Raw genomic sequence first — 116559 nt, 5'->3', positions numbered from 1 at the left:
AAATAATGAATCATCAAACACCTCCATAAAACATGGGGTTAGCTACAGTGGTAACCATTGCACAGCCCTACTGTAGCATTTTCTTAGGTGGAAATGAAAACAAAAAATGAAGTTTCTTTTTTCTCATTTCATTTCTCATTGTATTTGTTCAAAAGTAAATGTTAAGCTTTGTAAACCTTTGACGACTTCACATGCTCCTGATCAAAGGCAAACCATCACAGCTCGTTGGTGTGTTCATCATCATCTTTAACCTCTTGCTTGAATGTCGCTCCCAAAAGAACAAATGTTTTCCTGACACGTATAAGACTGATAATTATACAAAATTGTCTTTCTAATGATCTTTGTGAAGTTATTGTCTGCTAGCGATAGCTTTGATAGTTTGTTTTTCCTATCTGAAGAACCTAATCTAAACTTTACAGGTGACTCAGGTAAAAAAAACGTGCCAGTGCTGCTGATGTCAGCCTCCATCTTTCCATCTTTAGTATGTTGGCGCTGCACATATGGTCATGGCAGCTTATTGTGGCGAGCAGAGCCGAGGCTGATGGCTTTACAGAAGCTTTGCGCTCCCTGGCAGAAAATGACTCTCAGGCTTTTGAACATTAAGACTCGATTTGGAAGTCTGACACAGCAGCTGGTCGCTGTAACGAGCCATCTCACCCACGATCACTTCTCAGGGTTTCTGACTTAAAGGGATTTCTCCCCCAGATTCCCATTTGGAAGGCAGACAGCTGCATCGTGCTGCTGAATGCAGAATGAGACGACAGGAAACCTCAGAATGATGACAAGATCTTTTTATCCCTTTCAAATGAGAAAAGATTCATTATAAAACTGCAAGAGAGGAACTAAAGGGCAGCCGTGGTGTGTTTGGGCCGCTTTTCTATTGAATTTGAGCATTCAAAGTCCTTTTTTACTGCTAGCCTCATTTACTCATACATGTACTTTTAACTAAACACGCTTGCTATGTTGGATCGATGCACTGATGGATGCCTCACGGGCAACTTGGGATTCAGTATCTTGCCCAAGGATACTTCAACCTGCAGAATGGAGGAGCTGGGGATCAAATCACCAACCTTCCAATCAGTAGACAACTGAATCTACTTCTTGAGCCACATGTCATCCCTTGGAGCCCTCCAAGTTTCCTTGAAGTTTTCCTACCAAGGCCAGTGTCCTAACATATAATTCCCTAGTGACCTGATTTTGCATTACATCTTCAGATTATCTTCCATTTCTCTGAAATTTAACCTGGAAGTTTTTGCAAAATCTCAACAACACACCAAACAAACGGCACCAAAAACATTCTCCCAACTTTGCTTGACTTCAGTGGAGCAATAAATTTGGTAAACTCTACAAGCAGCTTTACTGGCTGGGATAATTTTGCATTTTTCACTTTTGTTGTACACATTTAGTGAAATCAGGACCTGAGCAAAACTGCATACCTCCATCAGGAGAGCAATCACATACTAAGCCTAATACTTTCTACCACCAGAGTCCTTGTGTGCTTCCTAACATGGATTATTTTCACTGTTTTAAAGTGAAAACCCTAAAATGCGTCATCTCATTAAAGCTTACAGAGGTTCCTTCATTAAGCTGAAGGAGTCCAGCACGTGTGGATGAATTTGTACCATCAGAAGCTTAAACAGCGAGTTGGGCTGAATGTAAAGCCTGAAGCTCGTCCACATATGGACCTCTTGTCACACATCTTTTTGTATCTCATGATTGGTAGCTAGAGGATGCTCCAACCCCCAACAAATGCTCCATTTCTGTCCATTCATTCTTTCTGTCACATCCATCCTCTTTATCCAAAGATGTCAAAACACGAAACAGTTTCTGCTCAGCAGTTCTTATTAATGTCTAATTTAAAAAACATCGAGCAGCATGTCTCCTGTAATGTCAGGGTAAAAACAAAAACAACTGAACAGAACTTCAGTGTTGATTTCTGCAGAAACACAGCTGTCCACTGGTGCTTCTGCACTTTGGCCAGCAGATGGTGCCCCTGCGCTGCTCCTCGTTCCACTGCGCTCCAAAAATAAAGAAGTGAAAAAAAAACATTCTGAGTCTTAAACATTCATAAAAGAAGCTGATAGCATAACAGGAAACTATAATAAAGAGAATAAATAATTAATGCACCTGAATATGTCTCAATTTAGAAATAGAGAGGAGAAAATAAAATAAGTACTTCTTTATTTCCACCTGTCCTTTTTAAATTATATGTATATTGTATAATATTTACTGTAATTCAAGCAATTTGATGACATTGACCATAAAAACAAGAATTCTTGTAAACGCTACAGAAATATAAGTTAAGACTCCTCTGTCCCCACAATTTAAATAAAACTATAACCAGCTGAGTCTCCCTGGTGACTGATTTTTAATATGCTCAACAACACCAGCTAAATCTAAGTTATTAATATGTTACGATGTCAGTTCAGCAGCAACAACAAAAACTCTTTTTTTCCAGATCTTCATGTGGCTGCTCATGAACTCAGGGTTATTTAGTAAAACCATGTGCATGCTGATGTCAAATTCAAGTAAAGAATTAGTTCTGCTCCTTAACCACGTGTGTCTATGTCAGTCTTGCTAGACCTGTTTTTACAGGCCTCAGCATAATAAATCAGATAAATCAGCGTTTGTGTAGACAGTTTACCTCTAACACACAATCTGACCTTTTGCAGTCAAACTGGCTCTACATAAAAATAAAAGCTGCCTTTACAGCTCCGTCATGTTGAGATTTGTATTACAGAAACATATTTTACTGCAGTTACATGCCTCTTCACAGTGTTCTCTGTTCATGTGAATGCCTGTGTGTGAGAATGCAAACGTGATCATCATTATGACACAGAATATGTTATTTAAAAGCTGAAATCACACATGGACTGCTCATTCTGTCACCTGAGATGCCTTCAGCATCAGCTTACACCTGTCTGTTCAGTATGGCTTTACATGCCGAGCACTGCTTTACAGACTGCAGCTTAAACTGAGCTGTCCATATTTTATTATCAGACCAACCAAGCTGGATTTGGCCTGCCTTACTTCGGATAAATGGGGTTTGCACCGTCACAAAAACAAATCTCTATAATTTAAATCATTAAACCTTTGGGCAAAGACTTGGTCTAAGATTCAGGGAGCTTTAGACTGGAAGGGTTAGGCGGCAGTGTTTCTCAAACTTTCTCCATCATGCTCCACACCACACTATGAACATCGCAATTTCTATCAATCACAACCGAAAAGATCCAAGTTGATATAACAGAAACTCCAAATGTCCCTGAAATGAAATAAAGTGAACGTATCTGAGTCGCATTTGAGCTCTGTTAGCTCTGAATGAGTTCCAGCAGCAGCAGATAAACAGACTGTTTGTTGTGGCTCAACGAGCCACCGCTCATCTGGACTTTCACTCCTCTTCCTCTTCTTCTCTCAAATTGAACTTGAACTAACTGAGGACAGTTTGATATATTTATTTTGTTTGCTGCATTGCAAGATAACCAAAATAGGCTGATAATATTAGCCCCTGCTCTCCCACAACCAACCTTACAGTTAGCAAAGCATCATCTGGAGTCTTATAGATGTGTAATCTGCTTGAATTATTGACATCTTTTGGGATATTCTGCAGCCACAGCTGGCTTCCTGTCATTTAAAACCACAGCTGGAAGGAATCTTCCCTCCATGATCCTCAGAAGATTTTAAGATTTTCCAGGTTAAACCTGAGGAGATGCAGAACAAGCTTTTTATTTCCATGATCATCCTGTGAGCTTAAACACAAAGACGTCTTTTTTCTCTTTAGGTTTTGCCTTGAAGAACCCACATGCAAAATCGCCACCAGAGTCCATTTAAAAGACGGTCGTTTTTGGTTTATCTTAGCAAAAGTAGCTCATTTATAGAAACAGTGCAACAGAGTCCGTCAGATTTATCAGCTACACAAAACTTATATTCTTGAATGTCAATCAAATATTATTTTTCCTGTTCTTTAAGGACACAAACAAATGGGTTTCTTTAATATTTAACCCCAGAGGACACAGCTTTATTCTCTGTGCTCTGGCATTCTTTGTTCAAGGCTTTTCATAGCTTGCTCAGCGTTTGCGGCCTCCTTAACAAAGAGCCACTAATGTGCTGATAGCACAGAGCACCAGATGTGTTTATCACTCCACTGTGTGCTTTACTTTGAATGACCTGCTCGTGGTTTTTAAGTGGAGGTCAGGAACGAGGCAGCAGGGAGTTTAGAGAAAGATAGATCTTTGTATGCAAAATGAGCTCTTTATTTGTGGCTGTTGAAACTTTTGACGAGTCCCATTTAGGGGGAAAAAATCCACTTTATTAGTTTTGTTCTCCAAATTAAAATGCATTGAAGCATTTTTTGATCTGAGAGCTCTGTGTAGATAAATCTACAGCGGTAACCTAAAACTTTGTGGTTCTTGACCTTTAGAGGACTTTCGTCTTCACTGGACGAATGAGCTGTCTAATGTCAAAGCTTCAATGACCTTAAAGAAAAAGCTGCATAAACTTTATAAATGTGTGGTCTCTGTCTCGTCTCTGACAGCCAACCTAGTCTCCATGAAAATACAACAAACCTGCCTGATTTACTTTTTATTTGATATGCGAGACTTAACCTATGTATTTTTCATCAGTCTGATATAAAATAATGATCATCTGCTGACTGATAGCCATGTACACGAAGTGAAGGGAGATGGGATGTGTCCACCATTCACACCTGAGATTCATTTCATTTTTACTTTCTTGTTTGTTTTGAAAAACATGATGTTGTAGGGTGAAATCATAGACTGTAATTAAAAGATGGACATAGCCACCGTGCCATGCTCCTTTTGGTTAGTAAAGTTAGCATAGCCTCAAACTGAGCACTTTTTAACCATCTTGGTGTTCGAAGTAACATGGCGAGGTGTGGACTGTGACCACATGGATCAGTTTACTCCAGGTAATCCATCTTTCTGGGGGTTTTTTTTCATGTTCATAATCTACAAAATTAACTTTTATCCAATAAGGCCCAAAAGTAGAGGCCACAGAGCAAAGTAGCAAAGGCCTTTTTTCCTATTGGCTCGTCGACAACTCACCCCCTGCTGTTCAATGCAAAGAATGCAGGTATAAGACATGTTAATATGGATTTTACTATATACTGAAATAAAATGGTGATTTGAGGACCTAAACAATGTACTTTCTATGTAACCCTGAATTATTAGATAAATTGAATACAAATAGGCTAAGCATGATTTAAATTGGTGGCTGTGGTGTTAAAATGTGTTTGTGGGAGCAAGAGCTGTGGAGAAAAGATCTGCCAGAAAAATAGTTACTGGTTAGTAGTACAGGTCTTTGTTTGCATGGATTACCTTTGACTCCACCCTGTGTGTAATTCTTTTACCAAGTTATTAAACTTTTCTTTTAGTGATTTTCTGTAAAATCAGGTTCCTGAAAAAGAGATTTTCAAACTTTAGAAGTTGTCTATGTGGTTAAATAAAAGCTATCTAGTAAAAGTTCTGAAATGCTGTGAAACTTTAATCTGGGAGCCTTCGCCACTGATTTGTTGCTCCTCCATGCTCAGACTTCGGTATGATCCTTTGCCAGCTATGTTCAGCTCCTCGTGTACCTGGCGGTCTCTGGAGGAAAAGGCACAGCTAAAATAATCTTTAGACATAATCCTTAAAAACTGTTGACCATGAGCGAGCAAAGCATTCACATTTTTACTTTGAAATGATTCAAAACTAGAAACAAAGGGCTGAAAACAGAGTTGGACTCTCCCTGCTGCCCAATATTTGTGCACCTTGTGTATCGAGAAAGCTTTAATAATCTCCAATAAAACATTTCAGGGAGCGTTTGGTGATGGGTGGCCCGCCCCTTTGGCTTAAAGCAATTAATTCAGCTTTCTGACATCAAACTCTGGGCTCAGCGTGACAGCTTGGAGCTCAAATAAAAAAATAAAAAAGCCAAGTTCTCCTGGGAACAGAGTAAAGATGGCAGGCTCTTTTCTCCACTGTTTGCTCAGTGGCTCTGAGAGCAATCTTCCCCCAGCCTGAATGAAATGCGAGGGCACAAACAATGTGCCGGAGTAGAGAAAGGGCCGGCGGGGAATGAACAGTTTGGAGTATTTGCTTAGTGGAGGAGCCGCCACAAAGGCAGAGCCACAGCGTTCCCATGAATCAAGGCGCCGTCTCAGGCGCCTTTTTGTTGCGGCGGGTCTCCGTCGCCAGCTATTAAACAGCACTACATATAACTGGTTTCATGTCACTTAAAGCCTTTTCTCAGTGAAACTGTACCATCAGGTGACCTGCTCTTGCTTACTTTATCAGGCTGGTCGGCATCCAGGCGGTTGGCTGAGCTCTGCTCTGCACGTGGCACCGCAGTTCAGCTCTAAATATTCGTTTCTCATCGAGTGTTTTCGCACTTCAAAGTTGTGAGAATGAAGATGACGTTTAGACCAATAACTCTGACGTTTAGCCATAGTTGACCGTTGCCCTGCCAATTTCCATCCCCAACCCAAACGCCCAGACTCGGAGCTCTCTGGGTGGCCGTGCTGGAGGTCTGAAAGGCACCCAGATTGACGCTTAAGCTCTTTTTCGCCTTAAGAAAGCGTCATTGTAGATCTCCATGAATGGCAAACTGCTGTTTATCTAAGATGGACCCTTTTTTTCAAAGACGTTCCACCAACGCAAGACCACAAATTCACAGTTCTCATCAGAGCAGGCGACTATTTTCATACTGAGATCAAAGATGAGAAATGGCCCTTTAAAGCAGCACTTGGCAAAACTTTACGGACAGCATCCAGCAGTCTGACCTGAGTGTCTGGCTTCAGGAGAGCTTGGGCAGCTGAAACTAACTCAAGGCCAGTTCATATGTGAACATATCCTCTGAGTTTATTTAAATCTGATCAATAAATCTGATTTCTCCTTCCCCTTTGAGTCATTCTGCAGAGCTGAAACAAACAAAATGTAATAAAGACAAATAATTTTTGATAAATTTGATTTCAGTTGTTCCTAAACATTGGAAACAAGCTTAACAAATCGATGCAAATAAACTACAGTCCATCTTTGTAACTCTGCCATATAAACTTCTCAAAGAGGGAAGAATGCCTTCATGAACCTCGTGATTAACATTAAAAAATGTTTTTTTTTTATATTTTAGTATATTTCAATTTTTAAATATACTCTCTTAGCCATCTATAGCTGGTGACAGGAGACAGTGGGTGTCTCTCATTCCTGTTATCATCTCGTACTCTGACTGTCATGGGAGGTTTTGGTAAAGCAGATCACCTGAACATTTAAGCCTTTAAAGACTGGCCTACATGTTCAAACACCTTCCACCTTCTTCACACTTCTTTGCCATTGTTTACAACATTTGGATGGTGGCGGGTGGACTCCTAAGTTTGCACCCACAGACACAGATTCCTCCTAATTAGTCCAAAGTAACAGTCTAATAAAACATCAAAGCTGAACCAAAAACTTTTTGATATTCATTACTGCACCACACGCACATTATCTGTCACATAATTATGTTAAAATGTTCCAATAGGCACTGGAAGAAATATACTCCAGTGTTGATGTCTATCAATCCAAGCAGCCATGATCCCAAAATTTTAAGCCTGTTGGGCTGAAAAAGAAGCTGCCCACGGAGACCCAGAAATATGCTACATTTTGTTTTTGTTTCGTTTTTATAGCAGGCTGTAAACGTGTTTATTTGACATTTTGACACAGGCGTCTGTGGGGAATGACTCGCAAGTCACTGTTGGAGCCAGCGTAAAGCGGACATTGGAGGAACTGCACTACACCCCTGATTCTAGTACTGAACTGAAGTAATTTGCACATTTAGAAACAGATGTTTCAGAGGCTGAAACAATAGATGATAGTTCAAAATAAAACACATAAAATAAATAAGCCAAGTAAAAAAATATCCAAAAAGAAAATAACAAAGTCTGTTTTAAACTGCAAAGAAGAAACGTGGGTTTTCTGTTGTTGAAGCTTCTGCAGGAAGCATAAATTGGCCTGCAGCTCTCTGTGTTTTCACGCAGCATTTGGAGCATTTCCTGTAACGTCTTTCACTCTTGTATGTGCTTTGTCCTGGAAGGCCACCGCATACATCGCATCAGATCACAGTCAACATGACAGCTTTGGGCTTTTGACCCCTGAAGCCAACATGAGACCCTGCAGATCCTCGTCGCCTATGTTGAGCCGCTGAGCAAAGCAGAGCAAAGATCACGATTAACCGTCTTAAAAACCTGCTGCCTTTTGTAGACGGACGCAGCCTCGGGTGATCCGGCTGTTGCCGTGCTCTCTGCTGAGGCGAGAGGAACCCGCCGAGCAAATACAGGTGGCTGGGAGTCAGGGACGGTGGACAAAATTGAGATCTGTCTTTTCTTGTTGAAAAGTGTCCTTTGTTTCTTCAAGTCCTTTATTTGACACTTCACTCCTGCAATCCTGGTTTTATTCGCACATTTGGTGTGTGGCACCCATTTAAAGTATGTTTTTCAAAAACTCAGCTTCCACGCTGCGCTCCCTTTTCAAACCTGAAAGCTTGGTCCACCTTTTATATACAGTCTATTTGCGCTCTCGTTCACTTTTGGTCCGACACCTAATGTGATATCGCCATCTTAGTGTTGTTCCATCAGAGCAACTAACTGTGATGTGATGTCACAGACTCATGCTCTGCAGCAGGACTTTCTGTTTAGTTTTACACCTTTAGCTTTTGTTGTTTTTCTTTCATTTTGCCAGTTAAATCTCATTTTTCTTTCGCGCTTTAGCCCACCCCTGCATACTTCTGGTCTGCACCACCACTTGTGACAAGTTGTCAGAAAGGTTTGGCTTTTAGACTTTCTGGCAGAAACATTTTCAATCAGAAAAACTTTCAGAAGTCAGGTGTGCTGAAATAAGCAGTACAAGGAGCAGATTGTGGTGGATAAATAGCTCCATTTCACACAGAAGACTGAGGTTTGTGTCCTGTGTAAAGCCAGAAGTCAGTGCTTATTATTTCTAGACCTGGTTTACTTATATAATTATTTTAATATGTAATATTTTCAGTTGCAGTTTGGTTTGATTTGTTATGGATTGTAAAGGTTAAAGTCTCATATGCTTGGGGAAGATTATGCCAAACACAGTGCATCTGCTGCATTGCCTATTTTGCCTCCATCTCCACATTTTACCGGTTTTCAAAGTTTCATACACAGAGATATCAGATTGTGCATTAAGTGAGGGAATTTTCACCGTTTTTAATTGATATCTAACAACAACTGACACCACACGACCTCACACTGACCGCCAGCAGCACAGCATCATGTCCCTCCACCTCACATGCTCAGACACCCTTAATAAACCAAATAAATCTGTCCCCGAACTTTTAGAAGAGACGTGTCTGCTGGTCTTCACCCCGTCTGTAGTGTTTTTCTCCTGAGTGTGTTTTGGAAGCCGGTCGCAGGCCCGATAAAGCTGAGCGCAAATATGAGGAAGATGTGGAGGTTTGCTCAGTGTACACATGCTCAGACAACAGCAGAAGAGGCTCGGCCGAGAAGCAGCGGTCCGAGGAGGCAAAGGAGACAAAGAGATGAAACCAGGCTCTGAATTTGGGCAAATGAACCCAAACTCAGAAACAAAGAAGCAGCACACGAGTCTTTAAATTTCCCTCCAGATCGCCATCAACGCTGAAAACTGTCAGGATGTAGAGGAATGACTTCTGCAGGAGTGCTTTGTAGGACTGTAAAAAGAAGATAAATGGATTTAAAGGGACCACAAAAAAAAAACAAATATTAAACAATTTTGTTCTGAAACAAGGTGTTGTTAAATGAAGTTAAGGGGTTTTTCACAAGAGCTAATCCCTTTTAGTGGATTAACAGCCTTAAAGTGCTGCAAACGGACTCGACACACTCTAAGAAATCAGATACTGTATATAAAAGATGCACATGCCTGTGACCACTGATTTGTGGATGTTTTGGTCATTACCCTTTTTTTTTCTTTTTTCTGAGCCAGAGGTGGAGTGCTAAATACTTAAAAGGTCTGTACCTCACAGAAAGCCATAAATTAATACAGTACTGTGCAAAAGTGCTGAGCCACCCTTCACATCTTTACATTTTAGAGGAAAAATGGGAAATATGGGCAGCGATTCATTGAAACATTTTTCTATCCAGGTATGCTTTTACTGCATTGGCAGTGTGTTTGGGATGGTTGTCATGCTGAAAAATTAAACTGTTGCCAATCACATGTTTTCCAGATAGTATTGCACATAACTGCACATTTCTGTGTTCATAGTTCCAGAAGTTTTGACTTGATCTTCCACACTGCCGACTGAAATACAGCTCAAATCGTCACAGAGCCTCTACTTTTTTTTTCCAGATGACTACAGACTCTCACTGGTGGATCTCTTTCCCGACCTCCTCCTTTTCCTGTGGGTACAAAAATATATTTTTTATTCTGTCAAACTGAGTCAGCTTTGAGATTTCTCATTATGTTATCTCAGTTATGTGTCTGAAGATGCATTTTAAATTATTTAATATTCTTTGTTAAGTTTTCTGCTATGTGTTGACACAAGACTGGTTGGTCCAGTGAGTTTGGTGCCTTTGTTACGCTTGAATGATTCACAGGTCAGTGTTAAGTGGCTTAACAAACAAAAGCATTGATCTGAAAGGTACGAGGACTAGAATGAAAATGAGTGAAGAAGCAGCCTGACAGAGAAAATCTTTCACTGACCTTCAGAAAACCTGAAGAACTCTTCCTCCAAACCGCTTTTACAAAATTACAAGAAAGATTGGCTCCTCGGAAACTAAATATAAAGAAATAGGGGCTGGCTCAAGACATTTCTGTTATTTCATTAATTCATGGAGGTAAGGTCTAACAGATACTGGCAGGTGACAGGCAGCTGTCACCTGTCCGTCAATGTGAACACAATCCCTCCCAGCAAATACTGTCCCATAGATTTGTTTGTCAAAAGCAGAAGCTTAAAATATTTGAAAATAAAGGTCAAATGATTTTATTCATTAAATATTTGCTATTTTTTGTAAATGAGTGTAATATTTGGTACCAAAAAAGCCCCTGCATTTATGTCTTGGAGCGTTTGCTCAGGACTGTAGGAATAATTGTGCATACAGAGCTTACGTTAGGACATCCCTTATATGTATGCATGTGTGTGTATGGGTGGTAAACGCTCCTTGTCCAAACACAGCATCGCTGGCTAAGCTCTGACCTCGAGGCGCTCGGCATGCAGCCTTCCCATTATTCCTGGTCAGAAAGAGGTCATTATTATTCATAACGCGCTGATTGCTTTTCTTACGCAAACAGAGATGCTCAGCAAGGCGGCGAGTCTGATGAAGCCCCTCATCACATCCCATAACACCTCATCACACCTCAGCAGCAGCCTTTGTTTATGAGAAGTGACCATCATTTTCCCTTTAAATTTCCAGTGACGCTGAATTTCCATTTGGATCTGCATGTTTTTCCTTTACCTTTTCTGCCATCAGGGAAAAAACAACCTTTGACATCTGCTGATTAAATCTGACCCTAAGCTTTCGATACAACTTTTCATTGTGGAATTGTTGTGATTAGATGTCAAGAAAAGACTTCCAGTCAACAGTTTATTCAGCATCCAGTTGTTTTCTGGGTTGTTATTTGGTGAGTTTGAGAATAAGGTTGTGGTTTTGGTTTCAAGCACATCAAAGTGGACATATTCTGCTCATTTGCACCTTTAAAATCATGCAAAGCTGCCCCTGTAAAGCTCAAAATAATCCTTCCTATCTTATACTTGGCCTTGGTGCTGCCCCTTAGTTGATCCTGTCTCTTTTAGCTCCTCCCCTTTTGAACTAATTTTGATCTGATTGGCTGCCCCTCACTAACAGCGCTGTTAAAAATCAGGTGGGCGGGACTTTTGTGCTCACAGTTGTGTATCTGAGCTGATATCGTTCAAGCCAAGAATACAAAACAGATAATAATGGATTGGATTTATATAGCGCTTTTCAATACCACTATTCATTCACACACTGGTGGAGGCAAGCTACAGTTGTAGCCACAGGTGCCCTAGGGCAGACTGACAGAAGCGAGGCTGCCATATCGCGCCATCGGCCCCTCTGGCCAACAGTAGGCAAGTAGGGTAAAGTGTCTTGCCCAAGGACACAACGACCAGGACAGAGAGCCCAGGGATCGAACCGGCGACCTTCCGGTTACAGATGCGATTCCCAACCCCCTGAGCCAAGATCGCCCCAGATATTGATTACTGCAGTTATTTATAGATTATTGATTAATTTATGGATTAATAAAAAGAATCCCAGTCTGGATGTTTACAGGTTTACTGGATTAATTCATCTCCCTGATCCATAGTCTTAATTAAAGAGTTTGTGTTCTTCATGTTAATTTATTGGTGGTTTTGGGGAGGGTATTTTCCATGGCGTAGCTTTGCACACACCTTAAAAATGTTACACCTAAACACTGTTTTTCTCTCCTTTGTGCTTCACTGATGATGCTTTAAAGATTCATATTAAAGTTTTACGACCAGATACTGAAGCTGAAACTGTGTCACCAGAAATGTAAAGAGCTTTGTCTTAAAAATGAAACTTCACGCAGGATCAGCAGGCACCAATCCCGTGTGAAGTTAATAAGCAACCTGCAGTGTCTGTAGACGGCTTTTCTCCTAAACCTTTGCAGACAGCTCATGAAAACCTCGCCGGTGTCGTTTCACTCTTTTCTTCTGACACCTCCACCTTCAGAGACAGCCTGGTGTGTCCCTCTTCCAGCACACAACCTGTGTTTTACAATCAGAGTCGTTATGATTGGCCCATAGGTGCGGCAAGCTATTTTTTTTAAAGACTAACCTATATTGCTCAGGTCAGCTTTGTTTGATTTCGCAACAACTAAACTCTTACAGCAGGTAGAGGCAGGCACCAGTCACACCGGCGCACAATTAAACAAACACACTGATTTCCGTGTCAAATATTCAATGCACACGCATGGAGTCTTGACCTTGTTTGAAGCTGTAAGTCATGCAAAATGGCCCGCTTTAGTCTTTGAAGATATTGTTTACTCATGGCTTTGTGCACAGAGTGAAGCTGCAGGATTTTAAACTGTAAATGAACCACATTCATACGGAGCTTTTAAAGAGCTTTCAGTCACAGATTCAATCGGTTCTTTAAAAATACTTGGAGCTGTTTTCAGACTTCTTTTTTTTTTTTTTTTTTTTGCCACAGTCCATTTCTAATCATTGCCAATAAGAAAAGGATCCAGATTAATTTTTTAATAAAATAAAAAAAATTCATTACACAAAAAGCAAAGTTTGTTATATTTCTGTTCATTAATTACATTTATTAGCCACAGCTTCACTCCACATGTTTCCCTGGATGTCTGCAGTGGCTCGATGCCCACCAGAGACGCAGCTCTCGGAAACAGATAGCCTATCATTTGAAAAGACTATAGGTGACTACAAAAGGAAGCTTTGGTGCAGCAGGACAAGTGGTACAAATGTGCTTTGGGGGTTTCGTCCAAAATGAAAGCTACAACAGTTCTAGTTAATCTATTAGACAGAAGACTGAGTTCCTCTTGTGTACATTCTTATTTCTGAAGTATTCGGCTGGTAAAATAAACCTTGGAGGACACCGCCATGGGCTCTTTATCCAAACTATCTATAAAAACAATTGAAAAGACCACTAAAACTGATGAACTGACTCATCCTGATGCTTGTAACTCATAAATGATATAAAGCATACATCACACCCCGCACACCACAGCGTCTTTATTTGGAGATGGCGAAGCATCGTTCTGAATATATTTTCATATTAATGAGGGAAAACGGATCTCCTTCTCTTTGCAAGCTAAGTTCAAATTGATATGAGTATAAAGTACACAGAGACAAAATGCTGACATTAAAAAAAAATAAAAAAGGATAATTAATGTGCTGACTGGAAGAAAATTGATTTTTTTTTTCTAAAAGGAACTCGATAGCTAAAGAAGAAAATGTACACAGTCTACAGGGTTGGGTTTGTTTGTTTGTTTGTTTTGTTGTTTGTTTGTTTGTGGAGATGATCCATTTACACTGTGGAGCGTCCTTCTGCATCAGCTGAAATATTACTGAAGCTCTGTTACTGTCAGCAAACTCGTCCTTTTGTGGCTTTTGGAGTGTTTGGACAGTAAAATCAGACCATAGAGACATTGAGGAATATTTTCCATATTTTTACAACATTTAATAAACTGATTAAAATTATTGATTAAGAAAATAATCAGCACTGGTTTCTTGTTTGTGTTCTATTTTTTGGCTGGAGTTCTGGAACCTGGGTTAGGGTTAAATTTCATAAACTCGGGTGATTTATTAATTACCAAAACAGCTGCAGCCTGGTTTCCAGTGAGTCTGTACAATATATGTGACCAATGATACCGCAATAATATTCATTTTTAATGGATTTTATTATGTTGTTTGTGCTATGTACAGAAGATAAACAATTAAAAACGAAAAGAAAATGTCAAACAGAAGATTTAGATCTCAGTGGAGATGCAGGGAACACCTAGAAAATTTAAAAAAAGAAGAAGCTGAGTTTTTATAAGCACAACAACAGTAAACAATAACAACAACAACGTCTCCAATATGTGAAGGTCTTTTCCTTACACAGGGTTTTTCCCAAAAAACATCTAAAGGTTTATTAGAACATTTTTTTTAAGTAAAAATGACTTATTTTTCTAATCTTGTTAGTTTGCTTACTAATTTTAGGAAGAAGTCACCTGACCTTTTTGTTGTCAGTCTGCCTCAATTTGCATTACACCTCCAAACCCTAATCCTAAACCTCGGGGTTATTGTATAGTTTTTTTATTAGAGTCAGTTGGATCTTCTTTTCCTTGATTGCCAAAACCTTGTGACATAATTTTAAACACTCTGATGTGTAATTTGGGGTTAGGATAATTGAGACATCACAGGGTTAAATTCCAGGAGTTTATACATGAAAACAAATGACTTCACCATTTGAGCGGGTGTGATGTGCACATTAAAACAGATTATTACCCAAACAAAAGACAAAACATCATCCTGATATTAAACAGAGCTGAACTGGCTCTTTACACTCTGCCTCTCACATCAGGAGCGAAGCAAACATGACAGAGGACCGCAGAGTGAAGCGTGAATATGTGTGTTGGATCAGCAGGAACAATAGGAAACAAGATTATTTAAAGACAGTAGAGGAGCCTCCCTCTCTACGCACACCATACAAACAAGCTGAAAATGTGCAAAGTGATGCATAAAAATTCACCAGAATACAGAAAATGAAAAACCCTCACTGAATGTCGTCACTCCTACTCTGCCATATGTTTTCACATCAGTGCTTAACCTGTTGTAGTTTTTTAAATTTCATGTATAAACATGTGCGTTCAATTTATTTAAAGCATTCGGCTTATTTGAGCCAGAATGTCTTTGTGCTGAATAGCTGTTTTCTTGACTGTGACCATGTGACCCGTGCAGCCTGTTATCTGCAGTTCAACATCACTTCTGTGTGACATTAATGTGCTTTAAGAGGAGAGCTTGTCACCTTTTCATGGGCTATTGTTCCAGTTGTTATCTGCTTTTATGTTATCTGTGACCCTGCGGGTGTCAGTCAAGCCATTTAGTGCTAATGCTGCCTCAGAGTTTACTCACAGTCTTTATCTCAGTAACACGTTTTGCACCTTTAAGGATACTGCAGCTCAGCTCCCCCTCTGTGGTATTCCTGTTAGGCAGAAGATATTTGTATCCTTTATAATTTAGTGTCTTGATATACAAAAACTGACATAAAAAAGTTGCATTAATTTAATAAACACCTCAAAAGTATTTATTGATTTACTTCTAAAAGCAGACTTTAATAGACTTACTTTGATCACTTTAACTTTTTAAAAATTATTTATGCATTACTGTACTTTTTTGCATTAAATTAAACATTTTATCTTATTCTGTTTCATTTTTAGGCTAATGTGTAGTTTTCTGTTTGAGTTTAATATTCTGCTTGTGCTTGTCTGTAAAGCGTGTTTAATTATATAGGTTATTTGGAGATGGGCTGGCATTTGTGCAGATTTTTTTCTAGTATTATTGACTCCTTAATGCTTTATATGCCTCACATCTGAACCTGAAGCTTCCTTAGAGAAACCAAACATAACCTCAGACGCATGTGTTTGTATTGTAGGAAGAAGCCGAAGAACACAGAGAAGAAGAAGAAAGGGAGAACAAAGACCCGAGGAAGATTTGACGGTGTAGAATTGATATTTCACCTAATTTGGTTTTGTATTTGGACAAACACGGGCTACATCCTGACATTCCACCTTAAAAATTAAGAAAAAATATCCATATTTTACTGCTTGGGAAAGTGTGTGCATCATTTTAGTCCTCAAAAAGGTGCACATAATCACCTTGAGGTCCAATAATCTAACCGAAAACAATTGTTAAAATCATTTTGGTCACACTCCAGTTTTATATCTGTAAATACATAATAATTGTATTTTACCAAAAAGCAAAACAACCTGAAATCTTTCTCTTCTTTAACTCTGGAGCTACAAAAGGACAAATCATTCCCACTCATACTTTTTGGAATTAAAAGAAGCTCCACTGTGAATCTTTACTTTTAATTTTCACACCTGTGTAGCCATGCTGGCATCACCACTCCTGAAACAGCAGCACATTTTAGAGAAAACCTAAGATGTTACACACCCCTGAGGAGTACATTTGTGTATGTTATATTTGCTGGTATGCTGGGATCATCTGTTACAGACTTCTGAGCACAAATGTTTGATGAGCCAGAGCCAACATCTTCAGGAAGACACTCATGTGAAACAAGAATCTCGAGAATCTTTTTTTACCTTTCAAAACGACTTTGTCTGCCAAAGCAGGAACACTGAGATCCTGCTTTGTCTTCCAGAACCTGTAGAACATTCATTTATTCTCAATTTTATGTAAATACTGAGATTTTTAAATAATATTTTGGACTAATGATGAAGAATTATGCAATTGTAAGTCATAAATGGAGAATTGTGGAAAAATATACAACCTCATTGCAGGAAAATATAAATGCATGTGTGCAGGCCTCCACTAGCATTTACAAAGGATCTTCCAGGATGTTGTGAGCTCCTAATATTCTCCACATAAATGTTCCTTAAAGAGTCCTCAAAGTGAGAAAGATGGATTCATATGGAGAGGTTTTCCTAAAGTCATCCTCAGAATAGCTTGAAAGTATCTGATGTTACATGGGTGGGAGGTTTTTAAAAATTCTGTTGAATAGAGTCCTGGCACACCTCTGGTCTCCTTCCTCTCTGTTAATTGTGTTATTCTGTTGTGCTTAGATATATGTATACACACAAAGAAGTCAAATTTAAGGGAAAACAAACCTTATAAGTAATTTTTTTGGCTGCTTGAGTGGGCCCCGCTGTCCTGTCCGGTTTAACCTTTGTGAACTTTCAGCTGAATAAAAACGACACAACAAAGATTTCATATGAAGCTTTTTATCAGATGGATGAAAAACAGGGGAATTGCCCTTTATCACATTTACAAATGTACAGATCAGAGTTTTTGCAGTGGGGAGTCCGCCGGGGCCTCAGGAGGAGTTCATTATGGGCCTGCCGTACACGCCGTGATAGTACCCGCTGTCGCTGTGCACGGGCTCCAGGCCGGGTTTGGCCGCCATCAGAGCCCCGGACACCGGGCAGCCGTAACCTCCGTACTGCACCACCGGCTCCAGCTTGTGGTGCTGCGGCTCCGACATGAGGTTGTTGATGGAGAATGGGTGGTTGAAGGAGTAGTGGGTGTGGTAGGGGTCCGTTTTCAGGTGCGCGGCCTCGTGCAGCAGCAGCGGGTGCGGGTGGTGCGAGAGCAGGTGCTGCGTGTGTGTGGGCGGGGAGGGCACGCGCACGGGGCTTGAGGCTGGCGGTTCTCCTCGGTGGGGTTTGAGGTCGGCGCCCTTTCCGTCAGATGACTGAGGTGACGATGAGGAGGAGGAGGAGGAGGGCGGGGAGTCCGAGCCTCTGCCTGGCGCTCCGGCCTCACAGCCCGGCTCGCTGTCCGCCTTCTTCCCGCACTTAAAGCGCTTCTGCCGCCGCAGGTAGCAGCCGTTCTCGAACATGTTCCCGGAATCCGGGTGCAGCGTCCAGAACGAGCCCTTCCCCGGCTTGTCAGGCGCGCGCGGCACCTTGATGAAGCAGTCGTTGAAGGAGAGCGAGTGGCGGATGGAGTTCTGCCAGCGCTGCTGGTTCTGACGGTAGAACGGGAACAGGTCCATGATCCACTGGTAGATCTCGTTGAGCGTCAGCATCTTGCTGCCGGACTGCTGGATCGCCATGGTGATCAGAGAGATGTACGAGTACGGCGGCTTGGCGTGCGTGTAGCTGCGCCGGTAGGCCTTGGACTCCCGTGGTCTGATGGCGCAGGCCTGCCCGTACACCTGGCTCATTACCGGCACGTTCCCGTACGGCGGCGGGCTCATGGGGCTCATACTGGGCGGCAGCGCGGCGGCCCCGGCGCTCTGCGTCATTCCGGAGGCCACCGAAGAGCCGCTCACCCCGACCGGGTGGCTCACGTAATGCGCGTTCATGTGGCCGGTGGCCGTCATGCCAGGCGTACCCATGTAGGTGCTCATGGAGTTCATGTTGGCCGCTGGGGGGTAACACTGCGACACAGAGAAAGCCAATTAACATTAATTAATGCACGAGGACACACACACACACACACACACACACACACACACACACACACACACACACACACACACACTGAGTTTAATCCCTAAATAATTTAATTTAATTTAAAGTTAACAGCCTGATAATGTCGCATAAATACACAATAATAAACCCAGCGGATTTATTTCAGCCTGACACAAAGATCAGAGTCAGAAAAGACCAAAACAGGCCAAAAAAGAGCGGAATAATTCGTTCTTGATCCGTACTACGATCTGTCACTGATCGTAAAGTCTAAAAATAGTGAAATGAGTGAAAAAAGGAGGCTGGAAACTTGAAAAATACACATAAAAACTCCAATAAAGCGTCACAGGCGCAGAGATAAAAATACACCAAAGCTTCTGATTAGTTTCAAATAACTGATCGGAAGTTATTTAAAACAGTGAAAACTGCTCACCACGAGATTCTGATTATTATAATAAAGACTAAGACTAACTTTCTGTTTGATTTTCCAATCACCCAGTTTAACAGTATCCATGTTTTTAGGGTTTCTAATACACCTGTATTCCTCTGTCTAATTCATCCATAACTCCTGTTATTAAAGATATTAATTGAGCTGTATTTGCTATAATCCGAGTCCGTCCATGTCTTTAAATCTATAAGCACGCACATCCTTGTAAAGGCTGCTTTCACTCTGTGGTTTTCTTGTTGAAGGTGAAGTCCAAATCTTCCACTTTACCTGTCTGTGACGTCTTTATACTTTATTTTTATTTATTTTTTTAAAATAGACCCGAGCTCACGCGCAGGGTGTGGGGACTACTGGTGATGTTAAATAAATCACTAATGCAACTTTTAGAGGGGACAGTTTTATTTGAATAGAACAAAATTATCACGAGAACTACAATTTTTAAAAAGAAGGTTTTTCACTTTAGATGTATAAACATTTTATTCAGCAAAAACGTCCAAGGAAATTATTTTTCTAACTAGAATAAAATCTTTTTTTGTCTTTTTGTTTTTAAAAAAATACATTTTTAGATAAATATTCCACATTTATTTTTCTTATTTTATTCTCTTGTTAACTGATTTTAACGCTTTTGTTTTATTAACCCAAATTCTTTGTGAATTAAAATCAGTTACACAGAGTTTTAACAGGAAGTCAAAGCGCTTGTTAAAATCTGTCCCTCAAGAATGAAAAGCTTGTGTGAAATTTCGTAAATCCTGCAGAAAAATAAAGGTGACGTTTAATCGCGTAAAAACGTACATTTTGTTGCCCGTGTGTGTCCTCGCTGGCAGCTGCAGCCATTTTTCTATTGCTCGGTGTTTGTTTTGCAGTTATGATCGAATCTAAAGCAGGCATCGTTTTTAAGTGTTAGTTACAGTTTAGATTATTTGACACAGCCGAGTACTGAAGGTCAAACAGCCTTCCGATTTTCGCTTTAATTACCTGGATTTCTAAGAACAAACTAGATCCCAGTTTAACAAATTCTACTGCAAATATTTACTTAGTTTACTTAAAATGAAAAACATGGCTCCTTGTTTTTACTTGAAATCCAGCCGAAGAGTGGCTCCTTTGACAAACTTAACATGCTCTAAAACGACTTTAAAAACTCTTTAATCTCTAATTTTATTAAACTAAACTTTAGCCTACACTCAGTAATACTAATAACTGGTTATACTTTTATATGAAACATTCAAACTGTGCGTAAACGTCTGGGGTAAATTGTGTAGGCTCGGTACAGCTGAGCCTCTCAGATTCCAGCTCAGATCCTGTAAGTGACCCTCAGTTATCGTTTTTCCATCACTGAGATTTTCCGACCCGTGATCGGGTTTTATCTGCCTCCTCTGGGAAACCTCTGCCTCTGATCGATATTTAACCAATAAGCCAACGTCCCCACTGACTGATAACACCCACGGGTGAAATTCACGGACCTCGGGCTCTGCGTAGTAGTAGCTGCTGCTCCAGTCCGGATGCTCGTGTCCCTCCATTTTAACGGCGCTCAGCATCGTGCACGCTCCAGCTCCAGATTCATCCAAACAGCTCCACGCAAGGCTGGAAAACAACCACGTGAACCCCACCTGTCCTCAGCTGGCAGCCGGTACCGGGCCGCTGAATCCCCCCTGTCTGTTTATGACCGGAGCTGCTGCCTCTCACCTGTGCGCGCACTGTGGCCGACGGACGGTTTGTGCGCACTGAGCGTCTGCGACACCTGCTGCTCGCTGCTGCGTAGCCGCTGTCCAATCAGCCGCCTGCATCCCAGGGCCGGGTAATAAACACCCCGAGGGGGGTTGGTACGTATGCTCAGCTGGCCCCTGTAGGAGGCTCACAGCAGATTCAGGTTTAATTTTGACTCTCAAAAAATTATTAAAAGTGAAAAGAATTAAAGAAAAATGGCACCAAATCTGCCGCACAGTCAAGCAACGAAATGGACAGAATCAGATCCACAGATTCGATAGCTTTAAAGATTTTTCTTACCTTCTGTAACTCATTTCATGCATCAAAATGATCACTATTACACCTTTTTTCTGTTTTACACCTATGTGTGTTTTCTTTTTCAGTCTCATCTTCAACTTTTGTTTGGTTACATTTTGCCATAAAATTAGTTTGTGTTACGTTCTGTATTTTTATTTTTTTGTAAACATTTCAAATTTCATTTAAAACATTTAAAACGTCTCTTTCAACAGAGTGATAAGCTAGCATAAAGTTAGCAGCATCTAAGCACAGAGTATTAACATTGTTGAAGTATTAAGATATAGGAGTTACATTACAGATGCATATAACAAATCCAAAGGGGCAAAAAATGAGAGCAGGGAACTCGGGTGCAGGGCAGTAAAGCATGAGGCCATCTCTGGTACATGCAGAGGAAAACCAGGGGTCACTGTATTGTATAAGCACTGGATGGAAGCTTTTCTTGTGAAGGTGGTCTGACCAAAAGACATTTTTCTGTCTTTATGATATAAAGGATGTGGTAGTTTGTTTAGTATGTATAATTTCAACTAAGAATCCTCAAGAATTTAGATTTACATACAGTGGTTTTAAATACCAAAACGATGCCAGTTAATATCATAATCCTCATGTTTACAATTCAAGGCCGAGGGACCAGATCAGGCCTCTATGAATCCAGAATCATGAAGCTTGAGGTTCTCACAAAATCTTGGCCCACCTATACGCAGAGTGGAAATACACATTTTTCTTTCATTTTAAGAATAATGCATGTCTCAAATGTAGTTTATGAAGCTCAAAAAGCTGTAGGAGTGATAAAACACAAAACATGCTGGTTCTAGAGAGGCTGATCTTTAATGTCTTTATATAACCGTGAAATATGAACCTTTCCCTTTGTGTGAAAGTGTTTAGTTCCCGGCAGACCGGGATCTCCTCCTTCCTTTTCAGCTGCAGGGTTCACTGTTTGTGCGCTGACAGTGTGTGTTTACCTGCCAGTGAATCTGAAAGGATAGCCGGCACACACAGCCGAGGTGAAGGAACAAGAGAAGCTGGACCACCATGCTCTCTGCACACAGCCGCTGTTTTATCTTCTGTGGCCATCAAATATTTCCCTTCATTTGTCGGTTGCACATGAAGACCGAGAGGGGGTCGAAGTGTTTATCAAAGCTGTGACACAACGAAGGGCTTCCCTCACCTGCACAGGATCACGAAAAGTATTTACAAGTCATAAGTTATGGATTAAACATTGACTGAAGACTTTAAAGAGGCTTCAGATACAACAGAGGAAGACTTAACGAAGAATCAGTGGGCATGAAGGATGAATATGGAATCTGTGGCCAGGAAAGAGCTCTTCCTGTAAAAATTTGCAAAATCTTTATTATTAGCTTTAGAGCTTTTATTTAAACAGGTAGTCTCATTGAAAATCGAGAGTTACCTTACTAAAAGTCACTTTATACATTATCATAAAATAAGAAAAACACACACAAGATTCTTTACAGGTACGAACCTTTAAAATGTCCCAGTTTTTTAATTTTTCTCTCACTGAAAACTTCACCTCCACATGAACACAGTCAGCATTTTGGGATTTCCCTACCTGGATGATTGAGCGTGAAAGATATTTTTTTATTTTGCATCCTGAGTTAAGATGGGCAAGTATGGGGAGAACATGGAACTACCACCTGTCTAGAGATCCTCATGGGGAATAAATGATGAAAAATAGCTGTGATTTATTGATTTGTTATAAATATTTTATTTTCATCAGCTAAAAATGATAATACTCCTTACTCTGCATCCACAGCCTCCAAATTCTTGACACAGGAAACAAACAGAGATGTTGTGTGCTTGATCGGCTCTTCATTACCCACCATACATATAACAATAATCCGAATGTTGTGATTTTTTTTTAAATTGGCATCACCTCCTGACCCTGCTATAAATTCAGCGACAAAACAGATAGAAACAGATTATTCTTTACTTCTTCTGACTACACCCAGCTCCCAAACATTATCCATGAACACTCTGTGTTTATTTGTGTGCATGAGTTCAGCAGGTCTCTGTCCTCCTGCCAGTCTGTGCTCTGTGTTGAAGGACACATCAGCTCCTAAAATGCATCACGAGGGCAGCAAAGAGAGAAGACTCCAGGAGGAGCTATAACTGGGGAAAGTGTGTCCTTTCCAAAAGTGTTTTTACCTTTAAGTATCACTAAATCATAACCACAACTGAGATATACGAACCACGGAGAGAGGAGGAGTCTTTAAACAACTTGTCCTTCATATTCAAACATTTGAAACTGCCTTCCAGCATTTGTCTGTGTGCCTGTGATTACAAAAGGTTTTTTTTTAATCTTCTCACATTGTGCCATGTAGTGAATTTAAATAACAGAAGTCCTATGGAAAAAATGTTATGATCACATCAGTATAATGAAAAAATTTCACATCATATTTAACTGACATGACTTTAAAATGAGGCTCCAACATGGAGACGTTTCATTTTTACAGAACAAAGACACTCTGTGGAAGAGAGCCAGAGATTAATAGTAACTAAGGAGGACAGTTTCTGTGTCCTGAATCCAAACTGGGAGCTGGTTCCACTGAAGAGGGGCCTGAAAACTGAAGGCTCTCCCTCCCATTCTACTTTTTTTTTTTTTGTCCCATTTGGATCTTTAGCCATCAGAATTGTTGTCTTAAGGCCAAGAAAGATGCCAAGCAGATTTATTTTACCAAGTGGATCATCATGGCCTTGCCATATTGGTCCATTTGATTGACCTGTATTATAATTATGTATCTATTTTATTTTCGGTTGCCACAAATGGGACAGACATGACTGGGGGATAGGACAGGGAGAAAGAATGAAAGAAAGAGGGAGAGAAAGAAAAACAGGGGAGAAGAGACGGTGAGAAAGGGGGGGAAGAAAGAAAGAAAAACAAAACACCTGGATCACCTGTATGGAGAAAAAAAAACAGAAGAGAAAGCAAACCAAAAAGAGCAACATCATAAATACAACACCATCACAATAAACTAGCTAGCAGTAGATAACAGTAGATACTAAATATTAAACGATATTGTGCAGCACGCAAGATAGACAGCGCACAATGTGCTTTGAGGCAGCAGCCAAGAAAGGTGTAGTCCACGTCTGTGAACACCCGTGTGCATACCTGTGTGGATCAGCATGCTTGTATTCCAAAGGTTTCTCCATGTAACGATCTGCTAGGGAGTGTGGGGAGCCATAGCCCCGTCCCCCAGGGCATGAAGCAGGTATGGAGGAGATCCAGGCCCCAGACATTCAGAGGCCCCAGAGTACGAGGACCCGAGGAGGACCACCAAAAGGGGGTGAACCGTGCCACCCTCCTGGGAAGAGCTGAGTAGAGCCCCAAACAAGAGGTCACCCAGCAGCTACGGAGCAGAAGCCAGAGGGGGTTGCAGTGGCGTGCCCGCGGGCTCTGCCGGCAGCCAGCTGTGCCAGAGAGGACCGAGCTTCAGGCCCAGAGGCCTAAGGGCACCCCACCCCCCGGAAGGGGCCCAGCCGGGCCACAGGCGCCAGGCCCCACCAATCGGCCACCAGGAGTGAGCCAGTACATACATGAGCACCCAGCCCAGGTCGACAAGAACCACCAAAACACCAACGTCTGAGGGCATCAGCCACCGGCAGGGAGTGTGGTGAGGGGAGATAGGCCTCCGTACTTTAGAGGGCCTGAGATGTACCCAGAGAGGTTGAGTCTACTTTTAAATACTCTAGGATCAACAAGTAGGCCTGCAGCGTGAGAGCGAAGTGCTCTAATAGGGTGATATGGTACTACAAGGTCATTAAGATAAGATGGGGGCTGATTATTTAAGACCTTGTATGTGAGGAGCAGGATTTTAAATTAAATTCTGGATTTAACAGGAAGCCAATGAAGGACAGCCAATACAGGAGAAATATGCTCTCTCTTTCTAGTCCCTGTCAGGACTCTTGCTGGCTGAAGCGTTTTGGATCAATTGAAGCCTTTTCAGGGAGTTTTTAGGACATCCTGATAACAATGAACTACAGTAGTCCAGCCAAGAAGTAATAAATGCATGAACTAGTTTGAGGAGATGCTCAGAGAGGAGTTAAAGAAAGGAATCGAGGATGTGCAGTTGACAGAGGAGGTGCTGTGGTGATTGTTCTTCCTGTTGTGCTTCATGGGCCATCGTGTTTGCAAGAAATCAACTGTTTGATTAGCCATTCTTTGAAAGTGTGGACATACAATTTATATAAACTGTATGGATCCCACATTATGGAAATTCCCTTGTTACAGCAGCAGAGGAAGAAGCGATAGGAAGAGAAAGTGAATTAGAGATATAATAGAAAAAATGAAAAAATGAATCGTATACACTGTGATTGTTTACATGTACAGAAAGTGCAGTGGAAGTAATAATGAGAATACACATGTATTTTTTTAGACTGTATAAATGGTGTGTGCTGTACATACAATACACATATCATAGATGGCAGTATTTGAGATGGATGTCAGCAGCTGTAAGGCTGTATTTTTTATTTATTTTATTTATTTTGTTGATCGCATAAATTGCCTAAAGGTTTTTTGCTTTTTGTTTTTTGTTGTTTTTTTTTTAAAAAAACAACCTTTTGTTTCATTCAAAATTTAAAAAATAAATAAATACTCACAACTTTATTAACAGCAACCCACTACACATATTTACAGTAAAATGCGGTATTTGCATTGTACATTCAAAAATCACAAATTATTAAGTGTTGCCATGGTTATTTCAGTTGTTTTGCATGCTGAGGATATATTTTGCTGTTTCCGTTGTTTGAATGTTCGTGTGAGTCGGTCAGGATGAGGACATGTATTTATATTTAACAGTAACAAGCTGTTTGTGGAGATTAAATTAGAAACACTAAAATTAAAGCAAAATGGTGGTAGATACTGTAATTACTGTAAAAATCCTCTGTGGTTATGTGTTTAGCAACATTTGTGCTGTTTCACCAGCTGAAATTTGACTTTTAAAGTATTTTTCACAGCAACATAGAATAGATTCCACCATCATGCCTGATTATAGATTTGTTATGAGACATATGTGACTTAAGAATGGACAAAAGGAAACTGTATGTGGGAGAAAGTAGTAAATAATTTTAGAAATTAAACACATTTGTTGAAGACCTCTGATGCCCTCTGAGTGCAGTAGCTTTTAATGAGTTTCCAGCCCTGCAGAGGACTCTTTTCTAGCTCCTATTTCTGCACCTAATCATGCTGTAAAGTGAGGTTTTTGTGACCCAGGTGAGCAAATATTGTCTCTTAGTCTAAACCCGTTTGGCTGCTGCTTTGCTGAGATTCCTGCAGGAATAGCAGCTGTAAAACCGAGGCAGCCTCTGGGAAAACTGGGAATCTAACCTGCAGCTGGTGCTCATTCAGCTAAGAATATAAAAACGAAATGACATTAGATTTTATTTCCTCAAAAAAAACAAAAACAAAAAAACCCCCAGAAATTGCAGGTGTCTTCAGTGGAATCTGCTCATGAAAGTGAATTCTTTCCTTATGACTGCTTCACAACTAAAAATTAAAAACAATTATTCAGACTTTCATCAGGTGCATCAGGTGTTTTATTAGACGTACCCCTTGTTTTTATGACAGGAGCTGTCATCTTGTTTTGTTCATCTTGCCACAACGCTGACACCTCCTGGTAACATCCCATAACTACAATGATTAAATCACAATTCAACATCAGAATTTCAGCTGACCGAAATTTTGTTGTTATGATAATTAAAAGAAAATATATATAGCAAAAACAGTAATAAAAGACGCTTTTAGAGCAGACGATTCAAGAGTTGATTCTATGTTGTTGTTGTTGTTTTATTATCACAGGGGGGGAGAGAGAGTGAGAAACGGTGACATTATCTAAGACAGTTTTTGCATTTCTAAAAACAAGGCACTCGTACTTAGTCCTTTTAATCAGTTATTTATTTATTCATGCAATTAACCCCTTAGGTGACCGGACAACCGGTAAGATGGGTGAGGCCAACATTCAGCTTTTCTTGTAAGGTCTTTTTTTCTTTTTTTATTGAGTATGTAAAATTTAAAATGTCAGATTTTTCATCTTTTCACAGGGAATTCAGCTAAATAGTTTTTATTCAAACTGTGCATTCATTTTTATTTTTAATTTTCTGTTTTGCTTTGCGTTTGGTTAAATTTCATTTATGTATTGTGATATCTAGTTTGTCAATAAATAAATAAATAAATAAATACAATAAAATAGTCAAGAAAAATTATTATAAATTATTATAGCAAGGAGTTGTTACGTGATTGTTCTTTACTAGTGATTATATTGATTTGATGAAAAAAAATTAATAGAAAATAATTTAATAATTAGTCTTAATTCATTTATCAAATTACTATTTTATTGAATAAAAAAGAGAATTATCAAATGTAAAGGAGCCTCTTTTAGCCGTGTTATCACTAAAAGTCGCTGCCTTTCTATTTACGGTAAACAGCGGTTTTAATGGTTTTAATGAGGTAAGGACGCCAAAAAAAGTCGATATGTCCCTACCGAGCTTCCGTACACCGGAAGCAGCGTGTTAGTAGTTTGCTGTGGTTGTTACAAGGGCAGAAGATTTGTTTTTGCAAGCAGTTTACTCTACTGATATAATTTATAGTGCTCTGATTTAGATTTAAAGCAGTTATTCATTTATCTCAAGTACCACAAATCTAATATAAGGTAAGTTCAGACGTAACAAAGGCGTTAAATAAAACGCCTTCAGTTCAAAACGAAGAAATAAGCGACCGTTTGCTAACATATTGATGTTTCCTGAGTGCCCGGCTTGTTGTGTCATGCTGTCATTAAACAAACGCGTTAAAGGTTGAAAATCCAACTCGGATTTTTATTTTGGAAGAGTAGCAAACTATTTTCAAAATAAAGTTACAGCCTTTTTCTTCTGTCTGAATTTAATATAAAATGTTGACGATCTGTTGTTTTTGTTATAGGTTTTAAATGTACAAAATTACATATAATCACAATAAAATAAGGTATTCTCATTCTAATCTAAAATATGTGCAGACATTATTTTAACTTTCACTGAAGAGCGAGGTCTGCTGTCTGTTATCTGTACTAGAGGTGCAGAGCTGAGTACCTCTGTGTAGCAGTGAAATAAAAATATTCTATCAGGAAAGTTAGATGCAGTGTAATGAATTAATGTGACCTTCATAATGGAGGCAAAATGAAAGAAGAGAACACGCTGTCTATCCCTGTCTTTGTAAATAAAGTTGTTTGTATTTGTTGGTCTCCCCTCAGATGTCTCCGAAACCTCTGGAGCCGCTGGCTAAGAAGCTCATGAAGGGCGTGATTGCTCTGGAGCTGCTGGGCGTCCTCGGGGCTTACGGTCTGTTTCACACAATGGACACCAGTCGAGGTATGAAATTATGATGTTAAATGGATCTGAAATAGGTCTGGCTTTATATCATCCTAAATTTCATGTTTTATATCCTGCACCACCTGCAGATTTCAGGAACACTATGAACAGGAGGTTCCCATCCATCCTAGAAGGTAAGAAGAATCTCCAGGTTCAAACTGGGGCTTAGCAGAAGGTGTTTTTCAACTCTAACATGGACACTGGCTTCTTTCATAATAATAATTACTGTTTATATAGTGTGGTCCAGATTTAAAATCATTACTAAATTAGAAAATCAGAAACACACCTGCACAACGTATGAAAATAAAAATGTCAGAGCACAGATAACGTTGAAATGTACATACAACAGATGAAAATGAGGTCATATTTAAATCAATTAAAACCCAAGTTGGTGAAATAAATCAATTCATATGAAAATAAAAATGATTAGTGCAATTTCAGCAGAACAACAAAGTTTTTTTGAAGTTCATCTGAAGATACCAACATAGCACCAAATAAAGACAATATACATTAAATCAAGTAATGTGTAAAAGTATATTAGGTACACATTTACTGCAGAACAACCTGATTTTTTGAGCCATAAAATAAACAACATGTTTATAAACCTTCCTTCTGCTTTATGTGAACATCATATCATAATTTCTGTAAGTTAATCAGCTGCACAGCTCTGCTGCCAGTCTCTCAACCCACAAATTTCCAACACAACAAAATTAATTTTGTGACGTCCGCTTCCTCCCAGTTTACTACAAGTCCAACGAGTGGGCGGGGATCTACGGCATCCGAGAGAGAGACCAGGAGGCCTGGTCAGCCAAACAGGATTGAAGGTGTCCATCGACGTCATCGTCATTATCACGTGCAGCGCCTTGGCATCTGAGTCTGGAGCCTCCCGGCTGCTTCAGCACTGCACATTAGGAAAAAAGACATCACTTCCTGTAAAGACTCATCAGACCTCATTCATTTATACAGGAATTGTCTTTTCTCTGTGGAGAAGTTATTAAATGTGGCTGGTATCCAGCCCAGTCAAGGATATCCTGCCTTTGTTGTTATTTTTAAACACACATACTTTGTATATATTTGCTGCTGTATGAAGCAGCCAAACCCAAAAACCTCTTTTTGGGGGTTTTTGTCTCACACTTGGTACCCAAGTACAATCTCAAGTGGGGGTGATGATATGGTAAATGGACTGGTTCTTATGTAGCGCTTTTCTACTCTATATGAGCAGTCAAAGCGCTTTATACAACTAATTCATTCACCCAATCACACAACCACTTTTTCTAACTGTTAAGTGCTTACTGTCTAACATTCATACACATTCACACTCTGATGGATGCATCGGAGAGCAACATGGGGTTAGTATCTTGCCTAAGGATATTTGGCATGCAGCCTGGGATCGAACCACCAACCTTCCAGTAGATGACCTGCTCTACCACCTGAGCTATAGCCACCCCCTTCCCCCTGACCTGACATCCTGGTTCCCTCTTGCGAGAGCATTTGTAGACACCCTGGTCGGGAGTCAAACCACTCACCTGAACTTCCAAAGGCGAGTGGTGTTACCACTATGCTATTGATCAATGGATATACATATATATGTAGAGGTGTGTGTGTGTATTCATGAACTTTCTTGATGTCCCTGTTACTCCCGCTTTTTCTTTGCTGACCTTTAGCATTACATTCTTGCACTTCCTATTACTTTAGTTTGATATAATAGCTGTAAACTAACAACAGCCACAAGAGGTGTTATAGCTGTTGTACAAAATCAGTTAGTTTTTCTTTTTGTCTGTTGATAACATTAATTATATCATTACTGCTGTAAACTATCCATCCATCCATCCATTCGCTTCCGCTTATCCTTTTTCAGGGTCGCGGGGGGCGCTGGAGCCTATCCCAGCTGTCATAGGGCGAGAGGCGGGGTACACCCTGGACAGGTCGCCAGTCTGTCGCAGGGCCAACATACAGGGACAGACAACCATTCGCACTCACTTTCATTCGCACATTCACACCTAGTGACAATTTGGGTTATCCAATTAACCTATCTCCACTAAGTGCATGTCTTTGGACGGTGGGAGGAAGCCGGAGTACCCGGAGGGAACCCACGCAAACACGGGGAGAACATGCAAACTCCACACAGAAAGACCCCGGCCTGATGTTGGAATTGAACTCAGGACCTTCTTGCTGTGCGGCAACAGTGCTAACCACCGTGCCACCGTGCTGCCTTGCTGTAAACTAATTTACAGCAATTTGTAAACTAATTTAAAATGACCACATTTATTGAGCAAGTGTACCTAATAATCTCCCATCAGTTCAGTTGCAAAATACTTTCTAGATTAATCATTTGGTCTATTAAAAGTTAGGAATTTGTGAAACAGCGACAGAAAATCAGAAAAATAGTATTGCTTGATATTAAATTACATTTAAAATGGTTTAATGTTAACTGCTATATTTGATCATTTTATCCATTCATCCATCTTCTTTTGCTTATTCAATTCAGGTTGCGGGCAGGAGCCGGAGCCTATCCCAGTTGATACTTAATAAGTTTTAATGGTTAATACCTCACCAACAAAAAACCTGAACCAATTTAAATTTGTAAATGTAAAACAACAAAACCTTGAAATGGTGCAGACCGTTCTACAAATGGCACATTATGATCAGTATGTTCAAACAGAAACAATCATTAAACCTGTAAACACACTGAACAGGATCATGAAACACTTAAATGTTTGTCTCACACAAACACAGGTTGTATGTGAATTGATTTGTTAAGACACAAGGAAATCTGCTGCTTATGTGTCAAACAGGCTCATCCCATGTCAGCTCAGATTTGCCTGAAAGAAAATTCTGACTTCTTAAAAGGAACGAATCATGAGATTTCTCAAAAATAACCAGCCTCCTGGTAGACACACCAGCAGTCTCAATTTGAAGTTCTTGAGGTTGTGCTTGAATTATCGCACTCATAGACTTCAGCCTCTCACAGCTGAGGATGAAGGTCGGGATGTTTTTACAGATCACTCTGAAATCCTTTTTTTGAGGGAGCACTTTAAAATTCCAATATCTAGAAAACTCCCAGAGCTTCAAATGTGTTAGAGTAAATATGAATGTGGAGCGTCAGCAGTGCAGCTCCAGTTAACGTAAAACGGGCGTTTGAAGTCCCTAAAATATTTAAATGTGTGATCTCCTACAGCGGATTTGGAGACTTGTAGAAACCACAGTAGATTTTATTTAGAGCTTCTCACATACAAGACACGGGATATTCTTGAAAACAGTCCGAAGGTGAAAAACAAACCAAGAAAACGGCACAGCGGCACACACCCTCTCATTGGCCAGAGAAATTTGGGCCATGAGGCTGGAACTAAAAACAAAGCAATATTTCCCTTCTCTACATAATTATGAGTTATATGTGAGAGAAGAGCGTAACAAATTTTGGATTTAATAAATTTACTTGGACTTTGTATATTGCGTCATACCTGGAAATATCACAGTGAACTTTTCCCCCAACATTTAAGCTTTAACGAGTGTAACGATTCACTTTTAGACTGTTTTAAGACAATTCTGTGTAAACAACATTGTGTGAGAAGCAAAGGTTTCTACAGGCTGTAGACATCTAAATATTTCAGCAACTTCAAGCATCCTTCATTCGTTCAGAGTCCAGTTTTCATAGAGGCACAGGACCAGATATTTACCTTAAAACACAAATGTTCCCTCAAAAACATCATGAAACAGCCCTGCTTTCATCCCATGAAGTATTCATTTATGCATTTTAAAACCAAAGTTTATTTTAAACATGATGGACTGAGATGGAATGATCCAGATGAGATTTGCAGCAAAATGTTCAGCACAAAGTCTTTGATTTTACAAAAAAATAAAACAAGCTAAATGTGGCTCCTCTTCACCAGCCCCCAGATTGAATCTGTAAACACCGTTTTATGTCCGCGTCCTCCCGGTTTACGATGAGACCGCTGAGTGTCCGGGAATCTACAGCGTCCGGGAGACAGACGAGGAAGGCGTGGTCACCGAAGGTGTCCCTCAGCTTTAGGCCAACATCTTCAGCATCCTCGTCATCTACTTCCTCTTCTTCTTGCTCCCAAACGTCCCGCTTCCCGTCCTGGCTTGGCCGAACCCCATCTTCTTCTTGTTGAACGTGGTCTTCTTCTTGCGCAGCGTCTTGGCGTCACGGCCGTGGATCCAGTCGTCGCGCTGAGCTTCCCACTTCAGCTGCTTCAGACCTGCACACAGGAAGTGTTAGAAAAGAAAACACATTTGGTTTATCTGTGCAGCGCAGCTGAGTGGGACTGACAGCACTTTCACTGTGTGGAGAAGTTATGAAACGTGAGACACCGGCCTTCATCTCGTCTGTTTGTTTTTAACCCTGTTATAACCTGAAACAGCCTCAGCATCCTTCAGCTCTCACATGTCAGTCTGAATGTAATCATTCTTAGTTTCAAGGTCCATTAAATGACATCACTGTAATAACAGAGATGGCTGTTGGGTCAATATAAGGAATAAAACTAACTTACTAATGAACATTTTAGTTATACAGAACATTTCAGGTGCTGTAATTATAATAGAAACCATAACGATGACCTAGAGGTCATATTTTTAAAAGGCATCGCAGCACAAAATCCTATCCTCAGCCTTCAGGTGGCCACTGGGCTTGCTCCTGCAGTAGTATGAGCTGTTCAAGGTGAAGCTCTGTGATCTCACCTGCTTTGTCTCTATTGGCCATGGCGTTCAGCCCGATGTTGTCAAACTTGGAGCCGGCATTCTCGTCCAGCAGGCAGCCAAACTGACAAAAATAAATAAAATAAAATAAAAAAAGAACAATAATGATGTTATAAGACCTTTGAAATATTTATGATTCCATAATCCTGTTGTGCTTGTTTCCATGAATTCTCTGAAGTCAAACTGACCTCTTCAGCAGAAGCAAACATGGCTGCATCTTTCTTTTCCTTCTTCTTCTTCTGTTTGGAACCTGAAACATTGAACAGTGATCAATAAAATAACCTCCGGAGTCGCTGACTGAGTTTTCTATACACAGCCAAAACAAACTGACACATTAAATTATGTTAATAATTCTTTGAGCTACAGATCCAGCATTAACCTAAAGATCCGGAGAAGTCGAGTTCCTCGGAGGATTTTCTCTTTCCCTTCTTGGTCTGTGGGGTGATGTCTGGAGCTTCCATCTCATCGTCTTCTGAATCTATACAGTGGAAAAGGTTTTTCCCAGTTTCAATATTACATTTGAAAAGAATTATTTTCTCTCATATCTTCTGTTCCAGTGATGGACGTTCATATTCAACACGGCCCAAGTTCAAATAAGGAGCTTAGTACGTGCACAGCTAATCCTTTCAGCCTCAGACTGCTCTAAACACTCAGTTTCACACTGATTTTCCTCCTCCTGGATCTTTATGATGTCACAAAGAGCAAATATTCTGAATATGGCCATCACAGGAATAAACGCCCCACTGACAAGTCTTCTGTGAGGGGCAGCCAATGAGGAGGAGCTATAACTGCTCATTTCAGACAGAGCATGGACTCAGTATAAGATAGGGAAGGATTATTCTGAAATGTGAATCATGCAAAGCTGCTCTACAAGAGTCCAAGAATGAAAATAAGGAGCTGAAAATAAGCAGAATAATTCCACATTAGCAGAAGGATAAATTCCAGCCATCTTTCATAATTTAGCATAGAACCCCAAATTTTGCATTCATTTATTAAATGTTTTTAAGTTAACTGTAAGATATTATATTTTAATTAGGTGCTGCTTTAACAGATGAGTTGACTGAATTTATTAATCTGTATTTTTATAATGATTAAACTTCACTGGTTCCAGAACCTTAAATGTAAATGTTTAGTAGTTTTCTTTGAATTATGGGGTGCTCGTCTAAAATAGGCTTACAGATTATTGGCTCAGATATCCCATGATGCACTGTGTTCCCTCTTCAGTATGTAAAAAACAGTGGTTAGGATTTCTAAAGGTACTGACCTCCAAATGCAGCATCTTCATCCTCCAGCTCAGGAACTGAAAGAAGAGGAGAAGGATCAGGTGTCTGTAAGAGCTCAGGTCGATTCTGTCCTTTAACTCATAACAGCGTGGACTTGAATATATGAACATCAATATAATCTCAAGTCAAATAATGACAAAAAAGACATTTATACAGGCAGAAAAAAATAAAGGTATTGGTGTATTAATTTAAAAACAGAGAATATTGAACTGGCACTCGAAACAAAGCTGGATTAAAATAAGTTTTCGTACTTTGTCATATTTTTTTACCTTCATCGTCATCATCATCATCATCACCCTCTTCGTCTCCATCAGGGTCCATGAACATCCCTCCTTCTTCCTCCAGTTCGTCTCCGAAGTCTTCCTCGTCCATGCTGCCCAGAGACACCTCCTCATCGTCCAGGTCGTCCATGTCCGAGTTGTCCACGTCCGACTCAGAGTCGTCTCCTGATTTCTTATCTTTTTTACTCTTTACATTACTGACAGAAAAACAAAAAACGTTGTGAGGAAGAGGATGGTTCAGTCAGTGTGTAAAAGTCTTTAAAGTCTTTATTTGTTTTTTTAAAACAAAACCAAAATCGTGTTCGAGTCTCACAGCCAATCAGATTATTCTGTTTTTAAGACTAAATAAATACCAACATAATGCTCTTCCTAGTATTTCCTGTATTTGCTTTCCCATGTGTAGCAACAGTAATACAGAAATAAATAAAACAATAATACTGTAAACAGAAGGAAAATAAATTTAAGAATGACAAAGTAAATCAATAAATGAATGGAAATAAAACCCAAGAGTAAACCTGAAAACTCACCCTGCAAAGTCCAGATTATCACTGCCGAGGTCGGTAAAGTACGAATCACCTTCAAAGGTGTCTGCCAAAAAACAAACAAACAGTTACTCAGCCAGAGAACTTTAAGTTATACTACAAGCAAAGGAGGAAGAACAGGAGGAGCACAGCCAGCCTCCGGTGGGCTGCTTGTCCTTTAGCGGGAACCCTGTCACAGCCCAGAGCCGAGCATTCCCCCGCGAACACCAGAACCGGCAGGTCGACCACTAACGGCCTGGTCTCTTCACGGATGAGAGCAGGTTGACACTGAGCACACGTGCCAAATGTTTAACTGTTGAAGGGCAGCAGCAAACAGCACCTCAGACTGGCCAGGAGTTCACCGATTCCTCATCAGGAAGATCCTCCCATCATCAGGATCACGCCCAGGTGTTATCAGGCACGTGTGGGCCAAACTCACAGTGAGCCAAACTACACGCAGACTGGATCAGCCTGCGATTTAAATTTTTACCTTTTATTTGAAATATAAAAGATTTTAAATGCAGTTCTGTTTACGTCGAAATGTCAGTGTTTTATGTAATCCGTGTTTATAAATTTAACTGTACAAGTGTCTCGACTGAAGCCATTAACCAAGGATCTGTGATGTTTTCATGAGGAGATACTGAGCATTAAATTAGAGACGATGGTTTATTTACCAAGAAGTTTCTCAAACTCATCATCGTCCACATCCTCCAGGCTCTCGTCGTCATCGTCACCTCGTGGCCGGCGTTGCTGCTTCTCCTGCTGTCGTTTCTTGAAGAAGCTGACGAATGAAACAAAGAAACAAAACTCATTAAACAGAATACAATCAAAAAACAGTGGAAATATGTCAGGTGACTTTGCTGGGACGCACCGATGGAAGAAGATCTCATCAACAGGAACCTGACTTTCTTCTTTGGACAGAAACTCTGCGCTGTTCACTGACACACACAAATTATTTAAAGGATCCACACTTCATCTGACATCAGAGCAGGTGAAGGAAAAAAAACAAACATAGAAAGTGTGAAATTTGTTTAAAGTTACCTGGTAGCAAGCTGACAGGTAATCTGTGTTTGGGCTTCATCACAGCGGCGTCGGTGTTTTCTAAAGAATAAAAAATATTAAAAAAACGAAAGTTTACACTTAAAATTATTAATATTAGTTCATTAAAACCGTCAATAAACTGTCACAATGTGTGAAGTCAGCGTGATTAAATCTGTTTTGAGCCGAGACAGCAATGAAACCACAGACTAATAATAACAACTCTTCAGGATGTTTTTTATCGTTTTCCATCTTTCTGAGTTTGAATTTTTTTATTTTTCTGTCGTTTTTAGCTTGTAAAGACTTATTTAGATTGTCTTTACCGTCCACTGTCTCTTGTTTCTCTGCAGGTTGCTGCTGTTTTGCAGCTTTGTGCGTTTTTTGTATTTTATTTCATCCCCTCTTCATTGTTTTTGTTCCTCTTTTAAGTCCGTTTGTTTTAATCATCCTTTCTTTTTTGAATTATTTGAACTATTTATTGAACTATTTCACAAATGTGAACATTTGACACCAGTTTTCGTCATTTTCCCATCTACATGTGATCATTTTGTATCCATCTGTGTTTATGTTGCATCATTTTTGATCCATTTTACAAAATGCATCCAATAGAATTCGGTGCTTGTTTGTCTTACGTTCTGCTTTGAGCTGTTTGGGGTTTCTGAAGACAAATCGATCGAGGAAGCGGATGAGGGTGAAGTCCTGCAGAGGGTCCCCAGAGTACTGGATGAAGTCTCCCTGTGGAAATAAAATCATATCAAACATTAACAGCAACAATCATGACGACTACAGAGCTCCTGAGCATGTGGAAAGGGGCGGGGCTTTTACCTGCAGAATGGTTTTTGCAAACAGCGACACTGACGGATGGAAGTGCAGAGCGAGCTGCAGAGAACATCAGACATTAGGTTATACACAGCAGCTTGTGAACACAAGCTCTGGTTACGAACTTTGTGTTTATTAGGACAGATTTTTTTTACCTTCTGCAGCTCCCATAAAGTCGAGCGATCTGCACCGCAGAATAACGGGTTTCTGTGCAGCGGGTCGTAGCTCTGAACACTCTTCATTCCTGAAAGAAAACAGGACGGAGAAACAAACATGATGAAGCTCGTCTTCTTATTTACTGTCCTGCTTTATTTTAATCAGCCAGGTGCAACAAACACACAAAAATTAGCTGGAATAGAGATTACAACATGATCTAAAAGTTTTTCCTGATTCAGGCAAATAAAAAAAATCTGCAATTAGTTTCATGAAGCTAAAACAAAACAACTAGCTATTAAACAATAGCCTCCCAGGAAGACAGTGGGTGGAAATGGTGGAAAGTACCAGGGGCACTGGCGGTTATGTTAGATTAAACCCATCCTTCAACAACAGTTTTCAAACAGAGAACGTCAGCACTAATCTTTGCGTTTCACAGACCTTCCAGGTTCTGGTGATGTACCCATGATGCTGCAGGTTTGACCTCCTCTGCCTCTGTGTTTGTTTGTTCCTCTAGTTTGTCAGCATCCACGAATCGCTCCTCTTCATCATCATCATCTGCAGCGAGGTCTTTGAACGCCTCCTCTTCCTCATTCTGAATGAAGCCATAATTCAAAAGTTTAAAGCAGTTCATCTTTGAGAGCATTTTTGTCCAAAAGGAAAATCTAAAGCATCAGTTTTACACCCTCTGAGATTTCTTACCCCCTCCGCCTCCTGCAGCAGTATCTTCAGGCCCGGTTTGGCCCTCATGACCTCCGACACCAAGAAGAGCGCCCCACAGGCGAAGCTGGCGCTCTGCTCGGCGCTGATCTGCAGCAGCCGTTTGACAAAGGCTTTGACCCGCCTCAGCGCCACGTCAGCCTTCATGGATTTGTACAGCAGGTTCAGGAACATGTTCGGGCGGGAGGACGACGACAGCCCGGGGTCCAGCAGCTTCCTGCAACACAGGTGGAGAAAGTAAACACCTGAATGTTGTCTGTTTAGAGCCCACAAACAAGCTGCCAGGCAAGGTTTTCCTTACCTGTACAGAGCCACATAGTACCGGTCCGAGATGCTCTGCTGGGAGTCCATCACCTGGAACAGCAGCATGAGCGCCTGCACGGCTGTGTTGAACTTCACCAGATGAACCACTTTGAAGAGTGTGTCCATCTGCTCTCTCACTTTGTCGTCCCCGGTGCTGGTGTAGGGATACGCCCTGTTCACGCCCGCCAACAGCGCACTCAGCATCTTCGACTCAATGTCCTTCTTTTTGACGCAGGCACGGAAGAAGGAGAAGTAGATGGTGATGAGCTTGGCGGCGAGCCCGTCCTCGTCGTGGCTCAGGATCACCTGGCTGAGGAAGCACACGGCGTAGTACTGCGCCTTCGGGCTGATGTTGGGTCGGAACAGGAGCCGCTCCACCTCGCAGCACACCACCCCTTTCATGTTGGGGTGTTTGTGCAGCAGTGTCTCCAGCAGGTACGATGCCTTTGCCGCCGTCTTGTACTCGGGGTCTCCAAGCTTGTTTACCACTTGGGTGAGCAGCGCCTTCTCTTGTTCTGGACGGCTGCACAGCAGCTCATGGGCAGTGGCTAACGCCTTTGCCTTGGTGGCAGGCACTGTGTCGTGAGCCACCGAGTCCAGCGCCACCACAAACTCAGCCACGTGGTGCTTCAGCTGGTGCTCAAAGTACCAGAGGATGAGGCGGCGGTCGCGGGCGTCGCGGTTGCCGCTGGCCTTCTCCTCAAGCTGGTCGAACGGGTGCTGGGCAAAGGTGCGGAGCTTCCTGTCCCCGGGCAGCAGGTTGGACAGCAGCAGCTCTCGCAGCGTGTCCATTGCCATCAGACCCATCCGCCGACTGCCCTTCTTCTTCACCATGGTGACTAGGTTCTCCACGTGCTCCAGCATGTGCACCGGAGCGTCCTGAATCAGAACCGTCATGGCTGCCATTCTGTCCGCCAGCACGCCAGAGGAGACAACTGTCTTCATCCAGGCCGAGTTGGCGCCTTTCTGCAAGCTCTTCTTGGTCTTGTAGAGGGTCACCTCAGCCTCGAACAGCTGCTGAGCGAGCGTCTTGTACTGCGAGACCAGGGCAGCATCCTGTGGCGCCGACGAGCCCTCTTCTGTGTAATCCAGCTCGAACCACTTACCACCAGGTTTGATCAGCAGCACCTGCCGTGGCTGGAACTCAAACACGGTCTGGCTCTGCTTCGCCTTTTTTGCCGCCGATACCCGCGCCTCTTTTGTCTTCTTCTGCTTCTGATCGACGACGTTGGGCTGAGTGTCAGGTGCCGTCTCCTCTGCTTTCTCCACTTTGACCTTTTTAGCTTTCTTCTCGCCAGCAGCTGTGGCAGCCGTGGCGGCTTCACCCTCAGGCTTGTCCGGAATGGTTTGCTGCGTCGCGTATGCCCGGATGCCCAGCTTGGTGATGAATGACTCCAGCTCGCCCTCCTCCAGGTCATCTATCGCTCCTTTCATGCCGCCATCAACGAGCTCGTTGGAGTCTTCGAGGCCGGCGAGGAGGATATAGTCGGCCTAAAGACGTAGAGAAGAACCACAAAGAAAAGATTAAAAATATGTGACAAAGAATTCTGATTAACATTTGTGTATAAATTGTATTTAAATGTTTACTTTATTTGATACGTTTTTATTTATTTATGTAAATAATACCATGGAAGCATGGATCCATCCTGAGTGTATAACAACTGTTCAGCCAGCGGTCTAATGGTGTGGGGATATTTACTTGGCACACTTTGTGTCCCTTAGTACCAACTGAGCATTGTTAAAACACCACAGCCTTCCTGGTTACTTGAACATGACACTGAGTTCACTGTACTCAAATGGCCTCCAAAAGGATCAGAGCTCAATACAGGAGAGCACCAACAGGAGATCCGCATCATGGATGAGCAGCAGCTGTCTGATACGATCACGTCATTAAGGACCAAAATCTCCTAGGAATGTTTCGAGCGTCTTGTTGAATCTATGAAGAAATAAGGCAGCTCTGAAAGCAAAAGTGGATCCAACCCAGTAACAGCAAAGTGTACCTAATAAACTGTCCGGGGACTGTGCTTTTACGTCACATAAACTTTCGTGTCAGTTCAGAAAACTATAAAAACAAACCGACCTTCACAAGTTAAAACGCTCCCTGACTCTGGGAGTGTTGGCCCTGTTTCACCAGGTAAATTCACCTTAGTTCCTCCGAGCCGTAAAACCTCCTCCAGACTGAGCTCCTCTTCCTCTCTCTCCTCCTCTTTCGTATTCTTCTCTTCACCTTCATCCTCCTCTCCGCCGCTGTTTTTCGCCTCCGGCTCGTTTTCTTCGGCCTCAAATGTCACTTTTTTGGACTTTTTACGTTGCTTGTTTTTCGCTGCCATGCTGTTTGCAGCGTGAGGAAAACTGACCCGGATGTTGAACGAAACGTTTCCGGTGCACGGTTACCAGATCTCATAGTGGGGTGCTATCAGAATTCAACTCAGAATCCATTTATTGTCACTAAACATCAAATGAGAACCAGCTCCCTGGTAGCAGAATTTAGAATAAAGACTAATTTATAAAAATCTTAAAATGTAATTATACAAATGTACAAGGTCATTATGTGTTAGCCAATATTTTTCACATTTGTGAACAATAAGAAGCCCGAATTGACTATTGGGAGGCTGTAATTGACGTAATGTAGTTTTTACACTGGTAACATCAATTAGTTGCATTATTACGGAAGAAACCTTTAAAATGTGACAATTTTCAGGCAAGTTCTGGTCTCCCAGAGAAGCATCCCTTCTAAGTTCGTTTACGGACCTTTATTTGAAATGAACCTCAGATATAAGATATAAAACAGACAGCGTCGGTTTTTATTTTTATATTTTTGTAGTCATATATGACTGAGGTGTGATGTCGATACTTGGCCAAAGATTTTTGGCGGCATTTCCGGCCAATATGGCAACACGCACGCTTTACTTTTTTTTTTTTTTAGATTGATTCGTTACATAAAAACAAATAAATCTAAATGATATGTTTTACACAAATAACTAAGGTAAATTATGTTGATGAGCACGCTAAAAAAATATTAAATCAAATATTAAAAACGAGTCCCCTACGTAACCGTCTGTCCTCCAATCACAGCGTTTGTTGTCCGTCTGAAGCGTCAAGATGCTGTTTTAAAACACGATATCAAAGGAAATGGAGAAAGCTCTTTCAAAATAAAATGTCAATGACTATTAATGGGAAAGAATCCATTTATTGAAAGCTACTTTCCACAATGGACTTAAAAAAATCTAACGGGACACTGAAGGGCAGGTGTTGGCTTAATGTGCTCTGGAATAAACAGAGACAAATTCACAGAGACTGAAGATTAAGAAAGAAGAAAGATGTATCGCTGTGGTTTTCATGTCGTGCAGAATGTATCAAGTTTATAGGCATGAAACATAATTCAGATACATTAGAAAGATGTAGGCCGATTTATACTATTATTGTATCATTTCTTTATTGTTTTATTGCTGCTTTGGGTTTTCGTACAATAATTTATATTTACTGTATATCTTTAATCACTCGTTGAGATTCATTTTCTTTAAGTTTTATTTTGACACTTAACCGGATGGTATCTCTATTACTGCGACGAGCTTAGCGTTAGCATGTGTTGCTTTAACGCTTTTGCACGGGGACGGTGCAGCGTTTGACCTGCGGTAACTTACACACGGATATCCATAAACGCATTCAGACGTTTTTATCTTGTGTACCAGGGGATGAAACGTCGCCTCCGACGGCAGGTTTCTGTTGTTTTTGTATCCTTAAAAACAACAGAAACCTCGTAGTTGAAGCTAACCGGCTAGCCGCTGTGCTGTCAAAGAGCAGAGAGTCCCTCCATGTGGTTAAAGTAATATCCAGTAATGAGGTGGTTCTGTTCTTTCCTGTGAAGCAGAATGAGGGCTCTTCTCTGTGTTAAAGCACAGCAGCTGCTCAGCAGAGGTTTTATCCACCCTGTCAGGCCGGCAGCAGCAGGTGAGAGGTCAATCCAGATAATAAATTCAAATTCAATTAATAGTTTATTAGTGTAGATAAACATGGGGACGGTATGAGATTTTAAATGTATGAATTGAATGTTTCTGTGTGACAGTGCGATGGCAAGCAGCCCCTTCCAAACTCTTCTGCAGCTCTGCACCTGATGGAAACAACAAACCACCCTCCATGCTGCGCCACCTGACCTCTAAAATAAAAGCCACGGGGCCGATCCCTGTGGCAGAGTACATGAGGGAGGTGCTCACCAACCCTGTGACGGTACAGAATGATTAACTCCACCTTAAGTGTGTGCCAGAGTACCACTTGCAGGTCATGGATCAGAATTCAAAAGCAAAGCTTTTGTTCACTTTTGAATCCTCTGACTTTACTATAACAAATTTAAATAACCCTTATTTCTGTCTTTCTGGGCCTTAGTTCAGTTTCTCAGGTCATCCTCTGTCTGTAACAAACTTAAACTCAAATTATGAACACCCAGACCTCACAGTGACTCCTGTGGTCTGAACTCTCTGGGGCTTTGTGGTAACCACCAATCCAATGATAGTGTTAGCATGTAAAAGCAGCTGCTGGTTTTCCTGTTTTTAGTGAGTATCTTTTCCTTGTTTGTTTTCCCCCTTCTCAGGGTTATTATGTGAGGAACAACATGCTGGGACCTGAAGGAGATTTCATCACTTCACCAGAAATCAGCCAGATCTTTGGAGAGGTGAGGCTGGAAAAACCCCTCAAACTTTCAGTTTCATTCCACATGATGTTTCCACTCAGCCGGCCTCTGATATACACTGTTCACATCAGGTAAACTTGTCTTTGATCGGCCTTCGTCGGTCATTTTACTGTTAGCGGTTGACACATACTTCATCAATAGTAAATATTAGGGGTGCAGCGATATTCGTATCGATATTGAACCGTTCGATACAGTGCTTTCGGTTCGGTACGCATATGTATCGAACAATACAACATTTGTAATTTATTTTATAAATTTTCCTTCTGACGATGCTGTCTGTGTTGAGCGCTCAGTGAATCTGTGTTCGACTACTCCGCCTAGGCTGCACTGTCGAGCGCAGATCCACTGAGCGCTCAACACAGACAGCATCGTCAGAAGGAAGAGCGCAGGGCAAGCTAGCGAGACAGAAGTTAAGCTCTCCTTGCAACAGGCAAATTGAACCTCATTCAGATCTGGCGTTTGGAATTATTTTGGTTTTCATGTGACGTATGACCCTGAAGGTAAGCGAGTCATGGACTAAAGTAAAACAGTATGTTGGATGTGCCACGCAATGCTCAATTACATTGGTGGGAGCTAGTATGTTAGCGCAGTTAGCTCGTTAACGTGTTGGCCGTCTAGCCCCATGCACGGGGCGATCGGCGGTAGCTCGTTAACGGAGATTTGCCGTGTTGTGGCGTTAAGGTCATTTCAACGAGATTAACCTGAAAGCACTAGTGGGAACACAACGAATATGACTGCACATTTACGCCGACATCATCCTAGTGCAAAGACAAGTGGAAGCAGACAAAAAAAAGCAAGCTTGCTACTAACTTTAGCTGAGTCATTTAGACAGCTGTTAGCACATGATTCTCCTTATGCTGCTGAGAATATAGCCCAGAAGAAGCGGATAGTATAGCTTTTATTTTGGAAAGAGCCATTTCTCTGTAATAAACTCTCTTTTCCAAAGATGAGTGATTCCTCAATCAGATACAGGGCTTGCAATATCGCTAGCCCGACGTCCCGGAGCTAGCGATTTTTTTTCAGTCGGGCTACCAAAATCTTTCTCTTCCCTGCCCGTCGGGCTATTGTACGAAAAATATATGTCAATGCTTTTGCATTCTTTCAGAAATGTAGCTGGGTAATTATGTCATTGGCATCGGTGAGCCACTGTCAATATGTGACATATTGAAGTCGCGTTTGAATTTGCGCTTGTTTTTTTGCTTTCACTTTGCAATCGTGTGAACTGTGTATAGAGAGCGACAGGACTGATCTGTGAGTGATGATAATTTGTGCACCAATTCCTCTGACATCGTCTTATTAATCGTTAGCTTACTATGCAAACATGACAAGTGAAATCTCCCGCAGCAAGCTTAAACATGTGAGAGGTTGATCGCGCAGAGAATCGCTGAGCTTATGTGAGTGAGCGTGTAAAAGCATTTCAGTTCTGCTGAGCCAAATAAGACAGGTCAGGGTGAAGAAGTGACAGCCAAAGAAAAGCTTACCACAAAACGGAGAAGTTATGACAAATCAGACTATAAGGCAAAAAGAAAGTGCAGCTTTATGGTTTCATGGACAAAAGAATTTCTGTGGCTGCAATATGACGAGCTAAATAACCAGGGCTGCACATAAGTGGTCCGCAGGTGCGCATTCGCTGTCAAAATAAAAAACACGCACAAGGGTTAGGGTTAAATTTAAAAACTGTACTTTTGAGTTAAAATATATATTTATAATTTTAATAAATGACAAATTAAAAATGCATGAACATTTTTTTGTATCGAAAAAATATCGAACCGTGACACCAAAGTATCGAACCGAACCGAACCGTGAATTTTGTGTATCGTTGCACCCCTAGTAAATATGTTCCAAAATATTTTCAATTAAAAATTAAAATAGGCCCATTAAAAATTATTATTAATTGGTTTTCAGTTGTTGTGCGTGCTGGGGAGAATAACAGGATGGTCCTGTGTCATAGATATCATGATATGATGCTTTTATATCATGTAAAAAAAAAATTATAGCGGTATTTGCAAGTATGGTATAAAATGATGCAGCCCTGTTCTCACGGCACGTGGGATCAGCTTCTAGGTCAAATGCTGATAGATGACGATAAATTCCTGCTTCATTGGTGCTCCGATCGTGTCAGAGCTGGTCACAGTTTGTGGGCTTCTGCTTGTCCTCTTGCTTTTTGAGGAATGAACAAAACTAAAAACGTACTTAAAAAACGAGATCTTCCAGCAATCCAGGAGTCACACGGAAAAAGTGATGCCTCAGAGGCTCAAAGAGTTTGGAACTGAGATTGTGGCTTCAAACACCTATGGTCGGTCAATGCATTTTCTTAGCACAGAGGCTAAGTGAATACAGTTTGTGAATACAGACTTTCAGTATGAATGCATATGATGACTATGAATGTATAATAAAATACATACATACTTTATTTTAAAAAAAATTTGGCTCCTACTGAAAAGATAAATCACAGGCAGTGTGGTTTTAAAGAAGTTTTTTTGTGAGTTTTCCTTTGTTTAAACCCTGGAATACGATAAGTATGATGTGATCAGGACAAGAAGACAGATGAGTAAGACACCTTACAGTGAGGGCTTTTGTGTTTTTTCATGCTGCTTGAAATCAGTGTTCATGTGCAGTAAAAAAAAAGTTCCTTTTGCATAAAGTTCAGCTGTTTAATGTCACAGACCTGGTGATCCAGGTATGAAGCTCTCTGCACCGTGTTGTGTCTGTATTGTGCTGTTGCACTGTTTGTTTGCCATTTTCACACACTTGCACTTTATGCGGTCCTGTCTCTACTGTTATGTGTAGCACCATGGTCTTCACTGTGTACTGTACTGCTACATATGGTGGAAATGACTTGACTTTCCTTGAAAGCAGCACGTTTAGATTCAGTAAGATAAGAAAACTTTGTGCTTCTCCTGCTGGTTCAAACATGTTTGGTCTCCTCCAGCTGATCGGAGTGTGGATCATCAGTGAGTGGATGGGAGCTGGTCAACCCAAACAGCTGCAGCTGGTTGAGCTCGGACCTGGAAAAGGATCGCTGGCGAGTGACGTCATCAGAGTACGTCAGCCAGGCTTAACGCTTTTCTATGAAAGACTAAAGATTTCACCCCAAAGTGGAAACATCTGTGTCATCAAGTTGCAATTTTTTCTCTCTTCAGGTGTTCAGTCAGTTGCAGTCGGTGCTGGGCGGGGCCTCTGTGTCGCTGCACCTGGTCGAGGTGAGTCCGGCTCTGAGTCTGCTTCAGGCTCAGAATCTGACGGGAAACCGCAGCCAGGAGGCAGACGCAGAAGATGATCTGGTTTACCGTCGCGGAGAAACTGAAGCAGGGCTACCGGTGTCGTGGTACCGCCGGTTAGACGATGTCCCGACAGGTACACCGGAGCAGAAAGCAGGCTGTGGTCGTACTGGTTTATATGGAACAACTCCATGCCACAAAATTAGAGAACCTGAAGATGTTAGCAGGGTGTTTCCTGGTTAAAGTAAGCACATAAGCACAGTTAGTCCATCTATAGTTTAGGAGTTTGTGTAAAAATGACAAATACCTGAAACTGGTTACCAAAGTCATTGTTTTGTTTTATGAGTGTTTTGGCCATAGACATTTTATGTTTTGAAGCCAGATTTGACAAATGAGGTGCACTGCACACTCATCAAACATACCCTACTTTAACATCAACACTAAATTAGACTGTTAATCACACATTAAACCTCGTGTTTTATTCAGTAAGACTTTACTAACACCGAGTCCATAAGGTCATTAGGAAAGCCTCTGCTTGTGCTTCAAATGAAAAGTTGGGTCATTACCTCAGAAATATCTTTACAATAAGAAGCCATTCTGCTACCAGAGGAGTCGGCCTCTGGTGGACAATAAAAAAAATGCAGGTTTGAGGAAGTGTTCCCTGTTTTTATATACAGTTTATGGTTTTGACAGTGAGTATTTTCAGTGCTGAATTGATCTGAGGACATCAGGCTTCAGGCTGATACTGTTACTGTTTCCATTTGAGTTCTTTATGTGTTCGCTTTTAATCTCTATTAAAATATGTTTTTTCACTTCCGGCGCCCCCCGTGCGTGGCAGCCTGTTACAGCAGCTCCACTCATTCTGCGCTTCCTTCTTATCTCCTCTTTACCTTCTCGTAATTTTTTGTAACTAAAGTTTTAGCAGTTAGATTATGTAATTATGGGCTACCGTTTTGTGCTAGTCTTGGTTGTCTTTCTCTGTTTTTATTTAACAAATTTCCCACGTGTGGGACTAATAAAGGTTATCTTATCTTCATTGAGTTTTTCCTCTTCTTCCAGGATTTAGTATCTTTGTCGCTCATGAGTTCTTTGACGCCCTGCCAATTCACAAATTCCAGGTGAGATTTAAAAACACAGTGTGTGAAATATTTATGTAGCAATAAAGCTTTTTCTTTACTGTCATATTAGTCCTCTGTATACTGTGGTCTTGCATTGCATTTGACTACACTGTCATGATTGTTCCTACCACCAGATGGCACCAAATCAAAACACAAGAAGTCCATAAAACTGTGTTTAACGCTGTATTTGGTGAAAGATAGGCTGTTTATGTGATAGGTTATTTGTGTAATTTAGCAGCAACTGTTCTTTGATTAATTTTTCCGTATCTGAGTTTTAGCAAAGTGAAAATTGGTGAATCTTTGTGTTAACAAGAAAAACCTGTAGCGAAGTCATTATGCTCTGCTTTAAGTTTAAATAAAACCATATGAAAAACAGATTTCATGTCTTGTGCAAAGGTTTCTGAGTGGCTGTTCCTCTGATGTTTGCTGTTGACGCCTGCAGCGCCCTCATAATAAGAACGCCTTTCAGCTGTTTTGTCCACAGAGGCCCATCTAAACATGTCCGTTTCTCTGTTTGGGGCAGAGGACGGAGAAAGGCTGGAGGGAGGTGTTGGTGGACATCGACCCAGAGAAGCCGGACACGCTGAGGTTTGTCGTGGCGCCGGCTCCGACCCTGGCCTCGACGTCGCTCGTGCAGGTCAGTAAATGTAGAGCTTCTGTGTCCAGGAAAGCAAAGCACACATTTATTAACATCTGCTTTTTACAGTTTCCAAATAAAATCTACACTCCTTTATGGTTACCACATCACAGTTTATTAAGGCCTCTCTGGTTCTTGAAACCAGATAAAGTGGCTCATTGTTTGAATTTTAAAAGTTCAGATGACCTCAAAGAGAAATGAATCCCGCCTTTTATTAAGACCCGCTTCTGCCGAGGAAGACGATGACAGTAATAATGATGATGATGTCAGACCTTTGGCAGGATGTTCAAAGTGTCTGAGCTGAGCTGGAGAGGCCAAATCAAGCAGGCTGTGGATGTATAGATGGCATAAATGTGGGCAATAAAAAACCAGATGAGGGCTGTAAAACAAACCTCAGAGAGTCTGTCTGAAGAGTCAATTTCCACAACGTTTAAAAGACTGAAGGACATCAGTTTTTAAAGTGGGTGAAAAAAAATGCTTTGTAAGTTCAGATAAACCTCCAAGGATATAAAAGTCTGGATGTTTGGATTAAAGGGGAATTGTTTCTCCTTTGCACTGTGGAAAATATAAACACTTAAGTAGATGTAGTTTTGGAACAGTTTGAAGTCATGTGCTGGCTGTAAAGGTAAACTGCAGGAGTAATCGTGACTCTTAAGGGAGTATTACTGCTGGAAATGTTCTACAGGACTAGAACTACCCTCCTGAAGGTTCCATTGGTACTTTTGATGGATGCAGCTATCCCGGGTAGGAAGATGTCGAGGACCTTTAGTTGTAAGGCTCTTTTCTTCACTGTGTTAATCAGGTGTGGGGAACTCCAGGCCTCAAGGACCAGTGTCCTGCAGATTTTAGATCTCACCCTGGGTCAACACACCTGAATCAAATGATTAGTTCATTACCAGGCCTCTGGAGAACTTCAAGACATGTTGAGGAGGTCGTTTAGCCATTTGAATCAGCTGGGACACATCTAAAACCTGCAGGACACCGGCACTCGAGGCCTGGAGTTCCCCCACCCGTGGTGTAAATGGTGCGAAAGGTCCTGGTAGTCGTGATGCTCCACGTGGAGGTTGCATAAAATGTGACATATGAAGATCACTAATCTTTGTGCCAGGACCTGACTGACCATCCAACGAACACTAACGTTGTTTCGATGAGTTTACAGTAACCAGACATTTTGTTTGTCCGGGTCAGGAGGTGTAGCGGGTTCGTCAGTCTTTATTTCCTCATTATGGGGCGTCACCCATGCTTGAATGCTGGCTGGTTTGATTGCAACCTGGGAACGATGTCTTGGTTTGCCTTCACAATAGGTGCACATCCCTGTGGGTGGCAAGGGGCTTGGTTCAGCCTTCATGGTGTCATAGCTATGATTATGAATACAAACTGATGAAGCTCATCTGTCGCAGATACAGTCCCCTTAAGATGGTTTGAGGGATCTGCAAGGCAACAGAAAGGAAGAAAAAAATGTCTGTTTACTATTTCTGGCTGATTAACTGACTATAAAAGAAGGGCGTGGCCATCGTAATCTCACCGATTTTTGAAACTCTGTTTCAGCCAGTGTTATTTCTGCGTCTGTAGTGAAGATTCACCTTTTAAATGATCCTTTTCTTGCCTTAAATGATGGATAACTGTACCTGAGGGTTGTTTATGAGGTATCATGGAAAATGTAGGAAGACAAAATGAGAAATTAAGTTCAGCTTTTTTTTTAAACAGGAGACGAACTGCTGAATTGAACTCTCCTCACTTGTTCCGATCAAGTTTATCACACTGCATTTGTTTATGGACTGTTTGAAAAAGGGAAAATGTTCAGAGTTCAACAAGACGTCTGTAAGTGTCATTTGTTCCAGTCAAAGAAAAATGAACGCTAAATAAAGCAGAAAAGAAAACATCACATTTGAGAAGCTCGAACTTGAGGAAATTTCAGCTTTTTGATTAATAAATAATTCCAAAAGATGTCCAGTCCACCTTTAAAAGGTGGAAACCTGACCTGTGTGTGTTTACAGTCCAGCCATGTTTTTGTCTCCAGCAGAGATGATAGAGTGAAGCAATGTACTATTAAGTTTGTGTGTGTGTGTGTGTGTGTGTGTGTGTGTGTGTGTGTGTGTCAGGCAGATGAAAAGCGGGATCATGTGGAAGTGTCTGCAGAGGGCGGGGTCATTGTGCAGCAGCTGGCCCGGCGCATCATAGAGGACGGCGGTGCGGCGCTGATCATCGACTATGGCCACAATGGAACCAAGACGGACACGTTCAGAGTACGACACACACATCAAGCCCGTCTGCTAAAGCTTCCTGTGTCACATATGTTCAAAGTCAGCCAGATAAAAACGTCCAAGTCTGCATATTGTAAAAAATCCTCAGTTACTGCGATGGATTGTGCCAGCGTGAAATGGAACTGTGGGGCACATGTAGGCATCGTACAGTGGGGCGTGTGTGGGGCACGTAGGGCAGCCCTCACCTAGGGTCTGGGCGTACGGTGGGTGGGTGGGTTGGTACACTGCGGGTCCCACTGTGGGCAGCACACAGTGCAGATGTGCCCTACATGTGCAGCTACTGAGTCCCACAGTGAGCAGGGTGGGTCTGCCCACTGTGACCCCACCTGGGCCTCAAGGAGGGATTTTTGGGATGTCATTCACGCTAGTTATAAAATTACTGATACCTGCGAATACAACAGAATGGTAAGACTTATTTTTCTTTCATGTTTGGTAGTTTTTATCCAACTACGCCTAACAACAAGAGGGACTGGCCATAGACTGTACACAAAAGATGGAGGTTACCACCATTTCTAGCTATGTTAGCACGCTTTATCATAAACTGTACAGCTGATACAGATACCTGCTAATTAGTGCTAATTAACATACTAATATCATCCAAGAATTTCATCTTTCAACACAGGTAACCTCGAGAGAGGAAGCAGTCTGCCAGAGTGACCACGCCCCTAACTTTAAGCATTAATGGAGTATAAATGTGAATGAACTGGGAAAAAATCTCCCCTATACAGTTCTTTTGAAGGGTGAAGCTTTCCAGAAGCCAAAACAGTTTTTTTTTTTTGTAGCAGGCTGTAAACATGTTGGACGTTTTTGTGTATGGGAACTGACTCGTTTTTCAATACAGCCTCAAGTGGACATTAGAGGAACTGCAGTTTTTGTGCACTTAAATGTTGTAGCCTCAGAAGCTGCTGCTAGGCTGCAACCAAAGATTTTTGTTAATAAACTGAATGCTTTAGTGTTTAAACTGAATTAGTAAGTATGAGTATGCAGTTAATCAACTAATAAACAATCATTTCAGGAATAAAGGTTTAGAGCAGCTCAACGGACCTGCTTATTTTACACAACAGTGGTAAAAACAGGTTGACTTTAATGCAGTCTCTAATACTTCCATCAGTATTTTAGGACCTCATGCACACATTTTGATAGGAACAATTCAGAGTTGGATGTATGTTGAGTCTTTAATTTGTCGTTTTTATTGATCACATACAGTGCACTCCGTGTGTCCTCCAGCTGTCGTGCTTTGTAATTCTTTTGTCTTCGTGAGGACCAGTTTGAGGTTTAGACCTTCATGTGAGCATGTTTTGTTCAGCTCTAGTGGAAGGAAGCAGCTGTAGGAAGCAGAAAGGCTCCTGTGCGTCAGGCAGGGGGAAACCAGGGTCAACCGGCCCGTCGCTCCTCTTCCTCAATTCTTCTTCTGAGGTTGCCAAGATTTCACAGCTTTTTTTTTTTTTTTTTACTGGGTTAGAATCGTTTTAGATGGTTAGAAATAGGTTTAGTTTTAAACCTTTTATTCATGCTGTACTTCTTAAACATCCCCTCATGTAGTTTGAAGGAAAAACTGTGTAAGAAGCCGCTACTTAGCTCAAATTTGCTACTGCCACTGTAAATAAGGTTTTGCGTTGAACCCATCATAGGTTTGCTCATCATTTTGCTCCTTTGCTGTTGGTCAGGGTTTTAAAGGTCACCAGCTTCATGACGTCCTCGCCTCCCCTGGCTCTGCCGACCTCACCGCAGACGTGGATTTCAACTATCTGCGGAGGATGGCGGGAGGAGGCGTGGCCTGTCTGGGCCCCGTCACTCAGAATACGTTCCTGAAGAACATGGGTATTGACACCAGGATGCAGGTGAGTCTTCATCACTGACAGATGCCAATAAAAACAATCAGCATGATTTCTTTTAGTGTCATTTCCTCATTTGGTGGAAATCCAACATCAAAGAGTGTGACTCACTGCTCCTTTTTCTTAGTTTCAGGTTAAAATTTGAATACACAGACCTAGGGTGCATTCCCACCAGGTTTATGCAAAAGTTCATTCACGAGTTTAAAAATATTACAACCTCTGCAGAAAAATGCTGTGCAGGGAAAAACTTTCAGCAGACATATTGTCGCCATTTCTGGGCAGGTGAAGCTGTTAGTTCAGTGAAACTTACTTTGTGACAGAACTAAAAAAATGAGCACAAAGAAAAGTAAAACATCGTATGATTGTAAGATGATCCAAAAACATTTTAGTGTTTCTGAGTGACACGCTGTGGCCCACAGTTAGAAAACCAGGATATCAGACACACAGTATGCCCCGAGGCTTTAACCCCCAGTTGTTCTCCACAGATTCTGCTGAGGAACTGCAGCGACCCGTCCACCAGGAAGCAGCTTATCAGCAGCTACAACATGCTGACCAACCCCGCCAAGATGGGCGAGCGCTTCCATTTCTTCAGCCTGCTGCACCCCAGTCGCCTTGCCAAGCCCCAGAAACCACAGGGGCTAAAGCTTGAGAAGAAGAAGAGCCCGGCACCGCTGCCTGTGGCCGGATTCACCGAGCTCAAGTTCGCCTGAAAGAGACGACTTTGAAATTTTGGCTGCCGGGTCAGTAGTGAGTGTAAACAACTACACTGTCCCAAACTTCTTGAACTGACTGCACCACAAAGCAAACAAAGAGATTTACAGAGCTAAAAACGAGCAGACAGCTGCTTCATCACTTCCTTTAAGCCTGTGTGAAATCCAAAATGGGTGAGTCATTAATTAGATTCACTCCTGTAGAGTCATTATAAAGGAGGAAACTATCCAAAAAGGCCAAAACTGTTCTTTTGTAGCTGTAAACATGTTTGTTTCTGCTGTAAAGTTGAACTTTTTAATATGGAAGTCTATGGGGCCTTTTGGAGAAAGCCTCAAGTGGACATTAGAGGAACTGCAGTTTTTGGCACTTTAACTTGGGGAGTGTGAGAGTTTGGACATTACGAAATGTCTGTTGGTTTAAAAGATCATGTTCTGATGTGTTTTAACAAATATTTAAGGAAAACACATTTTGTAGTTTTATGACCTATAAATAAAAATTTCAAAACATTAAAACATTCGTGGACTGTTCTTGTCAGATTTGTCAGATTATGGACACCAGACACTGAATGACTGGATTAAACTGTGCAGCACTTCGGGTCATAGGTCATCTGACGTAGGAGGATCTCGTTCCATTGGTCAGCCGGCTGCCATCCTGCACATCTTGAAGCAGTTAGCTGAGCTCACTGTTGTGCAGCAGCCATTCACAACAAGCCCATCGCTCCTCCGGTAGAAATTAAAAGATTCGGTTACATGTGGTGGCGGTGGGGTCGCTGCTGCCAAAACAAGCAGCGGCCCTCCAGATGAGCGGCGATCGGGTTCAGGACTGGTAATTAAATGATCATTTCCAAACATCCTGCAGATCGCTATCAGCTTTTCCTCTGATTCATGGTGTCCCTCGCTGGAGAGTCTGACTAGTACATTTGGAAGGGATTGCATGATTTCATTAAACCTGTTTTGAGCGAAGACGTTTGAAACGTTTATCACCTTGAATCTGCCACCGGCATCCGAAATTTTAGAAACACTTGTGCTTTTTAAATCCTTGAGATTGGAACAATTCACAATAGATACATCAGACTTTGTGTGTAGCTTAAACAGTCCACCCCAAATTCAAATTCATGCTACATCCAACCAAAATATGTATGTACACGTTGCCCAATTTTAGGGGGAACTTGTTCAGAAAAGACCTGCCTTCGATTCAGTGCAGTGGTTATTTAGAATTATTAAAATAGTAATTGAAAACAAAAACAAAAAAGTAGCAGCAGTAATGTGTATTGATCCAAAACTGATCCGTTCCTCAAGAAATCCACAAACCTCACTGCGAGCAGTTTATAAAAGATCTACACTGAAGATCTACAACCTTCATTAATATTTGTTCCACAGAACATTATTTAACTGAAACAAGTTAAAAATAAATGAATAAAATAAAGATTTGTGTTAGTCTTCATTAATTTGGTCAGATTTGGCATGGACACAGTCGAATCTCAAAATTTGACAAAATCCCCCCCACATGAACTTCATGTGTTCTCTCCAGGTACTCGGGCTTCCTTCCACAGTCCAAAGGCACGCAGTTAGTTGGGTTAGATCACTTGGTGATTCTAAGTTGGTTTGAATGGCGGTCAGTCCCTCTGTGTGTTAGGCCTGTGACCTGTCCAGAGTGTACCCCGCCTCTCACCCACCATAATTATGGTCAATTATTAAACCCACACTACAATTTTTCAAAATAAAAACAAAAAAACAAACAAACAAAAAAAGCCCAAATAATCAGATTTTTTTTAAAAACATTTTGCCCACATAATTTGTTTCCATCAGTTTCATCTATGTGTGCAGGGTCACAAGGTTTCAGCTGTCACAGGGTGAGACGTGGAACACCTGTCCAGGTCATTAGTTAATCACAGGACTAACCTACAGTCAGTCAGAGCAATCAGTAAACCTAACACGCATGTCTTTGGACTGTGAGAGGAAGTCTGAGAGCGCACACAGGCACAGGGAGAACATGCAAACTTGGATAGGCTGTCGAAGTGTGACAAGAGTGCAAGTAGTCCTCGAGTAAAACACTGCTGGTGCCCAATGAAGGGTTTAAATCACTTCCTATGACTGATAAATAAAGGCAAAGTTTTTGTCTTGAGAGTGCGCAAAGCAAATGCCAGAAAAACTCAAACTCTATGGAGTAAGTCAAGACCTGTGAAGACGTCCGCCTGTTTTTTCCACAGTGCTGGAGCCTCGTCTAGAAGACGACTGGCACAGGAACAACAATGACGACTCACCCGCATTTTGCCGTTCATCTTTAATATTTTCATCCACATGACAAAACATTTCTTGCAAAAATATAAAACATGTGAAATAAATTCTCAGGCTGGAGTCAGATCGGGATTGACGAACACGTTAGAGTTCAGAAAGACAAAGGAGACAATAGCAGCTCGATTCTTCTCAGCTCTTCCAGAGTTTCTGAAAATAACTCACGTTTGTTCCTCTGCAAAAGTTTCTGCCATACAGCCACATTATTACAGGTCGGAGACAGTGATGTATGTCCCACTTAACTTGAATATAACGTCCGCATCTGTCACCAGCTAAAATAAGTCTGTTAGCAAAAGAGTTTCTTTAAATAGAAAAACTAACCAACTCTACTAATAATTAATGGTACATAAAAAATATTTCTTATTTGAGTCCAGGAAGTGTTCATTAAATAAACTTCATACTTAAGAAGCATTGTTAGATGCAGGGCCAGCCTCAAGTGACCATTAGAGGAACTGCAGTCTTGGAACATAGCATTGATATTGTTTTGATGCTTTAAAGGCCAAATCTGTTCTCAAAACTAGTCAGATAAAAGTAATTTAATCTGCATTGAATAAATGTTTGGTTGACTATTTGGCCAACATTCATTTTCTAATTTTAAGATTGTAATTGCAGCCTCGAGGGAGGCTAAGATGGCTTCAAACTTTTGCAGATGATCAAACTGAGACTTACTGACAGTGAAATTCTCGTGAAAAAAAAAATTTCCCAATAGTGCAAAGACATCCCAACAAGAACAAAAACTACAGTCGGGAGAGAGCGCTTGTTTCTCGTGAGTTCCAGTTAGTCACAAAAGACGACATTGACATCTACACAGCTTTTTAGAACTACAATGTAACGGCCACCTGCTAAAACTGTGCTATCGAGCTGAAAAAGTGAGTTGAGTCTCTGGTTTGGTTTTGGATTAGCCCTTCCACGACTCCGCTGGCAGTGCTGACGTATGTTGAAACCCCAAGTTGAATTCTGGGGAGAAAAAACACGATGCTTCCGTGTTTCGGCTCTTAGCGTCCGTTTGTTTATGGCTTTGTAGAAACGAAAAAGAAACTGGAAAAAGATAAAATATTTGAAAAGTTTTAATTCTCTGGACCTGAATTATCGCTGCAGTGAGCTGCCTGATCAGCGTGTCCTCATGGGTCATCACACGCCGTCATGGGGGAAAGCCTGCGGCCTACACAGTGGCGCTTCTGTCAACAGTTTCCCGGGTTTGAGGCTAACCCTCTTAAGAAAAGTCAACATGGCCAAGGCCTCTAGGGGTCCTCCTCCATGTCATCCAGGTTGGGTGACATGATGAAGTGTTTGGGGTAGTGCAAGCCTCTCTCGTCAGCGTATTCCTCCCATCGGGCATCGTCGCTTTCGTGAGTGATGTATCGCTCACCTCGCCGTGTCTCGAACTCCCTGAGGTCCAGCCAGGTCTGGTAGTCCTGGACGACAATGACAACATTAAACACTTTTTTTATGCTCAGCTTTCACTCCACCTTTGACTGCTACAGGAGCTTTGCATGATTCATTGCTCAAAATAATCCTTATTTATGTTAGACTGGACCAGTTCATCCTCCATTTGAAACAAGCCATTTTAGCTCCTCCCCCCTATTAAGCCAACTTTCTTCTGATTGGTTGCCCCTTGGCTGTGGAAATCTGCTAAGAAGCATGTCTATAAGCCTGAGAAAATCTATTGTTGTATATTTGATATAGAGGTCAACTGTCCCTTTAAATCAGTGATTTAAGGTATGATTTGATCATTCAAAAACAGAGTTAAAATAATAACTTTATGTCCTGCATCACAGACTGTACACAAAAGATGGACACAGCTTCCAAGTCGAAAACATAAATATGAAGCCAACGTGAATCTGCATTCATTCTAATGGCCAGCAGGGGGCGACTCCTGTGGTTACACAAAGACTAGTGAATGAGAAACCAGCCTTCGCCCTTCTTGCTCTATGACCTCATTACATTTTTTCCTAAAGGGGGGAATAAATGTTTTACTTTCATTAAGTACTGCATATTCACTGTGAATCCACTGTTTGTTCATTTTATCTTGTGCTTTTATTTTATTGTTCTTATTCTGCCATTGTTTTACTAAGTGTTTTATCTTATTGTAAAGTGTCCTTGGGTGACTTGAAAGGCGCTCATAAATAAAATTTATTATTATTATTATTATTATTATTATTATTATTATTGTCATTATTAAATCTTTATTTACTTTAATAACGCTCATGCGATACTGCAGACTCTTCTAAGGAAAGCAGTTTGGTTACCTGCAGCCAGGGGTGGCTCAGCGACTTGTCCACGCTGTAGCGCTTCCTCATCTTCACCTGCAGCAGGTTATTAATCAGGTCTTTGGCTGTCGGAGAAGAATAGTCAAGTGGCGTTAAAACACACAAATTATTACAAATGTGAACATGAATGAACCCAAGTCCAGATGTTCCCTTACCCTCTTCTGAGATCTCCTTCCAGGGGTTGGCTGGGTACATGAAGGCGGCATTCTGGATCTGGTCATTGATGTCCTCGTCCTCATTGAAGGGAAACGTCCCGCTCAGACTGACGTAGACGATGACGCCGACCGACCACATGTCCAGAGATCGGTTGTAGCCTTTGCTGCGGAGCACCTCGGGCGCCAAGTAGGCCGGAGTGCCAACCACTGAGCGGCGGAACGACTTCTCCCCGATGATACGAGCGAAACCAAAGTCGCAGAGCTTCACCTGGTTGAGAGGGGGGAAAAATGCAGCATTAATCCACTGGCTCTCCCGTGAGTTCCTCGTCCTTCTAATTTATAATTAAACAGAAGGTAGCTGTGGCGGCGACTATCGTTCTGCTCTGGACCCTTGGTGAGATCGGTACTATGAAAACTTCTGGTTCTTGTGGTCTGCAGTGCACTGGTGTGGAGTACTGTCAGACCCAAAGACAAGGCTCCCTGGAAAGCAGCTGAATGACATCAAGGACCAGCGCAATAGCAACCAAGTTCCAACCAATTGCAACACCTGGGTGAGCTGCCTCAGTGTGGGAAAGTGCATTTGTACTAACCTGAGGAAACGGCTCTGCAGAGGCCAGCAGGACGTTCTCAGGCTTCAGATCACAGTGGACGATGTTCTTGAAGTGAAGATGCCTCAGGGCTACCAGGATCTGCAGACCCAACAGTCACAAACTGAATGACTCCTATCAGAGTCCTATCAGACATCCACATAAACCCTGCCTAAGAAAACAGACAAAAAAGTGTCTCCTTCCGCCTGAGCTTTCACGTTCTCACCTGTGTAACCAGGAACTTGGTGAGCCGTTCGGGTAGCCGGCTCTTCTCGCTGGATAAAATCATCTCCAGCATGTCGCCGTGAAGCTTCTCCATGACCACAAACACCTGCTCGGGCGTCTCAAACATGCACTCCAGGTTAACAATCCCCGGATGGTGGAGGTTCTGTCACACATAGGAGACAATCTGTGAAAACTAGATTCTAACTGGAGCAATCTAATGAAGTAATTAACAGTTTTGTAAAGATGTTATCCATTTTTTAAAACTATAAAAAGGATTCCTCACACATGATGCTCGATTACATCTTAAATATTGTTTGATCACTGCATTCATCGTGGGAAGCCGAGATTGTGAGATTAAAATTTGATTGATTGTACAGCTCTAACTTAATCTCACATTAAATTGATAAAGCTCGCCACGTCTCACCTGAAGTATGGCCACCTCGTTCCTCAGCTGGCTCTCCTGCTTAGTAGGAAACCGCATTTTGTCGATGATTTTGATCGCCACGTCTCTGCCGGTCTTTCTGTGTTTACCTGCAGAAGATGAGAAAAGAGATCAATTTGATTGTTTGTAATTGCCTGTAATGCATATAAAATATGTCTCATTTTAACACGACCTCTCACCTCCATAAACGATCCCAAACTGTCCCGAGCCGAGGACCTCGTCAGCAAAGATCTGATACACTGAGCTGATATCCTGAACAAGACAGATTAGAGCACCTCAGACTGTGAGAACATCCTTAACTGTGTACGGACAAATCTGAAATAAAGAGGAAAAAAAAAATCTGCTTGTGTGTGATGGCTTACCACATTTTCTTGTATCTGGGAGTTGGACACTGATATGCTGATAGACAGTTCCTCTGAGAAGACACAAAATAAAATACATATACATATTTATATATATTAAAAAAAAAGGTGAAATCTGCAGGTATTTAACCCCCTTCACTTACAGCAAACACGTGTTTTTTTCCCCCCCAACCTCCAAATCATTAAAATCTCATTTCCAACATTTCCTTGTTTATCAAAGACAGAGGTGACGGGAGATTTCCAGCTGGGATCAAACATGTGGATTTCTTTGTACACTGTACGACAAAAAGAGCCCTGACGACGTTTCGTTTCCAGCTGCGACAACGATCTCCAAATCGTTTTCCAGATCTCACAAGAATAAAAGCCTCTGTTTCCTGTCTCCTCCTTTCATGTGATGGGAGCATTAATTCGGGCTGACACTGAAAGCCGACGGCGCGTTCTGTGCAAAGAAAACTGATGAGCTGACATCGATTTCGGATCGCTGCCCGGGGTTTGATCGGGTCACCCCTCTGCGATCAATACCTGCAGTCTGATGTAGATAGGCAGCCTGTTGATATTTAGGTCACCATGCAGAGCTGATGTAGGTTTATCGAAGTGGGAAGCACACATATGCAAAGAGTGCTGAGGAATTTTGACCCAGGGATGCAATTCTTTCACTAGAGGCCTGGGAGTTTGCGCATCCGAAACATTCTTAGGACTGCACTCCTGTACACCTTGTGACATTTCCTCCAGTGACGTATCAGATCAAACATACAAAGTGCAAATGTTGGTTTGTGATTTTGTCTTTAGATTTAGAGACTCACCTGAGAATAAACTAATAAACCAATAGCATGTTTTTATCAAATATATTAAAGTTATTGCACAAAAACAGCTGAATCTGAGGGGGTCAGGTTGCTGAGTTTCCATGAAATGAGCCACATGAAAGCGATCCAGGAGCAATTTGTTGGCAATCTGCATTTTCCAGGAAGATGGAGCGTCACAAGGCAAAAGTGAGAACATCAAGTTAACATTTTGGATCCATGGAGTGGAAATTCCCAAGAGCTTAATCCGATCATGAATCTATAATCAATATTTAAAAAACCAAAACAAAAAACAGGTAGATAACCAAGAGCCCCTACACTGTGATCACCTTTGACCGCAGGGATGGATCAGACATGAAAAAAACGGTTCTTTCTGTAAATACTGACTCTTTTAAATTGACGAAATGCTTCTTCCTGTCTAAACCTGTGCGATTACTGCTGTTCCCTAACAAAGACAAACCCCGACCACTGCAAGTTTATGTCGCGTAGATAGAATTTGTCAGATAGAATAACATTTCATAACAGTACAATAACAACAATAAAACGGTTGGACCACTGGAAAAAAAGAAGGATAACATCACATGAAGTCTTTAAATGCTTCAATAATCTCCACAGAACACCACACGACCTGTAAACGCAGCACCAGTGTTTGCATGCCTGCTGATTGCTTCCATTTATATAACTTTGACACTAATGGATCTGCAGCAGAGCAGTGTCATTTCTTTCCTTTTTTCTTTTGCGTGGGGGTGGATTTCCCTCGGTTATACATGACTATAAAGGTCCAGTGGCGGTCTGTGTGTCTATGAGGTAATAAAACAAAAAGTGGTGTTACATCACCGGTGCATTAACTTATTGATGCCATGATTTCAAAAACAAAACATCCATTTTCAGGAGGAAATTGAAGCTCCGCGTTAATTACTCAACAAGTGGAAAACGCCACTGCTGACTGCGTCCCCTGAAGCGCCGCACTTTTATAACACACCAACTGTGCTCAATAACAGCTAATGCTCTTTTACTTTAATTCCACGAGGTGCATTTAGGTGCTCTAATTTAAAGGATGAAACTTAAGACTCTTATTTTCAGACAAAGAGACAGTTTAACCTGAGATGGATCGGAGCTGAGATGAAGCGGAAAATCCTCTGAAATCCCTTCAATCATGTTAAAATGCCAGCAGACGGCGTGTGTCTGCGCGTGTTTGTGTGTGTTGTGTAACGGTGGCCTCCTAAAACAATATTTGGAAGCTTTTCGCAGGCGAACAAACAAACGCACGTCCATTAAAGCATAAAAAGTCTAATCTGATTTCAGAAGCGACTCCATTACTGTATCAAAGGGCAAAGATGGGCATTAATATAGTGTGCATGAACCTCACTGGGTGTGCCTCCATTATCAAACATCTGCCTTTTATTACATAAAGATAAAATTTAGAAAGATATTCCATCTTTCTAAAAATATACAAACTGACACAGAAAGGTCGTCAGAGGTAGAACAAACCATAACAACGCTTTTCTACTACATGTACAACAAAAGTAGATGCAATCCATCAGTGGAAATATCCACAGGTTTAAAAATATGTCTATAAGTATACATACAATGGGGGAAATAATTTATCTCCTGCTGAATTTGTAAGTTTGTTCATTTACAAACAAATGAACAGTTTCTGATTTTTACAATAGTTTCATTTAAACAGAGAGAAACAGAGTATCAACCAAAAATCCAGAAAGAACACATTACATAAAAGTTAAATTGATTTGTGTCATTGAGTATGTATTTGATCTGTAACCCAGCTAGAGTTCCTGCTTCCACAGACTGGCTGTGAGCCAAATGGGCACGCAGATTAGAGTTAGTTAATCAATTACAGATACTCCTGATCTCTCCTTGTTGTGTATAAAGCACACCTCGCTAAAGAACCGGTTTCAAACATTCCAGCCTCTCCACCACTACGGACAAGAGCAACGAGATGTCAAAGAACAAGACTAGAACAGACTACAAGACGAGCAACACGAAGCTCAGTGAGAAGGTGATAAATGGGAAATGAAAGAAATCTAAAATGACCATCAGTCACCCTCGTGCTTTAGCTCCAAACAAGAGCTTGCCTCACAGGAGAAGCTTGTTAATGACCTGAAGGCACCAAGAAGACCATCAGTAACACATTCCCGCAGTCAAGCATGGAGGTGGAACCATTACGCTTTGGGAATGTTTCTGACTGTACGGAACGACTTTATCACATTGGGGAGCCAATGGACCATTAAATCTTGCAAGAGAACTGACGGTGCTTTCTCATTTTCAATCATTTAATTTAGCTGGAATGAACAAGCCAATATGAGTGTCATGTTATTGGGTTCACTTTTTTGATTGGTTGCCATTCCTCAAGAGGTTGAGTCTTATGTAACATGAATAAATGCAAGACTAATTCCTCAAATATTCTGTTTTTGTCTTTTTACACGCTTGTAAACCACAGAGAGAGTAAAAGAAAGACTGGTGTAGCCACCATGATCTTGGTTTGAAAAGCCTCAAACTAAACACTGTCACGGTCGCCATCTTGGTGTTTTGAGTTGTGTCTGATAAGTCACGGGTTAAATCTCAATTTTTGACCTTAGAAATGACAATACTTCACAAAATTAATTCCTAGTTTGTTTTTTTCAGTATGACCTGCAGATAGCATAACATATCTACTGAAGTCATAGTTAAAAAAAATGAGAATGTTCCATTGCAGCAAGACCCACCGCCCCCTGCTGGCCGTTAGAATAAATGCAGGTTTATGACACTTCTATATTTATTTAGCCATTCAGTTCATGGTAGTATTGAGAGCTTGAAAAGAAAATGACTGGACTTTTTTGGGGGGGGTTGTTTGTTTGTTTGTTTTTTGGCTATTAACTTCTACATTGGCTTTTCAGACACAGCGGTCACATCCGTATTTTTTTTACACAAAACTGAATTTCCTGCTGAAGGTACAGAAGGAACAGGCAAAACCAAGAACAGGACCAAAGACTAAAGAGGGTCCGTTACTCACTGTGATCCTTCCCCTGGCCTGGCCCCGTGCCGACGCTAGCCTTGGGTGTGACGGGCATCAGCGCCTGCCGGATGGCTTTCTCCCAACTCTGCCCTACATCCCGTCCCACGCCAGATGCTGCCAAAGCTGGGTTGTGGTAGAGGCCACCGTTGTCCTCCCCGACGTAGTACACCATGCTGCCCGTGATGATCTCAAAGCAGTGTGGGTTGCTACCCTGAGGCAGTCTGCCAAAGTCTTGCGCCGGCTCCACCTGCAGGATCTCAGACAGGGGGATCTCCTATGGAATAAAAAAGAAAGTTTAAATCCTGGGTCTTGTGGATGAAGTAATCTAAAAAGGTCCCTTTAGCCTGAACTTGAACTTCGGCACTTATAGAACATATCTTCTCTGATTTGATTTTATTCTTTAAGAGTCAGAATCATCCATGAGGTCTTGAAATTATCCAGAGGGCTCCATCCGAGCACCTCTCCTCTCCTTGCTAAAACTAAGACACTCTTTGAATGTCAGTGTTTAAAACTTCTCTTCCTTCCTTTTCTGGCAGAGTGCAGAAACCCTGCACCCCTCCACAAACCCTTAACCATGCCAGATCAAACATTTCAAAAAGAGCGATTGGCTCAGTGGTGTCTCCACGCTCCTCGGACTCATTTGAACCTTTTGCCAAGTTCACCCCGAGCCACGCCCTCCCATCACCATCTTTTCATCCTCTGATTAAAAGGCAGGACGTGCCTTAGAAGCTTCGGGCACTTGGCAGTGTGGCAGTGAGCCAAAGAGGCGGCAGGGAAGCGACCCGACATCTCCAAAAACCACCACAGATCCCCCACCCTCCAACCACCCCACCTCCCCGGCCTTGTGCTCCATACCTCCTCCCTGGCTTTCTCTTCAAAGGAGGATTTCTGCTGCGCTTTGTGCTAAAGGTCAACAGGTCGGCGGCAGGCGCAAGATAAAAGGACGTGAGGTATGAGAGAGGGAAGTGATGGAGCTGCAGCTGAATTCAGTGATCACAGTTTTCAAGGAAATTATTTAGTCCAACTTGGAAGTTCAAAATTGGATTAAAAAAATAAATAAAAGCCACAGATCTGCACTGTCATTAAAAACACATCAGTGAGCACACTGCTGCTAAAGTTTACAGGCACTCGTCATGGGCATAAATGTCGTGGTAATTTGGGTCTTTTAGTGACTTCTTTGAACTGTTGCTTTTCCAGTTAAATGACTGTGCAGCATGCATCTTTAATGACTTTAAAAACAAGAATTATGAGCTTGAATTTATTTTGGATTTTCTCTCATTCACACATGGTCAAAAGCCTACATACGGGCTCAGATATAAACATCACACCCAATATTTAGCAAGTTGACCAGAGTTGGTAGCCACCAACAAGCTTCTGGTTCAATATGAATATTTGACACCTTTTATTGGCAGAATTGGTAGAATTCATTCAAACTGGTTGGTTTCCTGGCATGGACATGGCTTTAAAGCGTAGCCCACAAATCTTTAATGGGGTTGAGGTCGAGGATTTGTGAAGCCCATTCCAGAAGCTTAAATTTAGCCTGTTCTGTTTGAACAGCTAATTGTATCCAAGTTTCAAGCGTCTGTGGATTTGAAGTATTTTTTGTTTATTATTTCATCTACTTTGGCACAGAACATGATGTTACCACCGCCATGCTTTACAGTAGGTTTGAAAACCTCACCTTTACTTCTCAAACACCTCTTATCACTGTCGCTCTTTATCTTGTATAAATCATAAAGTTTTTCTTCAGCAGTTATTTGGCGTGTCCATGTGGGCAGCTGGAAATTTTAGTCAAGCTTGATGGTGCTGATTCTGGAGAGGGGGCTTCTTTCTTGGTCAGCAACCACTCAGTCTAGTGACGTAAAACTCACTTCACTGTGGACTGTTCATGGCAGGCTTCAACCTTGGTGGTTCCTGGGTTGTCCATCATCCGAGGGTGACAGTTTGGGTTTGTCTTCCCAACCTCACCAAAGTGGTGACATATCCAAACAACAATTTTTTGAACAATGATCTTGAATCTTGGATGACCTTTTTAGATCTTCACTGAATTCTTTGGACTTCTCCATGGTTTTGAGTATGGGTCAGTCCAATGAGTGGTGTCAAACAAATCCTTTTATGCTGGCAAAGAGGAACCACCAGTTGAAGCCAATTGTGATCACCAACAGTTAACAGGCCTTAGCAACGTGAACTTAAGACATTGTAGAAACATCAGCACCACTTCTTAAAAATATTTGAGTGAGCGAATGTATATGTTTGTCCTTGGATTAAAGAAAGTCTAAAATAAATTCAAACGTATGCACCCAGTTCTTGTTACAATCACAATGGGCGATCGTGGCTCAAGAGTTGGGAGGTCGCCTTGTAATCGGAAGGTTGCCAGTTCAAGCCCTGGCTTGGACAGTCTCGTCGTTGTGTCCAAAACCCGTTGCCTACTGGTGGTGGTCAGAGGGTCCGGTGGCGCCAGTGTCCGGCAGCCTCGCCTCTGTCAGCGCGCCCCAGGGTGGCCGTGGCTACAATGTAGCTTGCCATCACCAGTGTGTGAATGTGTGTGTGAATGGGTGGATGACTGAATGTGTAAAGCGCTTTGGGGTCCTTAGGGACTAGTAAAGCGCTATACAAATACAGGCCATTTACTGAAATGGCCAGTAAATGGCACATTATTCAATGTCAGTGTCGGTACAACAGATAGTTTTAATGTTTCTTTGCCACCTTTCTTTAAATATATTAAGTTACATTATCAACACAGAGCTTTCAACCAATGATAGACAACCTGCTCTTGGAACAATTACAGTGGACAAGCAGACAGTGATGTGTGTTAATGTCTTATGAGGTTCATGCTGTGTTACGGTATGAACCCGACTCCCTCCAGCTCTTCTCTTCACGTCGCTGCTTTGTTTGGCCGAGCAGCTGAAACTAGATCCGGGGCTCACCGGGTCTCCTACCTTGTAATACTTGGCTCCACTTTCATTCTGAAACAGAGTCAGACTCTTGCTGTCCAGCCTCCAGTAATGTCTCTTCCTCTGCAAAGACAAAACTTGTCATTAGGGAGAATGCTTTGAATCTGAGTCCAGAGAGAAAATAAAAATCTTTAAATCTCTTTTAGTTTCCAGTAATCAAAGACTTTCCTTTGAGGTTTTGAGTGATGGATATAAATGGAAGTATCTGAAGTACAAGAAACCGTTTCAAACAGTACTATATGTAGGACAGAGTCTTTTTATTGACCAATAATTTAATTCCCTGGATGACAATAGATGTGTTCACCTGATGCACTTAACTGCTTGTTCATTTCTAGTAGAGCATTTGCATGTAGAACATGTTTCCAGATTGTGTGGATATATACCAAAAACCAAAGCTCAGTGATTAAAATGGATTTAATAATTTCTGCACTGACTTGATGAAGCACCTCGAACTTCCAGACTGCAGTGCTAAAGCTGACGTAGGTTATCAGTGCCCCGTGTTTGTTCATCTCCAAAAACTACCAAGCTGAAATATTTGAAATTTGGCAGTGAGGTAGAGCAAATAAAAAAGGAAGAACGTTTGAAATTTTGGTGCAGATTAACATCACTTTTATTACATTTTCTAAATACGACGCTGGGATTAGTGACGGCTTTGCCTTTCTCCCAGTAACTCCTACAGCGAAGCACATTATTGAAAAATGCTATTCACATTAGCCAATTAGTGCTTACAGTGTAATGTACAAATTTTATATTTGCATTGTGTTTCATATGTCTTGTGTTTGAATATTGCCTATAAATGTTTTAGCTTTTAGTGTTTGTGTCTGTTTTTTGGAATTTTTTGCTGCTCCTAAGAGCTTTTAGCCAAAGCCAAAGGATTAGACTGGATTGATATTTTTACTTAATTATAAAATGAATTCAGATATTTCCTGCTTTTGTTGTTGTTCCTGCAAACAGACCAGCTGTGTTTGTCAGGCACCCAAAGGCCTAAAAAAAAGCTCAAAAGACACCTTAGTTTGTCTGTGTTTTGTGCTTCATCTCACCAGGTTGTCACGGTTGGTGTAGTGCACCAACCAGCCTTCTTTAACCACTGTGGAGCTTTTTCTCTTGGTGTGTTTGATGGACTGGACCACACGCATCAGAGGGATGTTGCTGCTGGTCGACGGGCTGCGTGAAACCAAATAAAAACATGCAAAGAAGCATTTTAAGGAAAAAAAGCCCACACAAAAATACGATACTAATGAGAATGTCAAAGATTCAAATAAAAAAAATAAAATGCATGCAAGTCTTTGGAGGAGTTCCTTCTTTTCTCTTCTCTAAAGCTCTAGGCTCTCTTAACACTGAACACACTCGTTTGTTGTAGATTTCGGTTACAAACCACATGAGGGTGGAGCCATGCTTGTGGTTTATTGCTGACGGGGGTAAAAACATGCCATCCAACACTGGACGTCACTTTGAAATTGTACCGTATATCCGAGAGAAATCGAACCTGTTCACATCACACATATCATGATCTCTACTTATGACAAAGCATCCAATACTGAGGCTCAATAGATTTTCTCATGAGGATAAATTAAGATTTTTATAATGCTATTTTAAAGCCCGTCACCAGTTCCAGTCGTCTGCTTCACCTGATCGTTCTGACCGTCTCGTCATCCTTCTCGCAGTCTGTGCAGGGACCCCCGAAGAAGATCTTGTCTTCGGTGGACTGCTCGTCCTGCTCGTCCATGCTGTGACCTCCATCGCTGTTCACATCGCAGTCCACCTCCATCGTCGCCTCTGAGTCCATACCAGGACTGGCTGGCTCTGAAGAAACAGGAAAAACATGAGAGCCTGGGAACAGGTCTTAAAACTTCCAGCCCGAGATTTCACTGAGCTGCAGTTCCTCTAATGGCCAGTAGGGGTTAGGTGTAAAATGCCAAAGACTTGAAATGAAAACGTTTCTCAATCCAGTTTAAAAAAATAAAAATCAAAAATAGATCAAAAATACTCTGACGTGATCAGTGTAAAGTCTGAGCTCTGCAAACGTGAGATTTCTGTCTCCTTCATTTCTTATATAGACTCCCCACTCATTTCATTGTCTCGTAGAGCAGGTCACCCAAAGGAAAATCATTGTTAGGGTAATCAGGGAGCGAAATGAAGTCACTTTTTTCTTTTCTATCAAAATAAACTTATTACTTAAAATTAGAAATTTTTTGACATCAAAACCTCAGTTGAGGGTTTTTTAAAAAATATTTTCTGCCTTGAGTGCAAGAAATTCTGTGTTGTGTTTTCTAATTTTATTCATGTAATCTTTTATTATTTTCTTTTGACTTCTTTTCAGTGTTAGTCATTTTAATTATTATTTAAATTGCTGTCTTTTATTGTTGTATGGAGGGCGTATGTTCCAATGAATAATAAAAAAGGAAATCAGATATGGTGTTACAGATAAACAGTAGCCAGGGTGGGAACCCATTTAACTGTCCATTTAACGGTTTTGTTTTAGCCTCTGGGCACAACTGTGTATAGCCAACTTCCTGTTCCCTGCGCTGGTCAGAAGAACCTAATCGCATAAACTGTCATGAGATGGCAGCTGACGGCTTTGAGATTGCATTTCCTCCTTGATCTTCTCTACCTGTATGAAACCAAAGTGTCCTCAGCGGTCAATAAAAATCCAACAACAGGAAGAAACTAAAAAGAGTCCAAGAGCAAATCTCCCGTCCTTTGCCTACAGCGTCAGAATCTGTCTGCAGATATTAAATTTTGCCCATCAAAGGTTTCAGATGATTAAAGCGGTAAACGTGAAAACGACTCACCTCCGTTAAAGTCGACCTCGCCCAGGCAGTCTCGAGGTACTTTGGCTGCACATCTCTTATGGCAGTTAAATTTACAGTCTAAAAAGCAAACATACAAAAAACATATTAAACATTTTAAACTTCTTGAATAACCATGTGACGAAGAGTAACCGACGGTTCCCACAGAGTACTGCAGAGTCCCCCCACACACTTCACAGGGCGATTAAGAAAAAAGTGAAGGAAGGTTAGGACTTCACAGCAGATTGAATATCTCTGGAGTTTGGACTGTTGGTTTTCTAAGACTTTCCTGTGTGTGTGTTTTTGCGTGTGTGTCGTCACCTTTGCATTGCAGGCCCTGGCGGAAGAGGCCCTTCAGCAGGCGTTTGCAGAACTGGCAGATGGTGGGACGGGTGTAGGTGTGGACGGAGAAAGTGTGGGGGACTTTCACCCGACCCAGGACCATCTTCTCCATCCAGATGGGCCGGCCGCTCAGCAGGGAGTTGCGCTTCATGGCGCCCAGAAGAGGGCGCTGCAGAGGGGCGGGGAACAGAAACAAAAATGCGAAGAAGAAATAGGATTTATTTTTCTGTTTATGCTCAGATTTCCAAACAGAGAGCAAACTGACCAATAACACTTCAGTAACTCATTTTAGTTTGTATTTAAATTTGTTCTTCATGTAAAAACTAATCATTAAAAGACATCACGCTTAGACGCTGGAGGCAGAAAGTGCTTAATAATTCCTACCCTTATCTTTTATATCTGCAGGGCACTGCCACCCTGGAATAGACGACTTCCACCAGGACAGAAATGTTTTTCATAGAATCAAAAGTGATCATTGAGAACAGCTTTAGCTTCAGTGACCTTTCCTCTCCCAGCAGGGCTTCCAGATCCTCTGACTGATGAGGTCAAGAGTTCAGATTTTATCTCAGTTCTTCTGCCTCTGGCAAATCTTCAGTTTATAGTATTTTGTACCGATACAGAACCAAGATGTCTGAACCATCTGTGGATTCAACTTTCAAATATAAACAACAAATGATGCAGTCTTCTTTTTTTTCTCCATTTTTATGCAAGTTATTTTATTAATTACCACAAACATCCTGAAAGAGGCAATCAGCTGAATCTGGAAACAGGCGAGCCTGTTATGTTGTTGCGCTCATGCATGCGCAGCTTCACGTGGGTGTTGGCAGACTTATCTACTGATTATCACAGTAAAGGTGCTCTGTGTTCATAATGTGAACAAGAAGCACAAATCTGTGCTGAGGTGACTCACTCTCCTAGCATCATTTACATTTAAGGGAAAAGTATTAAATTTAGTTTTCTTTGTTCTTTTTAAATGCACTTTATGAGGTTTGCAGTTTGCCCTCCTGAAGCTCCTTCTGACACACAATCTGCTGGAGCAACTCGGCCAGCTTGCGGGTCAACAGCATGTTCTTGTTAGTCTAAAAAACTAACTCTTTATAGCAATCTACTGACCTCAAAGGAGAGGTCAGAGGTCAAACGTGACATATATGAGGATTTTTGTAAACCATTATGTTGGCCGGAAGCTTTTGGTGGATGTAAGCCAAATTTTAAGTTTTATCAGAATTCATTTAAAACTTTTCAAGCTATCGTGTTCACAGACAGAATAACACACAAGCACACAAACGCTTCTAAAAACATGAATTAGTGTAGAGTTTGTTCTGCGTTCTGTTGTATGTGTCTGGATTGAGTCCACCATAAGGCTAACACGCTGACACACAACTAGACACTCGCACGCCCACATCTAAAGCCAACTAACACTCAATTAACCTAACGAGCGAGCGTTTGGACTGTGGCGGGATCACGCAGCTGATCTTTAGGTGAAAGTTTCTCTCGTTTTTGGTCTTTGAGTGATGTTTTTTTTTATTAGTTCTAACTAAAAGGAAATGAAAGGAGTAGTCAGAGCTTCAGAGGTTGATCTGAAACATCAAATTTAGAGATTTGCTCACTCATCGTGAAAGCGGCGTACAGACAAACTCTTTTCCATCCACGAGAACAAGAACAATGACTGTCCTTGTACAGCATGCAGCTTGCAGGGCACTGTCCCGGCAGGAGCAGGAAGCATGTGACACAATGGGCCTGAATTAGTACAGAACAGTTGGATAATCCACCTTCTCACTTCACTGATTCACCATATGTGCATGGACCTCTAGACCTCCTAACAAAGTCCAAATTATCTGAAATGTCCATGAAGAAAGTGAGACTTCTTTAGGATCTGCTGCCCGAGCGTGATCACACATCGGGTCTCTTAAAGGAACAGTTTCTTTCTGGGATCTGTAAAATCTAGCTTGGCTGCTTGTTAATCAATCAGACTAACTGATTGCACAACATGCTGCTCGGGTCCACTCAGGTCAGATACGTATATGGGTCTGACTGTGCTCGGGTCCCCCTCTGATCTGTGTGCTTGCTCAGCCTGTGAGAATCTGACTGTGACTCTCTCTGCTTGTTGGCTTGAACCGGATGGAAAAATCAAGCGGTTTGCCTCGAGCCATCAGACAGAAAGTGCATGTGTGTGTGTATGTGTGTGTGTACTGGGGCTGCACAACTGCAAGGGAAGTCTGTGCATACATTTTAACTCATTCAACAAAAAAAAAACAACAACCAAAAAACCAACTAAAATGAATACGACTAATGAGTGATTTCATGCGAGCGCAGCAGACCCACCTCCTCCTGCAGAGCCGGGCTGAAGTCAGTGGAAGGTGGACGAGCGACAGACAAGGTGGCGCCTGGCAGGGAGACGTTTGACAGTCGCCTCTTCCTCACGCCGCTGCAGTTGTTGGGGATTTTGAACGCACACCGCTTGTGGTAGTTCTGTCCACATCCTGCACAGGAGAGGAATCATTATTAATCATCATTAAGATTCACAGTTCAACTGAAGTTCTGATCCCGAAGTTAATAAAGGAACCAAGTCCGACCCACGGCCTTTGGGAGACACCCCCAGTACCTCCAGCTCTTCCAGGATGAGACCAAGGCCCTCCCCGGGAGGCATCCTAGTCTCACCCTCTCTCTAAGCCAGAGCCCCAACAACAATTGAGAAAGATCATATCTATCATTCATATCTATGATTTCATTCTTTTGGTTTCACAACCACAGATGAGAGTAGAAACACAGATAAACCTGTGAATCAGCAGCTTTGCTTCCATGTTCAGCTGCTTTGAATCTCTGTCTCTCTTCCACAACATGTTTTTTATCCTGTCTTCCTTCTCTCTCCCCAACCAGTCGCGGCAGATGGCCGCCCCTCCCTGAGCCTGGTCCTGCTGGAGGTTGCTTCCTGTTAAAAGGGAGTTTTTCCCTTCCCACTGTTGCCAAAGTGCTTGCTCATAGGGAGTCGTATGATTGTTGGGTTTTTCTCTGTATGTATTATTGTAGGGTCTACCTTACAATATAAAGCACTTTGAGGCGACTGTTGTTGTGATTTGGCGCTGTGTAAATAAAATTAAATTGAAAATTGAATTGAACATAAATCTCTGGTCTTGTGCTGCAGGAGGGTCATTTTGTAGCTTTTGTGGCTAAAATGTGCCGAGACTAAACCTCAGGAATGCAGATTCTTGATAAAACACAGCAGGGCCAAAGCAGAGCATGAACCTTTCATTTTTCTTACCAAGGAAATTTTAACCCTTCAGACAGGGCCGGGCTTTTAAGTCCTTTCTGTCCATTTTCTATGCAAAACCAGGTTACTCAACATCACTGGCTTATATGAAATATGGATACGGTTCAAATTAACCAGTGTAGGGTCATGCGACGACAGCACTAAGTACCAACTTTATAGCACGTCTGGTCAACAAGCTGTATTGAATTCAGATGCCTGCTCACAGCTGGAGCACAGACTTCATGAACAATCTGTCTGTACGAGTAAGGCCAAAGTAAGGCCCATTATTTATCAGATAAATGCATTAAAATGTGTCAAAGTATTAATTTACTCTTCTAAAGGTTCATTTATGCCCAACAATCTTCTCATAGCCAAATTATCTGTTTAAAAACACAGAATTTATTGAGTCCAGGATGTGGTTCAGAAAGCTGTTTACAACATCTGAAGCTTAAAAGTGCAGGAAAAAAAAAAAGCTAAAATTTTCTTCCATCAAGGTTGTTTTTCTATTTTTTTTCTGTCGCTTCAGGTTTGGGAACTTTTCATTTTTAACCATTTCAAACGTACAAGCGGAAGCCAAACATCAGCTGCTCGGGTGTCTCTCTGCTCGGCATCACAACAGAGCGCCGAGATCAAAACGTTAAAGACAAGACTGTCTGAAAAATGACTGCAGGAAGTCGACGAGCCGCTGCAGCTTTAAAATCAGGTCTAAAAACCAGTGTGTGAATATCCGAGTGTGTGTATGCCTCTTTCTTTCTTTTTTTTCCCCTCGAGGTGATGATTTGGTCAGCGTGGACGTGGTGGAAACCCGAGAAGCCACCACGTGTTACCTCAGGGAAAATAAAAGTTTATGAGACGTGTTAAAGCAAACATGACATCACTGTGAACTCTGATGGAGGTTTAAACAGTCGAGTTTTATAGGTTTGAAGGTCCAGTTATCGGTCACTCAGAGGGAATAGCATGCAGCCTGCCGGACCTCTATTACATCCCTGCTGAATCACTGACATCACTTCCCATCTTAATGTTTAAATAGTGAGGAGCCTATTTTAATGCACACACATCCTGAAAAGGATTTCTGATGACTAAATCTGAGACTTTATGCTCATGATCGTTAGACTGCTCTTAGCAGGCCAAGCGAGATATTCCAAAACTTTTTCCAAAATTTTCCAGTTCCTCCTGGGAGACTAACCCAAGGTGTTCCCATCATCTCTCCAGTGAGACCTGGATCTGTAACTCTGGGTCTTCCCACACACCCAGATCACCCGAGCTGGCTTTTTGGCACAAGAGTGCAATGGCTCTATTCTGAGCTCCATCCAGAGGACTGAGCCCCTCACCCACTGAGCCCGGCTCAGCCCACCCACTCACAGAAGCTCATTTTGGATGCAGGCATTTGCCAATCATTTGTTCAGTCACTAACCAGAGCTCATGACCAGGTGAGGGTAAAAGCAGTTCGGGACAGCGCCCACACTGCTGCCAGTGCCACAACGACCTCGCTCCCTCCCCTAACTCCCTCACTCGGGGCTAAAACTGTACCTCAACCCAAGAGTGGTGGCAGAGAACCACAACCTTTAATGTGCTGACTCTCATACTGCTCGCTTCACCAAACCCCAACTCAAACACCAAACCAGATCCCTGGCAGGGTCCAACACTCACTTTGAACATGCAGCCGGCACAGCCATGAAATTTTTGCTAACAACAATTTTTTGCTGAAAATTGAGAAAATGAGACTTAAATGTAAGCCAAGAACTGTGAATTCAAACACTAGGACAGCATCTATATTTTCTACGTATTTGCTTCTCTGTTACTTAGGGTTTGGCAACTGCACAAATATATTTGTTTTGTGGTCATTTTTGGGGCAATTTTTTGTGTGAATTCATCTCCAAAAACTCATCTCTGGCTCTACTAGAGCGGCTTTGCATGTTTCATAGTTCAAAATAATCCTGTTTATTTTATAGGGAGCCTTGGTGCAGTGCCTGTTTTGTTTTATTCAGCTCCTCCGTCTGTAAGCCCACCTGTCTCTTCCTTCCATTAGAAAATGTTTTGTGGGACTGTTCCGACCACCCTTCCTTGAAAAGCGTTTCTGGGAATAAAATTTCCTGGCACGGAGAGCTCTATCGGACCCCTCGCACATCCTCCATCTCGAGTATGAGCTCTTGCCTTCCGGCGGGAGACGGCGAGCCTAAAATGCAGACTGAACTCTTTTAAAAAATTTATTTTTGCCCACTTCCATTAAGCATTTAAATAACAGCTTTTTTATATTTATTGGGTCTTTGAGTCTTCTGCCACAGCACAGAGAAAAATAGTCAAAGACTCTAAGGGGACAAAGTACATCACAGCATATCAGAGGAAAAGTTCTGAGAGTTAGAGCTGTGGGACTAACCCCTTCCTTGAAAAGAAATTCCTGGGACTAAATGCTCCCGGAATAAAAATACCTGGGATGTAAAGTTCCTTGGACAAAACTTCTAGCCACTGTGTTAGAAAAACAGTTCCCGGGACTAAGATTTCGGGGTTCTCTGAGCGGAAACGGACATGTCAGCAGCCTAGAAGCTTCCTGAGTGCTTCCTCACCTTCACATTTGAGTCCCTGTCTGACGAGCCCCCACAGCATCTCCCCACAGTCATCGCAGAAGGCCGGTGCCTTGTAGGAGTGAACGTACAGAGTGTGAGGTCGGATCTGGAAGTCCTCCTCTGTGGCGAGAGCTGAAACAGAAACACACACGCAGTCAGACTATGACTGTCTCTGTGGGAAGCTTTCCACCCGCGCCAGGAGATGGTCCCCCAAAATGATGATGCTCGGGCTCTGAGCGTGAGCGTATCAGAATTACAATCTGACAAATGAATTTATCGCTAGAAATGGTCACACATACACTAAACGTCAATGTCTGGGAGTGCCATTCAGGGGTTACAAAAGTAGAAAGCCTCACGTGTTAGTTGTACCCTGAAGTATTAGCTGAAGTTACACAGGATTTAAAATATGCAAGTAAAGAGAAGAGAAAAGTGTTTAAATGAGGATGAACTTTTCAAGCTAACACATAAAAACATCTTGTTATTGGATGTGTTCTTTGCATTTTCAACCTTTAATTATTGCATTTTTTGAAAATGTTTCCTCTACTTTAAATGTAATGTGTATGTACTACATATATACACAACCACACAGACCATTTTGTGCTGCTTGTGTGTATAAAAGCTGGAAAACAACTCAACCGAGCAGCAAGAATCACACTAGAGCCGGTTTCATCTTGATCGCTTGGCGCTCTGGTAGCAGCTCGAATGGTAACAGTGAAATAAACCAGCTGAGCTCTGCAGGGTTTTGCAGCAGTAGCAGCGAGAGGTGCACGAGGAGGAGGAGGAAGTGGTCGTGGGTTTGCACCCTGTGCGGTTGCGATACGTTTTCACCCTCCTGTGTAATTTAAACCTGGCGCGGCTCTGCGTCTGGGTGTTCGGCTGTAAAGGTGTCAGTTTTAGTTTTCACAGCCCAACATGTTGACACATTTCAGGAAGTGACAATCCTATGCACAATATTATGTTTAGAGCGAACGGGGGTGACCCAGGGAGGCGGCGCTGGTGGAGAGGAAACGAGATCTGTGCCAGCCTCATTTTACCCGGAGGATACGAAACTGATGCGAAAATACATAATAAAGATACAATTTAAATGTTTAAAACTTACCTTTGACTTCAGTGTGAAACCAAATACACGGTTAGGCAAATTTGATTCATTTAATAAACGACCGTGTTTTTCATTAAGATACATTTTAAACAATTATTTTATTCTTACTGCTGATTTTAAAGTTAATCTATTTATTATTAGCTGGAATCATTTTTGATTCTTGTTCATACCTTAAATGGTCCTGAGCTCCCAAATATTAAACCATGATTTATAGAAAATCCAAAAAAAGAAATCCCACAAAAAACGACAACATGCAGTTGTAAGTGTGTCTTCTGTTTCTGCAGCATGCTTTCTTTCTTTACTCATGCTTATCTCATTAATGTCTGTGCATCTTTCTAAGCTGTAGCAGGCTAAGATCTCAGGGACATCATCTACTTGTCTGAAAATAAAGAACTTAAAAACTGGGAAAGACTCAGCAGCTACCAGAGGAGGACATACAATGATTATTGACAAAAATGTGAAAGAATGTTATTTATACAGGACATGCTCAAGCATGAAATTCAGAAAAAAGAGAAACCTAAGGTACACTCAAGAGAACAAGAAAAGGGGCATTCAGTCTAAATAGAAACACTAATAAAAGCACTAACGGGACAATAAAAGCTGGACTCTATCTCAGTCTGTTTCTAAACACTCCAAGTAGAAAAATTACACCATTTCAGAACTGAAAACAGGAGAAGAAGAAGTTGAAACAGGAAACAAAGCAGTCACGCACGTTTTCGGCATTTCGTTCAAATGCTGCAGCGATCTTGCTCTGTGCCATCTCAGCATCTCCATCCTCGTGCATTGATGCATCATGTAGACACTGCTACATGTGTCAGGTTAAAGAAATCAGGAGGTGTATGACGAGTCGAAACACCACCACAAGTGCACCATGGGCCTGCAGCTGTGACGACATTTAGCATAAACTCCCTGCAAGGCCGCAAACTGGCTGGCACGGGGTGATCAGTTACACCAGATCAGCTACATTTAAACTCCGACGGGGCAGGATTGGAGTGATGGGTTGTGGATGGGTAGGGCTGCAGCATTTCTGGCTATGTATGCACACTTGATTCCATCACTACTCGGAGTTTTGCATGTTTGATAAATGTTTTTTATCAATTCGAACATTATATCCACCTGCTGAGGGAAAAAAAAGAAAACGGACTAAAATTATTCATTCCTTACCAGAGAGCACCACCTCGATCAGGTCGCCCTCCTGGATCTCCTCAGCGGAGATCAGACGCTGCAGGATGTTGTCCGAGCTCAGGTCGTGACGGAAGAGCAGGATCTTGTCGTACATCCCAAAAAATCCACATTCAGGAAACTGAGGAGGGAAAAGGGGAGGTGTTATTGCTCAGAGTTCACGTCCGAGCTGCAAAAGGTTAATGAAAGAAACGACACAGACACACGGGTAGTGTTAAACGTGCTGCGCTATTCAAATGTTTTAGGGACTCTAGGTGACTGCATTTGTGCCCTCACAGAGAAAACTGATCATTCCAAAACACCGGGCTACAGTTTGAAAGAACAATTATCCAGAAAATTAAACAAAGAAAAACAGAAAGCGATACATTCATGCAACACTCATAAAAATCAGTCAGGCACAGTCGTAGCCTCATGGTGGTTTTACATGTTCACCTGACTCCTGTGGTGTGGTGGTTGAGTTACAGACCACATGCCCCCCCCCCCCCCCCCCAGCTTCCCCTTCTGCTGATCGCTACAACATACAGCCGAATACAGACTGTATATAAAAGACGGACACATCCACTGTGACATTACCCATTAGTTTGAACAGCAGTTTTGAAGCCTCAATTTTGGTTTTATGTATGCTGGATATGCCATTTTTAATTTTTCACTTGCATGAGGTGAGCACAGTTACTCAATAGGGTGGAGTGCTGATTGATTAGTTAACAAATAATTTTAGGATTTCACCCACTGGTGCTTTTTTTTTTAAGAATCAGTCTGAGGATTTCAGGTATCACCAACTTAGCTTTTGAAACCAGGCATCGTGAATAAGAGTGGATCTAACAGTGACACTGAAGGACATTACAGTTTATACTGTAGTGACACTACAGCCTACCCTGCTTTACTGTCTTTCCAAGTGCCAAAACTGAGAAGGTAAACGTTTTATTCAATAAGACTTAAAATTAGTGACCGAGACCTTGCAGCCATCAGGAAAGTGGTCACTTTATTTTTGATCTCAGTAAAAAGTAAGGTCATTTTCCTCTCATGTCTTTTTAAACCAGAGCAGGCGCCCCCTGTTGGCCAAGAAATATTGCTAGATTAGCTTAATGGCTTCACTTTACACAGAGCCTTTAGGGCAGCTTTTAGTGGTAACTCGTTTCCAACTAGGAACTAGCTAGCTTTCAAAATAAAGCAATCTAACATATTACACCACTGCCGCCTGCTGCGGCTTTTATCCCGCGGTAGGTTTTTAAAATTATAGCCCGAGGGGAAAACCCATCAAGTATGACTGAAGAGGAGGACTCATTCATCATAATCTGTGCGATGAAAGAGATAAATGGATAGCGACTCTTAGACATAAACACATGTAATAAAGCACTTTTTACACTCAGGCGGGCCACTTCCTGTCTCGTTTGTGGGATTTTTTTCAAAAAGTTCTGACTCAGTGTTTGGAACAGTTAGCAGCAACTGGTCTTTCAAAAATAAGACCGATTTTTAAAAATAACAAATTTAAAATGAGCCTCGTAATATACTTGGGTAATGTGTATGTGTGGGGATACACTGATAGTAGTTAGTGTCTTTATATTTTGTGCCATTCTGAGCACTAGCATGCAAAACAGGAGATCATCAGTGAATAAAGCACCTAAGAAGGTTTTGTTTAAAAGAGAATGAACTTTAAAACTGGTGCAGGAAACCCAGATAATCAGTAAATATGATTTTAGTCCTTGAATATAAATTTAAAGTGTATTAGGAAGAAGAACACCAACATTTACGTCTTTTATTTGAATTGCAAAGTTTCTGTGCTCTATTTGTTTTACAGCCGCGCTGAACTATCTGTAAAAGAGCTGCTCTAGCCTGCTGACCTTTGACCCCTTTCAGTGAACTATCATCAGTTTATTCTCACTGCAACAATTTTTCCACTTAGATGGAAGTTTTTTTTGTTAAAATCATGACCTCATCGCCTGTCGTGGTCCGGCTTCTTTCCAAAGTCAAAGATTACTTAACCTTTCCGTATGAGGAACAGATAACAAGTGATGAAACAAATTCACAGAAACGCCACACTGGGAAACTACCAGAAGCCCACAGCAGCTGAAATAGGTAGAATTAAATCAAGAATTAGATTTTCTGCTGAAAAGCATGAAGATTCCTCAGCAGCTACAGCTCCTTTTTCTCTTTTAACAGGAAGTTTACAAATGTTGTGGTGACAGCTCCACGTTTGGGTCACTGTCCATGTCTAATGCAAAGCCGCTTCTCTGTTTAGTTCCCAGACCAAAAAAAAACCCCAGAGAGAATCTAATGTTTGAGTCGGTGCTGCTTTGCTTGAGGCACAATGCCTCTGCAAGGGGGGACAGGCCAATAATCTTTCGTAAAACTTTCTCTCAATACTTGTTATTTGAGCATTTAGTCCATATAAGGAAAATGGACTAAATAGTGCATATTTACATTGATGTGCATTTGATCACCACCATCATAATTAAAGAACATTTGAAAATACATCAAAATACAGTCTGAAAGTTTAAAAATACAATATCTCAGGCTTCAAGCTGCCCTGAATGCTAGGTTTCAGACGGTTTTTTCTACTTAGCTCTGGATGTCAGTGGGACCGGATCTCTTAAAGGTGGAATTTATGGCTCAGCAGGGGATGACCTGTTTACCTGCAGAGAGCTCCGCAGTCAATGGAGAAATTCGTTTCATGCTTCTTTCACGCCTGGTGACCGTTATTCAGGCCCCCTTGTCAACCAATCAGCATCAGGCAGACGCATACGTCATCTGCTTCCAGCAATGCACAGTCTGGACTTTTGAGAACTGCGTGGGTTATAACTTCTCTCTGCTTGTTGGATAAACGGTAACATGTACGCAAAGAGACATTTGTGGGACCATGAACTCCTTTCTGATTGGTCATCTTAGGTACAGAAGTCCCACCCACCTGCTAATCAGAATAAAACTGGCTGAAAGGGGCTCATTTCAGACCCATATTAGATAAATAGGAATTATTCTGAAGCGTGAATCATGCAAAGCTACCCTAGTAGAGTCCAAGAATGAAAATTAGGAGCTGGAACTAGGCCTGTTTGGCCTGTTACTCCACTTATCATTCAGATGGTGCCTAAGACAAGCGATGAATGAATAAATAAAAATCCTGGTTTTAGCAGTAAACTTAACTTAAATATTTGGACAGAGACAACTTTTTTTTTCTAATTTTGGTTATGTACATTACTTCAATTAATTTTGAATGAAACAACTCAGTCTGAAGTGCAGACTTTCAGCTTTAATTCAGTGGGTTGAAGAAAGCGATTCAAATACATAAAAATGTGAGAAACTAAAGCGTTTTTTTTTGTTTTTTTTAAACACTATCTCTTCATTTCACGGGCTCAAAGTAACTGGACACCCTAACTAACTGAAAACAAAATGTTAATTTTTAATACTTGGTTGAAATCCCTCTGCTGCTAATGACAGCCTGAAGTCTTGAACACATTAACACCACACCGCTGTCGTGATGAGGTTTGTCTCTTTACTGTGGAAATGATTCTGCGATCATCCACCACTGCTGTCCTTGGTGGGCGTCCAGGTCTATTTGTATTTCTGAGTTCATTAGTGCTTTCTTTCTTTCTCGGGATGCACCAAACTGTAGATTTTGCCACTCCTGCTACAATAGCAGGAGTGGAAAAGGAGTGTTTTTGTTTTTTTTTCCTGTTTTCGCATATTAAGGATGGCTTGTTTCACCTGCATGGAGAGTTCCTTTGACAGCATGTTGTCTGTTCACAGCAACATCTTCCAAATGCAAGCATCACACCTCAGATCAGCTCCAGACCTTTTATCTGCTTAAGTGATAATGACATAACGAAGGAATTGCCCACACCTGCCCAGTAAATAGCCTTTGAGTAAACTGTCCAATTACCTTTGGTCCATTTAAAAAAAGAGGGTGGCACATGTAAAGGAGATGAAACTCCTAAACCCTTCATCCGATATACAGTCCTGATCAAAAGTTTTAGACCACCTGAAAAATGGCAAACAAATCATATTTTGCATGGTTGGATCTTAACAAGGTTCCAAGTAGAGCTTCAGCATGCAACAAGAAGAAATGGGAGTGAGACAAAACATTTTTTGAGCATGCAATGTATTGAAAACAACACTTAAACTGAAACAGGCTGTTTTACAGCTGATCAGAAGTTTAGGAACACACCTCCAAAAAACCCATAAACCCTTCAAAGCAGAAATCAAAGTTCCAACCATGAACTCAGTAATGAGTAGCTCCACCGTTTTTGTTGATCACTTCAAAAATTTGTTGCGGCATGCTTAATGCAAGCGCTTCAAAGAAGCGAGTGGGAACATTTCTCCAAGTTGTGAAGACTGTCTGGAACTGTTGTCCATTTTTTTAACTACCCTTGCCATCCATCGCCAAAGGTTCTCAATTGGATTTAGATCAGGAGAACAAACATGATGGTCCAAAAGAGCGATGTTATTCTCCTGGAAGAAGTCCCTCCTCCTGTAGTCACTGTGTACTGTAGCGTTGTCCTGTTAAAAAAAACCCAGTCGTTACCACTCAGACAAGGGCTCTCAGACATGAGGGATGCTCTCTGCAACATCTGGACATAGCCAGTGGCCGTATGACGTCCCTTCATTGTTCCACTGAAGGAAAAAGCACCCCAGACCATTATGGCGCCCCCTCCACTGTGGCGCATAGAAAACATCTCAGGTGGGATCTGCTTGTCATGCCAGTAATGTTGGAAACTGTCAGGACCATCCAGGTTAAACTTTTCTCATGAGGAAAAAAAACAAACAAAAAACCTTTCTTCCACCTTTCAATGTCCCATGTTTGGTGCTCTCTTGCAAAGTCCAAACAGTCAGTTCTGTGGCGTTAAGGAGACGAGGCCTTTGAAGACGTTTTTTGTTTTTGAAGCCCTTCAGTCTCAGATGCCGTCTGATAGTTATTAGGCCGCAGTCAGCACCACTAACGTCCTTAATTTGGGGCGAGGATTGTCCAGTGTCTTGACAGACAGCCAATTGGATCCTCCAGCTCAGTGCTGGTAAAAATTTTGGGGGGGTTTCCTTGACTTTTTTGTTCCATAACCCTCGGGATCATTTAAGAAATTCCAAATGGCTGTCTTACCGAATCCCACCTCAGCAGTGACAGCATGCTGTGAGAGACCCTGCTTATGTGGTTCAACAACCCGACCATGTTCAAAAAGGAAACGTTTATTTGCCTTTGCCATCAGAACATCATGACAGTGTGACCACCTGAGAGAAAATGAAATTTTTTTGCACAGATTTTGCCTTTTAAGGACATGTGGTCCTAAACTTCTGATCAGCTGTAAAACACCCTGTTTCAGTTTAAGTGTTGTTTTCAATACATTGCATGCTCAAAAAATGTTTTGTCTCACTCCCATTTCTTGTTGCACGTTGAAGCTCTACTTGGACCTTGTTCCAACCATGCAAGATATGAGTTTTTTGCCAGGTTTGAAGTTTAAATAAATGCATACTGGCTTAATAAAGACACGCCTATACATTTGTATGAAATCAATATAAGTTACAAAGAAACACCAACACATGTAAAAATGGAACTTCTCACTACCTCTCACGACTTTCTCCGTTTCCTTTTTGTTATTTTCTGCACAATTCCTGAGAAATAATGACATTAACTTCTCTGCGACACGACATCTATAAGTAAAGACTTCATTTAAAGGAAACGTGGCAGTGGTTTGGCAGGTTTTATTTCCTTAACCATACAGCGTATATACCTCACTGCTGGCCATTTTGATACATGAGGTTTTCCTGCTTTTGAGAGCACAAACTGTACTTAACGGCACCCAGACTTCACTCACAGCTGGTCCTGCAATAAGTAAAGATGTACATGGTGTTTCTCCTAATTGCCTGTATAGTGTATTTAAAACACTGTAACATGGTGTTTTTAATTTTCCTTTTTATTTATATCATAATTCACGCGGGTGAATAAAAGTCCATCTCAAATCTTCTAAGTAACTTGATTAGTGAGGAAATAAGGAGCTAATTTGAAGAGTTTGTGCTCTTGCAGCTTTGTGAAGGGTGTGTGTGTTTTTGTGATAAAGTGTGTGTGCAGTGGATTTGGAGTTCAGCAGCTTCTGCAGCCTGCAGACGGAGCAGGTGGAGCAGCTTCCTGCTGAGCTGAGCAGGATGTTAGCAGCGTGCAGAAAGCATGCAGTGTGGATCCTGCAGGCCGCTGTGACAGCAGGAAACAACCCAACAGGTGACGAGGCACAAGCTGCGTGGATCACGTTAGATGTAACACACACACACACACACACACACACACACAGACACACACACACAAAGTGCATCATGAATTATGGCTGAGGTCTCGTCACTAATACCCTGCAGTCATTCGCCGTGCGGCTACACACTGCCTCTCAAAAAAAGAGAGATGCTGACAGTCAGAAACACGGGAACAGGACGGTCTGATCAGGGACACGATAAACAACAACAACAACAACAACAAAAAGCTGTAGAAACTATTTGGTGTCTGAGTTCTCACAGGAGATGAAACTCAGCTCATGCTGGCCTATTTGTGATGGGCACATCCTCCGAAAACATTGCAACCCTGATCCTTTTGTGGCTCTTTGTACTTGCTGTCAAAAAATTTCATTTAAAAACTGTTTTTAAACTTGTCTGCTGGAGTCAGGGGCAGTTTATTCCTCGATACAGTTGCTGCAACCACCGAGGCCCTAACCTTGGACAACCAGGGGCACCTCATCCTCAGCATTCCCGTGGAAGCACTTAAAGTTAAAAGGGCAGAGAGGTAAGGAGGCTGAAACCCATGCAATGACTTAAAAGCAAGCAATAAAATATTAAAAGCAGTTGTAACACTGACAGGATTCTAGTATGAGTGATGTGTGGTCATGCTTTTATGTGCTGGTGGAGAGCTGCAGGGTTTTGGACCATCGAAGGCGATATTTGTTTTCTTCAATGGTCAACCACTCAACTCTGATTAAAGGAAAAAAAACAAGACAAAATAACTGTTACTGATCAGTTATTACTTTCTAAAGTTGAAGCTAAGTAGGTTTGGATTGTGTTATAAGAGCTCTGCTTTAGCTCGTTGTCCAATAGGAGGAAATAAAATTGTGTCTAGAGGGCATGGAGGATGATGCTGCAGTCACTCAGCTGGCCTGATGTTGTTTCTTTAATCAGCAGAACAGGTTTCAGTTGCACATTCATTCTTTAAACATGACAAAGCATCATTAGATTAGACAAAGTGCTCCTCTCTACATCAATATTGATTTAATACATAAAACCAATTTAAAAAAAGAACATTTCTGCACATTTATGGCTTTATATGTTTAGTTGTTTTATTGTCATGCAGAAGCACTCCTCCTGCATGATTCACGGTTTGAATCTTGGTTTCAACTGCAGTTACCTCACACTGGACAAGTTCATCAACTTAGCTGAAGCAAGCGTAGCCTCTATCATGGAAGGTACCAAGCTTTTATTTTGGAATTCTGCATCAATGAGGAGTGAGCTGTAGCTCTAACCGTGACAAAAAAGTGTGTCGAAAGACTGAGCAAATATCTACGCTAAATTTACAGTTTAGATATAGAAAGCAGAGAAAATCTTTACTATTATAAAAACAATAAGTGAAAAGGTCGTGAACTTCTGCTGGGCATGTGTCAGCTCCTCCTCCGTGTCTGCATTGCTGTTCCTTATTGATTTTGCCACCTGAATACAAGAATATTCGGCCAGATGTTGAATGAGATAACAGCCCGTGGGCCAGTATATAAAGGTGGACTCTGACACTATAGAGCATCATCAGCTTATATTCAAATTGATGACTGCTAACCTATGACCTAGGAGCGGTGCTGAGCAGGATCAATGTCCACAAGGCTGCAGGTCCCGATGGCATCCCCGGGCGTGTTCTCAGAGCGTGTTCTGAGGAGCTTGCAGGAGTGCTGACAGACATATTCAACCTGTCCTTGGCCCACACTGTGGTACCGGCCTGCTTCAAATCCACCTCCATCGTCCCGATACCCAAAAACTCCAACCCATCTTGCCTCAATGACTACCGCCCAGTAGCACTCACCCCCATCATCACTAAGTGCTTAGAGCAGCTGGTCCTAGCACACTTCAAATCCTGTCTCCCCCCCACCCTGGACCCCCACCAATTCGCATACCGCCAGAACAGGAGCACAGAGGATGCAGTCTCCATCGCACTGCACTCTGTCCTCTCACACCTGGACAACAACAACACCTACGCCAGAATGCTGTTTATAGACTTCAGTTCAGCATTCAATACAATCCACCCCTCACAACTCATCAGGAAACTGACAGACCTGGGCATCAGTTCCCTCATCTGCAAATGGTTACTGGACTTCCTGACCAACCGCCCCCAACATGTCCGGCTGGATAACCACTGCTCATCTACCATCACAATGAACACCGGTGTACCACAAGGCTGTGTGATGAGCCCTTTCCTCTACTCCCTCTTCACCCACGACTGCAGACCTGCTGATGGTTCCAACACCATCATTAAGTTTGCAGATGACACCACGGTGATTGGCCTCATCAGTGACAACGATGAGGCCGCCTACAGGGAGGAGGTGGATCGTCTGGCTGAGTGGTGCGACACAAACAACCTGCTGCTTAACACCGAGAAGACCAAGGAGCTCATCGTGGACTACAGGAGGAATGCTGACCCACATCCACCCATCCACATTAAGGGGACGGCTGTGGAGCGTGTGAGCAGCTTCAAGTTCCTGGGAGTCCACATCTCCGAGGATCTCACCTGGACGACCAACTGCTCCAAGCTGGTCAAGAAGGCTCACCAGCGCCTCTTCTTCTTGAGGACTCTGAGGAAGAACCACCTGTCCTCAGACATCCTGGTGAACTTCTATCGCTGCACCATCGAGAGCATCCTGACCAACTGTATAACAGTCTGGTACGGGAACTGCTCTGCCTCGGACCGGAAGGCGTTGCAGAGGGTCGTGAAAACTGCCCAGCGCATCGCCGGAGCACCACTTCCTGCCATAAAAGACATCTACAGGAAGCGGTGTCTGAAAAGGGCTGGGAAAATCATCAGAGACCCCAGTCACCCATCGCATGGACTCTTCACCCTCCTGCCCTCTGGGAGGCGCCACAGGAGCCTCCGGACTAAGACCACCAGGTACCAGAACAGCTTCTTCCCCACAGCTGTCAGACTCCTGAACTCTGCCTCCTGACATCTGACCCACGTTAACTCATGGACTGAACACACACACACACACAATGGACAACTGTACCCTCAAACACACAATAATAACATGGAGTGAACCACCACTCACAACCACTAGCACTTTATATAGCCTCTGTAGAAATTATCCACACCCTCACTTACCTTAACTGCACTACTGTATAGCCCTGTGTAAACAATCATTCTGTACATACGATAATTTTTAACCCTACAACTGTTTACAACTTGCATTTCTGTATAGCTGTATATCTCAGATTCCTGTAAAGTTATTTATTTCATATTCTGTATAGTTTTTCATATTTATATCCTGTTCATAGCTTGTACTCACTACAGCCTGTACATACTTATAGTTATAGAATATTCACAACATACTTCATACCGTGTACATTATAACATAATAGACCCATTTCTGTAATATACTTACATATCTATATTATTGCTAATATATATTGTAATATATCTATATCACTAAGCACTTCTGGATGGATGCAAACTGCATTTCGTTGCCCTGTACCTGTGCATGTGCAATGACAATAAAGTTGAATTCTATTCTAATTCTATTCTATTCTATGACAATGGACGCCCCGGGCTGCATGTAAATTTTACCATGGACGTGCACTTCCTGTCCGGCATGTTTTTATAAAAGACAATTCACAATATAACATAATCAGATGCCATCAGCAACATGTCATGCACACTCTCAGCTTTGAAATAACCTCACATCTTCCTCTCCCATCCTGCCTAAGAATGACGTTTTCACACATTAACGTTTTATTTTCTCCCTGGAAAATACACCAACTCTACTTTCACCTCACAGGCATTAATCATACGTCATATGAAACCATGTTTAATACGAACTTACTTGAACAGGAGATAGAGGCCCCTTTAATCAAACCGAATGAAGCATTTCAACTTTTTATTTTTATCTTAAAAAAACTTTCAGAAAATCACCTGGACCAAAGAAACCTCTGAAAGCAGGACTAAAGCAGGAAGCGGACTGGGTGAGGTCTGAACCAGAAGTGAAAACACTTCAGATCAGCTGCCATGACGATGCATTTGGTCTCCATCCAATTGTGTTGGATATAGAGCCGTCAGCTGACGTTTGCTCTGAGGTGAGCAGAGAAGCGCACTGAGAGGACCGTTAATGCACCAGAGTGTGTGTTTAATACACACTGATCCTCTCTTTATGGGTAATCCTCCATTAACCGGGTTTACACACACACACACACACACACACACACACAGTAATTTTTCCTAACTCTTCTCTGATGCTATCACCAAACTCCACAGTCTGATTTTGGTCATTAAGGGTCTCAGAGGTCAAAACCTGCAGGCTCTAAGCTTTAACCTTTGACCTCCAGACAGCACGGTGGAGCCAAAACTCCTGATTTATTAAAGACTATGACACATATGACACAAACCACACGCACAATTTTACAAGGTTAATGTTACATTTCTTCTTTCAGCTGCTCCCTTTATGAGTTGCCACAGCAGACCATCTGCCTCCACCCAACCCTTTCCCAGCATCCTCTGCTGTCACTTCAACCCTCTGCTAGTCCTTCACTACATCCATGAATCTTCTTTTTGGTCTCCCTCCTGCCTAGAACCTCCATCTTTAACATCCTTCGTCCCTCCTCTGCACATATCCAAACCTCTCATTCTGAGCTGTCCCCTCTGATTCACTCATCCCTAATCTTGTCCATCCTGGTCACACTTCAGCTTCACCTCTGTTTTTCCTCCTGAGCCTTTCTGAAAGATTACATTAAAGACCCGCCTTTATATTGAAGGAAAATAAAGGTTTGCTGTGCCAAAAGCCTTGAAGCAAATACAAAAGCTAAAAGAGAAATGTTTCTGCATAAAACATCTGAACATTACCTAAAAAGAAGACTGTGTTTGAAACCAAAGCATAGAAGGATGACGCGCACCTGCACTACGAGCACTTCACTGCGATTGGTTGCTTGTTATAGATGAAGAAACAGAACCTTTAAAAATAATCCTGGTCAATAAAACAGCTGCTTAAGATCATGTTTATGTATCCAATTACATCTCAGTGCTTGACGAGAGAGGGCTGTGTGTAGAAAAGGCTGTAACTTGATGATGGCCGAAACAGTGTTTTTGTTTAACCCGTTGCTGCTGTCGTCATCGACAGGCAGAAAACTAAAAATTGTGTCACCGCCCAGAAACTTCTGGACCAAACAGAAAAAATAAAAAGTCACAGCAACTGCTGTTTGCGTCACACCTAGCAGAAGGAGATGAAAACATTTGGGCCGGTAGCGACGTGAAGAGCACAAACAGATAAAACCGCTGCTGTCTTCCGCTGCTCCAATAAAACTCTCGGTCGTGCTTGCCGTGTGCGTGCAATTAGCCTGGAGGGACGGCGGTAAAATGTGCTGATGGGAAACGTGAAGGCAAACAGCTGCGAGTGTTTTCCCCGGCATCCGCTCGTCTCTGTCACCTCGCACAGGAAACAACAGGATGCAGCGCAGAGAGGGCCAAGGTTGTCAGAGCGAGTGAGAGCGAGTGGGAGTTTCATTCATCCACTTGTTAAAAATCAGTGCTCAATGCAAAATATGAAAACAAAACTCACCAAATCGTGGCTGTCCAAACTGTGCTTATGTTACCTGAGTGAGCACTGAATCCATTTAAATGGTATGAAATTGGCTCATGGACAACACTCTGTTCCCTGCTCTCTTTCTGAGACCTTTGAACTCTTTATTATTTGTTTTTTTTATCCAAAGAGGAGCTCAGGTCAAACTTTCTGCTGCTCGCTTTGAATATCCAGAGGTCACTGCAGGAGACCAAACTGCAGTCTTCATAAATTAATCATTAATTCCTTTAATTTAACACCCTCCTGCAGCAGCTGTTTAAGGCCACCTGACTCCCCTGTCTTCCAGTCTAATAACCTCACATAAAAGCTTTGCAGCACCGCGACTGGCACAGGTGGCATGAAATTCATCAGCACGTATTACTTTATCCATTTATCTGCTGCTAATAAAGGACAATAACTGCTGATTGAGCTCATCTTTCAGAAGTCTACATCAATGTTGACTGATGGTTAGATCCACTGACTGGCTGGAAAGATTAAAAATGTAAGATTTTACCGATTACTTTTAAAATCACTGCTCACTCGTATTCTCACACTCAGATTGCTTTCCCTACAAAGAAACACGTCACATGGCTTATCTTACATTTGTGTAGTATTATTAAGTTTTTATTTAACCAGGAAAATAGAGTCGTGATTAATAAAGTCCTCTGTTAGTGCCCTGGCCCATAAATTCATGCATTTTCATTGTGGTTTGCAACTCATTGTTTCAAATCTAAAATCCTGCTCTTTCCTTATTTAATACTTTTGCAAAGCCAATCACTGAGCCCGATCAGCCCCCCTGGTGGGCTGCACTTCTGCCCCAACTAATGCTAAAGTGAGCAGCAGTGCTGAGAGACGCATGTTTGAGGTCAATGATTGAGAGGTGAATGTTTGCTTTTGGAGTTTGAACCCTTTAACCCCTCACATCAATCCCACACTTGGGATTTTCCTACCTGGCTTATGTAATTAGTATCTGATGGGAGCAGAGCAGATCATCACACAGACTCTGAGTCAGGTGAGACTCTCCTCACAGATGTACACCATGTTGAACTCAAAGTTTCCAGAGAGCTAAATCTGATAATCTGATCCTGGCTGCCAACGATGCACCGATCCAACTTCACCACCTCTGTTATAGTACTGCCGACAGTCCTGATCCAACACCAGTATTAAATTAATAAGCTGTGGGGTGGCGGTCAGCACTGTCAGCTCACAGCAAGAAGGTTCCTGATCTTCCAGCCCCATCCGATTGTTTAATTAACAGTAAAGAAAATGGAGGGATTGATGGGTTCGTCGCTGTGAGGAAGGAACTGGGAAGAACCAGCTGAATGCGCTCAGGGTGTGCTCACATCAGGCACCGCTGCCTCGTACTGTGCCTGACGATAACTTATAATCCAGTCTGAGTCTCTCTGCTGTCTTTTGCACTCACTTTCAGTTTGACGCACAGACAGGTGCTTTTCAAATGCACGCTTGCAAAGCACAGGTTTCGTGATTTTGCATTTTGCAGATTAATTTAGGACGAAGTGGCACACTGTCCTCTCACATATTTACTAATTAGTGATTTCTGCAGAGCCAGCCATCTGTCAAAGAAGTGTATGACAGCGATCGCACTAATGCTTGCTTGAAGAGGTAAGCCAAGCTATGTTTGATCTAACCGGGGAGGTATGCACATTGGTCAAACCAAGCGATCTTTGACAGCCTATCGCAGTCGGGCATGGCACCAACCACTTGCTGTAACTACGCCTAAGTTCCCTAACTTTGTATAAATTTACTGGATTTACAAATTTACTAGGGCGCTATTTACTAGTTTAAAAAGATAGATGAAAAAAGTCCAAGGCAAGAACCATCAACAAACTGGTTTCCACAGTCATTTTCCAAAGATGCCTAAAGTCAGACCACAACACATCCACTTGCTTTCCTGCAGTTTAGAGGACATTGCAGCGCAGTCACTGGAGACTAACTTTAAAGCACAAAAATCTCACAAAATGTGTTACAGAGAATCACTTTGCATGTGTCAGATTCATTACAACATGAGGAACATGCACACAAACACACACTACAAAAACATCCTCCCTCCTCAGATACCCCCGCGTGTGTTAAACTGACCTCAGCGCTTCCTTTGCATTCATTCAGGAGCAATATGACCACAGTTAAAGAAAAAAAAAAAAAAGTTTCGACACCAACTCAAAGCTGCCCAGCGCTGAGATTTCACAAACAAGCTTACGCCTTTCAGAGCTGCGACTTTTTACTGATAAAAGTTCACAACTGCAGCAGAAACTCCAGATTTTACAATCTCTTAAAGATAAATGGAAACAGCCAATAGTGTGACCCATTCTGAAAAGAAACTGCAAAATCAAAAACACATCTGCTGAAAAACCACAGAGAAAGAACACAAAACGCTCCAGCTAAAGGCAAAAGGACCAGCAGATTCTGCTCTGCGTCTCATTTCAGATCTGAATTATGGAATATGAAGTTGATCACAGAAGAGTTGAATGGTTTGCGACCAAAACATCATCAGATAAACCACAGAAGACCAATTGGTCATGGTAGAAATTGGTCTGTGTTTGCAATACTTTTCGTATTGAAGTCTTCATTTTATACCATGAGAAACAGGAATGTTTGATGAATAATAACCCTCTGTGGTGAATAATACAGCAGGAGACCGGAAATGTTCAAAGTAACATCCCCCACTGTAATCTTCAGCTCACGAATCTGCTGTAAAAATGTACCCGTTACAGCTACTCCACAACAGTAGCCATTATATTAGTTACATGATACTAGGATCGCCTTAATTCTCCGTGGCAGAGATTCAGGGTGCTGGAAACATTCCTTTAGAGATTTTGGGTTCAAATTTGCTGGCCGCACATCCCTGATGTGAATCTCCAGTTCCATCACATCTCAAAGGTGCTCTGTTCGACTGAGGTCTGCTGACTGTGGAGGCCGTTTGAGTACAGAGAAGTCATTGTCATGTTAGGGAAATGAGTTTGAGATGGTTTGAGCTTTGTGACATGATGTGTTATCAGAAGATGGGCACGCTGCGGTCTTACAAGGATGGATGTGGTCAGCAGCAATACTCAGGTAGGCTGTGGGGTTTACACGATTCTCATTTGGTCCCAAAATATCCAAAGTGTGCCAAAGCAGGAGTGGAACATGGTGTGGTCTTCTGATGCTATAGCCATCTGCTCCAGAGTCTGAAACGTTCTTCTTCTGCAGACCTTGATTGTAACGAGTGGTACTTTGAGTTATTGTTGCCTTAAACAGCATGGCCTCTGTCACTCACTGGGAATTTTCTCTTTTTAATATCACTCTCTGTAAACCCAGAGTTGATTATTTGGGAAAGTCCCAGCAGATCTACGGTTTCTGAAATCTCAGACCAGCCCGTCTGATACCAACAACCATTCAAAGTCACTTAAACCACCTCAAGCACCCAGCTCATTAATTAAATAAACTAATATACTGCATTTTATTCTTTAGTAACTAATCAAAGCCAGTCTGGGTACATTCTGAACATTAACAGTATCATTGTTAGTTTTCTGATACACACAGTCTAACATCTCTCACATGACTCGCCCTCTGTACTCGAGGCACAAGTACAATACGTTTAATATTACAACTTTTTTTTTTTTAACTTCTTCTTTCACTGTGGTTTTTCAGTCATCACTTTTAATGGCCAGGACTTTAATTAAGGAAGCGGCAAGTTTCCCCACTTACGGTGACCTCAGAGATCACGCTGTCAAGCACAGGAAGACATCTGCCTACCAGCGAGCCCACTAACACAGACACCGTTCCAGTACTTCTCACACTAACTTTGGTCATTTGACATTAAAAACTGGACATAAAGCCCCCTTTTTAAGAGCAGCAGACACAGACAAGGTGATCCTTGCACATGATGTCATCTCAGCTGACAAATTGGATGTAAATGAGCTGCAGATATCCCGATTAGATTAGACATGGTTGCGCAGAGCTAAGTAAACATTAAACTCAAACCAATTTCCTTTTTCTGACCACATGACATCGCCCAGACGGAAACAAACACACTTCCTGGCTCTTATCACAGTGGCAGGTACAATGGAAGCAGGTGAATGAGGTCAGTATCCAGGTCACTCATGTGCTGACATTTAGCAGTTGAATACCAGCGTCGTAATTAGACGCTATTACTGCTGATCATCTGCCACACAGGCAGGTGTGTTCACTGCACTTCCTGCAAGACTCAATTCAAGAGAAAAATTACCCAACTTCTTTTATTTCAATTGCAGGCAAAAGCCTGTTATGTATAAAAACTTCCTGCTGGACACGGACAAGCTTCTGGCAGGTAAATGAGCTCATGCAGAGAGCTGAGAATACATTATCAGATCTGACTACACATTTACAGGCAAAACAATTCTCCTCACACATTTATTACAGATTTTACTACTGTCCTCCAGTGTAAATGCTTCTTTCAACACTTTGCAAACACATGTTTTAATATAAAATGATTTTGAAACCCTTGTGCAGACATTTCGTCTAGCACATCTGGATCAGGGAATGAGACTGGAACATGTGCCGTTTTTCTCACAGACATTCGTCGTTTTCCTCAGGCCAGCGTACAGCTCACTTCGCCAAACTGTAGTCAGAGAGAAGGGTCTTACTTGACTCAGTCCATGCAAAGTGGTGGCAGCTCTGCTCTTATCTATACCAATTACATAAAACAGGTAGGAAAATGGCAAGTGTGAGATCGATGTGAGGGGTTAAAGGTGACGCTCAAACTCCAAAAGCAAACATTCACCTCTCAATCATCGACCTCAAACATTCCTCCCACTCAGTACTATTACTTAGTTTAGCAGTAGCTGGAGCAGAAGTGCAGCTCACCAGAGGGGCTAATTGGGCCCAGCGATTGGCCAGGAAAGCACACAACAAAACATGTATACTGCATGTTGTCACAGGAAGCAATGAGTCGCAAATCATACAAATGAGTCAATTAAATTCTTGAGGTTCTCTTCCTTGTTAAATAAAAATGTAATAATAGCACATAAATGTAAGATAAGCCCAGTGATACGTTTCTTTGTACTGACGTTCACCTTCAAAGTAAAAGCTGCACCTTTTGCAGCAGCTAAGGTGAACGCGCTCCATTTCCTGTTTGCACTTTGTCCAAGTTTCACTGCTGCTCGCAGAAGAGTTGATCAAGATGATCTGCTGCAAGCCAAAACACTCATAAGGACATTTTTAGTGCAGCGCTCTCTGCGCTACTGGAACCCCTAACCAACTGTTTGGGGAACACACACTTTTACAGAGATAAAGGTAGTTGCTAGGCCAAAACTTTCAAAATAAGAGTAAGCCCGTTGCAATGATAAAACATAATTTGCATCTATGTACATGGTCTGTATTTACTGATGCAGGTGTGCATTTCAATTAATAAACAAATGTAGGAAGCATTTAGGTTTTTCGCATTGATCACACTTTGAAGTATCCCAGCTTAATTTCAAGGAATCTGTCATTAATGGATTTTAATAAATTACAGCACTTAAAGTTTAATGTTAGCTGGTTAATATCTGGCTCTTCACTTACTGTAACTAAGCCAATCTGGCCCTCTGAGGGAAAAAAAAATGCTGCCCAATGCAACTCTAAACTGTCCCATCATAAACAATGGCCACTTATCCAGGTCCGGGTCTCCCCGTTCACCTCAAGCTCTTCCAGGGGAAACCAAGGCTTTCCCAAGCCAGCCGAGGGACGCCAACTCTCTAACATGTCCTGTGGCTGCCCTGGGAACTCTTCTCAGTAGACACGTAGGAGCCACCTAAGAGCCATTCTGGTCAAATGGCTGAACGACCTAAACTGGCACTTTCGATATTGAGGAGCAGCAGCTCCACCCTAGTCCCCTTGTGTGTGGCTCAACCTTTGGAGGAGGCCCATCTCCACTGCTCATATTCTGGATCTCATGCTTTCGGTCACCTCGTGGTCATAACTGAGCACAGGAGCGTATATCAACCAGTAATCGATTAACCACAGTGCAGAAACTGTTATAACTGACTAAAGAACCAAATGAAACAAAAATTAAATGACCTTTTCATTACATCTACAAACAAAGTATAAAACAAAAACTATAAGATTGTATACTAACTATAACTATATATTAAATAATTTAATTAATATCAAAAACACGAGGCCTAAAGTCATATTAAGAAAACTGATTGTGGGGGTTTAGGGCTCACACAAAATACTCGATAGTTCGGAGAAGTTAAAGCATCCCAGGACACAAAATCTAAAGAGACACTCAACAGGATAAATAAAAGATTTTATAACAAACTTTTAGTTTCAGACAGCAGCTGTGTGATGATCGGGATCAGAGTTCAAGCTGGAAACTGTGCTTTTCAAGGGATTTTCTTGACTAATGAGACGACAAATGGAGCTCAAAAGGCTAAGCTGGGATTTTCAAAAGTTAAAAAAAAAGCATTGCAGTTAATGTTTTAATTCAACATCTTACATAAAAGGAAGTAAGTGACAGGATTAAACCTCACATCCACATTTAAAACGTTAAAACTGAACACTTTACTCCTTTTATAGCATTTTTAATCACTAACATTTATAAAAAAAATAATAATAAAAACAAAATTTTAATATTTTAATTTAATTCAAGTCGAACTATTCATTCCTGGCTTCAGTTTTTTTTGTACTCTAGTATAGTGGCTTTGCTTTATTCTCTATTCAAAATAATCCTTATTTTATTTAATTTATATGCTAAGCCTTGGTCCACATTGGCTACATTTAAACTTCTTATTAAGTCATCTGTACCTTGCTTATTTCTAAGAACTTATAAAATCCTGGACAAACCTGGAAATGAAACATAAAGGCTCATTTGAAGAGTGTATCAGCAGAGAAAGAGCCCAGGCAAAAGTCATTAATGAGCTTCTCACGGGCTCAAACAATGGACCCGTTTCTCTGCAGTTTATTACTGAGACTGGAAAACATTACTGGGATAAAAGGAACTACATTGTGTGAGTCATACTAAACACTGTTGAGTTTGGTTTAGTTCAAAAGAAGTGTGACCACTGATCACCTGTAGTGAGGTCATTGCACAGGCTTCCTGTAAAACTGAGAAGTCAAACTTGTAATTCTTGGTTTTGAGACCCTGCGTGTTCTCAGACGTGCTCGTACGCTGCGACCCTGCTCAGGTCATCTGGATCAGGCTGGTTACTCGCTGCTCTCCAAGATTGGTGAACACACGTTTACCATATAGGCTCCATGCTGCCTGGCATCATAATCAAGGTTGGCACATTCCAAACTTTAAACCACATTAAAATAGGTTATTTTTCTTATTTTATAAATTTTAAGCCAGTTTTCATTTTTTTTACAGTTGATTTCATTTTACATTTAATCTTTAATTGATTTAACTTCTGGATTTTTTAAACCACCCTAGTGTAGCCTTATGATTGCTGTTTATAATTATATTATTTTTTGGATTATGTAGTAACCCGGTTACGGTATCTGTATGAACTGCATATGGAGAACTGATTGATTTTGTTTATGTAAATAATTTATGTACATAAGCCATCTATTCTTATGCACTTGAAACACACCTGGAACTATGGAGTTCCACAGGGTTCTGTAGTGGGGCCCATAATCTTCTTTTTTTACCTTATTTTAAAAAAAAAAACACACAAAAACAAAACAAACAAACAAAAAAAAAAACCCTTGGAAATTTAAATTTGTCTGACCCTGTAGAATCATGTGATCCCCTAAAAAACACAAAAACAAAAAAATAAAACAGTTTTGGGTGAAGACATTTATCTTGTTGCTGTAGGATATTAGCCTGAGCTCGATCTTTGGCTGCTCTTCTCATCTAATATCTATCAAAAAGGTTTTTAATATGAAAATGGATGTGTGTGTCCGTGGAGCTTCTACAGAGAGCCAAAACTGCCAAAATCCAAACCAAATAAAAAGACAAATCATTTCATCATGTTGTTTTCTTTTCAGACGTTCCCTTTAGGGGTCGCCAACATCTGCCTCTTATATCCTCCTCCTTCACTACATCAGAATCAGATTCCTTTATTAATCCCTAAGAAAATTATGTAATTTATGAATCTCCACTTAACAACTCCTCTTTTCCTCTTGTCTGGCACCTCAATCTTCATCATCCTGTGTCCAATATATCCCACCTCCATACCATCTCACCCTTTCCTCTTTAGCTTTGTCTCCAAGCTGTTCCGCTGATGCACTCATTTCTAATCCAGTTCCTCCTTAAATGCGTTGCCTATGGGTTTGCTTGTTAGTTTATTTACCCTGTAATAGTCACCTCATCTGCATACTGAAACGGAAGAGAACAGGGATTTTTTTTTTTTTTTTTAAAGATGTAAAATGTATGTAGATAAATTAAAACAAATGGAAACAAATGATGTAAACAAAAAAAATAGGGAGGAAAAAATATGAATGAACAAAACAAATGAGAAGAATAAATGATAAAGTCAATATAAAGAGAAATTAATTGATAAATATTAAATCATAAAATGATGTTAGATTATTTTTGTGCACTTAACTGCATTAATTTTTAACTGACATCAAGTCATTTATTGATTTAGGCAATTTAAATCCTTTGTGCATTTTAACAACCATGTCAGTGGAAATGAAGCATATGTGCAGATGCACTCAGCCCCGCAATGAGATTCAGATTCATATAAAAGCAGAACCAGACACACGTGAAGCTCTATAAATCGGACACAAAGACAGCAGCCGGGTCATTTCAGAGACACATTACATCCACTTACATTCATTTCCCGGAGACACCCCAACCATAATCCACAAGCACTACTTCCATAACCCAAATCCTTACTCAATGCTCAAATCATCTGAGGATTGTGGAAACAGGCACACAGAAAATAAGGTACCTTTATAGGGTGATGTCATTTACCTATGACACAGGTATTATCTATTTATTCTTTCAATTATTATTTTAATTTATTCTTTCACCTTTATACTAGTCTTGAACTTCTGGTGATAATTGTGTATTTTAAGGGGAAAAGATGGACTTTATTATTTTAAATAAAAAGGCAGCTAAGAAATTATTTCATATTATTCATTTCCACACTTCATGCCCACCCACTGCTTTATGTACCTGCACCTTAAGCCAACTATGAATCAGGTTTAAACCCACAACCTTCTTGCTTTGAGGCGAGAGTGCAGACCTCTGGACCTACATGTAGCTGATTTATTACACAGATATATGACGGAACCTGTCACAGTGCTTTAAATGGCTTTTATTTCACTTTAAAAACAGTAAAACCTTGAAATATAAGAGTAAAGTCAATATTTTACCCCATTTCTTTTTCAGCAAACACAGACCATCTGCACAGTTTGTACCCGAGACTTTTGGATTCTACATTTTGAAGACCCATAATTAGCATTTTGGGAACCACCATGTTGGTTTTTATAGCCAGAAGTGACCACATCTGGACCAGAGGGTGGAGTGCTGAGTTATCAGCCAATATTCATTTGCAACAAACAGTCTGCTGACATACAAGAATTTTACTCATTAAAATTTAAGCACAGTTTTAACCATATTAAAAGTCAGATAATTCTATTAAAAATGCTCTAAGAACCAAACACAAACAAACATAGCAGAGTCGTCCAAAGTTGAAGCCATGCAGATAGCTAGCGGTTACAACTGGTGATACGGTGGCTAGTCTACTAGCCCTTTTCCATTTTTACCTATTAAACTTAACAGGATGCGACTCGGTTTTGTTTGTTTTCTGTTAGAATAGAGTAGCACATAATAAGTGTGGGGTCGTTATAGCAACACAGCCGGAAGTCCAGTGATGTCATTTGTTTGCAACACGAGCACCACAACAAGGAAGGATGTTTGTTGAGGCGATGATATACCTGCTGCTCGATCAGTGGCTTTTTGTCTGACTCGGGGACAGCTGTGTTAGTTTGTGTGGAGCCATTTCCTTTGTTTCTGGATTTCAAAAGTGGTGCTTTTAATTTTTGTGAATCATCGAGTGACGCCACTGACTAGCCAATCGGTGGCATGCAATCACATTTTTCAGTGTCTACAGATCTCTTGGAACCCCAGCCAAGTAGGTACTTAAAAAAAGTACCTGGTACCAGGTACAACCAACTAGTGGAAAACCCTAAAAACTGAGTCGAGTCAAGTCGAGCTGAACTGAGCGGTTACTAGTGACAAAAAGCTAAAGGCATATCCTAAGTCCTGCATATGAGTAATTTTAAAGAAACATACATCCTCAAGCACTTTGTTATCATTTGTAGCTGTAAATGAGGGCTGACTTACTACTGGAGTGCACATTAGACAAACTGCAGATTTGGCATTTATGTATTAGTTTCATTTTTTTAAACTTTTGGAGGTTGCTACTAGCAAAATGAACATTAATTTGTGGATTTTCCATAAAAATGATTCTCTTCATGCATCTTTAGTCAATCACCGTTTGCCTTTGGTGTAAACAACATGTATATTCTGTGTTTGGGGTGACATATGAGCTGCACACCTGAAGATTTACAACAACTACAAGAGTTACAAGCATTTAAAAGCACCATAACACTGACTCCCTCTCACATACCTGTGCTACTAACATTCACGTCTCCACCTGAAGCACCACCTGGCCTTGGCAGCCATGGAAACCAGCAGAGTAGAGGACACAGCAAAGAGAGACACTGCTTTAAAGGATATCCTTTATTAAAAGCAAGCACATAGTTTTGTAATGCTGGTTATTGTTGCCGAGGAAGAAATTTAACACCTGAACCACTGGTCACTGTCAAATAAGCTAGCATGACTTTTTCAGGTTTTCTAACATTCAAATGCAAGATTTAGATGTGATCACAACAACCTGAGAAACATTAAGAGCTCATAATCCAGGTTAGTGAAGTTCAAACTGTAACTGTAAATATCACATTATCCAAAACCCTTTGTTGGTGGGCATCTTTTGAAATACAGACAGTGTTATTTTTATTCACCCCACTGAAACTGCTCGTTTTAAAAGTTTTAAGCTTCATAAATTGCTCTAGGATGTGTTGAGTGATGAAGGGCTGTTAGTGCTGGGATTAAGTACGTTAATGGGGTGCTTTCCAGTGCAGGAACTGGTGGGCAGGTTTGAAAATGCCCCTATAGGGCCAGATGCAGGGTCTTTTCTGGTTAGAAGAAAAGCACCTAATCAGGGGGAGGCCGTTCTGAGCAGCCCTTTAAAATGCTAGCAGAGCTTGGTGGGGATGAGGTAAACAGAGACAGCAACAGGTTTCAACAGCGTAAAACTGTCAAAACATACAAACACAACGTTAAAAGGGGAGGTTTAAAGGAGTTTCCTCATTCCTGATCCATATAAATGCTTGCAACTTTCACAGTGGTCACAAATAATGAAGAAAATAGAGATCAAGTATTTTCTGTGCATTTTGTATTAATGGCCAATTTGTCTTTAAAGGAAAATTCCTCTAATTACTGTTAGCAAACAGCAAACAGTATGCTCCAGACTTAGGAGCAGACAGCAGGACCCCACATGAGGTCTAAGGTGAGCGATTGCTCGAATGAGGCTGATATTTCTTCTCTGTAGCTCCACACCCAGATGTACTTTAAAAGATATCAGTCAAGAGCAGAAAAACAGTTTGAGGCGAGAGTGACTTTTCGTTCACACCACAGAGGAGTCCGTTACAATGAGTCAAACCCTGAGAGATCAATGTATAGATGACTTTCCCCAGGTATGCATTGGTGTTATTCTCAAGATTATTCAAATGTAGAGGAAGCAGGTCTGGATTTCTTTTTTTTTTTTTATTAATTAATGTTGTTGGTTCAAAGCTGAGAGCTCAACCAAATCAAACTCCTGAGTTTCTGACACAAAAGTTCTGATTGTGACAGGTTACTGTGACTTTGAGGTACTAAGTTTGAAACAGAGGCTGGGTTTTTAGGATCACCAAGTCTCAAGGAAAACTCCATCTGTGTAGAAAATCAGAAAATAAAAGAGGACCTAAAATCGAACCTTGCAGAACACTATAGGTAAACTTACTTATGGTGACTGAAAAAGGTTCTTTCTAAAAGATCATAAATTCAGTTAATTAAAAGCAAAACAAGCCTCTAATGCTGCCTTTTTTCACAGATGAACTGGTCAACCCTTCAGTACATCTGTGCCCGGCCTGCTTGTTCCTTATTGCACTCACAGTAAAGGAGACTCTTTGCAATTCTGAAAAAGTGACAGATTATAAGACTGAAAGTCACAATACAAGTCTCCTACAACTCCACACATGCTGCTCCTTTGCTTGCTGCTGATGCAACACACTAAAAATGCTGCAAGACCAAAACCAGGAGGCTGCAAAGCTCCGTAAAGTTTTGAAAGCTGCAGGAGAAAAATTCTCTGCGATCTTATCGCTGCTTATCATCTGCTCAGTGATGATTAAAAATACTGCGGTTTCAGTTTCACAATCCAGGATGGGACTCTGTGTGTGTGTGTGTGTGTGTGTGTGTGTGTGTGTGTGTGTGTGTGTGTGTGTGTGTATATATATATGGTGAGGGTGGCATGGGATGAGGGTGTAGCAAGGCAACCTGCAGAGGAGGGGAACTTCCCTATACTTTGCCACGACTCCTCTGGCCTCCTACACACGCACGCGGCTGGACTACAGTAAATCAGAGCAGATGCATCCACCCGCCCACAGACGGAGCTCTCAGCTTCTTGATGTGGATGCAAAAGGAGAAAAAAAAAAAAAAAAAAAAAAAAAGGTTGAGAAATTCCAGCGATCGAGTCATTTTCGGCACAAACCAAACAAGACCAGTTTCCACCTCTTCACCTCTTTAAGCGTTCCTGCTGGAACATCTACTTTGGGTTTTCAATCAGACAGAGAAAGAAATGACACTATAAATTATACTGTAGTTTTAGCAAATAAAACATTTTGGTAGTTGCAATATTTTTTTAATTTATTATTATTAATTATCATCATCATCATCATCATCATCCTGGAGCGGGCAAGCAGGTCAGTCTCTACATGCATTTCTATGATTTTTATTTATTTATTTATTTTTTTAAAATGCAGATGCACAGAGATTCCCAGGTGGCAGAGAAGAGGGGAAGATTCTGCAAGAGCTGGAAAAATCCTCTGCAGTCACTTTATTTCCCCGTTTCCACTTCTTCTTTTCCTGTTGCACATGTCACAATTTCTTTTTCTCAGTTGTGACCAGAGATGGGCAGTAACGTGTTACTGTAATCTGATTACTTTTTTCAGGTAACGAGTAAAGGGATTACTATTGCAAAAACGGTAATTAGATTACCGTTACTTTCCCGTAGGAACGCTGCGTTACTGCGTTACTAAAACCGTGATTTTTTTGCAAGAATGTCTCATGACAGTGACGTAAGCGAGTGCGCCGTTAGTGACAACAGCTGTGTGCAGATCAACAGTGGATCATATATCGATTGTGGGAGAGAGTATGAGCGTGCAGCGTTTAAAGCGTGAAAGTACTGACCTTACTTTGAGTTTGATTCCATAAAAAGTGACAAAAACATTAGCGTCCGTTGTGCGTGGGAAGAAAACTTCTTTTTAAAGCGAAAAAAAAAACCCTCTAAACTTCCAAGCAAGCACCGAGTGTGCAACGACGTAATGGGAAATTCACAGATAAACTCGCGGATTCTTCCACTGACCGCTGCGGCACACCTGCACCAGGGTAAACCTCCGCCTATGCCACTCCTGCTGTACAGGTGAAGATAGAGCAACAGTACCGCTAGTCTTTGATGTTATTTATTTTCTGCTGTGTTTTACTTGCATCCATTTGAAAGACTGAGTGTAAACACACAAAAATATTTTATGTGCTGGAATGTGCAGAAAATAGGTTTAAATGTTAAACAAATTTCTTCCAGTCAGAGAATGTTGCATATAATTAAATTTTTGCTTGATGCATAAAGTTAAAAGGTTAAAACTAATAAAACAAGTTTTAAAAAGATACTTTTCCATTTGATTACATTTTGTATGATGGATTATGCAGAAAAAGTAGAATTGGGCTGAAAGATCTATCGCTTTATCACCTCTTCAGGTTGTAAATCGTGTTTTTAAAAAGTAACTAAGTAATTAATTACTTTTGAAAATAAGTAATCAGTAAAGTAACAGGATTACTTTTTGAGGGGGGGAGTAATCGGTTATTAGCTACTGATTACTTTTTTCAAGTAACTTGACCAACACTGGTTGTGACACCTAGACCTCATGTTTTGTTTGCAGTTTGTCGGCTGATATCTGCCTACATATGCTCGCTGATTGCAGCAGGCCAGTAAATCCAGTTTTGCCCTTGAATTCTGTGCAAATGTCTGCACCAACAAATTACATGCATATTTACTACATTAGCAGACTTTAAACAGGTGTGATTCTTAGCGAGGGGATGAAAAAAAATGCTTTTATGTGTGGGGGAAACCACAGAAAACTAACGCTGTAGGTGTGATGATACATATTGGCAGATACTGGAAACAAGCTATCAAATGTGGCTTTATCTGAAAACTTCAGAAGAAGTAGTGATGGTATAAATACACATGTCTGCGTGTTTGAAATCACTGTAGTAGGCTGTAAAGCTGTCAACAAATATTTGATTCTAATCTCACCTTTGACAAACAAAGACCTGCTACGACCACCTTAAGAATACCGCGAGAATCCGTTTAACACTCAGGTTTAGTGACAGGTTTTTTCCTTTTGTTTAGATTATTGTAATGACTTTCCAAAGAGTATCAGTCATAAAGCATTAAAGTGCAAACACCATTACAAAAACTGAGAAACGTAAACATATTACACCAGTTTTAATGACTCTACACTGGCTCCTCAGAACTTCTGTAATTCATTTTAAGATTTTACTTTACTTTTAAAGCCCTTCATGGTCTGGCCCCAGAACAGACTGGCAGAGGGAACAGTCAGGTGGAGGGAGGAAGAAGATCTAAGACTGCAAGAAGAAGTGGGAACATGAAGAAGGTCCAACAGAGATGGTGAGGTTGAATGTCCGTAGGAGAAATCTGTTTAACTGGGAGCCAGTGAAGCTGTTGCAGAACAGGAATGATGTGGCGAGTCGAGGTGGGTTATACCCATAACGTGGGCAGCTGAGTTCTGGACCAGCTCAGGCTTATAAAGGATACGAGAATGGAAGGATAGAGTACGATCAAGGATGACACCCAGACACTTAAACTGTTAAAGAATTTCTTCCTTATATTTTTTCTTGATTTATTATTTGATTCTGTTATGCTATACAAATAAAACTTGATTATTTTCAATTTTTATTAAAAGAAAGCATCTTAAAAATCTTAATGTTTAGACCTGACAGTGACAAACGAAGAGATTTTAAAGAAATTTTGCACCCGTGTGGAGCTTTTTAAACAAAAATTCAAACATGATTTTGATTTTGTCGGCTAAACTGTGAGCATGCATGAGAGCAGAAGCCCCGTCACTTCATTTTCATGTTAAAAATTGGAAATCAACTTCCTCACAACAGCCGTGCCTTCATATCACAGAAGTGGTGAGACCTGGACGTACGCACGTATCAGTGTTTTTTGTGCACATTTTTTGGCATTTAGGCCAAATAATGTGCACACAAAAACAAAAACAAAAAAAACCAAACAAAGACACTCTTTCGGTTGCCATTATGCGCAATAACAATAGATACAGCCTATCAGCTGGCTGTTTTATCACTTTCTTTCACTTTGACCACCCTGTTGCTCTTGCGACCCCAAACACACGACTGTAAAACAGGAAGTGCAGCCGCTGACACAGCAATGCCAACCAGGAAGTGACATTCCCTGTGAAAAAGACTTTTCCTCTGCTGAGGGTGGGAGCTCAGCCAGTGACAAGCTGCAAACAAACACTGCCTAACAGACTGGATGTGCTCGCACAACCCAGCCAGCGCTGGAAACGCGTCTGCAGAAAGAAGTCAAAAATGAGAGCATCACTAGGTTTTAATCTCCAACCCATCATGCCTTGCAAACTTGCTGCAAACTGTGTGTGTTCATTTGGGTATGTGTGTCTGTGAGTGCGTGTTGTAGCTTGCTGGGAAATGCACTGAGTGATGTAAACGCAGGTGGTACGTTCAGCAGTGGTAAAAACCAGAAAACCAGCAGATGGTGAGAGATAAGGTGAGGCTCAGAGCGGAAGCTAGAAGCTTGTGAAGAAGCTCTGACACAAAGTTGAATGCATCCCCAAGTGTGTCTAACAGTGTCGGCCTGCCCACTTTGCTTATATTTGGCGACACATTTCAGCAATTTTTTTTTGGTTTTATTTTTAGACGTGCCTGACAGAATGATGCCTGCCCTGGTCGCTATATGATGGACTCTAATATATTTGTATATCACCGTCTGCAAGCACGCAAGGACCCACTTAAGGGTTTTTTTGGCATCAGACCATTAACATCGGGCTTTGTGCACAAGTCCACACACCTGATAATTATTTGTGTCCACATAGGATTCATTTCTTGCCTGTGGGGGTTTGCAACGGTCTCTAAACAAGCGCAATTCCCGCCTGGTTTGCAAACTACCTTATAAAGATCTCACCCTGGTACTTCGGTTCTCATTTGTTTTGATGGTCCTTCATATTATTAAGCCACTTCTTTAGACAGGCTATAATTGACTGTCTTGGAGTGTACCTACTCACAGTAACACTTAGTGTGTTTGGGAAATCCCCTGTGAGCTGGACGGCCATTCTAACAAGAAACAGGTAAGGAGCAGTTCATGTGCCTCCGAGCTCAGTGACGACTACCAAGATGATGGAGCTGCAGATCATGCAGAGATTGACAGAGTCACTGGAGACGCAGCGGACTAATCGTTATTAGCTCATCACTGCAGAGGAGAACATTTAACACTCCTTCCTCCACAAATGCAATCAAATGCTTGCAGCTCACGAGCTCTCGCAGACATCGCGGCCAAAGTTCAGATTTGTTGAAGTGCAGAATGTGACAGGCTCGACACACGACGATTAGAAAAGAGGAATCCAGCAGGGCAGCGAAGGCAAAAAAAAGAAAAAAAGGAGGAGAAGTTGATGCTGTGAATAAAAAAGACTGAATGACACGTTGTGGGTTTTCCTCCTGTAGGCTGACCAGAGGAGGAAAACACTTTCTTCAGAACAGTTTTCCATTCACGTAGACGTGCCGGGGTTGTGTTTTCTCAGTCGCTGGGATTGTTGTTGGTCAGCACAGATTATAATTGTTATGACTTCCTCCAAATAGCACCCTCTCCTTAAAGCTCTTAAGGTAATCAGTACAGGTACAGCAAACAGACCGGCATCCTGCTGTTTTGGAAACTCTCCCTTCTGTGGCTTCCTCAGCAACGAGTGGGTTCTACACCGGGGTGGAAAGCTGCATCGGCATGCTTGAGCCTTACTTTGATCCAAGGAATCGAATCATGCATATTTATGTGCACATACACACCCCGAATTTAAAAAAAAAAAAAAATTTAGGACTTTTTATTAGACAACAGGGTGGGTTTAGACAGTCACCAAAGAGCCTCGGCTCAGAATCAAACCTGTGTCGCTGCGTTCAGCCCTGCAGCCTATGGTCAACCGGTGTCTGAACTCCGACCTTTGACCAATAAGTTTATATGAAAGGTAAAAAGAAAGTTGTGTGGCACTGAGCCTCTGAGGGTGGGGTGAGGAGGACAAAGGGATGCTAAGGTGCTGAGCCTCATTTCTATACAACTAAATGGGTGGATGTGGGATGTGAACTTTTTTGAATCCTGAAGGTGAGACGTGCCAGTTAAAATCTCCAAACTTCTGCTTTAAGGTTGTGGATTTAAAAAAAAAAAAAAAAGAGGAAAAAAAGGAAAGTGTACAGAAAAAAAACCCTTTGGTTTTACCTTCTGATCCACGATGGAGCAGACGAGCTCCCTGACGGAGGACAGCGACACATCTCCAGGGTCGAGGGTGACCGCCTCCCTCGTGAGTCCGATCTGAAGCAGGAAGGAGATGCCGTGGAACGAGCCCCGTGAGTTCGTGGGGCTGGGCGCCGACTGGCTGCCGTTGGAAAGCCGGCTGCAGATGGTGGCTGGCGGGCTGGGAGAAGGTGATGGGGTGGGCGGGGCCGGGTGATGAGGTAGGGCATGGAACGACCTTGGAGAAGCTGGCAGGGGCGGCGGGCTGTTATCGGTAGACATTGTCTGCTATCTGTGACGTGGTGGTGGGAGAACGACCTCGAAGGTGAACATCCAAAATTTAAAAAAGAAAAACGGTCAGCAGAGCATCGTGCGTCCAATCACTTGTCCCAATTTTTCAGCACTGAAATCCTGCGAATAAAGCTTCCTCTCACTGCAGAGCATCTCCGAGGCCAACCAGAAGAAAAATAGACTGAAGTAAAAGCCTGAGCTCTCGGGTAGATCGCCTTTAAAGAGTTTTATAACGTGGTTAAATCCTCAATAAATCCTCTGACCTGCTGGATGAGACTGCTGATCGGGAGCAAGAAAACAACGATGAAATGCTGCAGATCTTCCCCGTCCCTGCTGCTTTCACTCAAAACATCTGCTAGAAATAGAGACAGAGGAAAGATGAATCAGTCAGGAAAAAATAAAATCTCTCAAACGTTAAAATCTGTAAGAAACTTGCACATAAATAGACATCAACTTTGGTGGCACTGAAATCCTTACTCGAGAAGCTACATAAAAATGTTTATACTCAAGACGTTAAAGCGCAATCAGTAACTTGATGATGTAATGATTAACTGAGCTATTCCATCTTAAAATGTTTGTGTAATGCCACAGAGGGGGCACACTTTTACATCTTTACCTATGCTAAAGGTCACAGTGCACACTGGGAAAGATGAAAGGAAACATCACAACAATATAACAATATACGCTCGAAAGCTGAGTCCTTTCATGTGGCGCCATCAGAACAAATGCAGAACAGTTCTTAACATCAATATCAAAATATGAATGTCTAAATATTGTGAAATCTTATGTTAACATATTGAGCTTAAATACATGTGAAAATAAAAAATAAATGACCATAAAAACGCAAGAAGAAAATTGTGCAGGTGTGTTAAGCACAGCTAATTTTCAATAAGTCATTAGTTACATGAAAATGTAAATGATTTTAATTGTTTATGTCAAGGTTAAAGACAAATTTGTAAACCTTCCGATGACTTGTAGCCGTCACAAAAGCCTGTTCTGTTGTACCTTTAAATTTTTTCATAAACATGTTTGTTATTAAAGATGCAGGCAGTGACGACTGGTCCCTCAGCATGAAGGCCACTTGACTGTAAAGAAAAGATGGAAGAAGAGAAGCCTCCTTACTGAGAATTTGGGCATGAAAAGCGAACCTAGTGATGCGTGAGTTTACAGGTCATTGGCCAATGAGCACATCCTGGATAATCCTCCTTCTTGACTCTAATAACGATCGTAATTTACAAAATGAACTTCAGCAATTTTATTAAATATGACCTGAAATTAGTGACTGAGCCCAAAAACTCATCAAGAAAGTGTTTACTGAGGTCACAGATAAACAAAGCACAGGTCCCATTTCGATGTTTTAAAGCCTGGAATCTTCTTGGGTGTTGCATAAACATGTCACTTCCTGTGTCCATGACACTGCATTATACAACACCCACGAAGGACACATCACACTGCTGCACATGATTAAAAAAAAAAAAAAAAACAAACAAAGAAAAAAAAACCAAAACCACACGGCGCAAACATAACGTACAAGCGTACGAGGGATCACATGATGCTGATTTACTGTTGCCAGTAGGTGGCACTGTGACTGTGACTCATTACTGTAATGCAGGCGTCCCGCAGCTGGATCAATGACCGAGTTGTCTAGCATGTGAAGTTTAAGACAGACTAGAAGATATATACTCAGTCTAACACAGAACTTCAAAACTTTGAAGAAATGTGTTTCGATTAGACTGGCCAAAGATCACGCTGATGCCTCTCTGGGTTGAGTTTGTGATACACCTTGAAAAACAGTGGACTTCTTGTTGGGTATAAGGCATGGCTCGAAGAGGATTTTCCATACAGCTTAAGATGTGTGTATTAAATGCCATACGTGTATGCAAAGCAAAACAGCCGGGCAACTGCATTGAAATTTTTCAGGGGGCCCTATGGGACCATTTTGCACCTCTCAAATCAAATCAAATCACTTTTATTGTCACATCACATGTGCAGGTACATTGGTACAGCACATGTGAGTGAAATTCTTGTGTGCGAGCTTCACAAGCAACAGAGTTGTGCAAAATACAATAATGTAAACAAAAAATACAAGAATGGCTACATCTGAAACTAATAAATATATGTACAATATATAATAGTATATGCATTTCTGGATGTGTATACTAAATATTTTTCTACGTGTGTGTGTGTGTGTGTGTGTGTGTGTGTGTGTGTGTGTGTGTGTACACACATATTTTACAAATAAAATAGAGTAAACAATAAATAAAATATATAAAATAAAATATACAGAGTGAGACATGTGCAAAACAGTGGCATTACTGTACAATATGGATCTCATATTTAAAACCCATAAAATACAAAGGGTTTATCCACTTCTGACATGTGTGCAAACTTTTTGGTGAAGGTTTGAGCATATTTAGCCCCTAAAATAAAATATTGTGTTGATTCGTTTGCAGAAATAATAAAAATAAGCAGCACAACTCCAACAGAGGCTTCATACTTTCAGTGCTCAGGTGCTAGCGAGCCGCTTTAAGGGGTATAAACCTGAAGGGAGAGATACTCTTTATCTTAATTTATCTCATTTGAATAATATTATTAATATAAAAAAATGTTCCTTTTTTTGTGTACTGAATGCTTAAGGACTTCTCTCCCCCCCCCCCAAAATATATGGCTCCCTGTTATGTCTCTACAAGCAACAAAGCTCACTGAGGCCTGTTGCTGCCCCTCTGTAGGTTTCCAGAAGCTGTCCAATCAAAAAAAGTTCCTTTAAAGAGAAGGCTGGCCTTAAAGAGACAGGAGCACATAACGATTATTTTGAACCCTTATTCATGTACATGTATTCTAATAAAGCTCCAATATTAAAAAGCAGAGTTGGACATGAGCATTGCAATCACTGCATAACAATATGAATGAAACAGAGACTAAACAGCAGATGAGCATTACCGGACGCTTTTGGTGTCTGACAGCTTCCACATGCGCCATCGAGTTGACTTCAAAAAGTTGACTTCATCATCTCGACACTTTCTGACTTCTGAAGCAGAGTTTATTTATAGAATTGAATTGCATAATAACGTCTGAAACAGGTGCTAAAGTCAGGAACTGTGGCTGCCGGCAAGCTGGCAAACCATAAAGGGACCCATACTGCTCATCTGCTGTTTGCCATCTATCTCAGACAGTGTTACACAGAAACTTTCTATGAATAAATTCTGCATTTTGAACAGTTAAACTGCAGGAACATCAGGGTCAGATTATCGCATTATTTACAGACAGTTTTCATTTGAAGCCAAAACTAAAGTCCTGGTTTGAATAAGTTAAGCGGCGCAATATTGATTGTTGACATGAAAGATATTGTTTTGTTATGTTTAACTTGAAATAAAAATCTCATATTAAACTGCCGCTTCATGATTGTGTAAAAATTCTGATTTTAACTTAAAACATTTATTACAGTCGACTTCTAGCTCGTGCACATGAATATGAGCCGTTTCCTTTTGATCTCTCTGTAAACTGTGGTTGGCTACATCTGGATTTTCGCTCACTTATGAGATGATAAAATAACTCTGAATTAACTGAACCTGCACCAAGACTGAACTTTGCCAACAGGTTGTTTGCTTTTCACAGCATTCACGCGAATGAAAAACAGAAGTTAAAGGCATCACAAGTACCTCGGAGAGCCCGGTGGTTTCTCCGCTTCCATCGCAGCACAGGCGAGCAGAAAATGTGCGTCCCATTCAGCGGCAGCTCGGACCGCAAAAAGGCCGAGTTAAGGAACACAGACCCGGTGGGTCCTCCACAGCAGGTCCCGATGGGACTGAAAGCGACAGTTAAAAGCAGCCAGAAGGACCTTTGGACTTTTGTTTTTGACTCTTTCCTCTCTAAACTCTCCCGGGAAGTCGCAGTCCGACCGAGCAGCTCCAGCTTCATGCGGATCTGATGATTATCAGCTGCGAAACACGCAGGGGCAAAAAAAAGTGCAGCTCTCACCGGCAGGAGGAGGTCACACTCTGAGGGAAATTCAGGGACCGGACAGCTGGTGTCTTTGCAGCCCCGCTCTTTTTGATGGAGGCTCCATAATCAGGCCCTGTCGGAGATTTCAGGCACTCATGGCTTCGGTTGCAGCACAAAGATTAAAAGTGAAGATTCATGAGAAGTAAGCAAAGACTGAACAGCTGAAGCATCAGAAAAGGCTAAAACTCTTTTTCAAACCACGTTGAACTTTAAGCATTGTCTTTTGTCTGTCTGTTTTATATATTACATAGTTTTATGTGAAACACACAGATGTAAATGAGCTGCTTTGCTTCAGTTTTTTATTTTGATATTAATGTCCATTAACGTAAACACTAAAACAAATATCTTACAGCAATTACCGGATTTCAGCACAAACTTTGGAAAAGATGCTGCTTTACAAACATTTCTACTTTTTACATTTGAGAAATTTAGTTAATAAATAATATTAACATAACAGAGATAAATCACTTGTGATTTTCTTTTAAATGCAGAGTACTTGAGACAATAAGTCAGATTTCAAAGTAAAATAGCATTTATCAAAAAAGAAAAACAACTCATCTAAAATTTAATTCAATTTAGTTTTATTGCAATAACTTCGCCAAATCACAATAACGGTCACCTCAAGGTGCTTTATATCATAGAGTAAAGACCCTACAATAATGGAGACAAACCCTACCAATCAAATGACAATCTTTATTGGGCTAATATCATAATGTCTATATTTGAGAAATGTCACTGTGTCATAAATTAACTTTTTATATATTTAAAAATAGACAGTATTCACATCATGTGCTAAGAGACAGCAATTTTAGTTTTGTGCCCCATACACCACACTGTTACAGGAGTCCTGTTCTACTAAAGGGATGCCTTGATCAGGATTGGAACACCTGACCTTCCACTTCGCCGATGTAACATTAAAACTAGGACAACATACAAGAACATCTATTGCAAGTCCCACGTCCTGCTAAGAGACACCTCTGAGGGTGGTTAACAGCTCCACACAGACAAGCAGGTGATGACTAACCAACCAGTCCAGTGTAGAGATAACTGCAGCAATCCCAGCTGACAGTAAACCGAGAAAGTTCCAGGGGTTTAAGACCAGCTGGACCAGATGTGGAAAGTAAAGACTAAAGTGGTTTTACTGTGACGGGAGCATTAGGAGATGTAACCCCCTCCCCCAGACTGAAAGAGTGGCTCCATCAGATTTATCAGAGGTCTCCGTCCTCTGGTCCTATGACCAGATAAGAGTCTGAACCCTCACGCTGCCAGACCTCTGGGAGACAGAGAGGTCAATTTTATTTACAAGCCTTCCAAAGACCCCCTCAAAAAAGTCTTTATCGAGAAAGTATATACAGTTTGTATATATAAAGAATATATATAAATATATAAAGAACCCAGGAACACTTCTAAGCGTCTAGTATTTCCTCTACTAGAACACAGAGTGACTCATCTTCATAGACAATCTCAGAGGCAGCTTCAGTGCATTCTGTTGAATTTCAACAGGTGGCTCTGTGGCGCCATCCGCTGTCGAAAACAACGCATTAAACGACGTGTCTCGTAAAACTTCTCCAAAAACAACTTTAAAATAATTTTTTAAAGTATATGTGTTTAATAAAAACAGTACATTACGTCATTGATTCTTTATACAGTAAAAAACAATAAGTGCTAATGACCACACCGACATACAAACTGAATGAATATTACCAAGGCAATGAATAAAGATAATGTAAATATTTGTTATTCCTGCGGGAACAATGCCCAGATTTATGACTTGAATATGTTCTAATGAAACGTTACACAGCTGCTGTCTGCCTGAAAATACAGCAGCATTGGCAGGTCTCTTCCTGAAACACCGTGTGCATATTAATATACATCATTCCAGTCTCAGCTGCAGCTTTATCTGCAGCTCTGCAGCTGGCTGAGGGTAAACACAGAGGCTCGGTTACTACGGTTGAGTCCCCCTGTTACAGGAATCCTACAGCTGAGAGGGAAACAGCCTGCAGACAGGAACACAGTGTAAACCAAGGGTCAAAGATCATTTTAAAGACCAAGTTGAATGTTGCTTTCTTAATTTAATTTCTTAAATTCTAGCCGTTTTTCCCTCACCAGGCCTCCATTACAATGTTTTATTATTGTTATGTATTTTAATGTAAAAAGAACGATTTTAATTATTACATGTAATTAATGAGTTTTAATTTTCTCTCAACTTGATGATCGAAAGTACTCATTTTATTGTGAAGTTAACATTTTTGGCCTTTCTATTTTCTCTTAATCTTTTCCTTAACAGTGTATGTAACAATGTACAGTTTATCAGTTAAATATACCTCTTAATAATAATAATAATAATAATAATAATAATAATGGATTGCGTTTATATAGCGCTTTTCTAAGCGCTAGTATGGTGATGACAGCTTTCTTTAAAAGAGTGAAATTAGCAGTAAAGTGCAAAATCAGCTGTTTTAAATGTAAGTGTCTGGATTCGAGGATTCTGTCTTCCTGTGCTGATGTCTTTTATTATCCTAGTGATGCTGCCCATTAGCTTCATTGTGCTACTGAGTTATTGTTGAAGTTTTTGGTACTTGGTGGATTACTTTGAGGTTCCCTCAGTGTGGTGTTCTGATTCTGAGGGGGTCCAGTGGGAAGCACAATGTGAAAATTCTATGTCTTTCTACTTTAAATAATACTGTGATGCACGTTTAAAGATAGTAGACTCAATAAATGTAGAAAAAACGAGATGTAGTGTTGACATTGTAATGTTACTTTCTTTATCTGAGGTTAAAAATCACCTGTTTTGTAAATAGATCTTTACAAAAAAAAAGTTTCGAGGAAGTGTAAAGGATTTCCCACTCATGTTTTTGTGGATTAAAGTTGTTTGTTTGTTTGTTTGTTTGTTTTAAAGCTCATATATGGTCCGCGTGAATGTTATCAAAAAGTACTTTTTTACACTTACAATAAGTAACTGACTTAAAAATAAATAAATAAATAAAAACAGGCTATTATGGGACAATTTTACTGTCTGATACTCGAGATCAGACTGGGCTGCACGTGGCTCATGAAGTAAAGTTTGTTTCCACGCAGAGTCAACGTCATGTCTAATTTCTGCCAAAAGAGGGCAGTGTTCTCTAAAAAACTGCCATATGTTTATTCATGAAGAAGTCAGAAAATATCTTCACAACATATTTGTTCTAGTGATGCAAACCCAGATACCAACACCAATGTTTCACTCAACAGTGCAATACCAATAATTTTTCCTGATGCTTAATTTGTTTGTTGTACTGTGTATTACTGTAAACAGTAAACTACATTAGTCCTGCAGTAAACCAGTTTACAGTAAACTTTAATAAAAAATAATATGATAATAATAATAATGTAAATGAAATTATCTTAATGGTAGTGCAAATTCCTGTGAAGTATTGTAAATGAATACAGCAATAATATTATAAACACATTTGCAATAAACCTTTCACAGTGTAACTTTGTGCTAAAATAAGGTCCCCTGAAGGTTAAACTTCCCCCACCATGTTTCCTCCTGCGCAGTCCACCCATAGATATTAACTCAGGGTTCTTACTGTGGTTGTACATCTTGATAAGCAACCCTCGTTTCTTTCCAGTTTTCTACTTTCATTTCACATCTGTCTCCTCGATCGTTAAGGTTTAGACTTCTCACCCATGTTAGCAGAGTCTGCTGAGCTCTTCTTCCCATGGGAAACATCAGCAGAAAAAAAAAGTCCTAACAAGCCAACACCCAGCACACATGACAGAGCTGCTGTGGAGCTCAGAAGATCAAAGATCTGATTACAGGCCAGAAGAAACATTTTTAATGTGATAATCAGCCGTGCAGAGGCTTTGTTTCATATGAGGCTGAGAAGAAGTCTTGGTAGGAAAACACTTCCAGTAAATGCATGCACAACTCATGTGGACTGAATATTACCAGAGACACATGACCCGATAAAACACCGTCAAAGGCAACACCCACATTATTTTAAAAGATGAAAAGGTGTAATGGCGTGGAAAGCAAGACAAATATTGTTTGAGTTTCCTAAACAAAGTTCTTTCCCCATATTTCATTTTCTGTGTCCACCCTCTTTATGAAGGACATAAAGGTCTCACAGTCCTTTACCAATCTGGACTTTTACACATATCTTGTTGTTGTTTTGGTTATAAACATTTATGGGTTGCAAACAGCATACATACTCTTATATCACAACAAAAATGGGCATATTTCTAATACTTACATGGGATGAACACTGATATCCTGGATGATGGGAGGAAAAATAGAAATATAAAAACTTAGAAACAAAATCTTATTCATGATAAATGTCTTTGTTTAGGATGACAGTCAACTCATCTTCAGAGCTTCCGAGCTATGCAGCGACTAAACCTCACACCTCTGAAAATGCTGCTGCGAATCTTCTAATAGGCTCCATTTAAAGATTAATCAACTACATTCTTGGTTTGAAACAACTCAAAACTCTCATTTTATATGATGAATGCTCTCTATATACACTTTTTTGAAAGTAAAAGTCTCATGGAGATTGAGAGAGTAGCATTGACAAAGAGAAACATTTTCACAATCCTTAAAAAGCTAATAACTTCAGGTTCTTCTGGGATTATTCCGGAAAATGGGGGCAGCGTTTTTAAAAGCTTGTTTTCCGAGTTGTGTCCGTAAATGCTGGAAACACTAATAATAATATGTTGAGAAAGTAAAGGCCACACTGATTATGGTTATTACACATGTGTACAGTACATGTACACAGATAACAGGGAAGTCGTCCATGGTGACATTTAATATGAAAACAAACCAATGGCAAACATACAGAGACGGACATTTAGCAGCAGCAGCGTAGAGAACAGTGATGTACATGATTTAGACTAATAATAATAAACGTAAAGCACAGTGGCACACACTATCTAAGTTCCTTACTGATACCGAGCAACTGCATTTACAAACAAATGACCCTGATCCAGTAAAGACAGAAGTTATATCTACCTAATTTACTTTCTTACTTATTTTCTCATCCCATAAACAAATCATAGTCACATTTTCCAGGTCATACTTTAGGAAAATGTTTACAAATGTCAAATTCAGGAATTTTTTCTTTATATGACATAAAGAGAAAATGCCTGAATTTGACATTTGTAAACATTTTCCTAAAGTATGACCTGGAAAATGTGACTATGATTATGTTATGTTATGATGGGGAAAGCACTTTTTAAAAAACTGCAGAGAAAATTCGAAATGTAAGTCTGAGGTCTGTAAAATGACATTTAAAGGAATAAAAGGGCATAATTATATTTTGGAATATGCTTGGGACATTTTCAGTGAAGGTGAAAACTGGGATTAAAAGTGGAAATTGACAAAACCAGCAAATATGATTAGTCTCTTTTTTTCCTGTTAATCTCTGTTTTGTATTGATGAAAATGAAGCCCCTGATAGGGTGCTAAGAACTGCTAAGAATATATGTTTAACTATTTTTTTAGACCACCTGCCATAAAAACAAGAAACAAATAATTTTGAAATCTGTACAAAAAATATGTTTAACACTAAAAACTATATTGTTATTTAGATGCCAAATAAACAGAATTTAAGTTTTTATACTCTGAGAAGTCAGAAAATAATTAAGCATAAAATTAATCCACTAAAACTAATTTTGTATTCAAGCACGCAAGTAACTAAGTGGAATGTAGCATCTTAATAAAAATAATAAT

The 116559-nt window shown here is 41.2% G+C and overlaps 5 protein-coding genes across 8 annotated transcripts; 2 read left to right on the top strand and 3 right to left on the bottom strand.

The window, feature by feature from the left end:
- Positions 1–17401: 17401 nt before the first annotated feature.
- LOC146692472 (hepatocyte nuclear factor 3-beta-like) lies at positions 17402–20769 on the bottom strand. The gene is made up of 2 exons (XM_085432565.1): positions 20505–20769; positions 17402–18568 (listed from the first exon to the last, which is right to left on the bottom strand). The coding sequence occupies exons 1-2, from the start codon at positions 20577–20579 to the stop codon at positions 17501–17503; spliced, it is 1143 nt and encodes a 380-aa protein (XP_085288691.1). The 5' UTR covers positions 20580–20769; the 3' UTR covers positions 17402–17500.
- A 6785-nt stretch (positions 20770–27554) lies between these two features.
- Positions 27555–29424, top strand: LOC146692471 (protein CEBPZOS-like). The gene is made up of 4 exons (XM_085431148.1): positions 27555–27704; positions 28278–28395; positions 28485–28529; positions 29135–29424. Exons 2-4 carry the CDS (start codon positions 28278–28280, stop codon positions 29215–29217), a joined length of 246 nt encoding a protein of 81 aa, XP_085287274.1. The 5' UTR covers positions 27555–27704; the 3' UTR covers positions 29218–29424.
- A 1485-nt stretch (positions 29425–30909) lies between these two features.
- cebpz (CCAAT enhancer binding protein zeta) lies at positions 30910–40586 on the bottom strand. Of its 3 annotated transcripts, none has more exons than XM_085432562.1 (17): positions 40374–40586; positions 38228–39720; positions 37909–38143; positions 37648–37801; positions 37209–37297; positions 37060–37113; positions 36867–36969; positions 36238–36297; positions 36068–36134; positions 35871–35977; positions 35203–35263; positions 34664–34872; positions 34376–34411; positions 33491–33589; positions 33300–33361; positions 33094–33175; positions 30910–32615 (listed from the first exon to the last, which is right to left on the bottom strand). In XM_085432562.1, exons 1-17 carry the CDS (start codon positions 40557–40559, stop codon positions 32452–32454), a joined length of 3261 nt encoding a protein of 1086 aa, XP_085288688.1. In that variant the 5' UTR covers positions 40560–40586; the 3' UTR covers positions 30910–32451. The 3 variants fall into 3 exon arrangements, with proteins under 3 accessions (XP_085288688.1, XP_085288689.1, XP_085288690.1); XM_085432563.1 differs by having other exon boundaries at positions 34376–34413; positions 34672–34872; XM_085432564.1 differs by having other exon boundaries at positions 34376–34413; positions 34675–34872.
- Positions 40587–41803: 1217 nt separating this feature from the next.
- ndufaf7 (NADH:ubiquinone oxidoreductase complex assembly factor 7) lies at positions 41804–53208 on the top strand. The gene is made up of 11 exons (XM_085432561.1): positions 41804–41864; positions 42101–42180; positions 42296–42456; positions 42818–42898; positions 45849–45959; positions 46060–46273; positions 47197–47255; positions 47779–47892; positions 49995–50138; positions 51824–51997; positions 52477–53208. Exons 2-11 carry the CDS (start codon positions 42102–42104, stop codon positions 52699–52701), a joined length of 1362 nt encoding a protein of 453 aa, XP_085288687.1. The 5' UTR covers positions 41804–41864; position 42101; the 3' UTR covers positions 52702–53208.
- A 1757-nt stretch (positions 53209–54965) lies between these two features.
- Positions 54966–110760, bottom strand: LOC146692468 (serine/threonine-protein kinase D3-like). Of its 2 annotated transcripts, none has more exons than XM_085432559.1 (19): positions 110508–110760; positions 106543–107203; positions 77010–77148; positions 74747–74878; positions 71258–71415; positions 68915–69104; positions 68597–68674; positions 67433–67607; positions 66845–66968; positions 65790–65867; positions 62848–63124; positions 59038–59090; positions 58855–58927; positions 58658–58764; positions 58235–58396; positions 58012–58110; positions 57422–57689; positions 57246–57331; positions 54966–56411 (listed from the first exon to the last, which is right to left on the bottom strand). In XM_085432559.1, the coding sequence occupies exons 2-19, from the start codon at positions 106837–106839 to the stop codon at positions 56238–56240; spliced, it is 2670 nt and encodes an 889-aa protein (XP_085288685.1). In that variant the 5' UTR covers positions 106840–107203; positions 110508–110760; the 3' UTR covers positions 54966–56237. The 2 variants fall into 2 exon arrangements, with proteins under 2 accessions (XP_085288685.1, XP_085288686.1); XM_085432560.1 differs by having other exon boundaries at positions 106543–107200.
- Positions 110761–116559: the final 5799 nt, after the last annotated feature.

The sequence above is a fragment of the Copadichromis virginalis genome, linkage group LG15, assembly GCF_057382275.1.
Source record: "Copadichromis virginalis isolate Kocher_CV1m ecotype Utaka linkage group LG15, C_Virginalis_male_GT1.1, whole genome shotgun sequence".
Lineage (NCBI taxonomy): Eukaryota > Metazoa > Chordata > Actinopteri > Cichliformes > Cichlidae > Copadichromis > Copadichromis virginalis.
The sequence above is the reverse complement of the archived record's forward strand: the minus strand, read 5'-3'. Positions and strand labels throughout refer to the sequence as shown.

Bases quoted from the DNA above. Each gene is read 5' to 3' on its own strand.
- LOC146692472 (XM_085432565.1), bottom strand. From the start codon at position 20,579: ATGCTGAGCGCCGTTAAAATGGAGGGACACGAGCATCCGGACTGGAGC. The intron at 18,569-20,504 runs GTCCGTGAATTT...TCTGTGTCGCAG, and splicing joins ACTACTACGCAGAGCCCGAG to TGTTACCCCCCAGCGGCCAA.
- LOC146692468 (XM_085432559.1), bottom strand. From the start codon at position 106,839: ATGTCTACCGATAACAGCCCGCCGCCCCTGCCAGCTTCTCCAAGGTCG. The intron at 77,149-106,542 runs GTAAAACCAAAG...TTCCCTCCTCAG, and splicing joins GCTCCATCGTGGATCAGAAG to TTTCCTGAATGTGGATTTTT. The intron at 58,111-58,234 runs GTGAGAACGTGA...TTGGGTCTGCAG, and splicing joins CCAAGTTCCTGGTTACACAG to ATCCTGGTAGCCCTGAGGCA.
- LOC146692471 (XM_085431148.1), top strand. From the start codon at position 28,278: ATGTCTCCGAAACCTCTGGAGCCGCTGGCTAAGAAGCTCATGAAGGGC. The intron at 28,396-28,484 runs GTATGAAATTAT...CACCACCTGCAG, and splicing joins CACAATGGACACCAGTCGAG to ATTTCAGGAACACTATGAAC. The intron at 28,530-29,134 runs GTAAGAAGAATC...GCTTCCTCCCAG, and splicing joins GTTCCCATCCATCCTAGAAG to TTTACTACAAGTCCAACGAG.
- cebpz (XM_085432562.1), bottom strand. From the start codon at position 40,559: ATGGCAGCGAAAAACAAGCAACGTAAAAAGTCCAAAAAAGTGACATTT. The intron at 36,298-36,866 runs GTAAGACAAACA...TTTATTCTTTAG, and splicing joins CAAACAGCTCAAAGCAGAAC to AAAACACCGACGCCGCTGTG. The intron at 35,978-36,067 runs GTGCGTCCCAGC...TTCATTCGTCAG, and splicing joins GATGAGATCTTCTTCCATCG to CTTCTTCAAGAAACGACAGC.
- ndufaf7 (XM_085432561.1), top strand. From the start codon at position 42,102: ATGAGGGCTCTTCTCTGTGTTAAAGCACAGCAGCTGCTCAGCAGAGGT. The intron at 42,899-45,848 runs GTGAGGCTGGAA...GGTCTCCTCCAG, and splicing joins TCAGCCAGATCTTTGGAGAG to CTGATCGGAGTGTGGATCAT. The intron at 46,274-47,196 runs GTACACCGGAGC...CTCTTCTTCCAG, and splicing joins GTTAGACGATGTCCCGACAG to GATTTAGTATCTTTGTCGCT.